This window comes from Emys orbicularis, chromosome 10 (assembly GCF_028017835.1).
Source record: "Emys orbicularis isolate rEmyOrb1 chromosome 10, rEmyOrb1.hap1, whole genome shotgun sequence".
NCBI classification, from domain to species: Eukaryota; Metazoa; Chordata; order Testudines; family Emydidae; genus Emys; species Emys orbicularis.
In genome coordinates this window covers 85,502,298-85,646,476 of record NC_088692.1, presented here as the reverse complement: position 1 = coordinate 85,646,476, position 144,179 = coordinate 85,502,298, and the positions used below count along the sequence as shown (strand labels likewise).

At 41.4% G+C, this 144,179-nt stretch overlaps 5 protein-coding genes and 4 non-coding genes across 11 annotated transcripts; 7 read left to right on the top strand and 2 right to left on the bottom strand.

Annotated features, from left to right (window-relative positions):
- The first annotated feature begins 27,699 nt into the window (after window positions 1–27,699).
- On the top strand, window positions 27,700–34,827 carry LCTL (lactase like). 3 transcript variants are annotated; one of them, XM_065412287.1, is made up of 9 exons: window positions 27,700–27,789; window positions 27,890–27,985; window positions 29,820–29,874; window positions 29,964–30,125; window positions 30,963–31,237; window positions 31,657–31,783; window positions 32,207–32,406; window positions 33,191–33,254; window positions 34,712–34,827. In XM_065412287.1, exons 1-9 carry the CDS (start codon window positions 27,700–27,702, stop codon window positions 34,825–34,827), a joined length of 1,185 nt encoding a protein of 394 aa, XP_065268359.1. The 3 variants fall into 3 exon arrangements, with proteins under 3 accessions (XP_065268359.1, XP_065268360.1, XP_065268361.1); XM_065412288.1 differs by lacking the exons at window positions 32,207–32,406; window positions 33,191–33,254; XM_065412289.1 differs by lacking the exons at window positions 27,890–27,985; window positions 32,207–32,406; window positions 33,191–33,254.
- Window positions 34,828–38,054: 3,227 nt separating this feature from the next.
- ZWILCH (zwilch kinetochore protein) lies at window positions 38,055–52,704 on the bottom strand. Its single transcript, XM_065412393.1, has 14 exons — window positions 52,508–52,704; window positions 51,849–51,928; window positions 51,260–51,415; window positions 50,983–51,054; window positions 48,744–48,837; window positions 47,468–47,523; window positions 45,584–45,689; window positions 44,337–44,416; window positions 43,945–44,101; window positions 41,981–42,009; window positions 40,154–40,290; window positions 39,134–39,229; window positions 38,920–39,038; window positions 38,055–38,146 (listed from the first exon to the last, which is right to left on the bottom strand). The coding sequence occupies exons 1-14, from the start codon at window positions 52,680–52,682 to the stop codon at window positions 38,055–38,057; spliced, it is 1,449 nt and encodes a 482-aa protein (XP_065268465.1). The 5' UTR covers window positions 52,683–52,704.
- Window positions 52,705–58,478: 5,774 nt separating this feature from the next.
- On the top strand, window positions 58,479–65,633 carry RPL4 (ribosomal protein L4). Its single transcript, XM_065412793.1, has 10 exons — window positions 58,479–58,553; window positions 59,885–60,056; window positions 61,127–61,233; window positions 61,766–61,904; window positions 62,444–62,568; window positions 63,060–63,189; window positions 64,146–64,302; window positions 64,526–64,609; window positions 65,279–65,399; window positions 65,513–65,633. Exons 1-10 carry the CDS (start codon window positions 58,551–58,553, stop codon window positions 65,552–65,554), a joined length of 1,080 nt encoding a protein of 359 aa, XP_065268865.1. The 5' UTR covers window positions 58,479–58,550; the 3' UTR covers window positions 65,555–65,633.
- LOC135885220 (small nucleolar RNA SNORD16) lies at window positions 59,714–59,813 on the top strand. Its single transcript, XR_010561735.1, has one exon. It is a non-coding gene; the product is annotated as a small nucleolar RNA SNORD16 (small nucleolar RNA).
- LOC135885217 (small nucleolar RNA SNORD18) lies at window positions 60,964–61,035 on the top strand. Its single transcript, XR_010561732.1, has one exon. It is a non-coding gene; the product is annotated as a small nucleolar RNA SNORD18 (small nucleolar RNA).
- Window positions 61,600–61,699, top strand: LOC135885219 (small nucleolar RNA SNORD16). Its single transcript, XR_010561734.1, has one exon. It is a non-coding gene; the product is annotated as a small nucleolar RNA SNORD16 (small nucleolar RNA).
- LOC135885218 (small nucleolar RNA SNORD18) lies at window positions 63,266–63,336 on the top strand. Its single transcript, XR_010561733.1, has one exon. It is a non-coding gene; the product is annotated as a small nucleolar RNA SNORD18 (small nucleolar RNA).
- Window positions 65,634–72,048: 6,415 nt separating the features above from the next.
- SNAPC5 (small nuclear RNA activating complex polypeptide 5) lies at window positions 72,049–76,065 on the top strand. Its single transcript, XM_065412039.1, has 3 exons — window positions 72,049–72,165; window positions 74,023–74,112; window positions 74,768–76,065. The coding sequence occupies exons 1-3, from the start codon at window positions 72,076–72,078 to the stop codon at window positions 74,867–74,869; spliced, it is 282 nt and encodes a 93-aa protein (XP_065268111.1). The 5' UTR covers window positions 72,049–72,075; the 3' UTR covers window positions 74,870–76,065.
- Window positions 76,066–80,636: 4,571 nt separating this feature from the next.
- Window positions 80,637–141,490, bottom strand: MAP2K1 (mitogen-activated protein kinase kinase 1). The gene is made up of 11 exons (XM_065411904.1): window positions 141,316–141,490; window positions 114,997–115,207; window positions 111,158–111,304; window positions 107,266–107,343; window positions 106,596–106,647; window positions 92,258–92,382; window positions 87,666–87,873; window positions 87,277–87,341; window positions 84,230–84,291; window positions 83,041–83,086; window positions 80,637–81,581 (listed from the first exon to the last, which is right to left on the bottom strand). Exons 1-11 carry the CDS (start codon window positions 141,393–141,395, stop codon window positions 81,468–81,470), a joined length of 1,188 nt encoding a protein of 395 aa, XP_065267976.1. The 5' UTR covers window positions 141,396–141,490; the 3' UTR covers window positions 80,637–81,467.
- Between the last annotated feature and the right edge of the window lie 2,689 nt (window positions 141,491–144,179).

The window sequence follows — 144,179 nt, the reverse complement described above, 5'->3', positions numbered from 1 at the left end:
TATGACTTTGTATTGAACCTTGGTAATGTTATAGCTGGCCCCTAAGGTAGTATAATTAAGGTAAAAGAAAAATGTCTTTTTGCTAGAAGTAGAATAAGATCTTCCCCCCACTTTGTAATCAATTGACCTGTTGAATGAATGAGGTGTGAATGAGGAAGGTGTGGAAGGCAGGCACTTCCAGACAGCTGCAACCCTTGGAGAGGGGCTGGGAGCCAGCCAAGGAGAGCTTTGCCCAGGGCTGAGTGGGACAGCATTTGGGTGCAGGCTCCGGGCTGGGGCATGGTGTGGGGTGCAGGATGGGTGGAGGGGTACAGGCTCTGGGAGGGAGTGTGGAGGGGTGGGTGCAGGCTCTGGGACAGAGTTTGGGGGCCGAAAAGGGGGTGGTGGGTGCTGGGGGGGAGGGGACTGCCATCACATGTGGCTTCCTTCCTCCCCTGCTGCCCCTCACCATAGCCTCGGTGGGGGATGGGGCTGCCCCTTGCCCAGTGTTTGCAGGAGTGGTGGCTGGGGGGAAACCCAGTCAACCTCTGGTTTTACTCTTTCGTTGATGGGTCACTTTAACCCCTTACAAACCCCTTCCCGCCTCTCTCACCCCCCTTTTCTACTGGGCTTGTTTGATCTTTTCGGTGGAGCCAGATGAAAACCACAAACCCCAGTGAGAGCAACAGGCTGGAAGACTAGACTGAACCCACCACCCACCCAGCCTAGTCCATCCCAGAGCCCAGGACTGAGGGCAAATGTCCACGCACCCCCGGGCCACCTGCTTCCACTCCTGGCCTCTCCTAGCGCCGCCAGCGATTCTGTGTGGCTGCATCGGGTGGGATTTCAACCGGACCCCCCCCTCGCTAAATTCACCCCTGTTTTGCGACCACTCTGCACCAAGAGCAGCTTCCTTCCCTGCCCTAGAGCTGCTGGATGGCTAGAAAGCTGAGCGGGTGTTTGATCGATCCGGAATATTATCGTGCCCCCCCAAAAAAAAACTTAATGTCCACACAGCTTTGGGGGGGGGAGATATTCCTCCCCCCCAAAGCCGGTCTATTTTATTGTTGCAGGGCAAATGAAGGAGCCAGAGTTTAATGGAAATATTCAGCCCTACAGTGGTCTTGCAGCAGGGGAAGCAGAGTTGATGGGAAGGGAACTGGTTTGGATAGGAGCCCCCGTCCCCCTACTTTGCAAAATAATTTGGGGAGGGGAATCAGATCACTCCATGCCTCAGTTTCCCCTCCCTCGGGGGAGAGGGGAGAGATAAAAGTCTCAGCCTGCCGTGTTGCAGACCTTTCGCATTCTCCCCTCTTGATGTATTTGATTTCCTCCTCCAAACCTCCCTCTCTTTCTCACCTGGAATTCACAGCACTAAGTACTGGCTCGGGGCTTCCTTCCTGGGTTACATGATCCCGAGTTTAGTTTTGAAACAGACACAGGCAGGCACAAACTCACCCTCAAACAGCAACACCACCGAAAACCACAAACTAACCCAATATTACAAACCTATGGGGAATCACAGGGTCAAACACTCACCGACCGAAGCCCCAGCAGCTGCTCAGGTGAGTGAGGTCCACACTGCAGAGATTCCTGTCTCCCACCGGACCGGAAGCCCCCTAGGTGTCTCCTCCAGGTGAGTGCTGGGGGGAGGGGAGGGGAGGGGAAGACTGCAAAGCACATGTGCCTTCTCCTCCCCTCCCCACTCCTGACCTGCAACAGCCGCTGCTGCCTCTGCCTCAGCCCCCTGCCCCAGCGTCTCTCGTTGCCTAGCAGCAACAGCTGCTGCTTCCCAGAGAGCCACGGAGCTTTGCTTCAGGCAGGGACACTGCCGGATCTGCGCGGGGCCCAATTCAGGGGAATCGGTGGAATCGGCCTAAAGCCGGCCCTGGTGGGGGCAAAAGACATATCTGGCTTCAAGACTAAGCTTGATAAGTTTATGGAGGGGATGGTATGATGGGATAGCCTAATTTTGGCAATTAACTGATCTTTGACTGTTAGCAGTAAATATGCCCAATGGCCTGTGATGGGATGCTAGATGGGGTGGGATCTGAGTAACTACAGAGAATTCTTTCCTGGGTGTCTGGCTGGTGAGTCTTGCCCACATGCTCAGGCTTTAGCTGATTGCCATATTTGGGGTCGGGAAGGAATTTTCCTCCAGGGCAGATTGGCAGAGGCCTTGGGGGTTTTTCGCCTTCCTCTGCAGCATGGGGCACAGGCCACTTGCTGGAGGATTCTCTGCACTTTGAAGTCTTTAAACCATGATTTGAGGACTTCAATAGCTCAGACATAGGTTAGGGGGTTATTACAGGAGTGGGTGGGTGAGATTCTGTGGCCTGCGTTGTGCAGGTGGTCAGACTAGATGATCATAATGGTCCCTTCTAACCTTAAAGTCTATGAGAACCTAAGGGCATTTTTGTTAATGTGCTTGCCCTTCTCTGTTGTATCCCATTCATCCCTGATTATTTCTTCCAAGGAGGAGTGTAAGGGAATTGCAGCCTCGGGGGAGAATTCTGAGGGGAGAAATTGCTCTGAAGATCTGGGGTTTGTTCAAGCTGAATCTGAATAGTGGATACAACCTTGTTGCACATGGCCTCAAATTCCTCAGAGGAAAAAAACCTTTGCTGAGTCTTTCCCTGGTCCTGATCGGAGTCAGGGCCCAACAATTCACCATCCTTTCTGGAAGAGGGAGGCATGAGGAGGAGGAATGAGATGATTCATATCGCCTCGATCTTTTATGCTTTTTCTTTCCCTTTTTTGCTCACTTACTGTACCAGCTCTGGAGCAGCTCTGTTGAAGTCCTCTCAGGAGATCTGTTTGAGTCCTCATCTGCTGGGTCCCATTCCCCCAGGGAGTGGGGAAGGGAAATGCTTCCAGGGCCCTCCTGGCTGACTTGGGAATGGGGGGGAGCTGCTTCTTTTTCCAGGGCACTCAGGACCCAATCTGCTCTGTCTGTTCTCCAGGGACTCCTTGGGATCCTCCTTGTCCTTGGAGCCTCTCGCTGCTCTGCCCAGAGACTCCTGGTCCATTTTCCCATGTTGGAGTTGTGGCTGCTCTGCTGGGAGGGAATCCCATGTGCCTGTCCAACTCATAGCCCCGGTACCGAACAGAGTTAGGGAAGGAAGGCTGGGTGCAGGCTGGGCACAACTCACAGGCTGTCTCACAGATGGAGCTCAGTTTGGATTTTGTTCGGTGCTGTTTAGGCTGCTCTGTCATACCTAAAAGGCGCAGCGGAGCCAACAGGGAGGCACTGCAGCTGAGGCTCCAGGTGGGTTCCAGCACCTGACTAAAAACTGACCCGGGGCAGTGGAGGCTAGGGAGCGAGAGTGCTGCTCTCCACTGCCCCAAGATTAAGAATAATTTTTAAAAAGCCTTAGGCAGATGAAAAGGCAGGAGCATCGAAACCACCATCCCCATGCTAGCACAGAGGCAGAGAATCTGGCCACAAGCGGGAGCAAAGGGAGGCGTGGCCAGAAAAGCAGCATCAAAAAGCTGATCTGCTTCCATGAGCAGCCCACACATCAAGACTTGTGGGAGACACTGGGCTGCAGAAAGGATTAGAATCCTGATTCCCAGGCTGCTTCTTTAATCACTATACAGTGCTATCTCGTAATGGAATAAAACTGAACAGTTTAAAGGGCCCAAACTTCCCATTGAAGAAAAAATTCCTAGTAACTGCAATGGGAGCAAGATTTAGCCCAATACCATTAACTATCAAGGCATTACATTTTCCCCGTGCTGCTTATGGTTGCTGTCCAGATATCAGATGGCTTGCACAACATCTCATTATGAAATATAGTAATGTTACATTATGAAAGAGGATAACTCAGAAGCTAAGATGTGTAGGGTGATATAGTATAAAATTGATTTTTAGATTGGACAGCCACAAATACTAAGCACCAAATCTGCGTTTTTGATTAGCTACATTGAGTATCTATGAAGGGAAGAATCTGAATTTTATATGGATGATTTGAGTCAACTGCATCAAAGCCAGAGCTACTGCATAAGTTATAAATCATTGCCAGATTTGCATTTAGATTAGTTTCTATACACTGCTCACAGATTTAAGAAATTAGTACTTTATTATTAATTATTATTGTTGTTGTTATTGGGGACAATGTAGGCGGGGGGCTGGAACAATTTTTATAGTGGAGGTGCTGAGAGCCATTGAACCAAACTGTAAACCCTGTATATTATGGAACCCACTTCAAGGCAGGGGGTGCGGCAGCACCCCTTCTTCCAGCACCTGTGGGGTGCCCACAAAAACATTCCTAGCTATGTCTTTCTTTTCACACTCATAATCAGTGATGGGAAAACAGCCAAAGTTATTCTTAGTATTTTGTAGTTGATCAAATCACTTCATTTTCTCTCATTCCCAAGATTCATTAGGATCTTTTGTATGATCACAAAGAGATGATGGTAGAGTATGGGACTGGACTTCAACAAAAGCAAATTCAAATTGGTGAATTCAGCAGTTTCTCAACATTTATATCAAAATCAAAGCAATGGCTAGTGTAAAACCATCAGCGGGGAAAAAGTCAAATTAGATTTTTAAGGGCAAATGTTTAGTATGCCTTCTTAATTGCACTCCGTAATATATATAGTACCCATCATCTGCCATATTTTATAGGACAGATCTTCAAAATCACCTACTAAAATCAAAAATCTGTTAGGAAGCTTTGAAAATGTCAATGAACCAGTGCAAAGTATTATTATTAGGTGCAATCCGCCGGAAGCCCAGTATGGGTAGCAGAAGAAGGAATTTGTGCACCTCTCTGTATACATAAAAGCATGTTTTTTCACAGACACAGTGTAGAGCCTGTTTGAAAATATGCCCTTAAATGTTCAGTTTAACTAAAATGAAGTTGAAAGTGAAGCCGAAACAGACTTTGCAGATTTTCCCATATCCTCCCCAGTCATTACAATCTACTTCTGCAAAAAGATGGCAAACTCCCAAATAAGTTGGTCCTTCATAAGTAGTCCAGCTTAAAAAAAAATAGGCTGGAAATACAATAAACATATTTAATGCTACAGATGACATAAAATATTACTATGCCATTAGCTTTCACTATAGTTTAGAAATTTGCGAGGTGAATATGAACTGAGCCTTGTGTCACTACTGATCTTTCTCTCATCTCACAGTTCAAACACCAGAGGTAACAAACTCCACTTATCTCAGACAACTCTTACCAGTTCAAATGAATGTGTACTTGTTGCCATCACAGGTCATTACTTAAAGACATATCACCCACCATGAAAAAATCACCATTTAGCTACAAGAGTTCCAAAAAATGGTTAGCTCTTGCTCTAGAGCGATCACTACCATGTGTGTAAATCTGACATGCATCAGCAGAACAACGAGGCCTACAGGTTCTTTAGACAGGAATGAGCCTTCAGCGCTCTCTCGCAAAGATCTTTTTTTAAGGCAATAAAATGCATCCCCCACATTTATAAAATACCCATTTCCTTTGTCAGAATACACTCGGCCACAAGTAATGGTTCAGAACATCTTTTCTAAATTAACACCTAGGCTCCTCCAAGTGCTTCAAGTCAAAGCAACATGATTTACTGGGAAGCAAGACATCATCATTTAAATTGCTTCCAGAGTTCTTTTTCTTACAAGCAAATCTAAACCACTGGCACAGCTCTGTGTTAGGTAAAATGCCTCCTAAAAGAGATAGTAGGATACAAACGTGGTAATTTTGTGACACACAAAAATGTTATTCCAGATCCAATTACAGTCGTGCTCTCAGACGCTCACTCTTGTTCAAAGGAGCAATTATAAGTGGGGTTTTAGAAACATCTCAAATATGTCAGGGCTGTTGCAGAAGCTGAGACCACACATTTGGAACACTTACATGCCATTTTGTGTGCTGTATAATCATAAGGAAATCACAGAGATAAAAGGGGCCTAACCAAGGTCAAAGAGGGAATATAACTCAGCCACTAGTGCAAGGGACTAAGAATCAGGAATGCTGGGTTTTGTTCCTCATTCTAATAAGGGAGTGTAGTCTAGTGGTTAGCACAAGGGCCTGGGAATTAGGCATACTGGGTTCTATGCAGTCACTGACCTGGGCAGGTTATTATGGCCACAATTTTTTAAAAATTTAAATTAAAAAATGCACTAATTTTGGATGCCTCCATTTTTGGGTGCTTATCTGGAGATAAAGTGTTTTGAAACAAAAGGGAATGTAAAAAACGTGTTTCAGTGCATGAGCGAATGAAGAGTTGGTGGCCTCACACAGCAGTGTGTGTGTGCGCGCACTCACGCACACATGAGAGGCACATTGGAACAGCTATAGTCCAGCACCTCAATTTTTAAATGTCTGTGTGGCCCAAATGCCCTGTCTGAGTCCTAGACAAGTACCTCATGGACAAACCTAGAATGGGAGACAGTCATGACTTTCCCCTGACTTCACAGCATTCTGCAGGAAGTCAATCAGATCATTTACTTTCCAATATATTACTTCACATCCATCACAGGACATTTTTGGATGGACTCCACTGGGTAAATATTTTTAACATACTTTTAACTCACCAATAAAATAAAATACTTTTAAAATGATTACATAGTCTTGATGTATTTTTGTTACATTTTTCAAAATTGTTGCAAACACAGTAAGGGGAAAAAATGACAAATCGCTAGCGGTAACATAAATGACCCATCATTACTTAAGTTGAGGTGGTTTAACCCCTAATAGTTTTATTTTTAAAACTGAGTTTTACACAGTGAAACCAAGAAAAAATATCTTGAGATAAGAACAGGTCAGCAGGGATCCAGATAAAGAGCAACATACAGAGATGGAAGTAGAGCATGATGTTTTGGACAGTCAGAGATAAAAGTGGTTTGGTATGGCCGCATTTCTGTTAGAGCTGAGCAAAATTTTTTTTGATGAAATAGTAAATTTGACAAATATGCATTTTTTGAGACACCAGAACTATTTACCAGTTCAGGTAGAATTTGGCAAATTGAGCTGAAAAAAATAGACAAAAAGATATAAAAACATAACGGTTTATTTCATCAATTTGAAACTAAACATTATGACTTTCTGCATCCAAACAATGTTTTGGTTAGAAATTTAGCTATTTTTTTTTAAAGGGGTTGAAAAACACCCAAAAATGACCCAAAATGAAAAACCAATTTTTTTGTTTTGTTTCAAGTTGAACAAACTGTTTAGTTCAACCTGAATTTTTTTTCTTTCATTCTTTTCATTTCAATGAGAACCCAGCGAAAAAAATCAGTGTTGCTTTGAATCAAATTGGATTTTTTGGGGGGGGCTATTTTGATTTAGCCCCAAACCAAAACATCAAACATTCACTCAACTCTAATTACTATACACATCTAGGGCTTGATCTCGCACTCATCAAAGTCAGTGACAATGCTCCCAATGACTTCAGTGATGCAGGATCAAGTCCACAGAGAGGAAGACTAGTTTTGCATTTAAGGTACTGGACAGAGAGCTGGAAGACCCAGTTTCTGGCTTGGCTACAGACTCTTTGTGTGGCCTTGGTAAAGTCATTTAATTTCTCTTGGCCTCAGTTTCCCCATCTATAAAAAATGGGATGAGGATGGTGATCCGTCTCTCCCACCCTTCACCTGTCTTGTAGGGTTGCCAACTTTCTAATTGCTGAAAACTGAACACCTTTGCCCTGCCTCTTCCCCTGAGTCCCCATCCCCTGCTCACTTCTCTCCCCCCACCCTTCACCTCCATTCACCACTCACTCCCCCGCTCCCAAGACTCACCTGCTGCCTGCAGAGCCAGGCTGGGAGGAGCTGATGCAGAGCCTGCCCACCTGCCCTTTCAGGGCACAGTGGGGTAGAGGGGTCGGTCCCGGTAGTGAGGGCCAGGAGCAAGGGACTTGGTCCCCATAGTGAGGGCCAGGGCCACAACAATTAGGGCACAGCAGGGGCTGGTCCCTGGAGCAAGGGGTCAGTGCAATCAGGGCACGGCAGGGGTCGGTCCTCGGAGCAAGGGGTTGGGGCAGGGTGAGGTCGGTCCCCATAGCCAGGGCCTGGGCAAGACAGATGTTGGTCCCTGGAGCAAGGGGGCAGAGATGGGTCAGTCCCCATAGCGAGGGCCAGGGCAATTGGGGCACGGCGAGGCAGAAGGGGGGTGTGGACAAGACACCCCCCCCCCCCCTCCAGTGGTGGCACCTACCTCTCGGAGCCCGGTCTGGAAACCAGCCACTGCTCTGTCAGGTTGCAGCAGCTGAGCAGAGAGCAGCTCCTTCATGTGGCTCCAGCCACAGCTGCTGCTCTTCCCGCCCCCCAGTGGCAGAGGCCAGTTACTGCGGCCAACCAGACTTTTAGCATCCAGTCAGCTGTGCTGACCGGACGCACCCAGGTTCCCTTTTCAACCGGACGTTCCGGTCAAAAACTGGACACCTGGCAATCCCATTGTCTTGTCTACTTCCATTTCAAGCTCCTAGGGGCAAGGACTGTTTCTTACAACGTGTTTATACAGTGCCTAGCACAATGTGACCCTGATCTTGGTTGGGGCCTTGAGGACAAACTGCAATATAAATAATAAATTATTCAATAGTGGCTTATGCAGGTCACCCCACATGAATACTAGTAAAGCCTTTAGAGTGCCATGCTGCCAGGGATTTAGTCCATTTTACCTATGTTACAGGGATGTTTTACTTATGATCTACCTATGTTAGGGGATGAATTAAAGCAGGGGTCGGCAACCTTTGGGCACACGGCTCACCAGGGAAATCCCTCGGCCCGTGCCGCTTCCCGCCGCCCCCATTGGCCTGGAACGGCGAACCGCGGCCAGTGGGAGCCGCGATCAGCCGAACCTGCAGACGCGGCAGGTAAACAATCCGGCCCGGCCCACCAGAGTGCTGCCATCCCCTGAATTAGAGAGTTGGGGGAGCCAGACAGAGGTGAGAACAGCCCGAATCCAACCAGTGGAACTTCCTACAGTCAAGTGCAACTGCGAGAGCACTGGTGACTCTTGTGCACCACTTCACCGCTCATGTCTTTGTGTGGACTCGAAGTGTGTCAAAAGCTTGACTGCTATTAATAACTGCTGTCAACACTGAATTTTTCTGGTGCAGACTGATCTTTGGATTTGTAAGTGCCTAAGGCCAGGGTATTTGCCTTTATCTGCTAATAAACCAGATAATGGTCATGGTCACTGCCTTCCACTCCAGAGGTGGCTGCATTTCAGGGGCACTGTATGCTGTATGTACATAGTTTCCGTGCACTTTGAGCACCTCCAGGATGACAGGCAGTGTATAAACGTACAATATTATGGTTTATTCCAGGTTTCATCAACCAGATGACAAATTTTTACATTAATTTTCTCCTATGAAATTAGTCCTAGAGGGAGCCAATCACAGTTTCAGAAACACAAAACAGAGCAATAAAGAGAATTTACTTACAGATTTTGTGGCTGCAAAGTTAAAAAACCACCATTTTCTAGCTCATAACATGCTCCATGGGCATGAGTCACTCCCCATACACAATCCCAGTATGGAACAGCAGTCACCACAGGCCCTCTGTGCCAACTGTAGGAAGTGGTGCGGTGAGTACCCCGCTGTCCCAACATCTGCTAGCCCAGAACCCTTTCTGCACAGGTAGTACACTACCCAAGGTTCCCCCCTTTGCAGCCCTGCTGCTTTTGCAAGGGCCCTTTGCTCCAGGGTATGACTCTACACGAATACTAACATTTCATGAAGCATTAGGCTAAAGCAAATCTTCACATCTGCCCATGGAGATCTGTTTGCAATAAGGGAAGAGTGTCTGATACCCCCTCACCTCCCGCCAAAGAATTATATATTCTTTAAAAAACCAAATTTAATTTCTAATTATTTAAATATCAAGTTCTGCAGGATACCAAAGGAAAGAACACACCCTGAAATACTCTGTGAACAGCAACTACTGTCCAAAAGCATGAGTTTTCAGCCCCAACAAGCAGTGTTTCCTGGTCATTTGACATCCCTTTCAGAGTTGCCCCAATCCTGCAACCACTTAAACATGTGCATAATTTTTCTCACACAAGCAATCCCAACGAACTCAGTTGGGATTATTCACAAATTTAGAGTTAAGAATGGCTGGGGGGGGGGGGGGGTTTCCCACCAGATTCGGAACCTAAACATTAGCCAACCATTTTTTACTTCCTGCAGATCTGCTTATCATACTCCCAGGCATGGACCAGGACTCCATTGTGCTAGGCACTGTACAAACACAGAACAAAAAAAGGCAGCCCCTGTCCCAAGAGCGCTTACAGTCTAAGTACAAGACAAGAGATGGATGGATATAGGCAGACTGACAGGGGAGTACTGTACAAGGAAACAATGAGAAAATATGGTCCGCATGGTAGGCTGCCTCTCAGCACACAAGCAGCCTGATACCAATGTTTTTGAAAGCCTCGTGGCAAAGGAATGTTTGAAGGAGGGTTTTGAAGAAAGATAATGAGTTAGTTTTGTGGATGTTTACAGGAAACTTGTCCCAGGCACGAGGAGCAGCATGGGAGAAACCATGAAGTCTGAAAATTTAACAGGTGGGCAATGGAGGCTGACATGAGCCAATCGGAGGTGGGAGTCAACCTTTCAATACTAAATGAGAGATGATAGGGATGGTGGGGATAGATAGCGAAGGGCCTTGGAAGTGAAGACAAGTAGCTACATACATGAGAGAAGAGGGAGCCTGTGAAGAGATTCAAAGAGAGGGGTGACACAGACAAAGCGCTGGGACTGGAAAAGGATCTTTACACCAGAATCCATGGGCCAAATGTTGGCGCTCAGGTAGCCTCATACAACTCCCCTGAAGTCCATAGTAAAAGAGTTAGCTCGCAGCAGAAAGCATTTAACGTTGACTTCAGTGACCTTTGGGTCAGGCCATCATACAAAATATTCATTGACAATGGCATTGGGGGTTATGTCATGTGGTACAATTTATACTCTAGAGAACAGACCCACTGGAAATTGAACCAGTGATAGCCAGAATATTTTGGTTGCAGTTTTACCCTGACTCTACACTTTATTACTAATTGTTATAATTTATTTGCATCCGAGTAGCACCTTGAAGCCTCAGTGAAGATCAGGGTCCCATTGAAGAGGCAGTGTGTCCTAGGGGATAGAGCACTGGACTAGGACTTAGCACACCGGGCTATTATTCCTAGCTCTGCTGCTGGCCTGCTGGGTGACCTTGGCCAAGTCACTTTCCTGCTCCGTGCCTCAGTTTTCCTCTCTGTAACAAGGGGATAATAATGTTGATCTCCCTTTCTAAAGTGCTATGAGATCTACTGATAAAAAAGTGCTACATAAGGGCCAGGTATTACTGTACTAAACACCATATACCAATATAATGAAAAGACCACCCCTGCTCCATTGCACTCACAATCTAGGTAGAAGACAACAGGATTCAGCCAGATGGGGGAACACAAGGTAATAATCAGGCAGACAGTTATGATCAGCGTAATAAACAGAAGTCACAGAGCACCAATGATTGCAGCTGCATTACCATGCACACCTATCCCTGTTACCAGCACAGCTCCCTGATGCAGTGGTTTCTGGAATAGCTTAAAAAGGCCTTCTTTGATCCTTCGTAGAGTCCTGCGGAACTGTGGGAGAATGGGAAGAAGGTCCCATTTGTCGCTGGGTGCTGGTACCATTTTCTAGACCTTTTCTCAACAGGCAGAGGAGACAATTGCTCCCCTCTTTGTCCTTACTCAGCAAGAAGATTTCTTTTGAGAAGAGCCAGGAGGGATCTGAGGAAGCTGTGATGAGGCGGGCCTGTAGACAGCTGGAGACAAAGACCATAAGCTAACAGCTTTTGCTCACCTCCTGAGAAGTTGTCCCATGTCGTCCTGGAGTATGACGTTCACTGAGGTAGACTGCTGCTTTTGGGTGAGAACCAAGGCTGCAGGACCAATTTGTTTACAAATCCTGGGATGAGCTTCAGGGACTGCATAGCTCTTGCATGAGAAAGGAGACTTAATTGTACACATGAGGTGAGCTTCCACTAATGCTACACTGCCAGGCCACCAGAATGAGATCACTGCTCCCTATGGAAAGAAAAGCAGTGTTTGCCCTGTTGACATTGGCTACCACAGAGAGGTACTAGTCACTTGGGCACCAGCTTGTGGTCAGGAAGTCCACAGCGGGTGCTGTTGTCATGGAGGTGTGCATAGCAAAAGCAGCATGTTGCATGTGATGAAGACAGCCAACATGCCGGAGCTCATTGTGGGATTTAAACAGTTGGGACTTCCAACCCCTAAGAAAGGGAACTACTCAGTAGCGATGCAGCCTTAGGGTACGTCTACCTGAGCCCGAAAGTACACCCCATCTGCAGTGCAGATGTATCCTTAGAGTCTCTGTGGCAGGACCCCGGGCACATACATAGGGTGGCCAGGCAAAGTGCACAATGACATTTTCAAAAACTCTAGACTTTGCAGGAGTGGACAGCGGGGAATCTTCTATTCACAGAGAGCAGCATTAAGATTCATTGTATCTTCATCCCCATTGTGATTCTGGGTGGCCCTGCAAACCTTCTTTTGCCCACACCTAACAAAACCATTTTACAGACTATACAAACCTCAAGAGACATCAGTTCAGCTGTAGTTTAGGCACTGAACTAGGAGTCAGGAGACATTAGCTCTAGACCCAGTTCTGCCAATGACCTACTGTGAGACTTTGGGCAAGTCTGTTTCCCTTCCCCAGGGGACACTTTAGCTATAGGCAAACTAGGCAGCTGCCTAGGGTGGCAGACTCTGCCTATGGCAGCAGGGGGCAGCCACGCCAAAACTGAGCAATGCTGTGGAGCACCAGATTGCAACACTTCTCGTAAAAGTGTAGTCCAGCTGCCCCCCGTTATCATAAAGGGGGGTGGCCACGCCAAACCAGAGTGGTGCTGCAACCTGGGGCTTGCCCCGCCCCCACTTCTACCATAACCACCGAACTATCAGAAAGCTCCCCTCGCCCCTTCCTGAAAGTCTGATGTACTCCCCAAGGGGGACATGCCCTTCCATGAGAGAACCTCTGTTCTAGGAGGTAGGAGGGGGGTGCCACATTGAAGTTTTGCCTGGGGCAGGAGATTGTCTTGAGCAGCCTCTGCCCTCTGACCCTTTTTCTGTCTTGTCTCTTTAGATTGTTAAATTGCTGGGGCAAGGACCGTCTTTCTCTCTGTGTACGTACAGCTCCTGGCACAATGGGAGCCCAATCTCGTAACTCAGCGGGTGCAGAATGGTGGTGGAGGATGCACTTTGGAGACTGAAAGCAAGATGGAGATAGCAGTTGATCCACAATGACAATGCAGTTGCTAATGTTGTGATTATAATATCGGCATAACACATGAAAGTGAAAGGTGACATATCCTATGAACAGTGGAATGAAGAGGCAGGAAGACCTGCATCAACCTTTCAAATCACAGTGGGGATCTGGAGTTGGATCCCTGGAATAAAGATTACATTTTGGTTAGTAATAGTTTACAGCAATGCTGGTAGTGGGATTCATAAAATCCTTAATTGTCTGACTCTCTAGATTTGTATGATTGTATGGTTCAAAAAAGAACTAGATAAGTTCATGGAGGATAGGTCCATCAATGGCAATTAGCCAGGATGGACAGGGATGGTGTCCCTAGTCTCTGTTTGCCAGAAGCTGGGAATGGGCGACAGGGGATGGATCACTTGATGATTATCTGTTCTGTTCATTCCCTCTGGGGCACCTGGCATTGGCCACTGTCGGAAGACAGGATACTTGGCTAGATGGACCTTTCGTCTGACCCAGTATGGCCGTTCTTATGAAGGAGTGAATTGATCGTGTGCTGATAGAACTATAATTACCATAAATGGTCTTTCTGTACTTTAAAGGTAGAGGGATTATACTCCTGATGGTTATATCCTTTATTTAGCTTGTGACTTATCAATATCGCTTCTATGTACAGTTTCCATCAAGGTGTCTTCTTTCACATTCTCATCAATAAAAGTATGGCAGTTTCTACAGAACTTTGTAAACAGAGCCAAAGATACTGCAAATGCATAACTGGAAAATACCCTTCTGCAGAATCTGTTTTAATATTAATTGCTAAAGCACCAACATGGTTAACTCACATATCTAAGGGATACAGTCACAGGAAAAGGCCCTAACCTGAATTTCTATTTTATGATATGACAAAGGTGCTGAATATGAGGCATAAAGCCTTGGTTTATTAATGTATGCTAGATCCCCCCAGGTATAATTACAAGAGCACCTAATCAAATGGAAAAGAAGAGATGCAATTATTCTGGGAAGGAGTTAGCTGTTTTCCACAATAAAGAAAAGGTTAACTATCATGTTATTTGGAAAATACTATCTATTATTCCTGCTATTTTGTTCTGGAGGCAGGGTCTCAGATGATTGAATTACTTCTTCTCAAAAAGCAGGCCCACGATATCAGAAATATCTGAGCTACCGAGCTGACATTGCAGAAGCAAACTTGTTTTTTGTGGGAGGGCCTTTTACTTTGAAGGATTTGGTGGAGTCGGGAGAAGGGCTCAGCAGTTGTAAGCAGGATCCACTCTTCTACTGGATGGATGGAGAAGCCAGTATTTGGACCTTGAGAGTTGACACGGAGATCTTCATAGCAACCTAATTCTACACCCAATTCCCTTTAGTTTCAGGGGGTTCCAATGACAGCAGAAGGCATCCTCTTCTGAGCATATTATCAAATAAGATAGGAAGACTTCTAATGACATAATAACAATAATAATTCCTAGCTCTTATATAGCACTTTCATCAGCAGATCTCAAGATGTTTTACAAAAGAGATCAGTACCATTAACCCCATTTTACAGATAGGAAAACTGAGTCACAGAAAGGTGAAGTAACATGCTTAACATTACCCAGCAGGTCAGTAACAGAGCCTGGAATAGAACCCAGGTCTATCCAGTAGCAAGGAAAAAAAGTAAAGTATATACGCTCTTAAGACTGCTCTCTGAAATTCTTGAACAAAATGACTCAGTATGAAAGGAAAAGCATGGCCACATGACAATCCTATAGTCAGATACCAAATATAGTTCAGTATAAAGATGCTTGCATAGACCTCCCCAACTCAGGGGCATGTACAGTTAGGTGGTGATCATTCTAATAAAATTAACTTTGCTTACAAAGTAAAATCTCCTTTGCAAAAAGATTTGTCTGGTTAAGCTAAATCTTTTTCTGCATCATTGATTTTGAATAGAGAAGGATTGTTCTGTTTTGTTGTGGCTTTAAATCAACAGAACACTGTTTTCAACTAGATGTTTCTCCTAGTGTTTTGTGGCAATTGGATGAATTCTGTGTGATTATTCTGTGAAGGTAAATTTATTCTAAATGCTCTGGTAAATTTCTGGCAGTTTGGAGGACTCTCCCAGTCAGAACATATGGAAAAGGAAGAGGGACAGGTAAGTCAAAAACAGCAGAAAAGTAATGCAGTGCATGAGTTTACCTAGGTAGGGTGTCACAGCTTGTGCATGCTACACAAGCTAGGAGATCATTTTTACAAGCCTACAGTACAGGAAATGGATGAGTGTTTTAGGAATTAAAATAGTCCTATTGTCTAAACTAAATGGACTTACTACTTACAGTTTGGCATTGATAAACTAGCTGCTTCCATTGCTGTGGTTGGAAAAGCTTATATTAAAAAAATAGAACAAAAAGTAGCTCTAACAGGCACTTAATTCTTTATAAAAGATAATTGATTCAGTCCAGGAAGGATGTTGTGAAATCACAAATGTTTGTCTAAAAATGTATTTCTCGTATATTATATTGAGTAGTGTGTTTATTTTATAACATTTAAAGTGTCACTGCACACTCATGGCAGCTAGGTAGGTGCATACTTTTCAGAATTTGACAAACATTCACAACCTTAAAAACTATTTTTGAACCATTGTAGCTGTCTTTGATGTGGTCACCTCATGAAAAGAAAAAGGTATTGATTTTGATTTAGTGCCTGTCCCTAGCTCCAGGTGAATTATTAGCCCAAAATAAGAATCAGCCAATTACAAATATATGATGCCATTATATACAATCCAAACCATTGTAACATCTAGCCGGACACCAAAAAGGCCAGCTTCCCTAAAACTAATTACCCCAACACCAATGCAACAGTCTTCCTGACATCACACATGCTCCACTATTCTCCCTGCTGCTTCCTCACAATACTCTTGTCAGCTCTACCAAAAATCCAAGGGGGTAATGCAAGAAACATTGGGCTCAAGAGCAATATTTTACTGTCACTGTATAGAATTAATACATGCACGTTCACAAACGGGTATGTTATAACCGCTATTGAATGTATGTATATATTTATAGAGAGCTGGGTGAATCCCATAAATACACACATATACCTGATGCCAATATACCCTCTGACTGACAGGATGGAGTAAGTGACCTTCTCAGAGGTGGCCTTAAAAGCCCCGTTGTGGACTGGCTGGTGGACCGGTGCCCCTTGCAGCCACCTCATCACTAGACTATATTAACTTCACGATGTGTTTGGCCTTCTCCATCCCTGGAGCAAGATTAACCCCCAAATGTGAGTCTCCTGCTTTGCTCCACAAGCTGCTCCATAACAGAAGTATTTCCTAATGGTCAAAGCCAGTGCTGTTCAGGGCTTTCTTTACAATGTTTAATTTTCACATTAGAAATGCAGGGCTGAAGATTCTTTTAGGCATTGTTTACAATCTTTTAATGTAGTATCAAGATACATTTTCCCAAACCAGTTGTGCAGTTCCTCTGTTAAGTAGGAAAAATGTTCTCTGAAGTTGTACTTTATTATGTGCACTGAAGAAAGTTTTCTTTTACCTTTTTATTCTAGCCTGACTCACTCCTTTTATCAAGAGCCTATCTGTAAATAGCTATAAGTGCTAAATAGGAGTTTGTGGTCCAGTACACTGGGTCACTGGAAGCTTGAACCAAAGTCCAGTGGAGTCAATGGAAAGACTTCTATTGAGCTTTGGATCAGGTCCTAGATTTGCAGGCAGGAGGAGATACTGCTGAACCATTGTAGAAAGTTAGTCAAAAGCAAATTCTTATTGCTTAGCTGAGTGATCAATGTACCCAGTTGCTCCCAGTACGGAAATCTCTCAAATACGAAAGGACAAAAGAGCATTTCAAATGCCATTTCCTCTTGGAGAGAGGACCCTGCACAGGAGGCTATGTAAAAAGAATCCACAAAGGGGCCCTGCAGAAGACCTCTTGCAATCCCCACATGCTGCAGAAGAAGTCTCCAAGCTGACTCCTCGTAGGCATGCACAGAAGGCCAGCAAGGGATGGGGGCACAGCATCGTATCTTTGATCCAGTGGCAGTTCCAGTTACTTGGCTAAACCTCCATGTCTATCCCTGTGCCATATTTATCTCTTTGAGCTGAGTGGGTTCCCAGGGCTTACAGATGTTAAACATTCATAACTTTAAAATTACCCTGTTTTATTTAAATGTGCTTGATATTTAGGTCTCACTGAGTTCTGCAGAACATATTTGGAAAAAATTGTTTCAATAGTTTTTAAGGTTGTGAATGTTTATGTCAGGTTCTGAAAAGTATACACCTACCTAGCTGCCCATGAGTGTGAAGTGACACTTTAAATGTGCACCATAATATTTTAAGAAAACAGAAACACTACTACTCTGAGGGCTATCTTCATGCCAGGTTTCACCTTTCAAAGATTCCAATTTTTTTTTTAAACTATAGCTAAAAAAGCATGATTCAATTTTTTTAAATTGAATGTATATTTATTTATGCTCCTCAAACTCAAACACCTCAAGGGATTTTCCTCAAAGTCTCCCAAAAAATTCACCATCAGGTGAGAATCAGACATGTAAGAGGTGACCTTTTAGAAAAAGTTAAGTTTGTGAGAAGATGAAGTTGTAACAAACTGTTTTGCAAGCTTAATTGTAATGGGCATAACTGAGCACCCGCTATAGGAAAGCCTGATTCTGCAGCCAAGAATCACACCAGTTAGAACTAACTTCAGGATATAAATACTACTCTTTTAAATCAATGCTGGAATATGTTTAAAGGAACGCTGTCAAGGTAAGAGCGGAGATTTCTACAACTGCAACAATTAACAATCTAAAAAGCATATGAAGCTTGTTACATACTTTATCCAGTGTGGACAAGGTAAGTCTAATGAGTTTCACCTTCTGGCTATCATGCACTAACACAATGTGCAGGATATGAGTGACAGACATGGCAGGGGAAATTTGAAATCCAAACCAAAAGTTTTCAACAAAGAGACTTTTTCCCCCCAGGGAGTAACTCTGATGGGAGGGATTTTGCACTCAGCCCTTTTCTCACCCTCAGAATCCTGACAGAAGGTTAGATCAATCTTCCACCTGCCCTGTATCCTCCTTAAAAGCCCCCTGAGCCTGCCGATTCTGAATCAGGGTTCCCTGTCAGCAATGACAATACGCTTCTGTGTGAATGAGATTCAACATTCACCAATGATGCTTCTGTTTTATCAGGTGGGGTTCTGAAGTGGACATTTTGCAGTGCGGACACTAATAGTGATGAAGACGTATGTTTTGAAAGTGTGGTATGTGCTTGGGTTGGTGCGGTGTCTGAATACAGCTGAGGATTTCCAATGGACAAAGAATAACCCTGGCTCCTTCTATTATGGCACTTTTCCAACTGGTACTTTTAATCTATATCTGTCTGTGGTTTTAGAATATTCTAGGCCCATTCTTGTTTAGTACAAGAAAGTTGGTAAAAGATTCTCCTTTTGAAGAGAGATTATATGCATAATACAGAGCCATTCAGGGCAGAGAGAAAAGGCAGAAGTGAAACTCCAACCTCACCATAGACTCTTGTAGAATGCATTTAACACACTCCACGGACCTTTGCTCTGTATTTTGTGTGGTCACTTACACTAGAGCAAACTGGGTGTAAAATGCTAGCACTCTGCTTTGAGAGTGTTTACACACAGACCTTCCTGTGGTGTAAGTGACCAAACAAACTACAAGGTTATGATGAATCTGGCAGTGAAGTCCTATCATTTTTGATTCATTACTTGCAATGAATTTGGAAATGCAGAACTACATTAAAAAAAAAAAAACCCTTTCCAAATGTTCTCTTAAAAACCCAGTTTAACTAAATGAATATGAACTAAATGACAAGGTCCCTCACCAAAGGCTCTTAAGCAAAGTAAGCAGTCATGGAATAAGAGGAAAGATCCTCTCATGGATCAGTAACTGGCTAAAAGATAGAAAACAAAGGGTAGGAACAAATGGTCAGTTTTCACAATGGAGAGAGGTAAACAGCAGGGTGCCCCAGGGAGCTGTACTGGGACTATTCAACATATTCATAAATGATCTGGAAAAGGGGTAAACAGTGAGGTGGCAAAATTTGCAGACAATATAAAATTACTCAAGATAGTTAAGTCCAAAGCTGACTGCAAAGAGTTACAAAGGGATCTCACACAACTGGGTGACTGAGCGACATAATGGCAGATGAAATTCAGTGTTGATAAGTGCAAAATAATGCACACTGGAAAAAATAATCCCAGCTATACATACAAAATGATGGGGTCTAAATTTAATTACTCCTGGGGGCATTCTGCACCAAAACATTAAAAATTCTGCAAATTTTATTTGTCAAAATAACACTACATAATCACGCCAGTTTCAATTATTTTGGAAATTTATTTCAAAATACCTATCAACAAGTATGTCTGTAACAATACAGACACACACAAAAATTCCCCAAGAGTAAAGCGTTAAAGAAACCCCTATGACAACCCAATTCCTATTTCTCTGCCCCCTTCTTTCCCCCCCCCCCCCGAGCCCAATACACATGAATCCCCTCCCCCCGGACCAAATACCCGCCCTCCCTCCCAGAGCTCAGCTGCAGGGCCCTCCCTTGCCCAGTTAGCTGTACCCCTCCCCCCTCGAACCCAGCTGTGCCCCCCCAGCCCAGATACCTGCCCCCCTCTCCCCCAGAGCCCAGGGATCCAGAGGGAGAAACAGCCTGATGCTTGGTCCCAGTCTTGTGGAGTTTCCTGTGCCCTGCCCTCTCCTTCCCTCGGGGCGTACTGGGAATTGTAGCTGCCAGGAGCTCTCTAACTCCCTCCCCCCACCCCCCAGCAGTGTCTTCTATGTGTGTGCTAGGCTCTGCCAGGTCCAGTAGCCCCTAGTGGCAGCCAACAGCATTGCAGCCCATTTCGGGGGGGGGGAAAGGAAATTCTGCATGCACAATGTTAATGTCCGCAAAATTCTGCATTGCGCAGTGGCGCAGAATTCCCCCAGGAGTAAAATTAGCTGTTACCACTAAGAAATCTTGGACTCAGCATTGATAGGTCCCTGAAACCATCTGCACAATGTGCAGCAGCAGTCAAAAAAAGCTAATAATGTTAGGAGCCATGAGGAAAGGGATAATATCATAACGCCACTATATACATTCATGGTACACCCACATCTTGAATACTCAGTGCAGTTCTGGTTACCCCATCTCAAAAAAGATATATTAGAATTGGAAAAGTGCAACAACGATTAGGGGCATGGAGCAACTTCCATATGAAGAGAGATTCAAAAGATTGGGACTGTTCATTTTAGAAAAGAGACGACTAAGGGGGGGATATGATAGAGGTCTAAAAATCTCCACTGGTGTAGAGAAAGTGAATAAGGAAGTGTTATTTATTCCTTTACATAACACAAGACCTAGGGGTCACCCAATGAAATTAATAGGCAGCAGGTTTAAAACAAACATAAGGAAGTACTTCTTCACACAATGCACAGTCAACCCGGGGAACTTGTTGCCAGGGGATGTTGTGAAGGCCAAAAGTGTAACTGGGTTCAAAAAAAATTAGGTAAGTTCATGGAGGACAGGTCCATCAGTAGCTATTAGCCAAGATGGTCAGGGCACAACCCCATGCTCCTGGTGTCCCTAAACCTCCAACTGCCAGAAGTTGAGACTAGGTGACAGGGGACGGATCACTCAAAATGGCCCTGATCTGTTCGTTCCCTCTGAAGCATCTGGCACTGGCCACTGTCAGAGACAGGATACTGGGCTAGACAGCCAATCTGTCAGACCCATTATCGCCATTCTTATGTAATTTGAATGAATCATCCGGGAGGGGGATTGTTTCAAGCTGTTAATTACATCTGATTCACCATCAAAAGTTGGTCCATGAACAGCTACCCCTTCTGTCAAATATACACACAGTTTTTTATTCCATCTAAACAAGTGTTTTAAAAAAACAAAACAAAAAATCTAGGCACAGATTTTGTCTTCATGTCTGTGAAGTAATTTGTGAATATGGATTAATTGCATTTTACTAAAAGACACTGAAAAAATAAGATTAGAATCCCTACCATGGAATGGTCCCTTTGTTATGTTTTATGTCAACCTAGCTAAATACGTTTTCACTGAAAAACTCAGAGAAAAATATTGCATGTAAAAAAAGATTTGGAGCCTGATTCTGTTTTACAGTAAAGCTCTTTAATATACCACTTTGCCAATGCAGAGCCCCTCTAATGGGTTTAAGCCCAGTTTAAGGGATAAAAAGAGGTCTTATGAGACTCAGGCCCGTTATATTTAAACCTTTCTTGGTATATTGGAAATCTGGTATCTTACATAGTAAAAAAAGTGACTGTAGTCTAGGGCCCAATTTTCAACCACACTTCATTAATGCACCTAAAAATTTACAGAGTGCCTGTTTGCATGTGCAAAACCACATATATTTGTGTGTGTATGCGTATGTGTAAAGTGTTTAATTAGACACAAAGCCTCCTACTTTGCACACTCAGATGCAACATTCTGAGGGCATCCCAGTTACTTACACATACGAAAATTTAGTCCTTAAAGCCACTTCTGAGGTTTAGTCTCCAGATTGTCATCAATGTATGTACTTGTTGTTACCTTTAGGATTTTTATGGGGTGTTGGCAGTTCTGCCTACCAGACTGAAGGAGCCTGGGACAAGGATGGGAAAGGACCAAGTATCTGGGATGCTTTTACTCACAAAAAAGGGAAAGTGTTTATGAATGAAACAGCAGATTCATCATGTGAAGGCTACTACAAAGTTAAGGTATGATTAAAACAGGAAATATCCCTAATATAGAAAAAAATACTGAACTGTTGTTAGTTACATTGAACTGAAAATATGACAGATACTTTAATCTGCTGCTCTTGAAGTCTGCAAGTAGATTCTTACACCGAGCTGTTAAGCTACAGCAGTAAGTGTCCAGTCTTCAAGGTGCTAAGGGCAGTTTTTTAGAATTGCTGTCCCAGTGAAAAGAAAAATACACAGCAAGAGAGATTCCAAATGGTTGTTCTATACTGAGCCAGCATTGCAGGAATCGCAATTCTAGTGAAACTGTTATTACTCCATTACTTAGTGGGGCTGACTAAACTCGAAAGTCGAGGAGCAAGTGGAGGGTTCGGATGTAAGATAAAATCATAAATAAAACCTTATTGACTCACAATGGGAAAATTCAGAAGAGATTTTTGAGATCTCGATTTTCCTCATTCAATAGAGGTTTGCAGGATCAGGTCCACTGTTTCTAAGGGAAAAAATAAATATTTGTTACAAGAAATGAGATTAAAAATTGACACTTAGTCATTTCTGTTGTTTGTTGACTTTTTTCCATGTCATCTCATAGAGTGATAAACTTTAAGGTCAGAAGGGACCATCATGATCATCTAGTCTACCCTCCAGCACATTCCAGGCCACAGAACCTCACCCACTCCTGAAATAAACCCCTAACCTCTGGCTGACTTATTGAAGTCCTCAAATCATGGTTTAAAGACTTCAAGTTACAGAGAGCTCACCATTTTTACACTAGTTTAAACCTGCAAGTGACCCGTGCCCGCATGCTGCGGAGGAAGGCGAAAAACCCTTAGGGTCTCTGCCAATCTGACCTGGGGGGAAATTCCTTCCCAACCCCAAATATGGTGATCAGTTAGAAGCTGAACATGTGGGCAAGACCCACCAAGCAGATACCTGGGAAAAAATTTGCTGTAATAACTCAGAGCCCTCCCAATCTAGTGTCTAAAATCTCCAGCACTTGGGGATTTTTGCTACTGGCAGTCACCAATGGGCCAAATGCCATTGTAGGCAATCTCATCATACCATCCCCTCCATAAATGTATTAATCTGTCTTGAAGCCAGTTCGTTTTTTTGCCCCCACTGCTCCCCTTGGAAAGCTGTTCCAGAACTTGACTCCTCTGATGGTTAGAAACCTTTGCTTAATTTTGAGCCTAAACTTATTGATGGCCAGTTTACAGCCATTTGTTCTTGTGTCCACATTGGGGCTTAACTTAAATAACACCTCTCCCTCCTTTGTATTTATCCCTCTGATGTATTTATAGAGAGCAATCATATCTCCCCTCAGCCTTCTTTTGGTTAGGCTAAACAAGCCAAGCTCTTTGAGTCTGCTTTCATAAACTACTTGGGAAGTGAAAATGGTCTCTAGTCAGTTTCACAGTCTGGTTTTCATACCCCAGCACAAAACTGCAAAACTCCAGCTCAGAAACTGCAGAGGAATGTTTAAGTCCAAACCAAAGCCTTTTTTCACTGGAATTTAAGATGCACTGACAAACTGTTAAAATGTTGTTTGTGGTCTATGGGTCAGGTCATGCTTGCCCTTCTACAGTAAATCCCACTCTAGGGGAGGATATCTTCTGCTCCTAGAATTCCCCTTTATTGCAGGGGTACAGGTTATGCACTGGTCTCCCTTCCCCTACAACAGGGGTCGGCAACCTTTCAGAAGTGGTGTGCCGAGTCTTCATTTATTCACTCTGATTTAAGGTTTCGCGTGCCAGTCATACATTTTAATGTTTTTAGAAGGTCTCTTTCTATAAGTCTATAATATATAACTAAACTATTGTTGTATGTAAAGTAAATAAGGTTTTTAAAATGTTTAAGAAGCTTCATTTAAAATTATATTAAAATGCAGAGCCCCCCAGACCAGTGGCCAGGACCTGGGCAGTGTGAGTGCCACTGAAAATCGGCTTGCATGCCCTAGGTTGCCTACCCCTGCCCTACAACCAGAAAAGACTGCCACAAAAACTTGTGGATCTAGGACATCACCGGTCCTTTCCAGCTCTCAGGCAGCACAGTACCATGACTCTGGCTGCCTCCAGAACCCTTGGGGATGGTCTCTCCAGATTGCATTATCATTTCTGCCGTGACAGATTATGCTTGATATGTCCCCCACTGGCTTGCCCTGAATTCAGATCCTCCTCCTCCTTAGATCATGGGAACAGTACTACAGAAGGAGTTTAGCCCTGTTCTGTGTGAGAGATGAAAATCCAAGTGTGGATCTCAAGGTGAGGGAAGGGGGCACACAATCTAGGCCTAAAGCAGCAACAGAATATTTACTTAAAACTATCAGCAACATACATCTGAAATACAGCTCAGCCTTCGCTTACCTACAAACACCAGAGTCAGAAACCTGTTGTCCCTTCAACAGCAAAGAACATCCTTAACACCTAGAGGACTGTGACCTAGAGTCTCTGGCACAGTTTAAAATGAAATTATATTGGGGCCTTCTAGACACTGCCAGCAAAAAGAGAAAAACAAAAGAAGATAACTCTGCCTCTGGGAGTCTTGAAGCTGTTTACTGGGTGAGGAACTCATGTAAATTAGCTGGCCAATTTCCCATCTCAGTCTACTCCTCAGATACCAGGGATGAGAGCAATATAAACATCCAGATAGACCTCTTTCCTCACAACCCCACATAGCTCTTGGGATATTGCCAAACTAGGACTGGATTAACTCCTGTGTCATAAAGGAGAAGGAACTGGTTTATCTCTATATTTTAGTCAATTATATAGTCCCAGTTACCATAGTGTCTGAGCCTCTCACAATCTTTAATATATTAATTTTCACCTTGTTAGTTAGGGTAGTGCACAGAGAGAGCGCAAGGGCCAGATTTTTAAAGGTATTTAGGCACCAAGTGGGATTTTCAAAACCATCACAAGTTTTAGGGGCCTAGGATGTCTGTACCCGGGTCTCCGGAGTGCCAAGCTCATGCTCTAACCATTGAACCATGCTTTCACTCTCTTGCTAAGTCAAAATATTGCATCTAAAACCCCTCCCTAAAATTATACTATTGTAATATTTACACTAAGTAATAGAATAACTCCCATTTATAACTGTGTGGGAAATGACAATACCCTAAATGCTATTTTATACTATTCAACAATTCCTCTAACATTTGAGCTTCCACGCCTGTCTTTGTATGTAATGCACATTATATTATGTAATGCCCTAGTATTCAGTCCTGATTTTTAAAGAACCTAACAAAAAAAATCTCAGTTCTGCCTCCAAATTCATGCCTAAAAAAGAAGTTGCAGGCCCATTTATATCATTGAGAGATATGCCCAGGTAGCATATCTGAGCATATGCATGGTTAGAAGAATCAGAGTCCAATAGGTTGCTGGTTTTCATTGTGGAGCTGGTTCCACTTTGAGACAGCATAGAAATGGTGGTGTGTCTGCTCTGAACTTGGCTGCATAGTGTCTTTACACAGCTGCCCTGCAGCTAGTAACTTACTTTTCTTAGTAAGGAAAACGAAAATGCTAGAAAATAACTCAAGTTAAAAATCTAGTGAACAGGATTTTGGAAAGTAGTAATTTAATTATTTGTGATCAGGCTATACTAGAGTCTAACTTGGAAACAAAGTTCAGTCAGTCTCTACAATCTTATATTTGAAATCTTTATATTATATTCCTATACCAGCGGGCAGGAAAACAGGTATGTTGAACCATTATGGTATTTTTCTACCGTTGGAACTAGAACACTATATGCAAGTTTCCCAACCGTTCTTGCATCATGTAAATAAAATGGCAGATTTGAATTGAAGAGTTTACTGGTATTACAAAGAGACCGAAAAGTTCTGTCTAGCAGATCCAAGTGTCAAGTGTTAGGGTTTCAGAATATGACAATGCTAGAAAATTTAGATAAATTCCAAATTAACAGAACTTTGTACACAAAACTGGGAGTCTAGCAGCATGGGTGATTTATTTGCAGATGACCCTGTATAAAATCCTTATATTCAAGAGTTCCAGAAGAATTTGTTATAGCAAAGAGTTAATATGTTTGGGGCCAAATTCTTCAGTCTAATTTTGCAGACATACACCAGGCTGTATCCATAAATAGGTGCCCTCATATTCCATACGTGCACATGCAAATCAAGCAGTTGGATACCCAACTATCTCACTGCATGTACAAATAGCTATTTGTACATGAAAAAAAATGTAGGAACAGTAAGTTATGTATGCAAAAGGAGGGGACGGGGTAGAGGCCCAGGGCTGAACATTGACTCCTTCTTAGCAATTACACAAACATGGAAATTAACACCCCCAGACATCCCCCACCTTAGCCTGCAGCTAGATCGCATGGACATAGTTTCTGACCTGGGCAGAGGTATGTGAACCAAGCTTGGTTGCTCTTATCCACAACCCTCCCTATTTTATGTATTTAGTTTGAAAGAGACGGTCAGTTAAAAATATTTTAAGATGATGCTAGGCACACTTTGTAAGAAAACTTGTTCCTTCACAACACATTTTCTTTCCACACTTGATTCCACAGTGAAGTCAATGAATTCTGAATTTAACATTACATTCACAATTTCCATGGCAAGTAGACTGAGGTAAAATACACAGGCTTAGGACTTCTTTGTACTTGAATAAACTCATGCCCCACCAGCTTCTGCAAATAATCATTTTTTCAAAGGAAACAGAAAATAACTGGCAAAGCACATTGTTTTTGTGCAATCCTCTCTTCTTTCACATTTCCTCAACTCAAAGTCTTTCGTTAAAATTGCTTTAATTTGTAGATTAATAATCTGAAGAATTAGTCTATTGGGATTAGTGAGTAATATTTTAATTGGATTTTCTTTTTGCAGGATGATATTCAGTTACTGAAGGAGTTGAAAGTTAATCATTACCTGCTTTCTATTTCATGGCCTCGTATTATGCCCACTGGTATTAAAAGTAAGCATAACCATTTAACTGTAAACCTAAAAGCACATATAGGCAAAACAACTTTGCTACATTTGAGAATACCATAAAAAATGACATGGTATATTTGTCACATATTACTGGTAAATATATATCTATTTCTCTATCAGGGTCCTTACAATGTCAGCCCTTTCCATGGTATACAGGTGCCTATACATACACCAATGTAATCTATCTAGATATATATAGCTTACATCATTTTAGAAAACATTTTCCAATGATTACTATCTAAATGATGTAAAAACAATTAATTTTCTTCAACATTTGTTTCCCCCAGAAGAACAGGTGAATGAAAAGGGGATAAAGTTCTATAATGATACAATTAATAGTCTTTTGGAGAACAAGATTATCCCTATTGTGACCCTCTACCACTGGGATCTTCCACAGGTCTGAGAATATTTAAATTTATTATGTTGTCTAATCTAGGGTTTCTGGTAGCTAACTTGTTTGTAAAAATAAACACCATCTGGATCATTTTAAGAAAACATTTTAAATATTCCAGCATGCTTTCAAGTTATTAATAATTTCTCTGAGCTATCATTTCATATACTTAAGCACTGTTACATTCCCACTGTGAGTCACTGAATTCTGCCTCATTCAAACTGCTTATTCAGTTTCACTAAATCACCTTAAGTCACATCATAGCTTAGCTAGTGTCTATATTGAGTTACATACAATATAACCTTTATCAAAAAACAATGGCATATTGAATTTTAAGTTACATATCTGTTAATTCTTGTAATTATTACATATACAGGTGCTCCAAGAAAAGTATGGTGGGTGGCAGAATATAAGCATGATAAGTTATTTTAATGATTATGCAAATCTGTGTTTTGAGAAGTTTGGCGATCGTGTGAAATACTGGATTACTTTTAATAACCCTTGGGTAAGTTACTGATGGCTTTCTTTTGGGCTACATAGATTTGGTCCCCAAATTTTGGGAGTGACCCTATAGTTACTTTTTTTCTCTTCTCATGTACTTGTAGGCGGTTGCTGAAGAGGGCTATGAGACAGGAGAGCATGCACCAGGACTGAAGCTCAGTGGAATAGGGGCATACAAAGCAGCACATCATATCATTAAAGTAAAACTAGAAATATGTTCTTTCTTGTATTGCTATCTTATTTTATGACTGAGATAAGTGGGTCTTAATTTTTTTTCCCCAGGAAAAGAAGGCTTTGTAGCAAAGATTCAACTTCTGAACAGCATACAAAAAGCATTCAAGAGTTAATTTAAATGGAATTATAAACTACTGGTGCTGAGATAGTGCATACTTAATTAGTATTGGATGCATGACATAGCACTCAGCTGCAACAATTCAGAGGACAGGTTTTTTAAAAAACCTCTATTTAAGTGTCTCATTGAACATACTGCCAAATAGATCAGAAGAGAGAATTTTAAGGTAGCTTCTATAAACAAAGGGTGAAATCCTGCCTCACTAGTCTCAATGGAAGTTTGTGATTGACTTCAACAAGGCCAGGATTTCACCCAAAGTGAACAACCTTCATTTAAAGAAAAAGTTTCTCATTTAAATACAGACACACAGTAGAACAGATCTGCAGTAAAACAGAACTCTCCATTAAATGTTGCATGTCACCTTCACGAGGCCATCTTGGGAGCGGCAAAGGACTCTCACATAGGTCTGGTTGACATCTTATGTAAAACAAAAGCTTCCATGAGAAACAGAAATTTTTTAAAAAAACCTACGGTAACAATTTCCAGATGTGCATTTGTGCGACAAGTTTATCTTCCATGCTTCTATCACAGCTCAGGACAACTGTACGCTCCATCGTCCATCCACTCTCAGACTCCCAGCTCCCATGTCACCACCTTTCTTGGGTGGAGACATGCATCTCTCTCCCTCCAGACTGGGGTGTATCCAGGCTGCACAGGTTCCCTACCTACATTGTGAATTCCCCAGCAGAATACATGACCTCAGCAGTGCTTTGCCTTCTCTGAATCCTGAGGCTATAAATAGCATAATTGTCTACCAGTATAAGTTACCACACAGCTCTTTCTAAGCAAGTACGTTTATCCTTAAGGTAAAAGCATTACAGAGAAAAAATATTAAACAAATAAAAACCTACACACAAGCTAATAAGGTTACCAAAGATCACCTCAACTCCAAGAGGGGCTCTGGCCAGTGAACAGTCCTTCAAACCCCACCAAGGTTTTTGTTTTTTTTCCTGTTCATAACTGCCTTGGCTCAGAACAACCACCCCCATGAATCTCAGAATCACTCTTTTATCCAGTCTGGGCCTCTGATCTTGTCCTCACGTAACAGTGATCAGCAGACAATGGGTTTCTGCTCAGGGCACAACTTCGAAAGGTTGGGTCGGGAACTGAAAAGTTGCCTTTCCCTCCTTCCAAGTATTTCCTAGGAATCCCAATGAGCTTTGTTTGTCTAGCACAGTGATTCTCAAACTTTTGTACTGGTGACCCCTTTCACATAGCAAGACGCCGAGTGCGACCCCCCTAAAAAATTAAATATATTAAAAAGTGTTTTTAACACCATTATAAATGCTGGATGCAAAGCGGGGTCTGAGGTGGGGGCTGACAGTTCACAACCCCCCATGTAATAACCTCGCGACCCCCTGCGGGGTCCCAACCCCCAGTTTGAGAACCCCTGTCTAGCACATTGTTTCAAAGAGACATTTGAAATTCATAACACTTCCCAGGGTTCACATTAGCCATGTCTCCTCCCTAGAGGCATTACATACAATCCCACAATAATACATACATATTTGCATTTTTAATATAATGAACTCTAAAGGTACTGAAATTTAAATTAATAAGGTTTAGCTTAATTCAACAATGTTTGTAGAGGATATTGCCGTATCTGTCAGAGATTCATTGACTCTTCCTGTACTGATTATTGCACAATAGGTTAGCATATACATATGTTCTTTTAATTACAGACTCATGCAAAGGTCTGGCATTCTTATAATAAGACATGGCGTAACAAGCAACAAGGTAATAAGTATTCATTGTGTAATTATGCCTCTGCAGTAAGGGCTTAAAAGATTATGCATAACTGCAGAACTGTCACTTTCTATTTTAAGGTATGGTTGGAATTTCTTTAACTAGTGCCTGGGGTGAACCTGTTGATCTAACTAGCCAGAAGGACATTGAAGCTGCTGAAAGATACGTACAGTTTTACTTGGGATGGTTTGCAAATCCTATTTACAGTGGAGACTATCCTGAAGTTATGAAGAATTACGTAGGTAAGTCATGCTGACTATTTACACCTTGAATAAATAATATAGTTACAACAGTGACAATTAACAGATGTACTGGAGCATAAGCTTTCGTGGGTGAATGCCCACTTCGTCGGATGCATGCATCCGACGAAGTGGGCATTCACCCACGAAAGCTTATGCTCCAATACATCTGTTAGTCTTAAAGGTGCCACAGGACTCTCTGTTGCTTTTTACAGATCCAGACTAACACGGCTACCCCTCTGATACTTAACAGTGACAATCTGATCAATGTGTATTTTAGTCCAAATTAAGGATAGGGTTTTGGAGGAGGGTTATTAATAAAAATCATTTTTCTGAAAGATTCCAGATAAAAACAAAAATATTATTTTTGTTAATTAAAAACCAAACAGTAGTATGCTCCTCTAAAAAGTATAATTATCCACATTTTTACAGATGGGGAAACAGAAGAAAGAAGTTAAGTTATGTGCCCAAGAACACATGGCAAGTTAGCGGCGAACACCTGACTCCTAGTGATGTGCTTTAAGACTGGGATTTTCAAAGGAGACTATGGGAGTTGGACACAAATTCCTGTTGCGCCTCTGAAAATCCCAATCTAAACCACATTTCTTCAGTCTTAGCCACATCAAATAAAGTTTATCCTTTACTATCCTTTCTTTAAAGGTAGAAAGAGGAAGATTGTTGTGTTCAGAGAGAAAGTGCTCATTCAAGGCTACACAATATTAGCACTTAAAATTTAGGATAGTTTAGTTTTGCTTTTGTGGTGTAAAGAAAAGCAGACACATTCAATCATGTGCGGAAGATGCATTTACCATCTTTTTTTGAAAAATTTTGATTTAATAGGTAGAAAGAGTGCTCAACAAGGCCTGGGCATGTCAAGATTACCAACCTTCTCAGTGCAAGAGAAAAGCTACATTAAGGGTACATCTGATTTCCTGGGATTAAGTCATTTTACCACTCGTTACATTATACAGAAAAATTATTCCGCCCTCAAAGGGCCCAGTTACCACACTGATCGTGATTTGGTAGAACTGGTTGATCCAAAGTGGCCAGATCCAGGATCTAAATGGCTATATTCTGTGCCCTGGGGATTTAGAAGGTTACTCAACTTCATTAAGGTAATTTTAAACTAAGTCTTCTTTAAAGGAAGTTAACTAACAGTCTTGATTAATACAGGGTATGAATCTGTATCTCAGTGTCAAGCATAAATATCCAACACATCCACCAGTATTCTTATCTGCATATTGAAGGCTTGTTTATTGCCACATACCTAGCACAATGGGGCCTCAATCTCAGTTGGGGTCTCTTTGCACTATATTCATAGAAATAGTTTATAATAAACTTCAGCTAACCCAAAGAAAAAGTTAAATTTTTAACTATGCTTTTCTTTTAAATGTAACCATAGTAGAAAAAAAATATATAGTAAATAGATTGAAACCAGTTTTCTAGAAATTTAATTTTGTTAAAAAAAATTAATTGTAGTTGTATGAAGTATAATATTATTTCATTATTCCAAAATGAATGTTTTTCTTTGTAGACACAGTATGGGAATCCTCTCATTTACGTAACAGAGAATGGAGTTTCAGAAAAGCTGCAGTGTATTCAGTTGTGTGATGAATGGAGAATTGAATATCTGAAAGGGTATATTAATGAGATGCTAAAAGGTGAACTTTAAAAACAAATTTTGGAACACATTTTATTGTGACTTTGTCCATTTTTTAAACATTCTGATATTCTAACTCTTTTAAATTCTGACCTATACTGGGTTCAACATTGGAATAATTTATCAATTTCCATATTTACAAAATAAAAAAACTGCACCTAATAATATACCATAATTACTCTTATGAAATCTTCCAGTGCATCTAGACTAAGGATAACAGTTTCAAAAGTGTCTAAGTGACTTAGGAGCCTAAGTCTCATTGACTTTCAATAAGAGTCAGGTACCTAAGTGACTTTCATGCTTTTGAAAATTTTACCCCAAAATTTTCCTTCATTTTTGGTATAAAATAGGGCTTGCTTAGCACTATGTTTCTAGTGAAGACAAACTTGATCTGGTTGTTAACAAATTTGAAATCTATTTTCAGCCATAAACGATGGCGTTAATGTAAAGGGTTACACTGTCTGGTCTCTGCTGGATAAATTTGAATGGAATAAAGGTTATTCTGAAAGATTTGGATTATACCATGTTGACTTTAAAAAGGGGAATAAACCCCGATACCCAAAGGCATCTGTCCACTATTACAAGATGATCATCTGTGCAAATGGATTCCCAAATCCAAGAGAAGTGAGTTCTATCATTAAACCTGCTTATTCCTAATTTAGGACCAAATTCTGCTTTGTTTGAGATAAAAAAATAACTCGCATGAGTAAGGTATGTGGGATTTGACCTTAGATTACTATAGTATACCTACTCATTTAATTTAGGATTGTGTCAACTTGTGGGAGGGGGATAGGGTGACCAAACAGCAAGTGTGAAAAATCAGGACGGAGGTGGGGGTAATAGGAGCCTACATATGAAAAAGACCCAAAAATCAGGACTGTCCCTATAAAATCGGGACATCTGGTCACCCTAGAGGGGGATGAGAGGGGAAAGAGAATGATGAAATCTAATCTTACTATTATTGTTCTTTTATAGCACTTTCAATGTTTTTGAACACATCAGTAAATTAACTACTTAAATAAAACTTTGTAATCACAATACCCACATTATTAATTTACTGTGTTTAGAGACATTGCCTTTTGTGCTTTCCAGACATTGCATGTGCATGATATCTAAAACAAGAAAAACCCTGAGAAATAATATTGAGTGGGTTTTCCAGTTTATTTTGTATCGTCCCAAGCAATTAACAACATGAAAATGTATTAAAATAATATTCATCATAATATGTACAAAGTAACATAAAAAGTCATACAATCGACATGTAGTGTGAGAATAAGAGTACTGGAAAGAGTTGTAAATGACTAAAGTTCAGAGGCATTGAAAATGGTGCTAATAAGACTGAATATATTCATAGTTTGGTGAAACCATTAGCATCACATCAAATAATAAATAATATTGATTTTGTTAGGTGAAAAGTTGGCACCAAAAGGCCATAGAGACTTGTTCTATCACAAACCAACTCCTCGCTGCAGGTAATTACATTTATTCTGTATTACTCATCCAGTAAATATATATTATATGGGTTTAAAGGGAAAACATTTCTGTGACTGAACATGAAAACTGGGTTCATGAAATATTTTCTCCTTGAAAAGAGAAAGCCAAATCTTTTTAAAAATTATGACTAACTTCAGAATCAAACAGTACCTCTTAATTTACTACTAGTAATTCAAAATAGTGCAGCTAACAGGATTGTATTACAGTTTATTAATATTTCTGAATTTTCTTTTCTTAAGAATTATAGTAAAAAACTGAGGAGTCACAGCTGTTAAAAACTTACTTCTGCAGATATTAGTATTTCTCAGTGATTGTTTGCCCTTTTCAAACATAAAAGCAAAAACAAAAACAAAAACCAAACCCAGGGCAATCATGCAACGGGGAAAAAAAAAAAAAAAAAAAAAAAAGCAAATGTGTAGCCTCTGAATGATGAGCATAAAAACTAGGGGTGAGAACTCGCAGCCCAGTGGGAGGGAGAGCTAAGGTGACTTTAAACCACCTTTGTGCTTTGTTGCTCTGGGGACTGGAGAAGCTCCTGGCATAAATTAGACAGGCTCTCAGAAACTAAATTAAGGCAGCTTCCCCAGACTGCCCTACAAACCACAGCACTGCCTGGAATATCCACAGTGCTGTGGCCTGCCTCCAACACCTCCCTTCTGCCTCCAGCTCAATCTCCCATGCTGGGGTTTGTGAAGGGGTCATCAGTTCCTGAACTGGGGGGAAAACTCTACTGGAGTGGACTCCTGAAACCATTAAGGAAGATGGGATGAATATGGTACATGTGTGTGGCCCATACTGTAGGATTAAGATAAGATGAGGGGTCCATCCCTATGAATTAACATATCACTATAGCTTAAGTGTGTTTCTCATTCAACTCTTTGAGGGCTACTAATATATATAATATGTGTACATCAAAACAATTTGTACTACAATCACCAAATAAAAGTTTAAAGAAGCAATTTAATTTTAATTCCACAGAGATACAATGCAGTCCTCAAAGGGTTAGAGTGCTTTCCAAAGATTTTTGACTATTTTCTTTTTTCCCCTTTCCTTGAAAATTAGAGGAACAGCGGAATACTGCTGCTAATATACTGAGACTAATTCATGGTAAGCACAATTTTTTGTAACCCTTTGAGCACTGACATGTTTCAGAATTTACCACAAAAGATATAGATGAAGAGAGCTTAACATAAACTTGCTGCAGATTTTCAAAATATATAAAACATGTTTATTCTATCTTTTACAATTTCTTTCTCTCTGTTGTTTCTAGTGATGCCAGTTTAATGTAGATGCCAATATGTAAAAAAATTAATTTTAGCTTTAAACAAATTATGTTCAAAAAGATTCAAAGCTTAAAAAATAGAATGAACAAATAACTAAAATTATTCCATTAGAACAGATCTTATCTATTTTTTTTTCTCTTCTCAAATTTCAGATCCCTTGACTACTCACATGGAAATGGTGACTGAAATTGTTGTACCAACGGTGTTCACACTCTGCATACTTATCAGTGCCATTCTATTAATGTTCCTTCTTCGGAAGCACAACTAAAACTACAAGTTTACATAACATCTTCATTTTGCATAGGCAATAAAATGCCACTCTTATTCTAACACTGTTTTAAAGGTTTCCACAGATGCCTCCTTTACGTAACACTGCAATGTTAAAAAAAATCCAGCTTTACTTTTGTGTACATATTGTTACTTCTACATTTTATTCAATTTCAGCCATAAGACGTAATTTAGAAATCTTACAAAGGCAATTCACGTCTCAGTATTATTTTCTATCAAAATTCAACTGCAGGTTTTACCTTCCTTCATGTTTTGCAAAGTACACCTCTAGCCTGATATAACGCTGTCCTCGGGAGCCAAAAAAAAAAATCTTACCACGTTATAGGTGAAACCGCGTTATATCGAACTTGCTTTGACCCACCGGAGTGCGCACACCGCCCTTCCAGAGTGCTGCTTTACCGCGTTATATCTGAATTCGTGTTATATCGGGTTGCGTTATCTCGGGGTAGATGTGTATGCATTTTCTTCATTAGGACAACAGGTGACTGAGATTAAATTGTTTCAAAGCTTGCCAATATATATTTCAAGGACAGGCAATTGTTGGCAAGTTCTGTTTTCAACCTGTTCCGTGGTAATTAAAAATACAGTGATGAAGTGCTAATTACGAAATATGAACATAGAATACTTACAGCATATCATACTTCAAAATCTTAATGGCATTGCATAAACATTAACTAGTCATCTCCATACAATAATAATTAGGTATTAACAACCCAAATTTTGCACACCGGTGGAATAAATGTGATAGACTAACTGACTTGTTCACAGACTTATGGTCAGAGCCAGAACCAGAAGTAAGGAATCCTGATGTCCAGTCCTATGCTTAGGCCACTAGACCTACCTCAGCATTAGGACCCTACCAAATTCACGTCCATTTTGGTCAATTTCATGGTCATAGGATTATAAAAATCGTAAATTTCACAGTTTCCAATATTTAAATCGAAGTTTCACAGTGCTGTAACCGTGGGGATCCCAACCTAGAAAGGGCTTTTTGGGGGGTGGGGTGTCAAGGCTATTGTAGGGGTTCACAGTATTGCCACCATTTCTTCTGAACTGCTGCCTTCAGAGCTGGACAATTGGGAGCCCAGCTCTGAAGGCAGCGCCACTGTCAACAGCAGCGCAGAAGTGAGGGTGACATGGTATGGTATTGTCACCCATACTTCTGCGCTGCTGCTGGTGGCGGTGCTGCCTTCAGAGCTGGGCTCCCAGCCAGCAGCCGCGTAGCTTCCTGGAGCCGGGGGAGGTTCCTGAATGGAGGGCTGACCCAGCCTTGGGAGCAGCCCACGCAGGGGAAGAGGAAGTCCCCTCCTTCCCCAGCCTAGCCGGGACTAGCAGCTGTAGCCCAGCACACAGTACCCCCAGCTGGAGAACTCCCAGCCCTGCTCCTGGCCCAGCGCTCGGGGGTTAAAGGGACTTTAGGCTGGCTGTGTGTGTGGGGAGTGACCACGGCGCCCTGGGCAGTCACCACTGTCACCCAACCATAAGGTCAGCTCTGCTACCCCCCAAAATGACAACCCCCTTCATACCATGCCACCCTCAATTCTGCGCTGCTGCTGGTGGCAATGCTGTCTTCAGAGCTGGGCATTCGGCCAGTGGCTGCTGCTCTCTGGCCACCCAGCTCTGAAGGCAGCGCTGCCCCCAGCAGCAGTGAAGTAAGGGTGGCAATACTACGACAATAATCAGATTTCATGATCCATTACACATTTTTCACTGTCAATTTGGTAGGGCCCTACTCATTATACATCTCTTTCTTTATTAGAGAATGTTGCACACACACAAAAATGTGATCCAAGGACTTGGACATGTGAGTTAAGATACTGTACCAAATTCAGTCCTGCTCCAGCTTAATCAAGATGCACCTGCTTATACAGAACTGAACTAGTTCCAGAGTATGGCTAGCAACCTGCCATTGCTTGGCCTGAAATGATTCCTTCAAAGCAAGACTTTATGTTCAACTTTTACCAAAATTCCAAAACACAAACTAATTTGTGGATGTCAGATTAACTGTGCACAAAATGGATAGATTTCTTAGCTTCTATTCAAGAAGAGTGAATAAAAGTCAAATGACTTGAAAAAACCCACACATTTAAACTGTATTTTAAAATTTAACTTTAATTTAAATTTAAATGTGTTTTTATTGTTAAAGACATATTAATTTATTTAAATTTGAATTTATGACAACCTATGCTAAGGCCTAAACTGACTATAATCTATTAAAATAATTTATATAAATTTGCATATATAAAAATCTCATACACTCATTCAATGAGCCATTTTCAAACTATAAAGGCTGCTTTTTTGGTATAGAAAATCAGGGCGAAAACATCTTTAACTACATTTTGGGGTCAAAATTAACAATATGGTACCATCTATATCATTTTCAGTTTTGACAAAGGAATGAATGCTGGCAGTTACTTTTTTCCAAATGTCAGTACTCACAGTTTCTGTTGTGCAGAAAAGCTTTAGCCTCAAATTACAGAACAAATGTATGTTATGCTATATAATTAGATAAATGTGCATCCTCCTAGCAAAATGTAGTACCAAATCTAATGTAAAGGCTATATTTAACTGTAAATAATCAAATCAACATGTTTTAATAGTTATATAAATATTCTTTATGAAAATAACTCAAAAGTACAAATGCAAAAAAGTGATTAAAATCAATTATTTGCATTTGAAGGAATGCTGAATTTGGGCTAGATGAGAAGAACAACTCCAAAATATAAATATCGGACTAGAGAAAACTGAAGTTCTTTTACAAAATGTATATGGCACTGGAAGAGCATCTCTCCAAATAGATCTTACTGATGTAACATCATGTGACACCAGCAAAGATTTTATAACGCTGTTTGCTTTTGGTCAACTACATTGTACAATAAACAATAAAAATAAAATTAAAACAATGTAAAAAAGTAAAATATTCATAATTTATAAACTATCAAAATTAGTTTTAAAGCAATTACATTTTATATATTTTTTAAAAATAACTGCATGTTACAAAGTATTTAAACAAACTGTACACATACTGTTGAATTATAGGTCTATGCAGATTCTAACTTCAATACACAACAGCAAATAACTACCAAATATAGGGCATCATTCTTCCAACCATAATATATATTTAGATATACTTGGGGAAGCAGATATGCTGACAATATTTTCCATTTACTGTACCTTCTAAGCGTCTATCTGTACAACAGCAATCTTTTATGCAAAATGCACCTGACTGCAGTTAGCCATGGTAATAAAATACATAGTTTCTTCAGTGTTTCCATTAACTGTTGTATCACAAAGTACTTCTGCAATACAAAAGAACTAAATGTTAACATGATATTCTCACAAATGACAGCTCATAAGAAAGTTTGACATGATGGCTTCAAGAATCTGTTATAAGCACCAAGTTCCACTGAAATTAATAGGCTCTCAAAATTATTTTGAAAGATAAGAAAATGTCCAAGATCTACTAAAACATTAATCTCTTTTGCCACTGTCAAAAGAAAGGCAAATGAACTCTACACTGGCCTATATTTGGAATTCTTCCCTAGCTTTTCAAGAGTTTTTTAAAATGTACTCCAGCCAACATGGTGAATCTGGACACCTACTCTTCATGTTAACAATACATTTACCCTCTCTCTATTGGACTGAGAAGCGGGATGCCAAAGTTCAAAGATAGTTATATTTAGAACTATGTTACAATTAATTTTAAAAGTAACTGTCAGGTTGGGGAGGGAAAATCATCACACACTGAAAATTTTGCACCTCATATAGTTACAACTAATACCTAATAATACTATAACGGAAAGGTTTTCCCCCCACCTCATTTGTTTACTTCGTGTATGCAGCAACACTTTTTACATTTAGCCAGTTTCACTTTTTCCACATATAGTCAATTTCTCCCTTGCTGAAAAGATTCTTATGCATAAAAAGGAACTAAAAAATATTTAAGACACACTGTTTAAAAAGTGCTATATGAGACACTGGATCAAACAAAACAATACATCACTAGTTAATTTAAAAAAAATTCAAGCTGACAGTATCACTTTAATATTTTATACCAGAAATGGTTCCTTACCTAGGTTGTTCGAAGTCATATGTTCAACAGGAGGATTAGTACTAAGCTGCCATACTGTTTTAACCTCCTTCTGACCATGTCCACTATTTATTTCCACCCTCCATATTTGTGCATGATCACTGAGGGAATAATCAAATAGCACAAAAAACCCTAATAATTATGTACTCAATCAAGATTTGAATTTCCGTATTATGAAATCTGAGGTTTGGCTTACTTTTGATAGAACTTATTGACAACAGCTGGTCTGATTGGTAGCTGAAACACATGCTTCTCATTCAGAGGATTTTCTTTGTAATATTTTATGCAGGACCTGTGATAAAAGCAGTCAAATACTGTTCCTTATTACTTCTTGGATAAGTGTTTATGCAACTATTCAACCCCAGATCAATATACATGCAAAACTAACTTCCTTTTACATGCTTTCATGACAATAGATCAGTTACTACGCACTTGCTTGAAACATAGATTCCAAAACTTGATTTTGGCTCTTGCTTCCCAGGACAGTAGAAAATGATCATATCACAACAGTGACTTCATAAGAGTTACTATACTTGACAAATTGCAACTGCATAATAATTTATTCCTCACAAATGTTCCCTCTAAAACCATGGTATTTTTTAGAATGGAAGGCTAATTTTTCACACTATCCAGTCACAGAAGCTTTGTACCATTGAAAATAAATATGAAATATGTTGGGATTTTGCGCTAGTTGAGAGCTAAATGGATGAAAGCCTCAAAAAATTGCAAAGTTTGGAAGCATGACTTGAAATGGCTGATAAAACAAGACATGCAAGAAAGAAGCTGCAGCAACAAAAAAGCTAATGTAAAAAAAAAAACCCCACTAAATGTTTGTTTTGAATATTATTCTGAAGGTATGTTCTTATGAATACCTGTTTTACATATTTCAGAATGGAGGAATGGCTGGGATCTGAGAGCTCAGAAAGGAAAAGGAAGAAGAGAAGAAAATGAAAATTAGTATTCTAGTGATTTTCCTGAACGCCTTCACAAGATGATTGGGAAAGTATATTAAACCAGTATGGGGAAAGGGTATTAAACCAGGGCAGAAAAATTGAACAGTAAGATCCAAATGCTCCCAGTATCGTCCCCGTTACTCACAATCATTATCAATAAAATACGGTTTATAAAAAGTTAGCCTTTTGACTATATCTAGTTATTCAAAATAATCCATTTATTATTAACATTTAATGGCAGAAAGTAAAAATTAAATAATTACTGCATCAAAGAGAAGAGGTTCTCATGTTTGAAATGAAGAAAGACTGTGCAGCTGACCAATATTTCCAGCATATGATGAAGTTTTTGAATGCGATGAACCTGCTCCTGTAGCTCTACTGATGTGGATATGAAGTAGTCCTAGAGAAGAAAATAGAGACTTGAAAACAAGAAATAAACAAAGCTCTTAAAAGGTAACTGTTGGTGTTGGGTGGGTTAAATATGCTAACCAGATGAGTACTCAATTTGTACACATTCTGAAGGGTCACTCTCTCTGCTACATTTGTCTGCCCCTTTTTTATGAGAAAATAGGGTATTGATTTATAAAAATCCTGCTCTCAGAATGCTTCATTAAGCAGATTTCTTGCAAACTAAACACCATGCACTTTCTTGCAGCTGAGAGAAGCAACACTCTATGCAAACCTACAACCTTGAAGTAACCCTAGAACACATAGTTTGTTGATGTTGAGTCAAATGTCAGTGCAGTTAGAATGTCAATCTCTTGCCTACTTAAAAAAAAAAAAAATAGTTTAGTGATGGTGAAAAAGACACTGGATTGTACATGGGACATACTGGCAAGATAACTGGCTAGAGTTCAAGTTCCCTCTTAATCTGCAAATATACCCCAACCTTGACCTGGAAAGTCCACCTGTTAGGTGAGAAAGTAGTTTAACCTCCATAGCTCTCTGCTGAAAATACCAATAAAAATGCTAAATGGGATGGCTTGTGCGATATGGGTTACGGTCTAGACTACCAATTCTTTTCACATGGGTCAAACAGCTGTAACATGGTGGTAATTTTGGATCACCACAGATGTGGGAAGACTACCAATGACTTCAGTAGGTTTGAATCAGGGCTTCGGTCTGAGTTTGAGCCAGAGAGCTGGAAATGAAATAAGGAGATGTCATACTACCAGCTTGCATTCATAGTGTGATTTTCATTCTTAGGTCTGAAAGCTTTTTTACAAAAATGGGAAATATGATCTCCATTTACAGATGGGGAAAAACACACAGAGGTTAAGTGACTTATTGTGCGTAAAGTCACACAGCAAGTCAATGGCAGAGTATGGAAGAGAATCTAGATTTCCTGACCTAAAATATGGTGCCCTACCCAGGGGACTAAGCTGCTGTTACCAACCACCTAAACTATTAAGCCCACACTTTGATATTTTAATCCATACAGCAACCCTAATTTTAAGGAGGTGACAGACTTTCCATGATCAAGAATATGATTCAGAAGAAAAAGTGTTTTTCTAGTAGAATTTTAGGACTGTCAGAGTTGACAGTGTTCACTTCAGATATGTATGAAACACCAATTCAGAGTGTTATCAGCTTTTGAAAAGAGTGACAGACAAGCAAAACCTTCAGGGGCACCGTAATGCAAGAGCTACAAAACCCTATTTCTAACTGCAATCCTTCTGCAGTGTCCGCCTTCATGACTGAATGTAAATTTTCTCTACTACTGAAGTTAAAATTTTGTTTCAACAGCTATAAGAACTCTATTCTCAGGAGCAGATTCAAATTAATGGACAGGATTTCACAGCTCCCTACAAAATCCTGGGCATGGTTCTATCATATTTTTCAAGTGGATGTAGCTCTGTAAATAAGGACATTGAAGGTGGTACCTCAGCTTTGACCTAATTTCTCCTTCCTTTCCCCCCTCGCCAGAGTTAAAAAGAAGTGTTTAAAACACTCAGTTTTCAAGGCTGAGAACTCAGAATATATGTCATAGTCCTGCAAATAGGCTTTATGAATTTGGAGAGAAAATTAATCTAAACAAGTATATGTCAAAACTCTATATTGCTTTCAAAATAAGAATTAAAATATCTCACCAGATAGGTTAATGTTGCAAGTTCTTGGCCTGCAAAACAAATAAAGATTTTTTTTTTTAAAGAAACAAAAACATGCTACATACTGTGGCAGCTTCAGGCATAAGCAAAACAGGTGGCCACAGGAAGCCACACTAAGGGAAGAGTGCAATCACCACACCTGAGGACTTGTTTGTACTCACTGCTATAAGTACAAAGAGAAACATGAAGTGGCTGGTGTTGGAGACAGTGGTTAACAGCCACCAACATGGCATTTTCCCTACATGGAAATGCAAAGGGGCAGCAGTCGTAGGCATAGCAGGTGCTAGGATCAGCTGAGTCACCAGCCCTAAAGTTCTCAACGCTTCTCCCTCCTAAACAGCGTAAGGTTTGAAGCAGCAGAAACAGAAACCAGGTGAGCAAATGAGAGTGCATACAGGCTGGCAGTGTGGTAGGAAGACTCAGGGAATGAAGAAAAGGTGAAGAGAGAAGCCTTGAAAAAAGTAGCATAGGAATATAGGCCCACATTAGATTGGGTGAACTATGGTTTTAAATTGAACTGGGATATTAGCATGAGCAATAGGCCAAAAGCATGTGACCAAAAAGAATGAGAACATCAAAAAGAAAAGTTATTGCGTTAAACTTGTAGTGACCCTTCAAAATACCAGTGTTATCTTATTTAAGGTTTGGGCTGAAGTAATAGGGTAATAAAACACAATCAATTGGGTATCAGGTGCAGTAAATAATTGACAATATAAGAAAATCCTTCATATGGCCTTAGCTAAGGTCCGATAATTGGCAATGACATCAATAGTTTGTTAATGGATATAAAAAAAGTAAACTCTTAAAGACTTTATTGGTAATACCTGCCAGACCACGATGGAGTCGACCACTATGGGTCTAAGCCTCCCTGAGTTTGGCCTGTTTGTAACTATCCTGATCAAATGCTTATAAATGTTTTGTTACTATTTGGAGGTAGTAAACTGCTTATTATTTAGACTTTTTAGGCATGTTTAGAACAATTGTATAAATGTCATTTGACCTTTGGATTTAATAAAAGGAATTTATGATTAAATTAGTTTTGTGGTAATACCCTGATAAATAATAATTCCAACAAAGAGTAAGATAAAAGTGACAATGACAAAAATAGGAAAACAAAACAAAACAAAAAGGGAGACAACAACAACAGAATGGAAGCAAAAGAAACAATGAGACTGAAGATAAAGCCACAACACCATTGAAGTAACAATTTAATTTAAAAAATATATATATCTCCCTACATGCTAGCTGCTATTTCAAGGTGTGGCTCAAGAATGCAATTTATTCATTTTGTAAAATAAATTATACTGTCAGTATTCTTGGCTGTCTTCTCCTCAACCCCTTTTGATTACAAGAAGGGAGGAAAGAGAGACAGTAAGGAAGGACACACATTTTTTCCCCACCTAGTGCATTATCACACCTAAAAACAGGCTCCAGTTAAATAAATAGAATATTACTCAAATTTCTCCCTTCAGACTTTTCAGACTGATAGGTTTCCATCATTTAGACATTTATGAAAACCTACATAAAAAGATTAGTTTAGAAAACTGTTAAGCCTTAGTTATAAGCCATAGTTATTTTGAGATATAACGCGACCCGATATAACATGAATTCGGATATAACGCGGTAAAGCAGTGCTCCGGGTGGACGGGGCTGCGCACTTCGGCAGATCAAAGCAAGTTCGATATAATGCGGTTTCACCTATAACATGGTAAGATTTTTTGGCTTCCGAGGACAGCGTTATATCGGGGTAAAGGTGTACTTTTAATTTGCAAAATAAGCAAAGGAACACACTAAGTGGTAAGTACAGATTTTATGGGCAATAAGGAAAAAGGCTAAGGTGACAAAGAGGTGAAGTTAAGGTCAACAAAAACAGAAATGATTGATTGTTTAGGTCAAGTAGCCTTTTCTTGTGAATTTCCAGTCATGGTTTTAAATAACAGGCTTACCTATGAAACAACTGACATAATCTTTCTTCATTTTGTCCAGACCAATCTCCAGAAGCATTTGAATTGGAGTGACACCACTGAGGGAAATAGCCTCCATAGCTCCATGATAGGATTGTTGAATCAATTTGCTTAGTAAACTGCTACTCTCTTGATGAATCTAAAAAATAAGATGTTTTCTTGTAATATATAGATGAAATATACAGAGTAATTTACAAGCAGGACATTATAAAAAAAAAGAGACAAACTAATAGTGAACTATTTAAAACTGAATTTAAAATATTGTCAAAATGAGGAGCAATTTACAAACATTTAAAAGAAATGTAACCTACTTTATTTACACAACCAAAGCTGATACTTTTATCATGAAAACATATTCAACTACACATACATACCCAAGGCTGTATCTCACCATGTTCTAGGGATTTTATGATCAGTGTGAAACACTCTACCAAGTCTTGATAGGAAGCGACACCTTGAGAAAAGTTATTCCAATATTTAATGTATAATGGCTACAAAAACATCTGTCTGCCTTTACCACATAAATGATAAAAAAGTTGATCAATGAACAAAATATAGGACTTTAAAAAACTCCAAGAACAACAAAACCTGCATAGAACTGCATAGAACGGCCCAAAGATTAGTTTAAATGTGTGACTGTACCAAGAGGTCTTGCACTACACCATGAAGTTTGACAAGAGGTCCATGAGAGCAGGTTCCAGAGAATGGCCCTTTATTAATGCCTGTCCTAGAGTACAGCTCCAGAACCAACAGTGAAAGCAACTCAACAGTTTATAATTACTGTTAACAGGACATGAGGAGAGAGAGTTGATTTCTCAGTTAACTAAGTCCTAGACCGTGTCAGGCTTTATAGACTACAGTTCAAGGTGCTTGTTACAAACCAAAGTAAACAGATAACAATGCTTCATGCTTCACAGAAACTAAAATATGCTTTTAACTGCTTGCCCCACTTAAGAGAAGAAGTGTCTGCATTTTGCATCAGCAGAAACCTTCAAGTACTGATATACCTGAGTAGGGTATGTTGTACATTTATATAGAGTACATTTTAGTCATCTGCTTTTGATGTTACAAAGGCATTGATTATTATGGCAATATTCACATCAGAAAAGAATTATCATGACTTCCAAGTCAGCCCTACAAGTAAAAGAAGGCATTTATGTGCCAAAACTGTCACTTGATAATCAAAAAGCAATAATGGATTTAATTAATAGGACCCCAAGACTGCAATTATTATTTGCAAAGGTTGACATCTATAACATTTTCTACAGAACTACCTACTTTAAATATATTCCATGAGCCCCAGTAAAGTCTATTTTATAGATAAATGGCTGTCAGTAACGAAGTAGGTAAGCACTATTTCTTGCTAAAAAGAACTAACAATCAAGTTGGCAAACAGAAAATATGCACATACCACAAGTCACCATACTTTCCTATAATACTGTAAGTAGAACATGCTATCTTATGATTAAATGAATGACAACGAGCCTTAGGCCTGAAGAGTTAATCAGTTCTTAAAACCTGGAGAAACTTATACCAATTTCTTAAAATATATATAAAAAAGTGGTATAAGAAATGGGTAAAAATTATAAGGCAGTGAGAAAAAGATAAAACAAACACTTACTCCTTCTCATTTTGCACCACAACTGTTCAGGAAAATCCAGGTCTCCTCGCTCACTAAAAAGTGATTTTATTGAACTGTCCACTGCAGCTGAGTCACATTGGACTTTCTGAAAGAGAGAGTTTTACTTGAAAATGGTCCTTCAAAATAAAGTCAAACATTTGTCATAACATTCTAAAGCAGTGGTGCGCAAACTTTTCCAATCGCGCCCCTCCTTTAAAATTCACAGAATTTATTGCATCCTATCCTCCATTGCCACCCTTATTTCTGCACTACTGCTGGCAACAGTGCGGCCTTAAGAGTTGGGTGGCCGGGGAGTGGTGGCTGCTCTTGTTTGCAGCGCGAGAGGACTATATTTTTAATCCTGCTCCTGTCCTGCCCCACAATACCCACTCTATTTTTATCCTGTTCCCACTATTATGACAGAGAGTCCTGAAGGACCCACAGGATCCCAGTTTCTTCACACACACCCCAGAGAATCTCGCATGCTCCTGTTTGCGCACCACTGTTCTAAAGAGCCACATAAATCAAATCCTCTCCAATAGCCAAATCTATTTGCAAGATTAATATTTCTTCTCCCGCCCAATCAGTAGTTCAATAAATAAACATATTTCATACCAATTAAGAAACATGCTTTTACCAAGTCTTAACAAAGTAGTGAGGAGCCACTGTCCTAACCTCTTGGGAAACAGCTAATTCCTAAAGGTTATGTGCCCACAAAAGGATATTGTTGTTGGGAGGAAGGGTTTCTGGCCATTGCAAAGCAGAGCTTGACCAGAATGCGTGCCTAGATGGAGTAAAAATTGACGCTAATTCCCTCAAACATGTCCTTCCACTGTGACTTACAATTGGCTATACCAGTATAGACTGAAAGTACTGGCATAAACAGCTGCAGTGATGGAATTAGAGAAGTACCAGTAAAGGATATGACTAATACTGCACAGATTTCACAGATGATAGAGTTGTGTGATTTTTTATTTGTTTTTAATGTATGACTTGCAATGCACCAAATACAAAAAAAAAAAAAAAAAAAAAAAATTCTTCTGAGCATATGGTTTTCCCCATGATCTTTGATGCAGGACTAAAGTTTATCATTTTGTTGGTGTTCAGTAGATCAAAATGGAAAATTAATTTCTTTGACTTAACCTTCCTATAAAAAGGGGGGGGAAATCTCAACTATTTGTGAGGAGAGAGACAAATAAATAAATACTAACAAATACTAAATAACTATTAAAAATAAATACAAAAAAAAAATACAAAAAATATTAAAATCCCTACAAAATTGTTTGAAGTTATTTAAGGCAGGAAGTTATCATGGTGATGTGTGTTAACAGCTAGATAGATAAATGTGCCAGTTTCCAGAACCTCTGGTAGGCCATGGACCACTGGAGAGTCAAGCCAGTGACAGAGTGAAACTGGCACAGAGATCAAAGTAGCTTCATGTAAGAAGGTGAAATAGCAGCATGAGACTGATCACTTTAGGAGATGAGAGGGGAAGATTAAGATGATGAAAAGTGATCGTGTTTGGAAGAAATCAGAGAGATCTCCAACCCGTAGGTAAAGAGGAAGGGAGAGAAGGAAGCAGACCTTTGTGGAGTTAATCCACTCCTATCCATCAGGATTGGTGTTGCCTGCTGGACAAGATCATAGCTACTTCTCTTTGAACATAACAATCAATATTAAAAGCTAAGTAAAACTCTGGGGAAAATGCTAAAATATAAAACACTGAAGGAGATTTTGAAAAGGCACAAATGACTTTCAGCTAAGTGCCCAATGGCTACATGTGCCTTTGAAACAATAGATCTCTTACAGTTCCTGCTGAGTAAGGACAACAGGGGAGATTTTCAAACTACTGCAGAGACAGTGAAAGAAAGAAAATACACATACCTCTGCATCATTTTTATGTACTGATGTATTAAATCCATCCAGTTTATTCTTTAAATCTGAAAGGGGGAGGGAAAGGAATTGTACCACTATGATACATCATGTACAGCTGAACAACAGTATAAGTCTCAGACATGTTACAATTTTGGTCCTACTCACAGAGATTAGATGGATGGATAACAAATACTGAAAGGTATTATCTTTCTTTGTGATTCCTTCTAAACACTGTTTCTACTATTCAAAATTAGATAAGAATAGAATTATTTGAGTTGGAAGGGACCTCAAGTAGATGATCTAATCAGGCTTTTGAAAAAAATCCTCCCCCACTCAAAAGGAGCTCATAATGCTGTCATGGGTTCCTTGCCTTCCCCGAGGGCAGGGAAGGGAAAGAGAAGGGTTTGGGGGGGGGGGTGCGCACACATTGAAGAAAATCACAACAATCCTTCATCTAATACATTCAGCTGCATAACGGAAGGATTTGTTATATTATTTCTAAATGCCCATCTATTAAGGACAGTTTAGTCTGGGATGGTCCCTTCTTGTGTATTTTTAAAGTAAATTGTTTTGTCATTTTTTCACACTTACTTTTGTGGATATTTTCAGTTTCATTTTAAAGTTCTCTGTTTCTCTTCTACTACATCCATTTTCTATTACCTTAAACTCGCATGTCTGTAGTCTCTCTGACAAGATTTTTTTTGCACTTAATGGCCAGAATTTTCAGAAGTGACTAGTGATTTTTGGAAGCCTCAGTGTGAGACACCTTAGACTTTCAGAGAGTGGGCATTTGGCACTTTCTGAATTTCAGGATAATTAAAGATAACACAAGTTGGGCACACAAAGATTGGTGTACTGAAATCACTAGTCACTGAAATCTTGGCCACTATGTTTACATGTGTTCTTGCCCTTCTCAGTCTGTAAACTGTTGCAGGAGAGATTTTTATTTGTCTCATTTCACTTTTTTTTCTTCCTATTCTCCACAATGTGGGAAAAACACTATGGCTTACCCATTGCACAGGATTCTCATGATTTCACCAGGAGAGTTAGAGGTATACAAAGTAATCTGTTTCTTGAACACTTTTGGTGGACTACTGTACCTTATAAATTATCATCTCCCGTTCCAATACTATCATAATCTTATTATGTGACATTTTCATTTCATTCTTGTGAAATTTTAAGCCCCTTGCCATTTTTTTCTTAACATAAATTTTTATTACAAGATTTACCCTTCTCCGCACAATTTTACCCAATCATAGCATCTCAAATTATTAAACAAAAATACCATTCAGAAGTTCCTTGACGAGCTCAACGGCTGATTCAGCTACCAAAGGCTCAGGCCATTCAGTCATGCCAGTCTTCAAGCCTTCAGCCAAAACCTAACAGCACAAAAAAATCCAGACACACTTATTTTGTTTGAGGTTCTGCATATAACATAGAATATAAAAGTGTATTAAACTTGAAAGAAAGAAAAAAATTACCCACTGTATGAAAATTCCACCAAGAAATATATATGGTATGCAATACTGCCAAGATGATGTTGTATTAGAAATGTTTAGAATGTTCTGATTTGTGTGTTCTTTATTTCTCAACCTTAACACTGCGTTAAAAGTTATTTTGCATTTAATATATACATGTAATTTCAAAGAACCTTTTAAACAGCTACAGAGATTCTAAATAAGAACACCATTGAATTGTGGAGGTAAATGTGTGGTTGCGCAGGTGGTGTCAGAGAGAGGGCTTTGGATTCTTCGACCATGGGATGTTGTTCCAGGAAGAAGGGATCCACCTAATGAAGAGAGGGAAGAGCATCTTCGCAGGCAGGCTTGCTAACCTAGTGAGGAGGGCTTTAAACTAGGTTCACCGGGGGATGGAGACCTAAGCCCTGAGGCAAGTGGAATACCGGGAGGAAACACAAGGAGGAAGGTGCAACAGAGGGAGGCCTCCTGATTCACACTGAGAAAGTAGGGCAATCAGCTAGTTATCTTAGGTGCCTGTACACAAACGCAAGAAGCCTGGGAAACAAGCAGGAAGAATTGGAAGTCCTGGCACAGTCAAGGAACTATGATGTGACTGGAATAACAGAGACTTGGTGGGGTAACTCACATGACTGGGGCACAGTCATGGATGAGTATAAACTGTTCAGGAAGGACAGGCGTGGGAGAAAAGGTGGAGTTCCACTGTACGTAAGAAAGTGATATGATTGCTCAGAGCTCTAGTATGAAACTGGAGAAAAGCCTGTTCAGAGTCTTTGGGTTAAGTTTAGAGGCGAGAGCAACAAGTTTGATGTCGTGGTGGGCGTCCGCTACAGACCACCAGACCTTGACTTTAGCAAACCTTTTGATACAGTCTCCCACAGTGTTCTTGCCAGCAAGTTAAAAAAGTGTGGATTGGATGAATGGACTATAAAGGTGGATAGAAAGCTGACTAGATCATCTGGCTCAACGGGTAGTGATCAATGGCTTGATGTCTAGTTGGCAGCCAGTATCAAACGGAGTGCCCCAGGGATAGGTCCTGGGGCTGGTTTTATTCAGCATTTTAATTAATTAATTATCTGGATGATGGGATGGATTGCACCCTAGGCAAGTTCGCAGATGACACTAAGGTGGGGGGGAAGGTAGACACACTGGAGAGTAGGGATAGGGTTCAGAGTGACCTAGACAAATTGGAGGATTGGGCCAAAAGAAATCTGATGAGGTTCAACAAGGATAAGTGCAAAGTCCTGCACTTAGGACGGAAGAATCCCATGCACTGCTACAGGCTGGGGACTGACTGGCTAAGCGGTAGTTCTGAGAAAAAGACCTGGGGATTACAGTGGACGAGAAGCTGGATATGAGTCAACAGTGTCCCCTTGTTGCCAAGAAGGCTAACTGGGCTGCATTAGTAGGAGCATTGCCAGCAGATCGAGGAAAGTGATTATTCTCCTCTATTTGGCACTGGTGAGGCCACATCTGGAGTATTGTGTCCAGTTTTGCGTGACCCACTACAGAAAGAATGTGGGCAAATTGGAGAGAGTCCAGTGGAAGGAAATGAAAACAATTAGGGAGCTGGGGCACATGACTTATGAGGAGAGGCTGAGGGAACTGGGCTTATTTAGTCTGCAGAAGAGAAGAGTGAGGGGAGATTTGATAGCAGCCTTCAACTACCTGAAGGGGGGATCCAAAGAGGATGGAGCTCGGCTGTTCTCAGTGGTGGCAGATGACAGAACAAGGAGCAATGGTCTCAAGTTGCAGTGGGGGAGGTCTAGGCTGGATATTAGGAAACGCTATTTCACTAGGAGGGTGGTAAAGCACTGGAATGGGTTACCTAGGGAGGTGCTGGAATGTCCATCCTTAGAGGTTTTTAAGGCCCGGCTTGACAAAGCCCTGGCTAGGATGATTTAGTTGGGGTTGGTCCTGCTTTGAGCAGGGGGTTGGAGTAGATGACCTTCTCTGATTCTATGAACACAAAAAACGTAAAAATACCATTCCTGGTATAACGACAACCAAACTGATATCAATTGGGAATTTCACATTTATACTTACAAGGAGAAACTGCAATTCTCTATGTAACTGGAACACAGGACTCCTGGGGTCCCCAGATTCCAATCTAATATTCTGAAAATTCCAAAATACACATCAGATTCTGACTCTGGAATAAAAATTTGCTAAAACCTTATTAACAGAACGGATGAACTATTTATTATGGATATTATCAACACACTATATTGCTACTGCAACAATAATATAACCAGCAAAAATTAGCATATTTTCTGTGATCTACAATACTTGATATAAACAGTGACAAGGGTTTTTCTCCTACCAATATCGCCGCTGCAGTGAGTGGAGGTGTCTGCAGAATCGTATCCACAATATTCCAAGTAATATCAACATATATATTACTCTCTGATTCAACCACTGTATCCTCCAATGTAGTGGATCGAATGAGCTCATATTGAGCAAAGCCTTTGGTTGTCACCTAGAATGAATATATTTTAAATAGACATTTACAACTGAAATCTACCATTCTAAGGATTATTTTCAAAAGAACGTTATGTGATACTTCCTGAAGCCTGCAAAAGAGCCCTAAAATGCCAAATCAACGTAGTACTGGAAAGGTGTTCCACCAATCAAACATTTTTAAGAGAACTTTAAAAATAAAACTTGGCTATTGTCAGAGAAACATACTGCAATGTAGCACATCCAAAAGTTAGGTACCATGTGTGGTACCTTGCTTCCCAGATTAGCAGGAGCTCACAGTGCTACAGATCAAGATATAAACACCAGCCATAAAGCTAACAAAAAAGTCCCACAAATCAACAAATATACTAAGAATCTTACAACTTAAATTCATAAACTAAAATAATTAAATTTACAATATTTTGAAGGGTGGGAAAGCATGAAAAACCTACAATAGATGAGCGATGTCTGATTTTGTGTGCCTTTTTGAGGTCTTCTAGATTTGCAAAACAGGTTTTATCAGCTGTAGGACCTGGGAAAGGAAGAGAGGCTTTCAGAAAATGCTAACCACAAATTGAATTTAGCACTCAGATGTAATTATTAAGTGGTCAAAATGGAAAAAATAAGTGGTGGTATTCTCCCAAGATCCACTCACAATGCAAATTCTGCTCGCTTGTGACACCAAAATGAGCTGCCATTCACTGTAAAGCTATTCTTCAAAATACAATCATCCCTCTATTGTTTTTGTACAATTAGCAGTGCAACTTAACGGCATTTTTAAATGTTTAGTAGGGTTCAGTTACTATATATCAGTGAGATGAATGGGAGCAATTCTCACTTCTCTAAAAGTTAGTGTGTCAGACTGTCTGAAGAGCTGTCTGGACATCACTGCATGGATTGCATTCCATTCACACTTTGAAGGTTATTTTTGATACAACTTGGGCTAGAGACAATTATTTTAAAATGAAAATTTAGATTATAGAGCACAAGTGGACAACTATCATGACAATATAGGCTGTTACCATATTAACTCTCCCTTATTTCTTGTCCTCCACACTTTCAACTTTGGTGAAGGGCTGACTGTGTAACATCATAGCTAGCAGGAACTTACCATTACATGTAACTATATGGAAACTGATCCCTGTGATTTTGTTCCCATTTTTGAGAGGCTCAGCACCTAGCCAACAGGTATGTTCAGGGTCAGAGCGGTCACATCTTACCCACAGGGGAGGAAGCACAACTGGTTTGCTTATCTTCAAATGGGTCATGTTTGGATTTTGTGCCATTGCATAGAGTGAAATCAGTTGCCTGGAAAGAAAAGAACAATCATTAACAAAATTTAGCATGATTTTAGCTAACCCCTCTCTGTTTACGCTACTTCAAAATCTAGTGCAGGGATCGGCAACCTTTGGCACGAGGCCCGCCAGGGTAAGCCCCCAGCGGGCCGGGCCAGTGTGTTTACCTGCCACGTCTGCAGGTTAGGCCGATCGCGGCTCCCACTGGCCACAGTTCGCTGCTCCAGGCCAATGGGGGCTGCGGGAAGCGGCGGCCAGCACATCCCTCGGCCTACACAGCTTCCCGCAGCCCCCATTGGCCTGGAACGGCGAACTGCGGCCAGTGGGAGCCACGATCGGCCGAACCTGCCAAAGGTTGCTGTCTCACATTTGAATAGTTGTTGTTCTCTTAACAATAATGAGGATAACATCAAAAGTATGAAATATCTAGATTTCTCCTTCTAGATTATTGTCTACACGGTTTGAGGAAAATATATACGTAATACACACAAAATTCCATCTGCTTTGCAAATTCCTATGATTAGTTAGAACATAAAAACAGCCATACTGGGTCAGACCAAAGGCCCATCTAGCTCAGTATCGTGTCTTCTGGCAGTGGCCAGCACCAGGTATTTCAGAGGGAATGAACAGAACAGGTAATCATCAAGTGATACATCCCCTGTTGCCTGTTTAGTTTAGCTATACACAACACTTAGTATGCTAGTTACATTGCTGCACAGAATTTACTTTTGTGTTGAATAAGGTATAAAACTGCTTTTAAACAAAAAGATAAAACTATGGAAACTTACTTTCCTCTTGTAACAGATAGAGCAACTGGTCCAGAACCCTTCTGTGGTGTAAACTCTGAAATATAAGTGGCATCATCTATTTGTGATTCTTCCATTTGGTCAGTTAGTTCAACATGTCCCTTTAAAAGAAATGCACAAGTAAATCTGAAAATTAGAATATATTTGAACATTTCTAGGGATGTAAATGTAAGGCTCTAGTTTTAAAACAAAACAAACAAAACCCACTTACAGCTTTCTGCATAATGAATATCATACTGTTTCCATTCCAAAAACTTTCTAAGGGACTTCTACAACCCTCGCCAAACAGATGTACTTGGACATCAGCCTGGAAAAGGAAAAGAAAAATTTTGTTAATGTATTGCATTTACATGTTGTGTTTAGAAGACATTTTTGTGATAAAGATTTCAAAATCAACTAATTACACAACAAACTATTTTCTACTATCATTTCAACCATTCATTAATAATCCATGCCTTTCTCACCTCAAGATAAGACAGCTGCAATGTACTCTACACGGAGCTAAACCTTATCAACTGAGAAATTTAAGATGATGCAGAATGTTGCAAGCCACTTAATAACAGCATATCATGAATCACAGCTCTGGAATCTGTACTGGCTGCCTATTGGTTTCCGGGGGAAATTTATGGTTTAAGTTGACCTATTAAACCCCAAATAGCTTAGGACCTAAGAGATTGCCATCTTCCCATGCCATACTGTTGCAGCTGCAGTCAGTGGAGGTACTCAAGCTGTCGTCCCCTTGGTATAAAAGAGAGGGTGAGTTTCTCATGACAGTTTCTCCATAAGGGGTTCTAAACTTTGGAATTCACTCCCTGAGCTGGTCCCAAATAGCCCAAATCTGTTGCTTTCAAGGCTGCGCAGCTCTTTACTCAGGCTTTTGAATATGAAAAGAAAAGGAGTGCAATAAAGGTACTGGTTGATTTGTCATTTCTATTCAGCTATTTATTTTCTAGCTTTGGAAAAGCTGTTTTTAAATGTTACTCATTTTTAAAATTATGCCAATTTGCCTAGATCCCAAGATTAGATGCTTCTCTTCTACACACTCCTGTTTGTTATAAATTTAAAAATAAATAATGACCTTTGAGATATCTTTAGAAATTTTTCAAACCATTTTAAGCTTAAAGAGCTATTTTTAAATAAAAGAAACAAAATGTATTTACCTCAAAGGGAAATGGGTCTTTGGGGATACCTTTGTTTCCTTCATTATATACTCTGAAATAAAACAAAATATTCACTTAGTTTATTTTTTCTTTTTTCCCCTCCCCAAATGGCATTTGTCTCTAAAAACTAGAAAGAAAATGAGCCTCGGATCTTAGTTTAATATATGGCACACTACTAACTCCAAATAAAACTACATTTACACTACATTAATTATCTATTTCAAATCTAGTTAATTTTATAAACTTTAGAAAAATAAAAAGTTTCAAGTTCAACATCTGCCGGAGTCTCCCTATCCACACCCCCGCCCCCTGACCACCACCCCGAACTCCCTTGCCCTCTATCCAACCTCCCCATGCTCCCTGCCCCCTTACCGCATTGCCTGGAGTGCCGGTGGCTGCGGTGCGGCTGTGGCTGGAGCCAGCCACGCCACCGCGCAGCACAGAGCACCGGATCAGGCCGCGGCTCTGCAGTTGCACTGCCCGGCTGCCCAGAGCATTGTGCAGGTGGCGCGCTGAGCCTGCGGGGGAAGGGGAACAGCGGGGGAGGGGCCGGGGGCTAGCCTCCTGGGCCAAGAGCTATGGGGTCGGGCAGGAGGGTCCCGCAGGCCGGATGTGGCCCACAGGCCGTAGTTTGCCCACCTCTGGTCTAATCAGACAAACTCAAACACCCTTGCCCCGCCCCCTACCCCAAGGCCACACCCCTGCCCCTTCTCCGAGGCCCCCCCCATTCACTCCAGCCCCCCTCCCTCAGTCGCTCGCTCACTCTCCCCCACCCTCACTCACTTTCACCGGGTTGGGGCCAAAGGGTTTGGAGCATGGGAGGGGGCTCCGGGCTGAGCCTGGGGCAGGGGTGCACGAGGGGGCTCAGGGCTGGAGCAGGAGGTTGGGATGCAGGAGGGGGTTCAGGTGCAGGCTCTGGGAAGGAGTTTGGGTGTGGGAGGGGGCTCAGGGCTGGGGCAGGAGGTTGGGATGTGGGAGGGGGTGCAGGCTCTGGGAGGGAGTTTGGGTACAGAAGGGGGTTGGAGTGTAGGAGGGGGCTCAGGTGGGGGGCTCTGGGAGGGAGTTTGGGTGCAGGCTGGGGCAGGGGGTTGGGGTGCAAGAGGGGGCTCAGGATGCAGGGTCTGGCCGGGCAGCACTTACCTCAGGTGGCTCCCGGAAACAGCAGCATGTCCGACAGCAGCTCTTAGGCTTATGGGCGGCTCTGCATGCTGCCCCTGCCTGCAAGCACCGCCCTCGCAGCTCCCATTGGCTGTGGTACCCTGTTCCCGGCCAATGGGAGCTGCGGAGTTGGCGTTCAGGGTGGGGGCAGCACGCAGAGATCCTCTTGGCCACACCACCTCCTAAGAGCCGCTGCCGGAAACGTCGCCGCTTCCGGGGGCGGCATGGAGCCAGAGTAGGTAGGGAGCCTGCCTTAGTCCCGCTGCACCGCCAGACTTTTAGTGACCTAAAATCTTCCGGATTGGCCTCAGTAGCCTTCAGGAGATCGAGCCCGATTCTGGGAGACTCCTGGCCAAACCAGGAGAGTTAGCAACCCTACAGCCGTGCCACTGTAATGCCACAGTGTAGACACTTCCTTCTTGAACAGAAAGGGCTTTTTCGTCGATGTAGTTAAACAACCTCTCCAAGAGGCAGTAGCAAGGTCCGTGGAAGAATCCTTCCGTCAACCAAGCCACATCTATACTGGAAGTTAAGTCGATATAATAGACACCCTGAGAGCTAGGGGCTACGAGGTTCAAACTCATGCACTGATCATCAGAGCCCTGGGTGCATGGGACTCCGGTAACAAGCGAGTGCTGAGAGAACGTGGCGTCGGTCAACGCTACGCTCGGCTGATGCGGCAACTCATGGTGTTGGACGCCATCAGGCAGTCGAGGAACATCTACATAGAACACATCACCGGACCTCGACAATACCAGGAGGGATAAGCTGGAGTGCTGATGAAAAGCACAGTCGGGAAAGTGACTGAAATACTTTCCTGATGGACTGTTTTTTTCTAAATGGACAACCTAAATTCTCAATTACTGAGGGACAATCTTCACTCATTGATATATTTTGCTTTCCGCCACCAACTCTCTGTATAACTTTTTTCCATGAGTAATGTACACGAATACTTAGATGCTAAATATCTAAACTGTATTCTTAAATTCATTCACCTAAATTTGGGTGATTGCTGCTTATGCACTATATGTGTCTTATGACTAAAACCAAACCTTGAATTTGTGGATATTCTAAACACTATACCCAGATGTACAAACACTCTTTCCTCAACCTGTATACTATATAATTTTAACATTAGCTTTCATAAAATGTTTAAATATGGCACTGAGGGTGTGAAATTTTTCACACCCCTGAGTGACCTAGTGAGGTCAGTCTGATTTTTAAGTGTAGACCAGGCCTAAGACACAGAAACAGAGGCAAATCCTGACGCACTTACAGTGGGGAAGGGTGAGGTAGGGGCAGGGCCGGTGCAAGGAAGTTTCGCACCCTTGATGAAACTTCCACCTTGTGCTCCCCCACCAGTCCTGCGGTAGCTCCCCCCCCCCCCCCAGGCGCACCCCCCGTGGCAGCTCCCCGCAGCTCTAAGGCACACACCCCCCGCGGAGCCCTGCGGCAGCTCCCCACCCCAGCTCACCTCTGCTCCGCCTCCTCCCCGAGCACGCCGCCCCTGCTCTAATTCTCCTCCCAGGCTTGCGGCGCCAAACAGCTGATTGGCGCTGCAAGCCTGGGAGGTGGGAGAAGTGGAGGGGAGGAACGCTGTAAAAAAAAAAATTGGGGGCACTGCTTTTTGGTGCCCCCAAATCTTGGCACCCTAGGCAACCACCTAGTTCGCCTTAATGGTAGCACGGGCCCTGGGTAGGGGGTCTACTTAGGATAGCAACATCCTCACCCCCAGCAGGCGGAACCAGCCTGCCTACCTACCTGCCATGCTCTGGAAATGACTGGGGTAGGGCGGCCAAAGCACAGCCCGAGAGCCCCGCACCCCACCACAGGTATGATATGTAACCGCCGGCGAAGGCCATTGCTCCGACCGAGGGCGAGGACCAGCTCCACCCAAGCAGTGGCAATAAGAGGTCCCGGCCCAGCTAACGCTCAAAGCTGCCCCACCCTGGATCGGGCTGCAATGGCTCCGGTGGGGCCAACCCCGTGGATGTCCGCTCGGGGCCGCGCAACAGCCGGGAGCCCCATGGCCTTTTCCTCACGAGCCCGTCTCCCGGCCGGTGGCCCCTCAGTGGGCGGCCCGGAGCTGGGCAGCTGCCGGAACCCTTCTAGGAGACCTGGGCTAGGCCAGCCCCGGGCCGAGGGGGCACTCACTGCAGCAGACAGTCGTACAGCCGCCGGGCCGCCTGGTGCCAGTGGGAGCCCATTCCCCGCCCTGCCGGCCTCTCAGTCAGTCAGGGCAAGCGAAACGAAGCGAACTACGCGCCTTCCCGCCCCTCTGAGGTCACGGCCCCTCCAGCCGGGACTACACCCAGCACAGCCCGGGATCAGAAAACACTATTTTTAATGTATTGAGCTCTAACAATTCGTTGCGCGTTATTTTTGTCATGTTATCATCATCATTTTATTTAAAAAAACGTTATAGGATAATTTTTGTCAGGTCCGCCTCGGAATCCATCCGCCAAAAAATAGTGCCCAGGCTCGGGAGGGATGGGAAGCCTGGGAGGTCGTGGTATGAGACTATCTCCACAACCTCAATCGGAGGGAGGGAGGGAGGGTGGGTGGAAAATTAGAGGACCCGCTTTCTTGCCGTCTCCTGGCAGGTTTGGGAGGGATCGGTTAGGGAAGGGTGCGGTGGAGGGTTACATATAGGGAGACGGTAGTAATAGGTCCTTCCTTTTCCGGTTGGGGCCGTGGCGGAGTGAGGAGCGAGAACCAGCGGCTCCTCTGCCAGCATGGTGAGGCGCGGCCTATGGGGCTGGGCTGTGGGGTGGCAGGTCGATAAAGGGGTGCCGGGGAATGGGGCGAGCAGTAAGCCAAGGAGGGGGGAACGCGAATCGGTGGGCAGAGCCGGGCCGCCTGCGGGCGGAGGGCACCGGCCGCGGGGCAGTCGGCCGCCATTTTGGAGTCGTCAGCGTTCGGCCTGCCGCGTGGTGCCGGCATGGGGGAGCGTAGTAGGCCTGGGCGGGAGGGAAGACGGAATCTGGCGGAGCAGGCCGGTGTGCGATGCGGGAATGGAAACGGGCTTGGCTCCCGCGGGACGGGCCACGGCTGAGATCCCGTAGCTCGTGGTTCAGCTCTGGGCCCCGCCTGAGAATCTCATTTTATTGACGGGGGGGCGAGAATGGGGATGGGTCTAGCCTGACTCTCGGCTTAATCCGCTTCCCGCCTGTTCCTTTTTTAAAGCATGGAAGGGTTGGATATAGGGTTGTTAAAATGGACCATGCGGGGCCGTGCCCTCTCCCCGTCCCAGTTCCTTACCTTCCACCCAGAAAAAAATATAGGTTTTGAAAAACGCTTGGGGTGAAATCATGTTACAACTTCCCACGTAGTAGCATGAGGCAAGAACCTGGTTTGAACAGCCTGTAGTTCCATGTATGCTGCCAGCCCAGCCTACAGATTTAGCTGATGGAGGTCGTAGTTGCTGCCATGATGTAGTAATCAGTGTTGGAAATTAGTGTAATGGACTCTTTCATTATTAGGAATTTTTGCAATATATAGTATGTATCATAGTTGTTAGCTAACTGCTCATATGAGCAAAACTGGGGAAGAAGGGAGGGAGAAACCTTTAGTATTGCCACACAGTGTTAGTGACTTGAAGGAGAGCTCTCTGTAGCTTGAAACCTTGGGGTTTTTTTCACAACAGAAGTTGGTTGGAATGAAAAATATTTCCTCCCTCACAACGTTAATGGCAGATCACACCATTTTGTTAAGGCCAGGAGTTTGTTTCCAAAATATTGGTTATATATATATATGAGGTCCTTATTAGGCATTGGAGGGGAAAACAGTTTTACATCATTGCTGAAGCTGAACTGTGTTGACTTCTCCCAAGTGTGTGTGTGACTACTCGTACAGTGTTACAAAGTTGTTTGGTATAAGTATAAATGGAAATAGTTATTGCTGTGATGATATAATTTGCGTCTTATCCAGTGTTCAGTGACAGTTGCCTGCTGTCAGCATGCTGGCGCTGTTGAACTGAAGACACTTGACCCTGAGCAATATTTTAAACACCTTTTGAATCTGAACCACTCAACTTGTTGGTGCTGAAGAAAACTCTTGTCTTTTTCAGGCTTGTACTCGTCCATTAATATCTGTGTACTCCGAAAAGGGGGAGGTATCAGGCAAAAATGTCACCATGCCTGCTATATTTAAAGCTCCTATTCGCCCTGATATCGTGAACTTCGTTCATACCAATTTGCGCAAGAACAATAGACAACCCTATGCTGTCAGTGAACTTGCAGGTATGATTTGTGTATAGAATTTGAATAGGTTCATTTAGATCAGGATTATTGTTTTATTACGTTAATATATAATACTTGCCAACTTACTGTATACATGCCACTTACATTATTTTAATTTTAGCTCTAATACTACTAGGACTTACTTTACATAGTACCTTACAACCAGAAGGACTCAGAACTGCAGCTACCTCTGGTGTGGAACCAGAAATGAACACTGCAGAAAATATCTTAGTCAATTAGAACCACAAGGGGAATTTTTGCTAGGCGAAATCAGTAAACAACCCTGTTATGAGTAGTGCCATAAAACAGTGGTTCTCAAGCTTTCCAGACTTCTGTACCCCTTTCAGGAGTCTGAAGCCCAAGTCCCACCGCCCAGGGCTGAGGCATGTAACTTAGCTTTGCGGGGCTCTCTGGCATAGAGCTCCAGGCAGTTGCCCTGCTTGCCACCCTCTAACACCAGCCCTGCACTTGCAACCCTCCTTAAATCCATCCCATGCCGCCGCCACCGGGGCTCAGGACTCCCAGGTTGAGAAACACTGATCTAGATGAGTTGATGTATCCCCCATGGATACGCGTACCCCTGGTTGAGAACCGCTGCCATAGAATACCGGATTGCCATTGGTGGTTAGGTCATTATCTCAGTTTTACATTCTATTTAAGAGACAACGTACTTGATCATGGTCTGATACAGGGAGGGCTGATGCTACAAGTTTTCCTCTGAAGTTTCCCATCCAAGTACTTAAACAGGCATAAGGTGTGAAAATCTGTATGTTTACAGTGTCCATCTTAAAGTTAAGTAAACTTTGTAATTTACATTCACATTTTGATAGTGTAATGGTATAGTCCCAGTTATTGTCTCTGTCCAAATTTGTGTTCAAGCTTCAAAATCTGTCTTAATTTAACTACATAGAAATGATGAGATTCCACTTCATTGGTCCGTGTTTCTGAACTATATGATATCAGTGGAAGTTCTGATTCTCTTGAATTCTTTATTCTTATGACTTAGAAAAAATAGATTGTTTCACTTTCTCTGGACTTTTACTGATGAATTAAAAAAAAATTTGTTTCAGGACATCAGACCAGTGCTGAATCTTGGGGTACTGGAAGAGCTGTTGCTCGTATTCCCCGAGTGCGAGGTGGTGGAACTCATCGCTCTGGCCAAGGTGCTTTTGGAAATGTATCCTTTTGATTTTGATTGTAACTATTGAGTCGGTGTAAAATTGAACTTTTTGAGGGACGGGGGGAGCAGAAATCTTCTGATTTAATTACCAGGATTATCTAAATGCTAAATGTGAAGGTTCTTCCTCTTTCTACATGTACTGTAGATTGGACTGCATCATCAAAAGTTCAAAAGTCTATAGTAATATGAGGGCTACAGATCCACTTGTCTGGATTCAAATGTATTTTAATGTACAAAACAATTAACTGATAACCATGAGGAATCTGTTAGTCTTCAAAGTGCCACCGGACTCCTCGTTGTTACCATGAGGAAAGATCTTTAGTTCTTCTAATTTTTGAGATACACATTGCTGTCTGTTTAGCTTGCCATGATGTCGTAATTTGCGTCTTACTCTGTATTCAGTGACAGTTGCCTGCTGTCAGTGAGCTGGTACAGATGGTTGACGAACAGCTAATGCTGAGCAAGGCTTTAAAAGGTCTTGTTCTGTAAAAACATTTGAAAAGCTTTATTCTTAACTATGGATGCACAGATGTGTCGCGGAGGCCGTATGTTTGCCCCAACCAAGACTTGGCGACGTTGGCACCGCAGAGTAAATACAACTCAAAAACGGTATGCCATCTGTTCTGCTCTGGCAGCTTCTGCTCTCCCAGCACTGGTTATGTCTAAAGGTGGGTATGTTGAAAATTCCAGAATGCTTGCTCTTTACTGCTGCACAGCATGCCAACAGCTCATTATTGTATTGCCATGGGGTAATTTAGTTTACTCCGAAGAAGTTGAGTGTTGTACAGTATTACAGTACAACTTTTTTAATGGTATCCACTTCATGTCAAGTGTTTCAAATAAAAGGAGCATATATGTTGAGTAAAGCTGAACAAACAGTACATCGAGATTATACAGAACAGAATGGAAACAGCCTGTCGTTGATGTGAATCTTGCCCTGGTAGTTTATGGTAGTCAGTTGCAGAAATACCAGTTTTGAGTCACATTCCAGATCACCACTATGATTGTTACTCTTATTAGAGGCCCAAGACAAGTTGAACTAACCTCAGCCCTAGAAGTAGTCCCTATAGGTGTGATTTGAGGGGACACCAGTGGGGTGAAGTTTGCATTACTGCTTTTGCTATACATGTTCATTATTACATTGAGATTTGTGTGGGCAAAAAAGAATAGATAACTTATAATCAAATTCTCATAAAATACTTATCAGGCCACCGCATTGAAGAGGTCCCAGAACTTCCTCTGGTAGTTGAGGACAAAGTTGAGGGTTACAAGAAAACCAAAGAAGCTGTTCTGCTTCTGAAGAAGCTTAAAGCATGGAATGACATTAAAAAGGTGAGTTGTTTACCGTCAGTACAAGTAAACCTTTTACAAATCCCCATTAAAACATTGCTCATGCCAGACTGCAGCTCAGTAAATTAATATGTTGGCTCTAAAGTCTTCATTTGCTATAATTTAATTAGTAAATAATATAAACTTTGATGTTTGCTTTTATATACTCTATTCATATCTTGACTTCACTTTGCTAAAAATTAAATACTTGACAAACTATAGTAGGTTCAAAGCAAATTATAGCCGATCAATGAAAATTGCTCTTTCACTATGCTGCTTCACGTCTCTGCCCACTTCCTTCTAAGACTCTTCATTTCAGTGTTGCATAGAAAAGCATTTTAATAGCCTGATTTATCTCCAGAATGATGAACTTTTCACTGGTCCGTGTTTCAGATGAACAGTGATGATGGTGAAAATCTGACTTCTTGATTGTGCTACTTCTTAATAGTCAGAATTGTACTGTTTGGATTTCTAGATGTGTTCTTTCTGCATAGGTTTATGCCTCTCAGCGTATGCGTGCTGGGAAGGGTAAAATGAGGAATCGCCGTCGCATCCAGCGCAGGGGACCCTGCATTATCTATAATGAGGACAATGGCATCATCAAGGCTTTTAGAAATATCCCAGGTAACTTTGAATTACTGAACAAATGGCAGTATATCTATTATCGGGAGGCTCTGATCTTCTGTTTGGATGAGAGTACCTAGAATGATGAGATTCCACTTCATTGGTCCGTGTTTCTGAAACGCATGATTTTGTGGAAGTTCTGACTACTATTTGAATTCAGTGAATGTATATACAGTAAAAGCTTTTGTTATCTGTCATGTAGGTTATCTTATGACACTACCTATCACTATGGGCAGCGCTTAGCATACACCCAGATCACTAAAAATACACTTAACGCTAAAACTGTACTGAACATAATTTAATCTTTGATTCAGAAGGCACTTCAGGGTCTTGCAGTGCCTCAGGGTCATCATTATCAACATCAGTTACCATTGTAGATGTAGAAGGTGGAGGAGATTGGGCTGAATCTGTAATGACCCTATGACACACCCTGGAAGCTGCTTTTTTAATAAATCCCTGATATCAGCTTGCTAGCTTGTTTTCTGCCTCTTTTGCATAAAAGTAGAGTGCAGAATGTGCAATTGCATAACCTGGGCAGTATACTAGTCCCAGTTACTATATTGAAGATTTGTATTGGGAGATATCAGAAATGCTGGTTAATAGAGCTTTCCAGTTGGTGAAGTGCCAGATAACACAGTTTTTACTGTATCTCTGAAAGAATCTGTTTAGTACGTTCAAGGGCATGGTTAGAGATCTTTTTCATTTATTTGACAAAACGTTCATATGGAGCAGAAAGATAACTTGCTGTTACTGATACATTCTCCATTTTTTTTGTTCTTTCAAATATTGTAAAATTAAATTTCATACTTTGTTTTGTAATCTTGATGCCTGTATATCTTTGTAGTATAAAGTCTTTAAAACTAGTAAACCCATACTTGCTTTTTGTGGATTGAACTGCTCTGATTTTGCTATTGTATCAAGTGAAATACAAATACTGTGATCTTGTCTCATTTTAGGAATTACTCTTCTCAATGTAAACAAGCTGAATCTTTTGAGACTTGCTCCAGGTGGCCATGTTGGGCGTTTCTGCATTTGGACTGAAAGTGCCTTCCGCAAGCTGGATGAGTTGTATGGTACCTGGCGCAAACCTGCTACCCTAAAGAGTGACTATAAGTATGTATATCTAGAATCTGACTTGGCTAAAAATTTCGGTAAGACAGTTCTGACAAGTGATATGGTATTAGTCAACACAAAAGTTCTGTAAATTTTCGTTTAGTGGTAAGATTAGTCTTAACTAAGGATGTAAGGTTTCCTAAATAGCTGGCTCTTCATAAAATTGAGTACAGATTAAATATCCCCACCTAATTTTGATTCTAAATGTTTGTGTTTTGTGTAGCCTACCAATGCATAAGATGACCAATACAGACCTTGGAAGAATCTTAAAAAGCCAGGAGATCCAGAAGGCCCTGCGTGCACCAAAGTAATTATTTTTATCTAATTACAAAGTACAAGGGTTTATTTGAACACTTATTCAACTTTTTGGGATGAGAGGGTGTAGGACACTCAACATGGCAAACCAGAATGTTCTTATCCTTTCAATTTCTTGGTTTAAAATCTATTTATTTGAAGAATTTGACTTTATGTAGATTAATTCAGGGTACATGGTCAAGTGGTTCTAGCTCTAAAAATAAGGTTTTGGCTATAAATTGAATATTTAGAAACACTTCCATATTTTTCAACTATTGCTTAGGAATTTACACATTCTGCAGTGTATTTTCAAACAAAAAAATACAATATTGCTAATATAGGAATACCAGAAAGTGAAACTGGCTAGCCTTCCATTCCATTTTTTCCAAGCTGAATGAAATATGAAATTAATGTGGACAGTCCCTTCCCAGCTGAGTGCCATACATCGTGTAGCATAATCCTTCACTGTTTCCCTGTTTTTCTGACTTTACCTTACCAAACTAAATATACACGGTGTCTGGATGTAAGACCAAAGATGTTATCAGTGTCCTTCAGACACTGTAGTATCCTTAATTTTCAAAAAACTATGTTAAGTCCACTTTTCTGGAAGAAATAATGTATTCCAACTCTTAAACAGTTTTGCATCTCCCTGAAGAACACTAATTGAGAATTGTTTTTACAGTAAAAAGATTCACCGTAGAGTTCTCAAGAAGAATCCTCTGAAGAACCTGAGAGTCATGATAAAACTGAATCCATATGCCAAGACAATGCGACGCAATACTATCCTGCGCCACGCTCAAAATGTGAGACTCAAGTTAGATGTCTAAACTAAGTGTTACTTATTATATATTCTTTGCATGTTTCTGACGACTATCTTTTTTTTTTTTCTCTCTTCCCCCCTCCCCCCCTCCTACAGCACAAAAGCAAACAAGAGAAGAAGTCCAAGGCTGCAGCATAATGCACTCATCAGGCTTATCCACTTAAGTTCAAAAGGCTGTACTGTGGATTTACAACAAATAAATATTCTATTGAGTTGGTGGAGTCTCTTTGTTATTTGTGACCACTACTGCAAATGCTTTGGAGGGAGGGAGGGTGCAGTGAAAGTAAATTAAACCATAGATGAGCAATTAGTTATTTTTAGTGTCCACTGTTATTTATTCTATCAGAAAGCATAATGGGGGATGCAAGTGAAAGGTGCAATTAAAAAAAAAAAAAAGTCTTGCCTTATTGTAAAACTTAAATGTAGCTAAACTTTATTAAAAGGGAACTTGATACCTGGGTTATTGTGGGATCACTGGCTAGGGCTCCCAGAATTACTACTGGAGTTGGTGTTAGTCCCAGTGGGAAACTGTGGAAAGGGAAAGCCCCTAGTGTAGACAATTCCTCGATGATAAGCAGGTTTATTCTAAGGAAGTTTCACTTCAGAGTTGAGCTAAATTTCCCTTTAATATTGAACTATGACCCATGCATGCTATTTTAAACGTTAAAAATCTATAGTAAGGTTCCCATGCCAACACTGACTGCTCCCTGTGACCCATCCAGCTTCTAAAGTATGGAGACTCTCACTACTTGCCAAACAATACAAGATTTTTCTTTGTGTATGAATCAAGCTTGTCAATAATAAATATTTTCCCCATGGAAAACACAAGTTTTTGGTTGAAAGATGAAGTGGTTGAAAGCTTTTTGAAAACCAAAATCAAAGCTTCCCAAAGACACTTTCAATGAAAATATTAATTTCACAGAAATCCAGTTTACAATAAATTGGACTAGCCTTAGTTGTGTATAATACCCAGAGAGTTAGGAAGAACTGATTCTTTCCTGCCTAAAACCTGTTTTTAATATTAAAACAATCTGACCAACTTTGTGGTGTTGACTTGGATCTTTGTCACTAGGGTGCCATGGCAAGTTTGACACTATGCAAGTACTTTTAAGTCATGAAATCTAAACCACTTGCATAGTGTCAAATTTGCCATGGTGCACTAGTGCCACAGACTGTCCCCCCTCACAGTTGTAATATACAGCTTACAAAAAAGTGTAGAGAAGGGAGGGAGGAGAACTGACATGAAGAGTTGAATTGGATGACAAATTCTAAATTGTATTTTTAATGAAGTTTAAGATTGGAGGAATAGACTACAGGACTGGTGGTCAGCAGTGAAAGTAAAGTGAAAAATGGGTGTGGTTGGAGGGATTTAGGGTGCAATTCTGGACAGGAAAAGCATGAGGGAAACCAGGAGTGGATAAAAAGAAGACATAATGAGCTGGCTTACTCTGAGACTGAAGAGGCAGAGTAACCTTTATTCAGAAAGACAACAGTGACAGAATAACCTCATAGTGGAGGTAACGGGTAAAGCAACACTATGTTGAAGTTTGTCTTCTACAAAGGCTAGGAGCAGTACTATGACTCTCTAGATGGAATGAACTTGATACTTGCTTTCTCTTGCTGAGTATATAACATGCAGTTGGTTGTCTTGAATTAACACCCTTTTTATAACTAAGCCTAGAAATAGGATCCTCTGCTCTTAGGGCAAATGTAAAGCAAATGCAACATTGTCAAATTCAAAAATAGCTTCTCAGATTAACCTCTTAAATTCTCACAGTTCTTTGGACAGGGACTAGACATTATGCAAAAGAACTTCAAAATCAGTTTTTAATGGAAACTGGTTAAACAAATCTAAATCTTAGCTATGATAGGCTGAAAAATTTGAAACTTCACTATGTTACTAAGGCTCTAACTTATAAATCTAACATGGGATCATGAAGATTAATGAGTTCAGTTAAGCTGTTGGAACGCTCAAAGCCCTTTGCTGCTGCAGAACCACCTGGGGATATAAACAGAATTTTTAATCCATTACTACTACATTTGAGATGTGGGGATTTCAAGAGCTTACACTTAAATGCCTACCTAGCTAACTTATTCCTTAGTAACTGTGTACATGATCCTGCTAGTTAAGGAGATCTGTAATGGATTGCATCTGAAATCACAGATAAAATGCAAATAGTTTCTGGATCAAAAATAGTGACGGTACCCAGTATGGGAACCCTGCTAGCTTTCAAAGTGCTCAATATGTGTAACAACCACACGGTGGCAGTTGAGAAGTAGAAATCTCCACGCCTGTTTAGTCAACCTACTCCTCTTGCCAAACTAATAAAGTCAAATGTTCCAAGAGTATTTTAGTCTTGGATACTAAAATTGTTTTGGCAATTTTAGAAACTAAGAGCCTAATGAGAATTAGGACCCCATTTACTCTAGAGCTACATAAACATTGTAAAAACAAATTCCTCTCCTAAAGATTCTATAGTGTAATATAAAATGCAGCAAGGGAAGAACAGGATGAGAATAACCCATGCTAATAGACTAGATATATATGCAATTAGCCTTCAACTAGAAGAATATGATAGGTAGTGCATTAGGATTGAGTGTCATTACAGTAGACTGCTTATTTCCCATCTCCCTTGTGCAGGAATGCCATAGCAACTGGTTATGGTTAGTGACTGCAAAATGTTTAAGGATGATATGACATTCATACTATATTAGTTATCCTGTATGCAACACAATTTGGTGTAAAGGATTTGACATTTAGGTCCAGGGCTACTACCTTATTTACCATACACATAAGCTACTGAAAAGCACCCTTAACTTGCACCTGTTCACATTGTGGGTACAACAGTAATTAAATATTTCAAATTCCCTCTAGCTTTTTAGATACAAAAGTTGTCAGGTTTTTTTATTACAAAAATAATTCAACTCTTCCCAAACAAAGGGACCAAATGTTAATTTGTTTAATAAGCTCATTTAATAAAATTTCTGATAAGACTTGGGAAGCTAAAATGGAAAGTGAGACTAGTACTCGTATTTAAAAACAGATCAGTTTTCGGAAAACCTGTTTGCTATTTTTTTTTAATTAAATACATAGATCCTCAGATACGAACACCAGAGTTACAAACTGAGCAGTCAACTATACACCTCATTTGGAACCAGATGTACATAGTCAAGCACCAGCAGAGAGAAAAAAAAGCAAATACAGTACTGTGTTAAATGTAAACTACTAAAAAAAAGAAAGGAAAGTAGCATTTTTCTTCCGTGCAGTAAAGTTTCAAAGTTGTATTAAGTCAGTGTTCAGTTGTAAACTTTTGAAAGAACAGTCATAACGTTTTGTTCAGAGTTACGAACAACCTTCATTCTCAAGGTTTTTGTAACCATGAGGTTCTACTGTACTGTTGTTCCCCTGGGATACTCTTTTTTTAAAACTGAAGCAGAAATGAGAGATGCTGTGTTCTTCCCCAAAACTCTTTGTTGATAGACAGCAAAGCCCAAAATCATGAAAAATAATTAAAATCCACAATGTTTATGAACCAAATGTACAATTTGCCTTTAAGAATTTAAATAATCCTCTCCATTTTAGGATAAAGAGAGGCTGAGTAAAAATTAATCTAACTTTGTACATATTTCCAATTAACAACCAATCACTGGTATGTTAATAGTTTCCTAACATATAGCATATGATAGCTCAGATAGCATGATTTTTTTATTGTAAAGAATGAAATCACAAATCACCTAAATCCTGTGTTTATTTTAATGTCATTTTCTTTTTACCTCCCTGGAATCATTTTTGTTTGGAAATATGATTGGCAAAAGTTACAGAAGGGGGGGGAGATTGCCATTTATGAATACAGCCGTTTACCAAAGCTAGATCCCTGAACAACTTTCAACAGATTACAGCAGTAGGCCCTATAAATCAAGTTAAAGTGGCAGATTTTAATGCATTGAGAAAATAGACAGCTTTTTATAGTCTGGCAAAAAGATACCCTCATCAAAGGTACTGATTTGCAAGTTTATTACTATATCTTATCTAGTATAATTAACTTCCTATAAAAATATTTGATCATTTGTTATTTATACTCATTCCTTTACTGTAGATTTTCCTTCTGTTTTCCCATTTTCTTCCATCACCTTTGTAGAGGTTGGTGCAAAGAGAAGACTGGACCAAGGATTTAAATATACCCTTCCTAAACCATCCTAAACAAGTGACTGAAACCAGTGTGCCTCTTAGCTCTTCTGTTTGCTTCATGCCTTTTTTTTCCAGCCGTTACCAGCTGCCAGACAAAGCGTAGTAAAGTAACATCATCTTCAAGTTTAAAGTATCTGACAAACCTCCATCCATCCCAAATATTAGAGGACTATTCTGAATTGCATGAGTCTGGATTGCATCTTAAATAGCACACAAAATCAAGTTTTTAGCACACAAAATCATTAACTTATTTCAGGAAGGAGTAAGAAACCACTGTGTACACACAGATGGAGTACAATATGGATGTATTTGGAACTGGTACTATAGTTGCACTTTTGCTATAATGTATCAGAGGGGTAGCGGTGTTAGTCTGAATCTGTAAAAAGCAACAGAGGGTCCTGTGGCACCTTTAAGACTAACAGAAGTAGTGGGAGCATAAGCTTTCGTGGGTAAGAACCTCACTTCTTCAGATGCAAGTAATGGAAATTTCCAGAGGCAGGTATAAATCAGTATGGAGATAACGAGGTTAGTTCAATCAGGGAGGGTGAGGTGCTCTGCTAGCAAATGAGGTGTGAACACCAAGGGAGGAGAAACTGCTTCTGTAGTTGGATAGCCATTCACAGTCTTTGTTTAATCCTGATCTGATGGTGTCAAATTTGCAAATGAACTGGAGCTCAGCAGTTTCTCTTTGGAGTCTGGTCCTGAAGTTTTTTTGCTGTAAGATGGCTACCTTTACATCTGCTATTGTGTGGCCAGGGAGGTTGAAGTGTTCTCCTACAGGTTTTTGTATATTGCCATTCCTGATATCTGAAATGAAGGACAGAATGGTTTTGAGGACAAGGCATAGGAGTGGATGGTACCAGAGAGAAATTTGACTTCTGGCTATGCTACAGACTTGTAATTGAAAACAAATCCCTCACTTTCCAAGGCAAGATATTGTTTGTAAATATCTTAATATCCCTGCCTCAAGCTTCTACAATAGTATAACGTGTTTTGATTATCACCAAGACATTTTCAAGCCTTAAAGGAGAGAAACAAAAGCTAAAAAAGCCTCGTTATTCACAGCCTCTTATGTTTTATATCTCTATCCCTTTTTAGCAACATCTGTTCTTTTACAGTCATGAGAGACATTTAAATGGTGAACTTTCAAAGGACTGTTAATTTGACCTTTACAAGAATAGACAGAATCATTTACTCACTAAAATAGTAGACCTATGATTGTGGACAGTGTTTCCATGTTGATCAGACCCTATGTTTTCAAACAGACCTAGGTTATAGTGCGCCTATTCTCCCTGTGAAGCCTGCACTGGCCAGTTGAGGTCAATACACATGATGTAAAATCTTCCTCTTTCCCCCTACCCCATCATTTGGGGTAGGAGTCATCATCCAAGCAGCTACCATCTTTATCTGTTTGAGGCACCTGCTTACTATCTTTGATTCAATCCATCCATTACTTCCTTCGCTCTCCTCTGAGTCTTTCCTCTCCTTCCATGCTCTCCTCACCATATCCCTTTCATTCATCCGGTGTGTGTCTGAACCAGTGAAATTCTGCTTCCCAGATTTTGTCAGCCACATCACGAACTTCGATTTCCATCCTCCTAACCCCTTCATTTGGCAATCTGTCCCAGCCTGTAGCGAAGACATCTACATTTTGAAAACCGGGGGGCGGGGGTGGGAGAGGGGGGCTCTGAACCTCAGTTTAAAATACTCAAATAGAGGGTGGTGAAGGGCCTGTAGCGGTGGGCTCGCTGCTGGGTGAGCCTGGCCCTACCCTGTCTGGGTGACAGCTGCTATTCTGGCCACCACGACAGCGATGGAACCTGGGGCCTCCCCCTAAAGTGACCAGATGTCCCGCTTTGATTGGGACAGTCCCGATATTTGGGGCTTTGTCTTATCTAGGCGCCTATTCCCCCCCCCCCCCCCAACCTGGTCCCGATTTTTCACACTTGCTGTCAGGTCACCCGACCCCCCCCGCATGAGGCAGGCTCTGGAGCATCCGCGGGGCGGGCCCAGAGGGGACGCGCGAGACACACTGGCAGCTGCACGTGGCGGTTCCAGTTTCCCTCAGGAAGACACGACGGCGCGTGCACGGGGGGGGAGGGGGCAGCCTGAGGCGGGCCGGGCTCCCCCTCGCCCCGTGCCCCCGGCTCAGCCTGCGGCGGCAGCGGGCTGTGGCCGAGCCTGGCGTGGGCCCCCGGAGCCGGCGAAGGGATGCTGGCGCTGTCACCTTGATTGGTGGCGCTAGCGACCCTCCCCCGCCTTTCCTAGGGGGCCGGAAGCCGCCGAAGCACTTCCGCCCACACCCGGTGGCGCCTGTCCCAGCCGCTCGCACGACGCGCGGCGCTTAGGGGACGCGTCATCGGCCTGCGCCGCCTGCCTGCGGTTGGAGGGGCGCCTGAGGTGCCGGGGGTGGGGCGAGGGACGCGCCGCCGCCAGGGGGCTTGAGGCGGCCGGGCCCCGCGCGGGGAGGATGCTGAGCCGCTTGCAGGAGCTGCGGAAGGAGGAGGAGACGCTGCTCCGGGTGAAGGCGGCGCTGCACGATCAGCTCAACCGGCTCAAGGTCAGCGGGGCCCGGGCCCGCCTCCCCGGGGACCCTCCCCTTCGGCGTCTCCCCCCGCCCCCGTGTTGCCCTGGCTCGGGGCCGAGCGCTGCGGCCCTGCTCTGGTGCCTTCGAGCGGGATCCGCCCCCCATCCCGTGGGCTGCCTGCTTCCTCCCCCCGGGCTTGTCTCCCCTAGGCCCCGCCCGTCTCCGCCGAGGGATCCCGCCGACCCCGCCCCTGGAGCCCTGCCCTGGTTCCTTCCCCAGCCCACGGGCGGGGCCTGGCCTAGCTCAGTTGCAGTGAAGGGGGCTCGAAGTCTGCCCCTTCCCTGGGACTCGTTACAAGGGTGCTCTGCCTATATGGCCACACCGGTGAGCAGAGTCAGCCACCTTGCGCGTCAGCCTCAGGCCGGCTGGCCCTACACCGGCCAGCGCGGGCCCAGCTGCTCAATTCGTTAACCGTTTAAACGAAATATTTTAAAATCGTTTAAACACTTACTTTTTAAAAAGTATTTACATCTCTATTTCTAACTGTAATCACCCCTTAATCCCCCCTCTCAATGTACAATCTCTTTGAAGAGAGACATTTTAGACAACCAAGCAGAAACTTATTATTTTGCATTTGTTTGTGTATTCCCTTATTTTCCTTTTCTTTATTTTTGTCATACAGTATACTGTTTGAAAGAAGAAGTGACATTATGATGTAGTTAGCTAGATTTTACTTATGTCTTGAATAACAAAAAATACTTTAAAAATTGGGAGGCATGATTGGTGGTTAGAGCAAGAGCGTGGGAGTCAAGACTCCAGCATTCTTTTCCAAGTGATTCATTCTGTAACCTTGGACAAATCATTTTGTTGCTTTATAGCTTCAGTTTCCTCATCTTTAAAGTAGAGATAATGGCTTTGTTCCAGAGGTTTTGTAAGGCTTAATTCAGTTGTTTTTAAAACACTTTGAGATCCTTGATTGAAAATGTATATGTGCAAAATACTAAAACGTAAATTATTTTGGTCTTTGACAAAATTATTTGAGTGAAGGCTCCTTTCATTACAGCACTCAGGAGATAGCTTGCCATGACCTATACAGCCTTTTCATAGCTATTTCCTGCAGCAATTGTTTGAATACCGTAAAGTTTTGCAAGGCAGAGTGTGACTGTCTGTGAGATGCCAAGACTGCGGTATGAGAAAGGTGACAGAATTATTAATAGACAATTCACCCAGGGAATGCACTGATCATATATCATTTCCGGCAAGGGATATAACGTCTTTCAGAAGCATGCTGGTATGTGCAGAGTTTTCAGCATCACAGTTTTCAGAAGTGATGTCCGTCACTTTATCACCTTTAGATCTCACCATATTTAAAAAGATATGGTATTGTAAAATTAACTTCAGAAAAGCATGTGAGCAGAGCAACAAAGGTCTGCTCAGTTTGACATGCTTTTTTGTATGTATCAGAAATAGATTAGACTTGTCAAATACCAGTAAGCGAGTATAAGTATGCCACCCAATATGTAGCAGTCTTTGGTGAATAGCTTATATTCAGACTTGCTTCCTGTTTTCTTCATATTGTGTTAAAAGTAGAATTTGTAATTTTAAAGGTATTATTAACTAGTAATAGTTCCTATGCTGTGGGCTGTTCCACAAGACAAATGATACAGAACCCGGTGTGTAGCTTCATCTTTGTTCAGGATATATAGTTCGCATCAAGATCATCACAAGAGCTCTTAACAGTAGGTACTATGAGTTCAATATATTGGAATTTACCTTCAAAAGGCTACTTTGTCACTCTTCAAAAAACAATAAATAGAACTTGAGTGTATCTTGCTAACAGGCACAAAGAAATAACTGCTGGAAAGATTTATTCCAATATCTTATTTCTAGGTGGAAGAGCTGGCCCTTCAATCTATGATTAGCTCCAGAGAGAAGAATGTAATGGTCTCTCCACCAGGTATCACAGAGGAGACTCAAAAAGTAAGGAACACTCTTGCCTTTTGACAGGAAGAAGGCTCACTCATTTCTCATGTAATACTACACAGAAGCATAAGTATCAAAGAATATGAAAGCAACAAAATATTATCTGTTCTTGTTTGAGTCACTCTATATGAGGAAGTTTCTGGTAAACATTTTATGTAGGGTTCTTATATTGTTACACTACTCACCAGCTAAGAGACCAAATAAATGACTTCTCCCTCTTTTCCTCCTAACAACACCAGGTTGTTTCTGGGAGTTGGATTGGGAAACACTTGCCTTACATTTACACTGTTTTAATTCACAGTCAGTAAAGCTTAGCATGCTGTAAGCAAGGAAGTATAAAGCTTTTGCTGTAACTTTTGTTTAGCCAGGATACTACAGGGGTGGAAATTTGGTGCACTGTCAAATAGTAACTCTTTGCTAAATATATGATCAGGCTAGAACTAGTTAAAACTATGCTGTGGAGAAGTTGCTGCTTACCAGCTCAGTGGGTCCAGTACAGAAAGGTCTCTCTCTAAAAAGGTTGTTGAGGTTCTGAAAGGTGAAGCTTATTTCATTTTTTATTAGCACTGAGATCCTCAGAGGGGAGATGCTATAGAAGTGCTCAGTATTACTATTCCTCTTGATTGATAACTTGAACTTGTTGTTGTACCAGACCCTTGGGCAGATGGACAATGAGACTGCTATCAATCAAACTGAATTACAGCTAAGTATTCAAGACCATGAAGAGGAAGAGGAGGATGAATCGGACTCCTGAAGGGGGGAAAAATGGGAGACAACTGGTGTTATTTATCCTAGACTCAGGAAATTCCCCTTTGTTCAAGCAAAACTTCCCATCAGATTCTACTTGGTGCTGTACACAGATATGAACTACATAAATGAATGAAAATTACTTTTGGAGGGTTCCAGTGAGGTTAGACTGGTGGCACAGATGACACAAGCTTGTCAAACTCTTGTTTTGGATGTTAAAAGAATGAAAAGTTGTTGCACAAATATGTAGCATGATCCCTTTTACATTTAAAGCCTAAAATGTAGTTTACTACTTGTTTGTATATAGGTGGGAAAAGTTAATGTAGTTAACTAAACTAATTTAGTGCACTAAAAGCAATAACTATTCCAACTGTAATTCCACAAAAGTGGAGATTAGGAAATTGCAGTGATCTAGCTAATGAAAAATGATGGCCTGTTCAGAATTCATGTAACGTTATACTAATAAGTTAGTGTTGCTCTTAGCAGCAGACAAAGCATTTCCTCTCCTGATGACTTGCAGATACTAAATCGCTGCAGCTGATTCTTGTATCATTCCTTAAATAGATGTTAGAAGGCATAGAAAACCAAACTTGTGTTATGCTGCTAAAAATAGAAAATAAAAGTAATATCTTAACTGAGACACCCTTGTCAACCTCTCATACTAATACAATGTTTATACACTAGATTTTAAAAATCTGGTTTATAAAATGTGTGTAAAGCATTCCAGTGTTGATTAGGATTAAGCTTTAAAGCTCCTGTTGATGTCTCCCTTAGCAATACTAGCCCTGCACAAGAACTTAGTAGAAAACCAAATAAATGCCATTTTACTTATTTAACAAATGGGGAGGGGGAAGTTTGCAATATGTTCAGTGTTCTAGATGTGGTTATAAAACATGATCCAACTTCTAGACAGCTCCTGCCCGATTGTAGGAAAATATTTGAGGAACGACTGTTGGCTCTTGGTTAAAGCTTAGCTATGGTTTGTAGTTATGGAAACTAACTTTTAGAATGTAGGTATAACATCATCTTCTGTTGCCTGGCTCTGAGTGTAATTGAAGTTTCAATCTTGTATAGGAGAATGATTTGCAGGCTTTTCCCCAAACTCATCAGAGCTGGGGGAGGCTAGCAGAATGTTTCTGGGCCGGATATGTCCCAAGTTTAGGTTAGGATGTCAAAATAAACGGATTGTTTTTGAAAAGTGTATACTCTTGCACACGTAGTTTGTAAGGGTTGTGGGACATGACCTGTGTCATTCCTTTGTTTTGTAGAGGTGAGTATATTTGCTGGCACTTGATCCTACTCTTTCCCCTTATATCTTGAGACAGCGACCGCTTGTTGCCCTCCTTTCTCTTGCCTAAACTCAAGGCAAAACATGTTCTGTAACAGTTAGCCTTAAGCCTCATCTACTCTGGACAATTTCGACATGTTATTGTTGGCTGAGTGTCTACACACACTTGCTACCGTTTTAAAGGCATACTTTATACCATGTTAGCCTTGCCCTGATGAAGTCTAAATAACACTTGTTCTTAGCCTATGCTTGCTTTTAAAGTTGTGGTGCTAATGCTAGCAACACTAGCAAATTAGCTTGCATGCTACAATTAGGCCTCTTGCCACTGTTCCACTGAGGCCATATGCAGTTGAAGTGGTTAACATGCTGCTGGCTGTGTGGATAAGTGTTGGCAAAATAGGATTTACGTGTTCTGAGAGTTATGGGCCACTACTACTGTACATATGGTATAGTTTTCTACTGGAGACAGGACCTTAGCCTGGACAGCTTTTAAACTCCATTTAAACATGGTTTGTACTGTGGGACCAGACAGTTTGGATTTGAGCGAGTGGATGGATACAGCATTAGCAGTACTGATGGCTGATCTGCTGTTGATGGATGGAGGCAGACTGCCATCCTCCTTCTGCAGCATTTGATCTTGCTGAGCATGAGAAACTGAGGTAGATGACAGGAGTCCTGGGCAACGTGGTAGAATGGTTTGAGTCCTTTCTGAAAGCATTGGCTCAAAGCCCTAGTGATGGAAAAGCTGCTCCTTTGCCACCAAATGCCTTACTTTGAGTATCCTCCAAGGATCAATGCTTTGTACACTTCTGCTCAATGTGTACATGGACTGTATTGCCAACAATATGCAGATGAACACAGCTCTACCTTCTCTCTGCAATGTACAATAATGCCACTTTCAGCAAGTTAGTGATTGGATGAGACCAGCTCATGGCTGAACAAAAGCTGGTTGAAGCTGAATCCAGGCAAGACATGTGATGCTGATGTCAGAGGAAAGCACTGAGTTTGCAGCCACTGTCCAGTCTCCTTTGGTTAATGATACATATCCACAGTTGATCAAGTCAGTTTGCAGTTTAGGAGTGCTCCTGGATTCCTTGCTGATGCTAAGCTCTTCCTGAGAATGAGTTGCTTGCTACCATGCCCAGCTGTTTAAATGTCTCTATCTTCTTCTGGTGGTGGATTACCTGCCCTCAATAATATATGCATTAGTCACCTCCCAGCTGGGCTACAGCAATACAAACTATGTGGCCATGAAGCAATCAGCCTGCAGGAAACTCCAGCTATTACAAAATACAGCAGTGCAGCTACTGTGAGCACATCAAACTTGCCCTCAGCTCTCTACACTGGCTCCCCAAGGAATATTGTGTCAGTCATAATTCCAGGACAAGAACTGTGTTCGACATCTTTGCTCCTCAGTCACAATGTAAGTGTCTCTAGAGAGGGTAAAGGTTATCTGTGCAGGAAGTAGTGCTTTCATGGGGGCCAGCCAAAGATTGCTGAATGAACTCCCACTGGACCTACCCCATCATAAACCTCACCACCTTCCATGCTAAGGCCAAGGCAGATTTTTCCTTGCCTTCACTAATACAAAAGAAAAAGTCTAACTTAAAAAAATATATGCTCAGAGTATTTTCTTTGCTGAGACAGAATAAATCACATGGCTTATTTTACTTATATCATAATATACATCGAAGGTGCTTAGATACTTGATGATGAGGGTGGCATAAACTTGAACGGGATAGAACAGTATTCAAATCTAAAATGAGTTTAACTGATTCAGCCAGTGTTGACTGGGCCCTCTCTAGTTGGACAGTACTGGATGTACTTGGTGTTCATAGCTACAATTATCTGACAGAGTAATATCAAGAATGGGATCCAATTTTAGTTTGGTTCTTTGCTTTTAAAACCCCATGGGATTGATGCTCTTCCAAACTTCAGCCTAGGTGTATAAAGAGCTTGGTCAAGAGCTGTCAGTGCTTTTACCATAAGCCTAGGTAGGCTTGGCAGGATTAAATTTTTAAAATAATTTCAACAGATGTTTAAGAATTTTTTTCCTATTTTTATCTATTTAAATTTTCAGTTGAAGGAAATTATAAGGCAGGGGTTAGACAATTATTGAATGACAGTAGACATTGAGATTCAAAAAGTTAAAGCTTTATACCTGTTAAAACACAGATTGTGAACATCACATGTCAAAACATACAAATTAAATATCCTTAAATCAAACTAAGTTCTCAAGCAGCATTTTTCTTACTTTGCCTGTCTGTAAATTTCTATTATCAATGGAAATATTTTTTCATCTGTGTGTAGGGTGAAATTGTTTGACACTTACCGATGAAAAAAGTCTAATCCTTCCAAGCCTAAGCATAGTATGTCTTGTATACCGCAGAAGGTTTTCTACTTTTCAATGTATTTTTTAAAGATCAAATTAATTTGAAAGACTGTGTAGGCTGTTCTTAAAATTGCTTCCAGGGAAAGTTATTACTGATCTTATACCTATTCTATCCCCATCATTCCTTGATTATAACAGAGTCCAGATGGCCAAACAGGTTCAGATAAGGTAAAGAGTGATCCAGATCTTTTCCCATTCCTCTTAACAAACCTTTCTCAAATGTTTGTAAGTGTGGGTGATCTTTAAATTCACCTGCCTCTGCACTTCCAGGTTGCTGCAGAGACAGAATGTGTGATTACCACAAGAAAGGCTGTCTTGAGTGTTTTTGGCCCAGCTGGAACCAGAAAGCTCTAGAAATCTCAAACAGTCTGTTCTCATAAGATTTCCCAATCACTTGGTTTTTGGTGGGGTTTTTGTTTTTGCTGTCTTTCTGCAGAATGCTCTCTCACTGAATAGCACCAGAGGCTAATAGAAAGGGCTACACAGTTTCCTCTGGAAAAAGGACATTTTTAAAACAGCTGAGCAAGTATTAAACATGCAACAACCCTCACAAAACATAATGGGGTAGGGACTGCTTTAAGCTTTTAGCAGTCAAAACTGGCTTCTTAACAAGAAACCCAGTTGACAATGGGAAATGGTGCCCTCAAATGTCCATTATTTGTTTTGTTTTCTGATGATTCAGTTAGCGAGTCTGTGCTTGTTTACACGGGATAGTATTTCTCACACCAGTCTCACATATGCAGGGTTTGTGCTACATAATTTGGGAGAGGTCAGTAAAGTGTATACAATACAGGGTCAAGGTACACATCAGACTGTTGGACAACACTTGCAAAATAACACCTGACCACACCCACTAAAGAAGGGCAGAAACAAAGTCCCTCATCTCCCACAGGAGCAGGCAGAATTAGAGGGGATACTGCCTACCTACCAGATGCTACAATTGAACCAGCATCTGATTTCACACAGCAGGTGCAAACTGCAGCAAGAGGAACATGTGATTATAAGAACTGCCATACTGGCTCAGACCAATGGTCCATCTAGCCCAGTATCCTGTCTGACAGTGGCCAATGCCAGATGCTTCTGAGGGAATAACAGAACAGGTAATCATCAAGTGATCCATTCCGAGTTTCTGGCAAACAGAGGCTAGGGACACCATCACTACCCATCCTGGCTAATAACCATTGATGGACCTATCCTCCTTGAATTTATCTAGTTATTTTTTTAACCCTGTTACAGTCTTAGCCTTCACAACATCGGGCAAAGAGTGCCACAGGTTGACTGAGTGTTGTGTGAAGAAATATTTCTGTTTGTTTTAAACCTGCTGCCTATTAATGTCATTTAGTCACCCTTAGTTCTTGTTATGAGAAGGAGTAAACAACACTTCTTACGGTGCACATTGGCACCAAAACACAGGCGAAGGTTTCAGCACAGCGCTAGAGACAAAATGTAAACTGAAGGCCTGAGCCTCTACCTACTGTGTAAGAAAAGAGTGCTCTGTTCAGAAATAGGGTATGTGATGCTGTTAGAGAGACGCTAGTATTGAACTCCTTTTTCAAGCTGACCCAGGTGAGTGCATTATGTATGTTGAAAAAAAGAGGATTGGATTCCAGTTTACTTCAACATGAGACAGTGAAAAGTGAGGAGAAAAGGCCTATGTGCGCTTATGGTAATTGGAAGGGGTTTATGTAACACCAGGGGTCGGCAACGTTCGGCACGCAGCTACCCTGGCGGGCCGGGCCAGTTTTATTTACCTGCTGACGCGGCAGGTTCGGCCGATCGTGGCCCCCACTGGCCACGGTTCGCCGTCCCGGGCGAGCAATGTGCTGGCCGCGGCTTCTCGCCGCCCCCATTGGCCCGGGATGGCGAACCGCGGCCAGTGGGGGCCGCGATCGGCCGAACCGCATGCCGGACGTTGCCGACCCGTGTAACACAATAGTATCAAACAGGTGCTTATTTCCTGAAGATATTTAAACAGCTGTTTCATTTTATGTGTGCACCCACTCTACAACAAAGCTGCGCGCTCTGTCAGTTAAATTCCAATTCCTCCCAACTTACACAAAGAATTTAAAAATACCCGTCCTCTAAAGAAGTTACTTGATAATATATTTATTAGTATAAGAGCTTAAACTGCTAACCATCTGAAAGAATAAGTAATTAAAAGGATTTTCATACATTTTAGACACTATACACACACTTGTCATAAGTCTTCTTTAGTTGGGTTAAAAGGAAGCAAGTCTGATGCACTTTTAGCTCTTGAGTCTATAGGACATTCAAAAAAAGCTACTTTTTAAAAAATACCAATTAAAGGAGACATACTACTAAACAATCCCAAGTATGACAGTACATTTAAAAATAAATATAGAAATATAAACAGAAGTCTAAAAGTAGTCATGATGCCTTGTGTTTCATGGTAATACAGGACTCTTCCCAGTTAAACGGGCAAGAGTTCTCTACACAAAAGCAAGATCAGAACCATTATGACTAACTTTGAGATGCACATTTTGATAACAGCGAAAGCATGCTTGACAAATATTGTTTAGGAGGATCTCTAACAACCTTGTATGGGAGACTAGATAAGCATGATTGAAGTACAGTACCACCAACTTACAAGGAATCCTGATAGAGCTCAAACAATCTGGGACTAAGTACCCCCAGTGAGATTTCCATTACAAAAAATATCCAAGTTCACTTAATCAGCAAGCACTATAATTTCAACATCTCAAACATTTTGGTCAGTAAAAGTAATCCAATACACCACCAATTAATTTAGGACAAAAATTTAAAACAAACAGGATTTGGCACATGCTAGAACAGACTTCCTTCCTTAAGAGGTGAAATACATATTTGAACAGATACAAGCTTGAGAAATGAGACCAAAATAGCCTTGTTTTAACAGATGTACAATACAAGATTTGCTGTCAATATTCAGATTCCAGCAGCATGCGTGGGTGTACTAGGCTGGTTGAGGCCTATAGTCGAACAAAGCCATCCTGCAAAATCCACTTCCTCAGCTTCAGATCTCTTAATGAAAACATGAATCTATAATAAAGAGACGGAAGGAAAGAGAATGAGCTAAAGAACAAGATAATGGGACACAGATTAAAACAATTAAACATGTTAAAAATAATTAACATGGAAATAAAACTTTTAAAGTCTAATTTACTTTCACCATTCATGTTGTTTGTCCTTTTATTTTGCATTGTACTCAACATGATCTGATTAGAACAGATTAGTTCATTTCATTTTTCAGGTCTTCTACGCTAATACAATGAAGCAATATGTGTTGCAAAACATTCTTGAGGAACTCCAACTGTCATGCGACATATATATAGTGTTTGGTTACAAAGACAATCACCTTAGTATGCAGTACATTTGAGTCACAATTATCCAAGATAGGTAAAGTCATACAATGCACTAAGTATTATGCCTTAATACATAGTGCTACATTTCTGTATTTCTCCTCTCGTCTGTATTTCTGTGTTATATTAAGTGGTGGAAATTATCTGGTTACTTCTTCACATCCATGATCTACGGTTGGGAGAGAGGCAGTCTTAATTCACCTTCCCTTTCTGCTGCAGACTGAGGCCCTGATCTTGCAAGTTACTTTGCATAAAGTGAATGGAGTCTGCCCAAGCAGAGTAACTTGCAGGATTAGGGACCATGTGCTGCAAATTCGCTACATCCTTTGATGTTAGCTCTTCTAAAAATACTCTGACAGTAAAAAAAGGGAAGCTGTATGTTCCCCCAAAACAGTCCAAGATGTTCCAGCAGATAATGACCAGCCACAATAAAGGAACATGCACTTACTGTCTCTTCCTCTGAAGATAACCAATATATTTTATTAATTTAATTACTAAATTAAAGCAAAGACCATTCTGTTTGCAGCTCATTTAAATAGTGAAAGGGAAGTTTAAGAGGTAAATAATCTGTCCTCATTGTAATTAACAAATATCAGAAAGATGTTTCTATTAAGATACTAGTTTTAAAAAAATGACAGAACCTATCATCACCCAAATTAAGGACCTAAAACAGCTAGCTGGATCCTCAGTCCTGCTAAGGTCGCAGTGACCCACTAGAATAGTGCAGTGACCTGAAAGCCTTTATAGGGTAGCTGAGGATTCTTGCAGTGTGGGAGAATCCTGAAATAGCCACCTTTTGTGTCAACTCTTCCTGGCCGAGGTGGTGGGTGGGCTGTTTTTGGGGCAGGAAGGAACAGAGCTGGAGCCGGATGCCATCCACCAATCCCAGGCTGGCAGAATTTTCCCTAGGAGACTGTTCAAACTAACTTGTGCGAGGAGCCAGTTTGGTGCCCTGCTGGCCACAGGGTCGCAACAAGTGAAGAGATGGCTTACACCAATCTTTGCCTTCCTCTTTGCTTAGGTGAGCTGAGAATTCTACCTGGGCTCTTCTGAAGGACCAAACCGCATAGAGCTACAGTACTGGGTTATCTAATACGGACCAGAATCTCTTAATAACTGAGCAAAGAGCTTTTACTCACCATGAGTTGCTTCAAATCTGCTCTCTCGGCTGGATTTTTTATTAAGCTAAGAAAACATAAAATGTTAATAGAAAATGTCAAAAGTATTGAGTAATTGTCTCTTGTCAAGGACATGCTTTACCAGCAGGTTGTGCTGAACAATTTTTCAGTGTCCTAGCTAAGTTTTTCTTATTGCACCTCTAAGCATTATAGTGCATTACTATTTACATTTAAGGGTCTAAGCAATTACCTTTTTTTAGGTGTTCATAAATGGGTAGTAAAATTCACTCTAGGCTGTAACTTCATATATGAAATTATCCTGGTTGTTGTGCTGTGTGTGTGTTCTTGTGGGGGCAGGAATACATGACAGGAACCCAGCTGGCAAGGATTCCTGTGATTTCTGTGTTAAACTGAATTTTCAGTCTGCAAAATATGGATGTTGCCAGGCCTGAAAATCCCTTCCCCCAACATCATCCTTCTGACTGAGAAGGAGCAAGGGGGGGGGGGGGGACCCCTTTTGAGCCTCCCAGCTGGAAGGGGCTGGTGGGACTGCGTGTTTTGTAAATGTCCCCTATTCCCCTTGGGAGCTGAAAATGCTGCAGCTCCAGTTAGTCAAGACACCTCAGCCCCAAGAAATAAGATTTTGGGTTTGTTAAATATGTTAAAAATTAAACGTAATTTTTCAGGTGTAAAATTTCCATAGGAAATGAATCCATACAGAAAACACCCAGTTCACTACAAGTTTGATCATTGGAGTGCCCACAGGGGACACAAGTTTTGCATAACTGGGGAAAGTTCTAGTGTAAATAATCACCGTGGGGAGACAGGACCAAGTACTAAAAGTGTGGATGATTCAGTACCTGATTCTGCACCCCTACCTGCTGGGTATAGCGCTTCCTAACCTGCAAGCCTTCAATAGGATTACTTATGGCTGTAAGCACTACACCCAGCAGTAAGAGTTTACAGGATCAGGCCCCAAGTTTGTAGTGTATTCCCTTTTGCAGTTGACATTACATAAAGACCACCGAGTCCTGACTACGTGAAAACATTTGTTCACAGCTCCACAAAGTAGCAGCATTCACATTTGAAGAAAGAACGAATCTCTTAGCTTTGAGATCCTTTTAAAGCAAATACATTTTTCTGACTAAAAGCAAAACTGATGTCCCACATATGGTCCCCTGGAAGCTTAACCACCTCATAAAACACTCACCATTTGTTCACAAAATCTTGAAATTCAGGACTGAAAACACCACTGGGCAATTTTGGAGGAGGCTGGAAATGAAATCAATGGTAGATTAAAGCAAAAGGAATGAGTGATGCTCTTACATCTCAAGGAGTTGATTATTTTTGTGTTATAAGTCTGTATATAGCTTGTTGGGCCCAGTGGTGTAACAGCAACACTATCTGTGCTGTCCTTCATGGCGGAGGCGTTGGAGCAAGGACAAGATGACTCTGGCTTTCAGACCAGTGGAGATTAGATACGCTGACACGTGATTTCAGAGAGGAAACCTGCTATCCTACTGCACTTTACAATCAAACACTGGCCAATTTTTGGAATGTCATTAGCAATGGCTGAACTATAGGTGCTCCGGGGACAGCTGGCCTAAGGGGAAATGTTACCATATTGTGTATTATACAAACTGGGACACTCTCCATTTGAACGTTTAGAGACTTTTTCCCCACCTCCTGTGAGAGCCCAGGCGAAGAGGAAAAGAGCTTCTCCACTTTGTGACCCAGTACAGTGGAGTCATTGTGCTCCGTGAATCCATGGACTCTGAGGGCTAGTGTTGCTTCATGCACTAGTCTCTGCAAAGGAGGTGGGGCCAAAGCTCCGCCCCAAGTCCACAATGGCCAGCAGAACTGGCTGGCTGCAGAAGGGAATGCAAGTTGCACCTGCTTACACTAGGATTCTTCCCTCACATTTCCTGCCACAGCTGGTACAGCTCCGCCGATGGCAGCCAAATAAGGAGCGCTCAGGTAGACAAGATGCTGCCGTTTTAAGTTCTGTGTTTTCTAACCCTGCCTAGGATGAGTCCATGTGACACATTTAACCAGAGGCTTCCGGAGTCTCTCGCTAGGGTGGGGCTACTCCCGGCTGTCCCTAATGATAGGCAGTGATTAATGCCATAGTCCAATATTAACTTATTGAGCGTCTTTATTAAAAGAAGAAAGACTCCCACCTGAATTACTAAACAGAAGGAAGAGTCTGTTTTTAAAAAGTTACAAATGAACACTGTAATGTCGCCATGTTAGCTATATGCTCCTCACCGCAGTTCCCTTCTCTGGAAATTTTACCTGCCGATGACAGACCCAGATGCTGGTAAGCACCATGCACAGCTCACATTAATTTTTCTATGTATAGCTGCCAACAATGAGGGCTTCAAGCAGCCTTACAGCAAGTATGTACGGTCTAATTCAATTTGTATCTATTGCCATCCTCCAGTGGGGGTGGGGGGGAGAGGCCATTTACATATCTTTATTTGCATAACATTTCTAGCCTAATTTAAATATCCTGCCACAGGGAATTAGTACAGTCAGGTTCTGAATTAAAAATCTTTAGCTAAAATCCAAGCATTTTGGTAAGATAAGAGTTATTTTATGTAAAGGTGGGTAGACACTGCCTTCTCCTCCATGTTGTTAACTACTGGATTAGAGTTAAATCTACACACTTACACATGTGAGTAACTGTGCATAAGAGTAGGCCCATTGAGTTCAATAGGGCTACTCCTGTGCATTAAGTTACTCACTAGTGTAAGTGTTTGCACAGTCAGGGCCTTAATGTATTAAGTAAGGCAAAACCAGCTGTATTTCAAGAATGAAAACATATACTTAGTGTTTCCATGGCAATGCATGTGCACTCATATTTACTATGGAATGAGAAGTGTTTGCAGGGGTCATGGACTTGGCAGCAAGTCAGATTTTGAAACTTTTTTATATATATAGCTAATGGATTACAAACATGAAACATCAGTAAACGCTTATAAAAGACAGAAGGCATTTTATATGTGAGGAGGATGACAATGCAAGTGCGCGCGCGCACACACGCTCATTTGTATCCATAATAATGCCACTCTCTAGCCCCGTGTCCGAAGACTCAATGCAGCTAGGAATCAGAGCTGAAGCGAAATATCAGCCTTGATGTTTTAACATCCTCATTTTCAGTCCAAAGCGCAAGATTCTGCAATGACACCCAGTGTTAAGTCTGCTCGACTGACCCCAGGAGAGGTATTGTAAAGCTCTCTGAAATAGGAGCATGAGAGGAGTTCTGTCTTTTAGAAACAGATGCGGTAGCACAGGGGTTCTCAAACTTTTGTACTGGTGACCCCTTTCACACAGCAAGCATCTGAGTGCAACCCCCCTTATAAATTAAACACACATTTTTATATGTTTAACACCATTATAAATGCTGGAGGCAAAGCGGGGTTTGGGGTGGAGGCTGACAGCTCGCGACCCCCCCCCCCCCGTGTAATAACCTCGTGACCTGCGGAGGGGTCCTGACCCCCCCAGTTTGAGAACCCCTGCAGTAGCATAACAGTAACCCAGGTAAAATCTAGTACTCAAGGAGAACCAAACATCAATGCTGACTGGTAATTATGAGTGTCCTAGAAATGCCTATACATGAATCACCAGTAATCATATTTAATTTCTTTGACTTTGGTAGTTAGTAGTTTGTTGATCCCTTGGTACTGGGATTTCTCTTGTTCTTTATGGCAGGTCAGCCCTTGCCAGCACATAGAAGAAGATGCAATAAAGACACAAGCACTGGAATTATGAGAGTTTAGCTGTAGTTGGGGAATTCAGAGACAACAATTATAGCGGTAAAACAAAGACAGGGATAGTTATGCAGGCACTTGATATTACTCTTTGCCATCCTCTCTCCTAACCACATGTGTCATTGGAAAGCCACAGACCTATTTAAAGCCTGATCTTCGGTTGCAATAGATTACGCCAAATTTATCCCAGGTGTAACTTCTAGAGCCCTGCAAATCCATGGATATCAGCTTTATATCCATGGATATCCGCAGACCATTTTTGCAGATTGTGGATCAGATGCGGATACAAATTTTGTATCCGCGCAGGGCTCTAATAACTTCATTCAAGCCAGTGCATTCGCACCAGGGATGAGTTTGGTCCACTGTGTTTTTAAAGAGAGCTAAGAGGCTTGGTTTACAATATACACTTAAAAAAAAATATGGACCCAAAATCTTGAATTAACAGTTTAAAAGGGAGTTCTGATAGATGTAAACAGCTGTTTACCTCATTGACGATGTAGTCCAGAAGTTCAAAGATTGCCATTGGAGGCCTGCTGTCTGGTCCATAGGCTACAAATGGATGATATATATTGAAAAATAAACCAGACTGTTTGTAAAATAAGGTAGAAATACATTCAGTCTGACAATACTATGGTTTTGCTCTTTCAAACACACTGTCCCATTGGGGAAGGGTACAGGCACAGGTCTGTTTGACAAAGGCAGCAAAGTTCTAATAGCTTCTTTCTGGGATCTCCATGAAGCTGGAAGGAGACAGCATGAATCTGGCTTTCCCTCTTCTCTTCCTCCCCCTGCCCCCCACCCCACCTTTGGGCTATGTATTCTTCCCATCAAACCCATCCAGCTTTCACATGCTACACTGCATCAGTCACTTACAGCTCATTGGTCGGCCAGGTGTTCTTTGCCTGGGTGAAGTCTCAGAAACTGGAGAGTCTCCCTCCACAGGGCAGCCAAACATCAGCTCCAGCTCCTTGGAATCAGGAGGGGGAATTGGGTATCTGCCAATGGCCATTTCTACCAGTGACAATCCCATACTCCAGATGTCTGACTGCACTGAATAATGAGTACCTTGGAGTCGTTCCGGCTACGAAAAGAAAAGCCAAAACATTGTAAGAGGTAAGAAAATCACACACTGCAATAACCTGGAAAGAGTGATGGATAAAATAAACACTTGAGCATATAAATATGACTTTTTAAAAAAATCATTATGGCAGTCAAGGAGTCCATAACTGACTTTTTAAAAGTGTCTGGAATCTGAACTCTCATCAGTTCCATAAACCTCAGGTACTTTGATCTTTAACAATTAAAGACCATCATTACAATTTCATCACAATTTAAAAATAAACATTGAATTGAATCACTAACTGTCAGTAGCACAACTCAGATACCCAATTCAGTTAAATGTATAGAAATTTACCTTTAAAACATTTTGTTAATGGTGATTTACTACTTTTTGCAAAAGAAAATACTAGTGTTTGAGCTAGTATCTTAGTATTGCAATAGAATTCATTGCAAGAACTCACATGTAAACTGAAAAAATAAGAAAATCAAAGTTATTTTGGGGCAATCAAGGATTCACCCCTTTCCTCAAGAAAGAAAGAGGGGAAAACTTTAAAGATTTTCTAAATGTCACAAGGCAAGCTGGCCTTTTAAGGAGGTTCAAGGTCCAGCCTCTACCTACGTCAGATTTCTGTCCGGAAGACAGGCAATCTGAGACGGACAGCTCTCCAAGCCTGAAGAAGAGCTCTGTGTAAGCTCAAAAGCTTGTCTCTATCACCAACAGAAATTGGTCCAATAAAAGATATCACCTCCCCTGCCTTAGCTCTCCAGGGCACACGGAAACTGTAGACTGTGCAGTAGTGCATTTTGCAAAAGCCTTAAATTCCACTTGGCTTTCCATTGCACTGTTGCATAGCCCACAGTTCCCATACCCAGTCCCAGAATGCCTCTGCTCTGGGCAGAAACTAGGCACAGAACAGAAGCTGGACCCTGAAACCCTTAAAAGGCCAACTTTCCTGTGACACAATGAAACTGGGGCTTGAACACATTGGTGTGTATCTATTTACTGTATTTCAAAGGAGTAATTTGCCAACTGTGGGCTGTATAGCATGACTCAGGAGAGGTGAAATATGTACCACAGCTCCTGTAGTTAATGGAATAGGCAAACAGTTAGCATTTGGTCATGAATATTAAAATATTATTTAAAAATATTTGTTCTTATACAATTTCAATGACTCAACTAAGTGTTTTTAAATAAAAGGAAAAACTTATCACTGTGGAGAATGTACTTATTACGCAACAATAAACTCCAATTTCAGATGTTTCTTTTTCAAAATACTTAATTTACTTCTGAAGAAAACAGATTTATATTATTTGAAAGGTGTTTCAAAAATGAGAGTCTGTCCTATTCCAACATATGTTCGGCTTGTAAAATGTAATGTGTAGGTTTCCTGGAGTTCTTTATTGACAAGTGTGAAAACAATGTAGGAAAATATTTCAAATAGTTTCCATGTGGGATGGGCACATTCAAAACCATTCAGATGTTGAAATGTAATGTTATTGGGATTGTGTTCTGCCTAGAAAAGCTTAGAGCACAGAAGGGACAAAGAGAAAAAAAATCTCATGTAAAGATTAAAAAATGCAATATACATGGTATACACACTCATGCCAACCTACCCTTTCAGCAAGTGGGAAGTATGTAGGTAGGAGCCTCTCTAACAGATGGCACGTCTTCAACTAAAAATATGGTTTTGTTTTTTTAAAATTGAATCACACATTGGGGAAATGAAACATGTATTTCAGGTACAGTCACACTAACTAGTCCAGCCATTCCAACAAAAATCACTTGAAAAGGTTCTCAAGATGTCCATGAGAACAGTGTATAAAGTGCAAAACACAGACTGAAATATACAGTCAGTTACTGCACTTGCTTTATTAGTATTGTGTGGCCAAAAAAAAAAAAAAAAAAAAAAAAAAAAAGTGGTAAAGACTGAGAACACTCTCCCTCTTGTAGTTTTAGTATATAAAATTAGTCCACATGGTTCCCATATACGTTTTTCTTTGAGAAGGCTCAATACAAAACTTCATCTTGCCCTTTTCCCCCCTCTTTATTGAGCCTCAAGTTCTCCAGAAGAGCAAAGACTCGAATGAACACATTTAGGCACTCATACCTTGAAAACTGAGTTAACAGTCTCATATTCCTATAGGATGTCAGAGTGGTCTATAGCCATTAAACCCTTTAACCAATGACAACTTTGAACCACTATGACAAGTGTAATTGGTATTTTATTAACCACATACTATTTCTGCGAGTTCATACTTAGACCTTCTCCAGTGTCCCACCTGAGCTGGAGCCAAAGCCCTTTTAGAATAAGTATCCAAAGGGGGATAAATTCTAGAGTTTGCTGGAGTATTAGATGAAAAACAAAAGTGAATGAATGAGACGTAGCAGGCAGCAGCCATGAAAATGACCTTTATGGCACTAAGTGCATCAGAACGGTGTGTAGTGGACAGGAGATAGAAAATAGCTCCAAGTTAATCTCACTGTATTGAGACATCAAAATCAGGTGTTGCCTGCAAAATGATCATGATCCAGCAAAGCCTTTTCGCCCGTAGTTTGAAAAACAGTGCCAAGAGAGACACTGTGCAATATCAGTAATTGCCTGCAAAAGAATGAACTACTACAGAGAACAAGCAGATTCACCACCATGATTTGATCTTTGAAATACAATGCCGTGGGACCAAGCTAGACCTTCAACCTGTGGAAGTGACATGTCAGTGGAAACTGAAGCTATGCGACACTTTGTTCCTCAAGTGTTCCTGATCAGAAGAAAAATAAAAACAAAAACACCAGCGCCCAGGGCAACAAGTGAGGAGCTGTGACAATTTTTTGCTGTTTAACAGCACCCACAAATCTCAAGTTTGCAACATAAATTGCTGGTTCACTTCTAATCTGACACCCACCTCAGATGACAAATGGAGAAGATAGCATCCTGAAAAGCAGGATCCATTCTGAGTAGAATAAGCAGTATACCTTTTCCCCCCCTCTTTGTTTTTAGGTCCAGCCTCAATTTCATAGCTACTGAAGAAACTCTGAAAGCCCTAGCTTTATGAGTTAATAGAATCTGCATTAAATTGACAAATACCATCATACATTAGAGTGAAAGAGATCCACAATTCATGTTCGTGCTGGTTGCCACATGATACACAGTGCTTCTTTAAATAGCACATTATTCCTGAATACTAGTTTTCAAAAGAGAACACCCACTAAGGTAGTCCCACGCTAGCCACTAAGCCAGGGGTGGGCAAACTTTTTGGGCCGAGGGCCACATCTGGGTGGGGAAATTGTATGCAGGGCCGGGGCAGGGGGTTAGGGTGCGGGAGGGAGTGCGGTATGCAGAAAGGGGTTAAGGGCAAGGGATTACGGCAGAGGAGGGGTGCGGAGTGTATGAGGGGGCTCAGGGCAGGGGTTTGGGATGCAGAGTGCTGCAGGCGGCTTAGGGCAGGGGGTTGGGGTTGGGGTGCAGGAGGGGTGCGGGGTGTGGCAGAGGGCTCAGGGCAGGGGGTTGGGGTGCAGGAGGATTGCGAGGTGCAGGCAGGGGGCTTAGGGCAGGGAGTTGGGGGGTGGGGTACAGGAGGGGTTCGGGCTCCAGCCTGGCACCGCTTACCTCAAGCGGCTCCAGGGTGGCAGCAGCGCGCACTGGGGCCAGGGCAGGCTCCCTGCATGCCTTCCCTGGCCCCACGCTGCGCCCCTCCTGGAAGCGCTGTGGCCCCTGGGGAAGGGGGGCGGAGGGCTCCGCGTGCACTGCCCTTGCCGCGCCTCCAGGTACCTCCCCCGAGGCTCCCATTGGCCGCGGTTCCCCATTCCCGGCTAACGTGAGCTGCGGAGGGCAGTGCCTGGAGGCAAGGGCAACTCATGGAGCCCTCTGCCCCCCTGCCCGGGGGCCGCAGGGACGTGGTGCTGGCGGCGCTGCGGGCCGGATCCGGCTCGCAGGCTGTAGTTTGCCCACCCCTGCACTAAGCCTTGTCTACATGAACCTTTTCCCCGTTACTATAACTCACCCTACGATGGCAATGGTAGGAGCACTTGTGTAGACAGCATCTTGCCTAGCCTCGCAATTGTAGCAACTGTGAGAAATTTTGGGGGGTGGGATAGGGAAAAAGACTTGTGTAAGGAGAACAAACTCTACACGCTTTTTTTGGAGATGCATGTACACAAAACCCCAAAGCATTAGCTGATTGGATTTTGCAATGCAGATGCATCAGCATCTCTTTTGCAATGTTAGAAGACTCCAAGTCATAAGTCACGCATTGCAACAAATCCATTTTTGAACTTTGATGTGATACTTGAATACTTCAGTGAGGCAATGAGTAATAATTGTAAATAACTGTAGTGACGGCAGTAGTGATTTCACCAAAAACTATACCACAATGCATAGTAAACTCAAAGCTAAAAGAGCTGTACTTACTGACATGTAGGACCGTGTCCCAACAAACGAGTTTGCCATTGAATCTATCAGTTGTCCACTGACACCAAAATCACAAAGCTTGATTTCACCTCTAGAGTTTACCAAAATGTTAGATGGTTTAACATCTGGAAAAAAAATGAATGGATGAGATAGATATATAAAATGGGAATATTTGACAATGAAAGTAACATGAAAGGTGGGAGTAACCATGTGCCTCCCTTTGTTCTCCTTTTAACTTCCAACCTGATTCCCTTCCTCTCCCTGGAAGGTACAAAAGGTTTGTGTTTAAGTTTAAATCTCATTCAGAATTTCCTGTTTTTCCAATGTATGTTTTGTAGTGTCTACAACATTCTTGTAAGGACTTTCACATTCGGGTCTCAGACATGCTAACGTACTTTCAAACTTAACTCCAGTTTGATGGCTTTTTTTTGTGCCAAGCTATATTCAATAAAAAATCATTAATAATCTATACATTTTAGTTTACTGGGTCATTAAATGAAATGCAACCATGTGTCCTATCATCCCAAACTGATAAAAATATTTGAATGTGTGTAAAAAAGCAATTTCTTATCTTTAGCAAATAAACTCAGACAAAGTAAATGGGCTATTTTAAACTGAGAACAATTCTGATACTGAAACACTGCATTAAATTAAATGTTTGTTTAGTTTGAGATCAAGTTTACCTGAGATGGAAGAAAACTGGTTGAGATTTTACATTCAGCGCTACTTCTCTAAATGGAAACCTAATGCAGGTCTTTGGTAACTAGGCAACTAATAACCAACTACTTATGCATGCTAAAGTGCTGGGAGCATTTCTTTTAATCTTTTTGTTGTAGGTATAAGAAATTTCTCAATATAATTGACTACTTACCCAGAGTCATTACCAATGAATTACAGGGCTTATGAAACAGGCAGCCACATTTGCAAAGAATGCCACCAATGAGTTTAAAAAAATATAAAAAAAGATTATAAATTGGTTTGGACTGAGGGAGGAACTGAACTTTCAAAATTCCTGTTTGTGCATCTGTGACCCCAGAGCACACTGACTGCAACTCCTTGTTACACCTTAAAGACTAACAAATTTATTTGAGCATAAGCTTTCGTGGGCTACAGCCCACTTCTTCGGATGCATAGCCGAAGCTATGCATCTGAAGAAGTGGGCTGTAGCCCACGAAAGCTTATGCTCAAATAAATTTGTTAGTCTTTAAGGTGCCACAAGTACTCCTGTTCTTTTTGCGGATACAGACTAACACGGCTGCTACTCTGAAACTCCTTGTTAGTTACCATAGTCTCCTCACTCAAATCTAAGCACTACTCAAGAGGTAGGTGGGGAACGATTTGTGCTGACAAATTCTTTTCTATACATTGCATTTTAACTGGATACAAAATACTCTGTGCCATTAGCAAGCAGACAGTACTTAGATAGCAGGTGATGAGGCCTTGGAAATACCTAAAATGGATAGATTAGACACAGCCTAAAATAGCTTTCAGGAAGTTGGATGCTTCACAGCAAGCTGGGCAAACGCAGTATGCACAGCATGCTTGAAGCAGAATCTTTTCTGTTTTATACAATGCTGCTGCTGCACGTTTTAGCAGCTCCCACCCCAAGCACATTTTCTTCTAGATTTTAGTTCAGAATTTATATAAAACATACTCCAGGCAGCTTGCAACACATCCCCGAAGGAGTCAGTGTGCAGTTCATGTCCGTAGCAGGGTAATTTTGGAAAGCTGATGCTAACACAGCACCCCAAAACAGGGAGGGCTCTGTGTAAAAGGTTACACTTGTTTTGAAGAGAGACGTACAGACCAGGAAACAGAGGTTGAGGGTATATTTTTAGAAGTAATTGATTTTTTACTTCTAAAAGAAACAGACCAGAAATGTTATTTGCCTTTCAAAATTCTTGCTGCTGTTTCTGGTTCCAAGCATCTCCGCTTTAGAAGAGGTCACTTGAAGATGCCCAGGCACACTGAGAAGTGCTTTTTCAATGCCTTGCAGAGCTCCTTGAGCTCAGCTACAGTAGCATCAATCCAGCGTAACTGCACAGAACTCAGCACTAGCTTTAAGTCACAGCAAATCCACACACTGACCTAACATGGGGCCACATGTGGCATGGCCCCAAGATCTCAAGATGGAGGGGACGCTGCCCACACAACTCTCTCCCCTCATGCTGAGAAGAGGAGCTCAGCTGCCTTCACAGTTCAGTCTCCCTCCCCGCTACATAGGGCCCCAAAAAGAGATCCACAGGGATGCATCCCATTCCTAGCCCCATGGAGATCGCCTAGGAAAGATAATACACCTACTGCTTTGCCATGGAGCCTTTTTTGCAACACAGATTTCCCCTTTATGGGAGGGAAGAGCTCCTGGGGGAGTCCTTGGTAGCACGACTCCCCTGGAGCTTGCTGCCAGGCGGCATGTGCAGAGTGCATCAATGCAGGCAGAGATCCTGGGAGACCTTTATGGGCTCAGGGCCAGACTTGCAGCAAATTCCAGGCGGGGGTAAACCCCACCTCCGCAACAGAACAACCGAGGGGATTCTACACAACGGAGATTTCCTCCCCCTTAGCTAGGTCACTGCCCACTGACTGTAGGAGGGATCCAGCCCATGGTCTTTAAGCTTGAAATGCCACTCATTAGCAGGGTTACCATATGTCCGGACATCGCCTCTTTTTTTGACCCTCCGCCCTCCGTCCGGGCGGATTTTTCGAAGAAGAGGCGATGTCTGGGATTTTCGCAGAACAGAGATATTGCAGCTGAGGAAGAGCAATCTCTGCGCCCCGACTGGTCCCTCCCCTGCAGCCACAGCTGCTGGATCCGGCCCACCCGAGCCCAGGCTCCCAGCGCTGGGGAGGGGGAGAGCCCCACAGGGAAGTGCTGACTGACGGCTGTTGCTGCATCCCAAGTCGGCGCCAGCCGTCCTACCACCGTGACAGGGAGCAACACTGCCCCCCACCTCAAGGGTGAGGCCCCAAGTATCCCTCAGCACCCTGAGGTACCCCTCTCCAGTACACACACACCTCCAGCACTCCCCAACTGTACCCTCCCCCCATCCAGCAGTGTCCTCTTTTGGGGAACCTGAAGCAGGATAACCCTAGTCGTAAGAAAGCAGCAGCCACAGGCCAGCGCTCTGGGGCCAGCAGTGAGAGGTTATAAAAACTCCTGGCTACCCAAGGATTTTCAGACAAGGCTTGTTAGCCTTGTTTTGGGACAGGTGAGGGTGCCACAGCAGCCCCTGGAATAATGCTGAATGCCGTATTTATATTCGCTATATTTATGCAGGTACCCACCAGTGCGGCACGTAATGCAGGCACAGACGACATTTTTAAAAACCTATCGTCATCTCCTCTGACAGCTCTTGCTGAGCAGCACAAACATTCCATCTTCATCTTTTCACGGCAAAAGAAACAATTACAATGTCAGCGTTCCGTTGTCAGTGAACTTCTAACCGTGCTTCTGGGGCTGGGGACTACCTGGAATGCAGCTGGTTTCTGAAGGCTTAAATTTGCATGTGTTTTTCTACTGACAGCGCTGATAATCACATAGTGTAGCTCTTACAACAGCCCAGCAAACCCTGGACTTTGAAATAAAGCCTGCCCTGCTTTGAGCATATTCAATGTCTCCTTAAAGCTTCTGATTCGGACGAGAAGATGATGTTTGGAACGCCACTGCCCACTCCCCACCCGCAACCTCTGTAAACAGGTTACTCTTAAGGGGCTTCTCTGCAGCCAGTATTTTCCCAACGCAACTTATATTGCCCAAATGGAACGAGCATATCAAAACACCCTTCACAATGGAAGCATTTGGCTGGGACGCTGAGGGAAAGGACAACCCCCTGGAGATCAGTCCCGGGCTCTGTGCTATCACACAGGAGAGCTGGACGGCGTGTGCTGCAGGAGCCATGTACTCAACCCTTGGAGAAGGTGAAAGGGCATGTCGCACGTCACTTAACATCAATCCCTCCAGACAACTGAGGAACGGAGCTGAGCATTCCCAGCTAGTCCTCTCAAGACAGAAAGATGGATATACAACACCGAAGAGACGAGGGTGCTAAATAGAGCGATTCATAAGCAAGGCCATAAGGAGCCACTGTGGTCATCGAGTCTGACTTCCTGTATAACACAGGCCATAGAACTTCCCTGAGTTAATTCAAGTTTGAGCTAGAGCAGATCTTTAAAAAATATATCCATCCAATCTTGACTTCAGCGTTGAATAATCCACCACAACCATTGGTACATTGTTCTAACACAGGGATCGGCAACCTTTGGCACGCGGCTCACCAGGGTAAGCACCCTGGCGGGCCGGGCCAGTTTATTTATTTATTCGGCCAATCGTGGCCCCCACTGGCCGCGGTTCGCCATCTCGGGCCAATGGGGGCGGCGGGAAGCGGCGCGGGCGACTAGTTATAAAAATTTGTTTGTTCAGCCTTGCCACAAGTTCTCTACACAGGGAACTTATCTAATCCACCTAGTCCAGTATCACGTGTCTGACACCAGCCAATGCTGGCTGCTTCAGAGTGTGTAAAATTCCCCAAATACATCTAGTGCATGAGATGAAAGTACAGCTGATAGCAATTGGAATTTTATCCTGGCTCATCTGAAGGTGCTATTTGCTATTTTTATTCACGTAGTGATGGTTTCTTTAAAAAACAAACAACAACAAAAATACAATAAAACTATCATGTCATTTGTCTGAATATTCTGCAACAAGGAGTTTCATGGGTTAGTCACAGTATGGAAAATTTGTTTCCTTATCATCTGGAGCCTTTTTATTCTGGTATTATGGGAGAGTATATGTACCTTTGCTTTATCACACCTCCGCTTACTCCTTGCAAAAGAGTCCTAATCCTCTTAGCCTGGTAAACTCTTCACACTACCTGCCTCTCCTTTCCTCTTCCCCAGCCATCCCTGCCTTATGTCCATTCGATTTAATTCTTTCTTTCCAAAGTTTTTCCAGTTCTCCTTTTAGAGAGGAGGACCAAAACTAAACACAGCATTCCAAACGAGTTAAGCTATCTAAAGGCATAACATTTTCCATTCTCCTCTTAATGCACCCTAATGACTTCTTCACGGCCATAATGATGCCTGAATAGTTTTCCTGAAAGGTCACAGCTAGTTCAGGATCCACCTGTCTCTCTAAGGGTACGTCTATACTTACCTCCGGGTCCGGCGGTAAGCAATCGATCTATCGCGTCTTGTCTAGACGTGATAAATCGATCCCGGAAGTGCTCGCCGTCGACGCCGGTACTCCTGCTCCGCGAGAGGAGTACGCGGAGTCGACGGGGGAGCCTGCCTGCCACGTGTGGACCCGCAGTAAGTTTGAACTAAGATAGTTCGACTTCAGCTACGTGAATAACTGTAGCTGAAGTTGCGTATCTTAGTTCGAAGTGGGGGGTTAGTGTGGACCAGCCCTAAGGGTATGTCTACACTGCCCACATTACAGCGTGGCCATGGCAGCGCTGTGACATGGGCAGTGTAGACATGCTTTACGGCCGGGGGGAGAGCTCTCCCGGCGATAAAAAATAACCACCCCAAATGAGGGGTAGTAGCCTTATAGTTGGGAGTGCGGCTCCCGGCAACAAAGCGCTGTCTAGACTGGCGCTTTTCAGCGCTAAAACTTTTGTCGCTCAGGGGGGTGTTTTTTCACACCCCTGAACAACTAAAGTTTTAGCGCTGAAAGTGGCAGTGTAGACACAGCCTGATTAGTATAAGCTGAGCCTCCCAGCGTAGCTATGCTTAATGTCATGTTGTTTAGTTACCTAGGTTCACTTGGTCTCTCTGCAGGTCTATCATTCGCCCTGCTTTTGACTACTCTAACTAATTTTGTGTCACCAACAAGTTTTGCCTTTCCCCTTCATTCTCCTTCTCCAGGTCAGCATTATGATTACTATTTATTTGTGTTCAAGTAATGCCTAGAAGTCAGGGCCCCATTCTGCTAGGTGCTGGAAAGTGTTCTGGACCAGTGACACTAGCTCTGGACCTCAGGAGCACTCTATTGTTAACATCTTATGACAAAATACCTTTTTTTTTTGTAAAAAATGTAAGAGTGTCTTTTTTGTAGTGTTGCCATATTGTGTTTTATTGCCCGGCAATTCTGCAGAGTCAGTTACGCTGACCAACAGTAGCTGCAGTCAATTACATTAATGCAGTTTCCAAGTACCTATTGATTCCTCTTAAGTAGATATACCCTAATTCCACCCAATCTCCAAAAGATATCGACGGTGCAATGTGATCCAAGAAACACTGTCCGGAAAAATTAAAGGACACAGGCACATAGCTTAGTCCCATAATGTTGATTCTGTATTTCACTCTACCTGAGAATAGAGATTATCCTGAATGTTTTGTTTAAATACATCAAAGAAAGAGAAAGCACGTGCCTGCAGCTCAGGGGAGGGAAGGGGAGTTTTATTTTCCAGCACTGCAGGGAAGGTTTAAAACAACCAGTACTATGCAGAATTAAATGCAAAGCTGCAAAAACTGTGACAAGAACATTTGATTTATAAAGCACATTCTGTATTAATAAAGGTTATTAGTAGAGCTGAGCCCGAACCAGAGGCTTGAATCTGAACATCTTTGAGTTTCAGAGAAGGGAGAGCATGTGTGAAGGAGCAAAGGAATTTGATTAAAATCTTTACATCCAAACTTGCCTCATGTTTTTTCTCTTGGTTCGGATCCAAACCTGAAGGGGTCTATTTTCTGGACCAATATGACTGGGTCACAAACCACAACAACTAAAAAACTGGCCCAAGACAGCAGAGATTTATTTGTGAAGCCATATTTTTGTAGAACGTCACTTGATTGCTGTAATCTTACAATATCAGCATAGTTGCCAGGGATTATTTGCTGGAGAGATAATACACATGTTTCAATTTGAAATAGGACCATTTGGGGACTTTCATTCCACGGTGTGAGTTCACATTTTGTATCTCACCATTAAGGGAACTTACCTTGGTACAATACATGCCTGATTATATATACCATCTTCTTTAAATAGCTGACACTTTTTGCTGTGTGTGATAGGATCTTAGGCCTAGTCTGCACTACTGACTTCTGATGGCATAGCTATGGCTGTCAGGGTTGCGAAGAGATATGACAGAGAAGTGCCAACGAAAGCCCCCAGTGTAGTTGAAGTTATACTGGCAAAACTGTGCTTTTACCGGTATAGCTTATTTTGCTTGGGGGAACTGGAATAAGCGATACCAGCAAAACTGCACTTTTGTAGGTAACAAGGTGCATCCACACTAGGAGCGCTTTGCTGGTATAATATAACAGTATAGCTAGATAAGCAAAGCGCTCTTAGTGTAGACATGGCCTACGTTTTCCCAAGCAGTTTAGTTTGCTTGGGCTGTCCTTTATTTAGTACCCCAGCTCCAGGTCCATATGCAACCAGGAGCTCTTTATTCAAGACAGAGATCAAGGAAGTCTCAGGAAATGAGACCATTTCCAAATAGGAGTAAGAAAGCTACTTTAACTTTAAAAATCAGCCAAGTGCCTTAGATAGCAGGATAAAGGGGTAGAGGTGGGGCATGAAGTCAGCCTATTTATACAGTGTCCCTCTGTGGTCCCTCAAAGTCACGTGGCCAATACACTGAGGACTGAACTGGGTCCTCCAGAGCTGCTGCTGCTTGAGCTAAAGAGCCAACGCTCTTTAACTGTGGCTATCACAAAGGCATTTCCTCTGCCGATTGGGCACAGACAGGAACCTGTACCACACTCACCAGGGACTTACACTGAGACAAGTGAGAGTCCGCAAGTTGGAACTTGAGTGGAACTCAGATATGTACATGTGTCAAGATAAGGAAATATACTGACTGCTCCTCCTCCTTTTGACCTTGTAGCTCGTGGTATCACCTTAAAGTACAAAGGATTCATCTTAATATTATTTTAAACTCTCTGCTTTGCCTAGCACCCCACAACTCTAAAAGAGTTTCTCTACCGAGAATATGTAGTGTGTGTAAACTGAATACATTCCTGACCCTGCTAACGCACAGCACATCAAAGCTGACTACACAACACTCTGTTTGCAGATATATAGTTCGTTGGCTGTATGGAGCACACGTAAGTGGATAACATAGATAAACTGAAGGAATGTAAAGGAGGTCTGCTGGTCCATGCACTTTGAAAGAGCAGCCTCTGATGCATCCATGAGTGTGAGGGACGACTGCACTTAAACAGAGTCAAAGCTACCACAGCAGAGCTTATCTGATTTACAAACCTAAAGCTAAGGCCAACCCACCATAAGGACAGCTGGCCCTAAAGTTCAGCTAAAAATGGTCAGAGCCTGACAGTATCATCAGGTTAAGTTTTGACCGATGCCTTTTACAAGGTTTACTATATATTTGAATGGAGCTAGAGGACTTCTACCAGCTGACCATTATGGGATTGCTCCCTGTTCTCTGTGATTGGACAGTGGTCAGGGTTCAGTCTGGAAAATAGAGTGCTCCTCTTCCAAGCTCTGCCCATCGGAGACACCCATCGTGGCAGACTGTGCAAGTTCTAATCATGCATGTTCTCTGGGCTCCTGGTGCTTGGCTCGCCCTTGGTAGGATCTGAATACACGAAGGGGCTCTGCCGTCACTGGGCTTCTTGGGTCTGGCTTCCCCTTGACGAGCCTCAGATGTTCCACTGGGGTTTGTGAGCTTGACTCCCTCTTGGGAGGGAGGTGGAGATGCCCCGCTGGGCGCTGCTAGGTTATTCCTTTATTGGGTATGTATATGGGTAGGAGTGGCTGTATCTACCAAAGCCACTCACTCCTGGGGCCAAATGGGCTGTCTCTCACAGTAGATTTGGGCAGATCTTCATAAGAAGATTTTCCCTCTTCCTCCATACATGCTTTGATGAGCAATGAAATTGTAAGGAATGTTGACATTTAAGGTATTATCAGTGGGCACCTGAGTTAACACCCATCAAAATTAACGGGCAGGGCTTCACACCTCAGAATTATTTCAGGTTGTGCAAACAGGCAGCCGTCACAGCATCAGTTAGTCTCAAATACGTGACCCAAGTGTATCCCGGCAACAATGGCTAGAGACACAAACTTTTTTTAATTAACTGATTCTTAGAGTCCAGAGAACAAGGAAGGAGAGTGGAAGAGGTGCCACTACACCTTAGCCCTGTGTACTAGTTCAATCCACGCCTTGCCAGTGTCATCTTCGCTTCTACTACACTACTCTAAGCACTGCCTGCTTTACTTCTATTAGATGACACTGCCAGTGAGGAGCCAAACATCAGAAAAAAGAGATCACTTCCTAAATGACACAATCAGCTCCTTCACATCAACTGACTGATTGATGCTTCATATCTAGCACCTGCTAAGCCAGAAAGTCAGCGTCCTCAATGCACTCCCAAAAATCAGTCATCAAAGCTATTCAATAGGTCACCAACCAGGACAATGAAACATGCTGGCATTCACTTTAAGATATACATTCGAAAGATCATAAATCTTTATCAACTTGACAAAGAAAGCTCCATTGTAGGCCTGATTCAAAGCACACTGATGTCAATGAAAATACTCCCTTTAACTAAAAAGCAACAGAGGGTCCTGTGGCACCTTTAAGACTAACAGAAGTATTGGAGCATAAGCTTTCGTGGGTAAGAACCTCACTTCTTGATTCTTACCCACGAAAGCTTATGCTCCCAATACTTCTGTTAGTCTTAAAGGTGCCACAGGACCCTCTGTTGCTTTTTACAGATTCAGACTAACACGGCTACCCCTCTGTCCCTTTAACTACAATGGTTTTGGATTAATCCCTCATTCTACTCCTTGCAGCATTCACAGAGCTCCCATGGAGAGATGCAATTCTCACCATGTCCTAACTGTGAAATAGAACTTTTTAAAATCAAGTTTTAATTAAAAACTTCTGCTATTGAGTGTGTTATATGGCAGCCACCAGAGGGGTGAAAAGTGACACCTGGTTGTGACGGTGATAGAATGGAGGCTCAGGTTTCAGAAAAAAGAACAGGAGGACTTGTGGCACCTTAGAGACTAACAAATTTATTAAAGCATAAGCTTTCGTGGGCTACAGCCCACTTCTTCGGATGCATATAGAGTGAAACATATATTGAGGAGATATATACACACACACACACACACACACACATATATATATATAAATATAAATATAAATATATAAAAATATAAAACCTGTCAGGTTTCAGAGTAGCAGTCATGTTAGTCTGTATCCGCAAAAAGAACAGGAGTACTTGTGGCACCTTAGAGACTAACAATTTTTTTTCTCCTGCTGATAATTGCTCATCTTAATTAATTAGCCTCTTAGAGTTGGTAGGGCAACTCCCACCTTTTCATGTTCTCTGTATGTGTATATATATATATATATATCTCCTTACTATATGTTCCATTCTATGCATCCGATGAAGTGGGCTGTAGCCCACAAAAGCTTATGCTCAAATACATGGAGGCTCAGTATCAGAGACAGCAAGTGAGATTCCATCCAGCTTTATTGGGGATTTAAAAACAAAAGGACATCTGTAGCTCCTTGATATGTACCAACAAATTCAAACAGCAGACTTCTTATTCAAATTATTTAAAATGTTTTTCACTGCACTTTAACAGTGGTTTGCCATCTCTCATTGATTTCCACTAACATCAGCATCCCAAGATAATGACTGGCAGCAGGAGGGCCACAAGTGCTAATATTAGCTCAAGTTAATTTTAAAACTAAGTTTCAGAGTTTATAAGTAGCAAGAAGCACTTCCCACCATGTGAGTTTTCAGTGTGTCGAGTAGAAAAGGCTGGGTACAGAATAGAGTATCACCATTAACTGTCCACCAGAAACCCAGACTTTGTGGTATCTCTACACAACCTGTGGCAGAATTTAACTCAGAAAAGAGACACGAGTTTTTACACTGCTGACCACCTTTAAGTAAGAATCTAGTGTCAAACTAGAAAGGAGGTGGTGGTTGGTTCTCAGATCCAGATTTTCGTGGGGCTCAGGTTCAGTTAGGTACCATAAAACAACACTAGCTATTCTCACCAGATCTCTACCCCCTTGGGCCTAAATCCTATGAGAATGCCTGTTTTTGAGAGATTCTCAATGCAGCTGAACAATTAGCAGAAAATAGGCCCCTCCCGGTTTTGGAATGGTAAGGTGGGTTTGGATCTGAGCCCACCAACAACAAATGAAAAGATCTGGATCAGGCCCATGCCAACAACAAATAAAGGAACCACCATCATCACTTGCCTCAGGCAACCAGGTACAGATCCCAAACCCCTTTTTAGAGCAGTAGTTGCATAGTGCTGAGCAGCTCCGTGTGGTAAGGCTTTTGACACAGTCTCACAGGACATTTTCATAAGCAAACTAGGGAAATGTGGTCTAGATTAAATTACTATAAGGTGGGTGCACAACTACTTGAATGACCATGCTCAAACAATAGTTATCAATGGTTCACTGTCAAACTGGAAGGGTGAATCTTGTGGGATCCTGCAGGGGTCAGTCCTGGGACTAGTACTATTCAATATTTTCATTAATTACTTGGATAATGCAGTGGAAAGCATGTTTATAAAATTTGCAGATGACACCAAGTTGGGAGAGGTTGCAAATACTTTGGAGGACAGAATTAGAATTCAAAATTACCTTGACAAATTGGAGAATTGGTCTGAATTCAACAAGATTAAATTCAATAAAGATAAATGCAAAGTACTTCACTTAGGGAGGAAAAATCAAACGCATAACTACAAAATGTGGAATAACTAGCTAGGTGGTGGCACTGCTGAAAAGCATCTGTGGGTTATAGTGGATCACAAATTGAACATGAGTCAACAACGTGATGCAGTTGCGAAAAAGGCTAATATTCTGGGGTGTATTAACAGAAGTGTTGTACATAAGACGCAGGAGGTAACCCGCTCTATTCGTTACTGGTGCGGCCTCAGCTGGAGTACTGTGTCCAATTCTGGGCACAACACTTTGTCTACATCTTTCCTACACTGGAGAGAGTCCAGAGCAGAGCAACTAAGGTGGTAAAAGGTTTAGAAAACCTGACCTATGAGGAAACATTAAAAAAAAAAAAACTGGCCACATTTAGTCTTGAGAAACGAAGACTGAAGGGGGACTGATAACAGCCTTCAAATACGTTAAGGACAGTTATAAAGAGGACCGTGATCATCTGTTTTCCATTTTTAAGAACAGGTTAGATAAACACATGTCATGTCCTCAGTGCAGGAGGCTGGATTTAATGACCTCTCAAGGTCCTTTCCAGGCCTACATTTCTATGATTTCTACAAAGGATCAAGGGTAAAATTTTCAAAAATGCTTACAAGACTTTGGAGCCTAAATCCCATTGACTTTCAATGAGACTTTGGCTTCTAAGTCATTGTTGAAAATAGTACTTGGCTTTTAAGTCATTTTGGAGCTTTTGAAAATGCAGCCAGTATCTCCATCAGAACAGAGGCCAGACCAAAGAATGCCACCAACTTACTGAATTACCAACACTACAAAGGTGTTTTTTTGGAGGTCTCCCATTCATCTACTGACTAGGCCAAACTATGTCTTTTTACAAGATGTGATGGGATCACCACCAGAGGTGGTGTGGTTTGATTTTCCCTTTTATAACCTCAAAAATATACCAATGACAAAAACATGCAAGTCTAAATGTTGCAAAACAAACAAAAACAAGAAAATCTCAAACACAACCCCCTCAAACAACCCCTCCTGAAAATCACCACTACCACCAAACAAAACAGAAAAAAAGCCACACTGCTATATAGTTCATTTTATTCTCCTTCTTCCCCGCACCCATCATTACGATGTTTAATACTGAAGGATCAAATTTTGCACTGTCATTAGAGGCCGCTGATGTCAAAGGAGTTATGCCATTGCTGACCTAGGTGTTGAGAGTGTGCAAGTGTCACATTTTTGGTCTGCCCTAAAGCAGCGGGTCTCTTTTCCAAGAAACCTTGTTAAGCGCTAAACTAAGAACCACATTCCTTTGCAGCTACCATCAGAAATCCATATGAAGTCCCTACTACCTCTTTGGCAGAAGCAACTGTTAGTAAAACCCAAAAGAGAACATGTAATAAATACAGTCTATTGCATCATGTTTAAAATGGTTCTTCAATCTGTCACATCTACGTGCATTCCTATTCATCCTTTCTTGGGTTTGCTAACAACCACGTATCAAGTGACTAGTCTGATGAATGGAATATTTTTATAACCAAAAGTCTGTGGAATCCTAAATGATGCAAGAGACTAGCTGAATGGTCAGTACTGATAGCTATATTGTGTAATCACTGCAATGAGCTGAGGCAACAAAAATGTAGAGTAAACCATCTCTGGTGCGTAATTTATAGTGACCTAAGAAACTACAGAATGTTTTATTTCACAAGCGCCGTTTCTGATTTAGTAGGACATGCAGCCGATTAAAAAACAGCTGGATTTAAAAGGCTACGGTAAAAGATGCAGGAAACTATATGAGTGTTTACCCCACAGTGAAGTCTATTCAAAGACCTGGGCAGATTTAGAACTAAGCTCCTGCCTCTTTTTTATGTGATTTAACAATTACCCATGTTGTTAACAACCGTTAAACTAGGTAATAAATATAAAGGGCTGCGCTTCTGATTGGTAGACTTCTATAAATAGCACATGAATGCCTGAGACATCTACTAAAAGCCTGTGACTTTTAATTTAAAGAGGAACCACAGTCTTAATGGTGATAATGGAAATTAACCGAAATTAAAAGCAGCGTGTTGTATTTCTTTGAACCGCTTCAAAGCTTTTAGCTAAGATGGCTAATAGACCTGTTGCTACCAGAAGAAAACCCATTACAATTAGAGAACTATAATGTCATAAATACTGTTTCATAATGTATTTTAACAGTTTTCTTCATAAAGCAAGAGAGTATATCAAATATATAATCACACAAACACCCACTCTTACATGTCTCTCGTCGATTGGCTTGGGCTTACCTGATGGTAAGCTTCAAAGCTTGTCTCTTTCACCAACAGTAGTTGGCCCAATACAAGTTATTACCTCATCCCCTTTGTGTCTCTAACATTCTGGGACCCACACAGCTACATCACCACCACTGCATAGTGATGGGATGGAAGCCGTATGCAGAGCTGCCTCCCATACCAGAGAATTTCCTTTGAAATGCTAACATTTCAAAGAATGCTCATCACACCTGCAACATACTGAGGTTGAGAGAGCACCCACCAGCTACAGGGTTAATGGTTGAAAGAGATTGGAGAAACAATACATCAAGTGAAAAAAAATTCAAGCGGAGACATAAAAGCCTGAAAAACAAACAGGAAAAAGAAACACCTCTTGATTTCTATTGATGTTCAATATACAAGGAAAAGAGAAGCCAGGGATATAATGCATGGTCTTACCTCTATGCATTATCTTATGTTTTTCTCTCAAATATGTGAGACCTTTTATTACCTAGAGAAAAGAAAATTCAACATTTCAAAGCTGTAAAACTAGTAAAAATGAAAACATGAGTTTCGTCCAAGCAAGAATTTCAAAATGTCATCTACAATCAAAAGCACAATACACCCTGGCAAGAATTCAAAGAGAAAATAAAAGGCAGTCATGTTAAAATTTATAAAATTTGCCCATAAAAGAGAATAATGTTAACCAAACAACCACCAGAAATGTCATGGACACAACCTACTGCAGTACAGATACTTAAAGGGTAACATTCAAAACATTTAATAGACCATTTTAATTATTTTGCTGGTTCTTTTCCCACCCAGTGGTAGTAACAGCAGCTGACATCCCTTAGTGGAAAATCAAGCAAACACACACACAATGGAATATGTGTGATCCATCCAAATGCCCTTAGTTACAAAGTGGTGACATGTATTAAAAAAAAAAAAAAAACTCTCTTAAAAAAAAAAAGAAAAACCACTTTAAAGCCTAGTAATATTTGCCTGTCCCACTTAAATTTTCCTCAATCCCCCAAACCAGCTGCTTTTGCCTTCTGGATCTGGCACTATCCTAATATAATATGGAGACATCTGGTCCCTGCTTCCCAGAGTACATTACAAATATACTTACAGCAATGCTAACTTTGCCCAAAATCTGCTCTGGAATTCTTCCAGCTTTTTTCAGTACTTGATCCAAGGACCCGCCATCCTAATAATAAGTGTTTGAATATTAAAACATTAATCATATTTATCCAAAACATTTTAAAGCCTACAGTCTGTGAGGAAAAAAATCTTATAATTTTGAAGGCAGACAATGTGCTGTTTCCCATTGCTTGTGATGAAATAAACTATCCTTTTTGCTTTATATTGTAGTGGTGAGTATCAGGGAAAAAAGTGCAACTGGTCATTAGAAAAGGTTAATCAGTTTTATACTAATCAGTTTAAACAACCTGAGACCTGGCAACCACTGAGGTGGACCCTTGCGTCATTTAATGGTCTTCTGGCCTTGTATAATTCCATGATGCACAGGCTGATTCTCCTTACTAAGGAGGCCTTGTCCATGACCAGCAGTGACAAAGCACTAGGAGCGCAGTAAGCTTTCTGCAGCCTACAGTTGTATTTAGATGCATTTTAACTGTTCTCTGCATGTCCATGGGGTGCCACTGTCTCTCTTTTAGATGCTCAGGATTTGGGCAGAATGGAAGGTTTATATCTTGTGATCTGTGATGGTCTGAGTTGATCTTTGGGATAAAGGCAAGTCCAGACCTCAAAATCATTTTATCTGGATGGGAAATACAGTTGTCTAGTTCGATGGACAATCTTCCTGTCTATTATGTATATTCCAGTAGCACGCAGTGGCTCTAAGCAGGATCAGAACCCCATTATGCTATGTACGGTGCGCAGAGATTGACATCTTTGAAAGTTTATAATCTAAGACGACAAGGAACATAGGGAAGGCAACAACCATATACTGTTTTTTCATACATTGTCTGTATATGTTTTGATTCTGTAATTCTATTTCCTGAACACTCTGAGTAGACAGTATAGCAATTATGAAAGACACCTGAAGACCAACCTCAGAGGTTAACGGGAGGTTCTGAAGAACTTTGAGCACTAGATAGGGAATCTAGTAACTATTTATCAGCTCCACTGCACTCAGAAATCAGGTAATGTCAACCTGTCTCTTTTGCAACAAATAACACTAGCACGTTCCCTGGAACCCCACTGATAGCAAGTACCGTACGAACTCTAGACAGTATTTATGGTAACTGAGGATGCCAATATGTCATGCAGACACAGGGGACAGGCTATGACTCACCAATAGGAAAAAAATAGAAAAAAAATTGTTTTTCAAATTTCACATTGAGTAACTGCTCCACTCATTTTACCAGAGTTAAATAAGTTACTAACACATGCACTTGCACCCTTTCAAATTCAAGCAACTCTGTTGCTAAGAGCTTCAGAGGAGAAAAGCTGCATAAATGATACTTATTTTTAGCAACCGATTATGATCAAATTCAACAGTAGCCTTGTGCAGATTTTCTAGAACAGAGACTACATAACAAAAACAGAACTTCTAAATTTTATTTCTTTAAACAAAAACAAGATCCAATTACATGGCTGATGATTTGCAATATTCCAGAGTTCTTGAAATCATACCCCCGGGCATGGGATAATATTTTTCGGCCTCCTTTTACAAAACTCAGCAGTGGGAAGTGCTCTGTCACTTTTCATACCTCTAAAGAGAACCATATACACCTCTACCCTGATATAACGCTGTCCTCAGGAGCCAAAAAATCGTACCGCGTTATAGGTGAAACCGCGTTATATCGAACTTGCTTTGATCCGCCGAAGTGCGTAGCCCCACCCCCCTGTAGCGCTGCTTTACCGCGTTATATCCGAATTCGTGTTATATCGGGTCGCTTTATATCGGGGTAGAAGTGTAGTATGCAAGCTACAATGCAAGCTTTTATCATTCAAAGGAGTGCATCCCAACGTTCCCAGGGGAACGATTTTAAAAAGTGCATATGAGCCTGTGTTAAATGTTGTACTCACATTCATGTAATCAAATATGAATTCAGGCAAAATAAATAAGAGTGCCAATGGAAAAATATGTAAAATACATACATTATATAATATGTAGAAAAAACATGCAGTCCTTTTTTCTCAGAAACTGATTCATCAGACAGAAGGATTCACTCTCCAAGGCAATCAATAGACCTTTGAATCAGTCCCCAGTCCTGCAAGGTGCTGATACCTTCAATTGCCTTGAAAGTCTAGGTGCTCAGCAGCTTTTAAGAGCAGACCCCAAATATTTTGCTTATCAAGCACTTGTTGCTAGTTGAAGTTAAGATTCACTTCTGATATTTTCAGCTGGACAAGGACAATAATTTAAATCCCCACTTAATCTGCATTGATAGGATTTTCTTTGTTCCTGACATATTTAAAGAATTCCTTCTTATTGTTCTTACTCCTACTGACTGATAACGTTAGCTTCCCTTATCAAGTGTCTGCATTTCCTAACTGCTGTATTTGTATTCATTGCTATCAGCTTCTCCATTTGTATGTGTAATACACACTCACACACGGCACGCACTTATTTCACCTCCCCTCTTAACCAAGATGGCTTTTAACCAAAAGAAATCTTCTTTCATGATTGCAGAATTGTGTTTTTTGGGCATCTATCAAAGCATTTTTAATACAATTACCAATCATCATTCCTGTTTTTATGTTTAAGCATTTCCACCCACTCAGTTTTCCTCATGATTGGTTTCAGCTCTGGGGAATTGGCCTCTTTAAAGCATCAAGTATATATATTATTGGATAGCACCATATTCTGTTTGCACATAATAAAAGAAATTAGATCACATGCACCTAGGCAACCATACATTTTCCCTAAAGATTTCCTTTAAAGAAGGTCAAGGCAACATTAATATAACACTATATAATATCCCCAGAAAATAAAGAGACCTTCTTTTTATAAACACCATTTTATTTGCTAGAAAATGTGGTTCTTTGAACAGAAATTGTTCAAAGCCTCCTCTGCCTGATGAACGAGGGAGAGATTTGAATAACCTTTAATCACAGAAAATTGCTCTAAACATTGGGCTCCATATGGCTTAGAGAAATGCTGGCAGATGGCTAGAATAATCTGTACTTTTCTATTAAAAATGAAAAAGTTAAAAAAAATTATGTCAGTATGAAACAACCATTGTTTATGGTGCTTCTGGTCTTGCTACAGAGTAGCAGCCGTGTTAGTCTGTATCCGCAAAAATAACAGGAGTACTTGTGGCACCTTAGAGACTAAGGTTAGTCTCTAAGGTGCCACAAGTACTCCTGTTATTTTTTCTGGTCTTGCTAGTTTCCTCTGTAATTCCTCTAGGAATTCAGAAAGAATGGGCAGGGCAGATATCATTTCAGAGAGAACAGAGGGAATGCATCTACACTTGAAAAATTAAATACCTATATTTACAGCAGCTGCACCAATGATAAGCCACCACTGGCATTACAGTCCAGGTATTTTTAACATTGTGTCAAAAAAACCCAGCTCAGAACAGGTTTTCAAGTGGTAAAAACATCTGAGCCCTTTTTACATTGGTGGTTACACTGATGCTGGCAGTTGCTGTAAAAGGAGATTATTTTTCCCCTCATACTCCGCAACAGTAACGCCTCTGACTGATTAAACAGCATGTTGACTGGCTGTAAGAATGGTCGCTATAATGTGGATTCGAAAAGACTAGGGATAAAGGAGAAGAAAATAGGGACTTTTGTAGGGCTATGACAGATACAGAGGATCAGTCTCTGGAAAGGGTGTAAAAACATAACCATGCTAAATCCAAAGTCCTCAGATTTGCATGGTAGAGCTGTACTCCAATATTCCACTCGCCATACATGCATAAAGGGCTCCCATGTTAACAGAGGTTCTATGAATATATGCAGAATACGGTATCTATTGGATTTTATATTCACAGGAGTTTGATACCAAAATTTAGATTAACACACACAGATAGACATGTACTTACCATGTGTTCCATGCAAATGCTGATCTCTCCATCACTGTAAAAAGCTCCATAAAAGCCCACTATGTATGGAGAGTTACATTCATGTAGAACTTGTAGCTCACGAATGATCTGGTTTCGAATAGCTGGCTTGATCTCTAAGTGAATTAACTGTAAAATAAATCGTTATTGTTCCCTCCGTGACAATTTAAAAGAAAAATACATGACTTGGATACTGCAATATTTATTTTAACCCACTGAAATAATAATACTAAGCATTATCGTCCTATAGAACTGTAGGCATACCTGTTACTGGGGAAGTTCCACATTTGTACCCTTTACAAAAACAACAGTACGTGAATTCCAGTGCTCATGAAAAGATGCTGGATTTATAGCAATGGAATTATCCTCAGAATAGATACAGTACACATAGAGCAATGAAAGCTCCCCATATGAGCCGCACCATTATGTCTCCAACTTGACATGAATGGAAGGGTCTGAAGACAGGGGATAGCTCAGTCTCCGTGTCCAGTTAATAGCTTGCTTTTCTGGTGAAACTAACAAAAGGATGCAATTTGCAATATGCAACTTTTCTGTGCATGTGTGTGGCCACTAGGGAATGGTCTATTTCAACTAAAACAAACATTCTAAACAATGCTTTTTTTTTAAAAAACTAATATTTTATATTTAATATAAATAACACATCAAATAGACCTCAACTAAGATATAAAAAAGTCTTATTATACAGTGAGTGCACCAAAGGTGTGGATTTTTATTTATTTATTTTTCAAGTGGAGGACATTTCTGATATTCTAGAACTACACAAGTAAGCCCCCAACATTGCAGATAAGAGTACTGTGTAAAGACATTTTCTTCCTCAATTTAAAGACACCCAAAATACAAAATAAAACAACTATATTAAAACAAAAATGCAAGATAATCTTCCCAACCTGCAGTGGTAGCAAGAAAATTGCTCTTTTGATACAAATTAAAATTCTAATTATGATAGGCAAGTAAGATAATCTACTATAATTGTTAAAATGCAACATGTTACTCTTTGCTCTATGACAATCACAGTTCTTGAGAGACATTAATTATAGCATAAAAGAATACCTGATGTATAGTACTTATATTACCAAGAGTGGGATTTTTATCTTATCTTTTCAAGAAGTTCTTCAGTGGGAACATTTTGTTCCAATGCATTTTTTCCCTCTTCCATCTATTTACTGTTAATGGATCTATTTCAGTTATTTAGACCATGTATACTGAGGAAAATCCATGAATGAAGTTACATAGCAAAATATGTCACAATGCCTAATTGCTTTGCAAACATCTGGGCAGATGTCTTTCTGCAGCTGCTTGCAAGCCATGTCCCAAATACATTCAGCGAAGAACAAAATTCAGTCACACCTTGGGCATTTAAAAAAAATTCATCAATATGAATATATATCTAAAGAGAAGCTATAAAATTACACTGCTTAGCTAGACTATGTTTTGCCTAATGCAAAATAAGGGATTTTTATTTCTCTCAGAAGGAGTACAGATTCAGAGAATACTTTATGGAAAACAAAATGGTACTGGGCACATTGAAGGAAAGCAATTAAGCAAAGATAATTGATTGAATAGCCTATAAGTGATAAGTGTTAAATGACACAAACTAGGCTGAAATTCCCTCTAAACGTTTTATAAAATGGGTGAAAAAAAAAAAATCAAGTAAATTGGTTCTGTGCAAGAGACTCTCACTGATCTGTGAACTTCAAAAGTCTCACCCTGAAAAAGGGCCAACTCGCCTTGATTCCCACAGCTTTGATAGCAGAACATTATAGTGATGTATATTACTAAAGAGAACTGATTGGAAAAGGTTTTTTTCCCTTGTGGAAAATTTTGATGCAAATGAAAATAATGTCACTTTCTTGAAAATTTTCTGTGGAAACGTTTGACTTTTGAGCCAAAAATTTAAACTAAAAACTTTCAGCTGAAAACTCTGATTTTGAAATTCTGCCATGGTGCCTCATAAGGGTTATAATTTGGGTGCCTCGTGCCCCATTCCCATCTATGGGCCAAGCTCCGTAGCTGAATTACATCTCCTGTGATTTATGATGGCCTCCTCTCTTGCTGAGCCAAAGCAGCGCATAATAGACGTTCCTGACCACAGTGCTTGATGAGAGATGTAGTCTGGCCAGGGAACCCAGCACATAGAGAATGGGGGCATAATGCATCTGAACTACAGTTCTCATGAGATACCAGAGCAGCATTTCAAAATCGAAGTTTTTTGGTTTTCAGTAAAAGTAAAAAAAAAAAAAAAAACTCCACAAAACGCACGCTTCTCATGAAAAAAATTCATGTAATTGAAATCCCAATTTTCAGATGAAAAAGAGTTTTGATGGAAAGTTTTCAATCTACTCCTCTTACAGAAACTGCCAGACTGCTGCACTGGGTAGAGGGGGTGAAATGGAGCTGGACCATCATGGACCCCTCCCCTCCCCCCGCTCCCAACCACCACCTGGACCCAGAACTGGAGAGGGGAGACCTCCTCCTCCACTAGGGGGCACTAGGGTCCAAGTGATGCCTCGCCTACACTCCCCCACCCACACCACCATATGATCTTGGGGGAAAACTGCAGAGAACAGGCAGCCAGAGACTCTGGCCAGTAGAACCAGAAGTAGCCAAAGGAGGGACCTCTGGACCCTTGGATATTCCAGTGAGAACTGCAGAAAGTTCTCAGATAGCCTCTGCCCTGTGCCGATTGGCTGTTTGCTCCCCCTCGTCCCACCCGCCAAGACGGTCTCTTCAGTCAGCTTCATTCCACACCTGCCCCTCTTACCCTATTCTCCCCTCCGCTTTCCGTTTAGCTGATCCCCTCCTAACTAAAACAATCCCAAACAATAAATATGTTGTGGCACTAACATGATGTTTGCCACCATCACATTGTTCACGCTACTTGTGTATTTATCCCTTTCCCCTGTCTGCATGGTCTATTGAGAGTGCAAGCTATTCAGGGCCAGGGCAGTCTGCTGCTCTGTTTGTGCAGCACCTAGGACAATGGGACCCTATTCTTGGTTGGCCCTTAGTCACTACTCTAATAAACATGATTAATAATCATGATTTAGTAGCATGCTATGCAATATTAAATAATTACGTGACACTTGCCAAATGCATAAAGTTACATTTTTTACTTCGCCAGAAAGAGCTCTCCCTGTGGCAGGGTATTCCTACTACACAGACAAGGGGCTCTTCCTGCATTCCAGTGAAGGAGGCAGGGGGGCTGAGACAGTGGTTCCACCGGCCATTCCCCCTGCTCCACAATAAAGGAGCCCTGATGGTGCAGTAGCAGACACAGAGTAGGTCTACTCCTCCTTATCAGCCTGTGGAGGGAGAGGTATGGGGAGGAGAATTTCACCCTCCTCCAACCCCAACAGTGTAAAATGTATTAAGCCTCTGTACACAAGCCTGGCTTAGGGGACAGGATATGCCGCTTTGCTAAAACATTTAGTAATTAGTTGTGGATATCCTAGTCATTAGTGAGGTTCTACGGTGTATTTAGATTTTGCATCAGAGAGAGAGAGAAGATTTTTGGCAGTAAATAAAATACCTCCTACTTTACAAAATATGAGAACCTGCTAACAAAAAAGGGAGGGGATTATTGGCCTTTCATCGCTACAACGTGGAACATAATACCATGTTAGCAGACAGGGGAAATGGAGGCTAAAGAAGTATTTGACCTTTGCTATTTTTAGAAGGCATTTCCACTTCTCCTGGAAGTTGGTCTTTAAGTAACATTCTGTGTGTCAATGTCACTTTTTGATGGGCACTAAACTTTGAAAAGGCATCATTAAAGCTCCTGTTGCCACGGAGGTTCTCACCTTTCTTGCCATAATGAGGCCAGAAGGTTTGTGAGATACTTTGAAGACCACGCCGCCGTTTCCTGCTCCCAGTTCACTGATTTTCTCAAAGTCGTCATCCTTCAGTTCCCCAACTTTTTGCTTCTGAGTAAGGAAAGCTTCAAGACGTTTACGTTGCTGCTCATCCAATTCTAACTCTTCCAGCTTCTTCTGCAGCGCCTCTAAATTTGTCCTATGCAGCAAAGAGAGTGTAATTTGATTAAGCTATCTGAGCTCACTAAGGATATGTCTACACTACAGCCATTACAGTGGCACAGATATAGCACTGCAGCACCGTTGTATAGACACTTCCAACATCAACAGAAGGGTTTTTTGCATCAATACAGTTAATCCACCTTTCTGAGGGTACGTCCAGACGACCCGCCGGATCGGCGGGTAGCGATCCATCTATAGGGGATCGATATATTGCATCTCTTCTAGACGCGATATATCGATCCCCGAACGCGCTCCCGTCGACTCCGGAACTCCACCAGGGAGAGTGGCGTTAGCGGAGTCGACGGGGGAGCCGCAGCCGTCGATCCCGCGCCGTGAGGACGGGAGGTAAGTCGAAATAAGATACGTCGACTTCAGCTATGCTATTCCCGTAGATGAAGTTGCGTATCTTACATCGACACCCCCACCTAGTGTAGACCAGCCTTGAGAGGTGGTACTACTTAGGTCATTGAAAGAACTCTACGGTCAACCTATCCATGTCTATACTGGGGGTTAGGTCAATCTAACTACAGCAGTCAGGGCATGAAATTTTCAGCTCTGAATGACAAAGCCAGATCAATCTAACTTTTAAAAGTAGACCAGGACTAAGCAATGTTGCAGGGGTAAGAGGAGTACCACCACTAAAATCAAAGACTACTGGAGTAAGACCCTGAATCCTTGCACTTACATGCATCATCTTGCCAGATCACGTCTTACGTGCACACTAGCAAGAGTCACACAACTAGGTCCTTGGTGTATGTAAATAGTTTCAGTACAGACAAAATAATACAAAAGCAGCTAGATAATATCTATCCCCCTCCTCTTTGAGGCACTGGACCAAATTCATGCCTGGTGGAACTCCTTGATCCACCTAGTGGGTTCAATGACTCAGCAGTACTGGTTAATGGTTTGATTAATATTACACCACCTCCACACAAACTATTTTTGGGTTCAGATTTTTAATAGGAGATATGCAACTTCCTGCAAAGTTTGTCTAAATGTTTTAAACACTGATCTTCACATGTGATTAAAGATCTGACAATCCATTCAAAAACCTCTCACTTCCGTTGTGATACAAAGAAAGTCAGAGAGTTTAAGGCCACAAGGGACCATCAGATCATCTCGTCTGACCTCCTGTATGTCACAGGCCACCAAGACCACCTAGTACTTACACATCAACCCCCAACAACCAGTATTACACCAAAGTATTATAATCCTCCGGAGACTAAATTGTTGTGTACCACAGGCAGAGAACAGGAGCAAATAAAGCATAGCCAATAGAATAAAGCAATTAAGCCATTCCAATCATGCACAAACAGAAAATACATACATAAAATAGCCACTGCGGGGATAAAATAAACTGATTCAATAATAACCAGTCCAAAAGGTTTCAAGTTCATTACTTCTTCTAGTCAATAACATGCCAACCAGAAAGCTTGATTTAATATTGGTAGAAAAATAAAGAAGAGCCAAATATAGCAATTCAAAGGATAGCTAAATTTGGGACAGCAGCCAATACGTTCAACTTCTACATGAAGAAAACAAACCATAATTTAGCTCCAGGTCTTAAAAGTATGTCATGTCTAAGAAACAGTACATCTGAACAAGAACCCAGGCAGATACACCGATTCCTGAATCCAACAACAATAATCAATCGCAGCTGCAGCAAAGATCTAGGGACAAGCCTTCAAATTATTGCTCAGCCAAATCATGAAGCTCTTACCCAGGCAACATTCCCAATGAACTTAGTGCTGTGAGAGTAAGGATTTCAGGAGCTGGCTCACAGCCCTTTAGAGAATGCAGCAGGAACACTTTCTCTAGGGATGATTTTAAAGAAGTGAAGGATGATATCCAGAAAAACCATTTCTAAGCATCACTTTATAAATACTATTCACTTTCAAAACCATGATGGAAGGGAAGATGCATTCTAAGTTCTCAGCCAGACACAGACCACTTCAATTGCTGCAAGGTAGATTCTCTAAACAGCAGCGACAAATTATCTTAATATAGCAATAAGTCTGAACGGATGGTAAAAGTATCAGGCACGTGACTTCCCTCACTTCACTTCCGCTAAACTGCTCCTTCAGAGCCAAAGAGAGCACCCAAAATTAGAAGTTATCCCTCTTTGAGCTTCCACAGCAGACACGGAATTAGCATCAAGAAAGGGTAAGCAGATTCAATTAAGAGCCCATTTGTGAGAAAACTTAATCCAACTATCTGAACATAAAAGGGTTAAAAAAAAAAAAAAAAAGACATTATTAACAGCCCTTTCCCTGAATACGATCACTATCAGAGCTTGTACGCCACCCTACTCCTAGATCAGTTAAAAGTCTGAACGGTTGAGTTAGACAAGGCACAATTAAGGTTAACTTAGTTCTTTCTAAGCATTATCACTTTATTAAGCAAGTTGTATACAGAGTATGAGAATTCCTGAGGTCTATTTCTCCAATACTGAAGCCTATTCTCATTGCAATAATGCTGACGATTTACTAGCCCAGGAACAAGATCAGCTCATTCACCCTTAGCAAGAGGATGAGTAGAAATATAATATTTTACTCACTTCTTAATAAAAAATGCACAATCTACTCACCCTGGACAAGTGTAATTTTGTAAGGCTAACTTTACATATGAACTAGTCTACATGGGAAAATTTCCTGGTATAAACTATACTATAATCATTTTTCTGCACTATAGTAATACTGGTTATAAGTCCCTGTATGGACACTTTATTCTGGGATCAGAGTGATTTTATTCAGATATTAACAGAATAATTTGGGAGCAGAGTAGTTATACCAGAATCAAGTGTCCACACAGGGACTTACACCAGTATCACTATAATGGAACAGTTATTTCAACATAGCTGTAATAAAACATTTTTCCATGTAGAAAAGCTCAATAGCTAAAGGAGTCCGGCAGACAGACACTGTTATAAAGCTGAACTGTAAAGAAAGAGGGGTACTTTTTCTCATCTAACTTCCCAAGCCTAAGACAAAAAGCAAACTAGTCACTAGAATTTTCTCAAATATGCCCAGTGAAAAAATAACTTAGCATCAGATGAAGTAAAATATATATTTGGGGGAATGCAGCTGTCCTCCGTCTTTTTTCTTACTGTGATAATTACATGATAAAAATAAGAGCAGGCAATGATTAACAGGAGTTAAGTACCCTTTATTATGTTACAGTAAACTCTTGAGCATTGATGCAAGCAAATTCTAAACCCTGCACCGGAAGTTTGCTGACAGATGAGAATAAGCAGCTCATGTTTTCAAAGAGCACATGCTGACAGACCCACTCACCTTATGTCCATTTACTAAGTCAGAGAGTGTACCATGTCAGCTAAAGTCTTCAGCAGGTTATAGTTTAATCAAATGGCCATGTGCTACACTCACAGCTCGCCAGTAAGAGACCAGATTGTCCATTCGTCATGGGCCACTTCACCTTGAATGGTCCCTTAGCATATGAGCTAACTACTTATGCTAAACTATCTGTTCGATCTTGTATTTAGCTGTGGCACTCGGAGTGCCTTTTCCAGACCTGAAGAAGCACTCTGTAGCTTGAAAGCTTGTCTCTCTCACCAACAGAAGTTGGTTCAACAAAAGTTATTACCTCACCTACCTGGTCACTGAAGGAGAACTAAACAAACATTCCATGCACATTCCTAACCAATGTTGAACATATTGTTTAATGAAGAGATACAAAGACAGATAAATTTCAGGTTTCAGAGTAGCAGCCGTGTTAGTCTGTATCCGCAAAAAGAACAAGAGTACTTGTGGCACCTTAGAGACTAACAAAGTTATTAGAGCATAAGCTTTCGTGGGCTACAGCCCACTTCTTCGGATGCGTGGGCTGAAGCCCACGAAAGCTTATGCTCTAATAACTTTGTTAGTCTCTAAGGTGCCACAAGTACTCCTGTTCTTTTTGCAAAGACAGATAAATATACTTTGGAAGTACAGCCCTATATGCTTTATAGGAAAGCTATAAAATTACAGGATTGTGAAGAGAGGGAAGGATTCTTGATATTCTTTGTGTCACCCATCCAAATTTTGCATCCTTTAAAATGTCTCCCTATGGCTAACTGGAGCACCTTTCCAGAGCTTCAGTATGCTCCAATTAAAACTGAACTCCTTCATGGTGTCCTTTTCAGCTATTTATTTCTTTGCATTAAAAAGGGCCTGTGATGATCAAGAACGTATGGTCCATTAAGGTGTATTAAACTAAAGAATCATTTTTGTCTAACATGATTTCTATGCAGAAGACACATTGTCCTGGGTCTAACACAATGGGCCAGATTTTCAAAAGAGCTCAAAGACAGATGTACAAGTGCTCAGACACCATAATTGGGGCCTGTCTTTCAAAAGAGCTCAGATCCTATTTAGGCACCTAGGGCAGGATTTTTAAAAGCACTCAAGTTGCTTAGAAGGACAAGTCTCATTGAAATTCAATGGACTTGTGCTCCTAAGTCACTTAGGCACTTTTGAAAAGCATATGCCTAAATAACAGAGCGTTCAGCACTCACCATGTTCAGCTCTGGCCACCGATTTTGGTGCCTAAATGGGGACTGGGGTCTTCTGAAAGTCTGGCCTGAATGGGGGATAATAATAACTCTAGAAAATCTGGTCTGTATGCTGTTGACTACTGGGAGGGGGGCGCGCCAAAATCCATGTCTTTATTTGCAAGTAGTCTTGAGGGGGGCTGTTACATTTGCTAACAAAAGGCTTGCTACAAAGCTTCCCTTTAAGGCGCTAGTGCACCCTCTTGAAGGCCAGTCAGAGGAAACAAGAGATTGTCTCTCAGTGGTAGAAATATACAACTGGAAGGACCAAGAAACCAGACTCATATAGACAGGATGCCAGACCACATTTCAATATCCTTTTTGAGGAAGAGAAAAATTCCAACTCATTCAGCATTTTCTCTTTGCAAATCTTAAAGCTGCCATATTGCTCATATGGAATATCCTTATCAATTGCCACAGATAAAAAAAATATAACATTTCAGTTTGTCAGGGAAGGGGCGATCTGCACAACAAACAAATCTCTAGCAACAACACATTGGTAGTTAAGTTCTCAAAGGCGGGGAATTTGAACTAACCCAGGGAACGTAGAAGTCTGGAAAGAGCAGAGGGAAATCTCTATTCTTTTGGTCCTTACCAGGTGAAATTTCCTGTAAGAGCCAAGTTGTAGAGTAAGGAATATGGAGCAAGAGGAAGGGAGAAAATCCTATAGATCCCCAAATTTCTTTAGATATGTCGTCCCAGGGCCTTGCACATGAAATTTTACGAAACAAGCAGAGGAAGATTATGGGGAATTCATAAACCAGTATCTTCAAGACTAATGCACTCTGAGAAACATTAAGGCAGCTTGATCAGCTGGAAGAGGTAGTAATTGAGCGTGAAAAAGTCTGGGTGCAGAAGACACTCTGGTAGATACTGTATCTTTATATAAAACTCTTATTCAAAGACAAACTACCTATTAAAATTCATCACCATTGCTGTATGCGGTCTTGGAGTCAGTTTTTCACTGTCAAAAAGCTATGCCTTTGCCAGAGTTCCATCAAAGCAAGAAATAATCAAGCCATCCAATGTTTCAGTATTCCAAGTATTATTTTAAATCAACAGGTGGTACCATTTCCATTCATTTCTATCACTTTCCAACACAAGCACAGATATTAGACACTGCAGTAGTGAACGAGTCCAGCTTTTGTAGCCATGATCATCTAAACAGAGCAGTAGTAAGGTCTCTCCATTTGTTAAAGGCACCCTATAATTCTACATAGGATAGCACATACAATAAATACATTATCAGCTAGCTAGTAGTAACCAATATATAAGCTGCATAGCTAACTCAGCCAGAGCCACACTAGAAAGTGCCGTGCCTGAATAGTCAGGCTGGAGGGACTAAGCCTACAGAATGCCTTCTGGGGCAAGGGGGGGGGGGGGAGAAGGGGAGAAACACACACACACACACACACACACACACCCCTAAGCAGCAGAACGTATGTCTTTTTAAAGAAAATGCAGCACCAGTGTCAAAGTATTAGGTTTACAGGGTTGGGTGCTGGCTCTGTTCCCATCCTGCCTAGTCATAAATCTCTTGGGGTATGTTGCATTACCTCTTCCCTCCTGCCCCCAGACACAACACTGCAGACTTAATTCTCCACCTCTTGCACAAGGGACATTTCTGTAACTGCAATAATTTCACAATTCTGCTTTTGCATTTCTAAGCAATTCACTGCAATAAAGTCAAACCAGAACAAATGTGCTGTGCATAGGTCTAAGTTAAATTTAGGCATATGCATGCGGACCAATTGAAAGGCAGGATTTTCTTGCAAAGTATGTAACTGGGGCTACTTTTTCAGATTTTGTGTGAGTAGTAGCAGAGATCAGCTTCCCATCAATCAATCAATAATATTGCCATACATGGGGAGAGGTTCATAATCTTGCGCTGGCCCCTTTATAACAGGTAAAAGCCCCTGTTCTGGCCAGGGCTGTCACTCTCACAATCACAGCACAGAGGGTATGCCAGGAGCATGGCTGGAATCAGAAGGAGTGTGTCAGGGGCAGGGCCAACAGCACAGAATGCCGACAGTGGAGAATCTAACCAGTGCTGCTGCCCATAGGGAAGCCCAGAAAGGCTACCATAACTTAGGCTCCAAGAGCCAACTAAATTAGACAAAGGGCCCCTTGAGCAGTCCAGAATCTGAAGGGTGAACAGCTGGCTAAAATCCACTTTAGTCCCTACTTGTCCCTGGGGACAGAGCTGGGCCTTCTAAAGGAGCAGTACATAATCTCACCCATGGACTCCTGAAGGGGCAAAATGTCATCCAGATGCTACCACTTAAGCTAGGTTGCTAGGTCCCTTTTAAGGCCCATCAATCTAGACAGCGTACCTTGAAACGTGGAGCAGCATGCTCCCTCCTTGGAGCAGCTGGGAGACTGGAAAGGAGACTGCTGCCGCTTACTCTGTGCTAGATGGTAATGTCACAATCTAGCCCCAGAGAAGCAGAAAAGAACTCTTCATTTTCAAAGCACACTAGCAATAATGCCAAACCCATTAGACCAAACCAAATATATTTCTATTTACATTTTAAAAGAGGGTAAGATCATTTTGGATTCACATCTGTGACAGAATAATTAATAATATACCACATTAATACTCTTTTAAAATACTTTTTGAGGTAATAAGTTATCTGTAAATCTTTGTGCCTGAATACTTCAAATATTTGTTATGAGTTGCTGATTTTTATTAATTTTAGGTGTGTGTATTTTTACAATCTATTCAAAAAGAGGTGATTCTGTGACTGCACAAGAAGGTACAGTATCCTTCAGATCTACTGGGGACTGTTTTCTGGAACAGTGACAGTAACGCTTTTCCAAGCGCCTACACACCTGTCAACTTTAAAAAGAAAGTAGGCAGTGCACTACATGATTTGCATGAACCACCGCAATCAGGGACTGAAAAAAATTCTGAACTAAGATCATGAGGACATCTTATACATTTTGAAAGACAAAGTGGTTTCTATTCTGCACGACTGTACTGAAATTAGGTGATAAGAGAAATTTCCCATTTATTTTTCTTCTCACAGAAGAAATGGTTTGTGGAATAATAGGTAGCATAGAGCAATATCTTATGCTAGTACAAAAGCTTCTTCTAGTGTCGACAGTCTCTCTTTACTTGTGGTGTAACTCAAATGCTGCGTAAGAAATATGACAGCCAGAACACAGTCCCCAAAGATTTATCCAAGATATGTAAATTCATTCAAAATGTGCAAAGGACACTGTTCTTTGCCACAAAAACAGTAATAATTTCTGTACATTCTGTCAATTTTCAATATAATCTACTTTCCATTTTTACAATAGATTTGATTTCAAAATTAATGCTCACAATGACTGGACAACCTGTATTTGGCACCAATGCATTAACTTTATCTGTCCGTCTATTTAATAGAGATAAAAGAAAAAAATCCAAATAGGAGTTTCTTCATATGTGTTGGCATATATAAGCCCCAGTTCAGCAAAGCCCTGCAGTATGTGCTTCTGTCTCACTGACTTCTATGTTAGGTATTGATTGAATGTGACTAGCTTGTGCTTCACATCTTTCTTGAATAGCCGTCTAAGGTCCAGATTCTCCTACCTTGACTAACACAGAGTAGTATTTTACTCCATGAGTAGTTCCACTGAAACAAAACTCCTCTATCACTTTGCAAAAACAATTGTGCAGTATTTCTGTTGCAAAAACAGACAGGACTGCAAACTTATCACATGCCTGGACACAACCCGTTCCTTCCTATGCATCTGGTTGCTCCATTCTTTCATACAAAGAGCATAGCGAAGCTTAAAAGAATGCTTTTTTGGGGGGGGGGGGGGGACAGAGTAGAAAATTCATCAAGTTCTATCCTACACCCAGTGAAGATATGGTAATTGATAGCAACCAATTAAATGGCACAATTCCTTTTCTCACTACATTCTATAAAGGCTAAATCATGTTCTGACCTTTACGATCCTCTCCTCTGAAAAAATAAACAATAATAAGCTCTACTATACCACATCAGATCCGCATAACTCAATGAACTATAGAACAGAAGGCAAGTATCATTATTCCACTCTAACTATGGAGAAACTGAGGCAAAGATGATGGTGTGACGTGCCCAAGATGATAGAAGATGTTACATTTTCCTTTGGTCTGAATTTCTCTGAGGCCTTGAGGGTTGATGAGGATGAACTAGAGGAGCCATTTCTAGAAATTCTACCACAGCATAATATGTATTTATTTTAACAGCTTCCCCCAAAACAGTAGTTCAACATATGCCAAATTACTGAACACCTGACCAGCAGCTAGGAAGAATGCGAGAAGAATGTATCCACTCAGAAGTAGTCTTTAATGCCTGGTTCAGATCTTCCTCCAACACTCTCCCATTGCCACCTACCCAAGAAGCAATGCAGACTAAGAAGCCAGAAGTATGTTAGAATCTTGAGGAAGTCCTCATATATTGCCAAGAAAAGAAGAGATTCAGACTATCTTCCTCCTGCTTCTTCCAAGTGGAAACATAAGCGTTCTTAAAGATAACTTGTAACAGATGCTCCATTGAAATCAGTGGAGCTACTCACACTGATGTAAACCACTGAGGATCAGCCCATAATATAGAGGCTGCCACTGCAGTCAGTCATCAGAGAAACTGCTCAATTTCCCACATGCCCTTGAGTAGCCCATAAATAAAAAAGGTTAGTGTCAGGAGTTGCCTGCAGGTTAGCCATCACCTCATTTCTGGGATGGATTAAGATACAATTTTCAGGTTTAGAATCATCAGGACACAAACATCAATAAGGACCAAAATGGAGACAGCTCTACTTAAAAACCAGACCTTCAACGATAAAAGAAAATATAGCCAAGCACACTTTGTTTTGTATAATATTCTCTCTCCAGACTGACAATCCATGTCCTCAACCTTCAAAAGCTGGAAAACAAACTTCAGACGAGGAAGGTAAAGAGGTGGCCAGATGAGTTGAAGGGCTCTGGCACAAATCCTGCAGAGTAAGGGCTCTGCAACCCATGGCACAAAATAAATCTGCAAAAGAAGTTTATAGATTGGACTGAAAAACCAAGAATCCTTCTCTTGGTTCTTTCTCCTTTGCCACAGCGTTCCTGATGTCACAGAAAACCTGAAACATATGCTTTTCGAGCAGGCAGTCTCAGTAACCTGTATGAACTGAACTGAAACAAAAACAGACACTGGAGCAGATCATAGGAAGAAGGGAAGCCTCGGGGACTGAGGTTGGTGCAAAACCCGACAATTTTATTAGTTGCTTCTGCCCAATTAACAAGACCTCCACAGGAGACCTTACCGCCAGACTCAAGTTTGCTATAAACAAGGGTTTCAATCAGAGGTTAAAACAACGACAACAACAAAAGATACTGAAAACTCAGTAAGAACTCAGAAATAACTGACAAAGGAAATTCATTCTCTCCCATCATAATCAACAGGAATCTTGAAACAGACAATTTAGGTCTTGCTTGTAGACAGAAGCATACACCTACATAATGGATTAAAAGAAACAGTACTGCAATAGAAGGTAAACATCTCTCAGAAATTACAGTAGCAGGCTGTAAGCACCAACAATCTATTTGTGCTTACAGAGGTCCTGTTTTTCCACTGTACTATTAATCTCTGTATATATATTCTCTATATAAGAACAGGAGATACAGATCGAGATGGTAATGATGGGGATAGCTCTTGGGCAAACAGGCATGTCACAGAATTTAAAATACAGTTGTCCTAGATTTCAAGTTACAGTAAACTCTCCTGTCTTTCTATAAAGAAAGAGCTGGAGTGTGAGAGTGTAGTGCTTAGTGGCACAGAAAATCCAATTGCCTGATTTGCAGGTGTTTTCAGCATCCATCACTCCAATTGAAGTAGATGGGAATTATGGGTATTCAGCACCTCTGAAAATCAGGCCCTGTGGTTTTCTGCTAAGCAGACTAGAGTGCAAAAAAACTGGTCAGTGGAAAAAACTGTCAAGAGCTCAGAATGACAAAGTGAGTGAGGTGATATCTTTTATTGGACCAACTTCTGTTGGTGAGAGAGAAGCTTTTAAGCCACACAGAGCTCTTCTTCAGTACCTACTTTGAGCTCTGTGTGGCTCAAAAGCTGGTCTCTCACCAACAGAAGTTGGTCCAATAAAAGATATTACCTCACCCACCTTGTCTCTCTAATATCCTGGGACTGTCGCGGCTACAACTACACTGCATACAAGAGCTCAGGATGGCATGTTTTCCAGACTCTCTGAAATATCTCAACAGTCTTACTTAAACAGTGGAGCAAAATACTGGTTTCAATTAGCCTCTCTTACCAACTGAGGTTTATAAAGGGTAAATTTAGAAATTTAATTAAAACATGTCTAGAGAAGAGAAATGTTCTGAACATGCTGCCAATCATGGAGTATTCAGCACCAAAGGCATTAGCTAAATCATTTTATCATTGTATATGATAATCAAGATGTGGTCTTACTCAACTAAGACTGGAATTTTAGTTAAATCACTCAGTTGTGGGCAGCTCACACACAATTCACAACTGTTTCAGACAACAGATAAGGTTTGATTTGTTATAGAGGGTATGTCTACACTATGGAGACTGTATTGGCATAGCGAGATCACCGTAGACAAAGTCTACTCTGACAAAGGGTTTTTTTGTCATTGTATGACCACCTCCTGAGAGACAGTAGCTACACTGGTGGAAGCATTCTCCCATAGACATAGCTGTATCCACACCACGGTTACGTTGGCATAGATGTGGCACTCCGGGGTGTGTATTTTTCACACCCCTGACTGACAGTTATGTTGACCTCACTTTTAAGCATAGGCTAAGCCATAAAGTTACTACTTCAAGCTAGCTACACATTTCCCATTTAAAAAAAATATATATATATCTTGCTTCAGCTTTCATACAGATTTTGTTTGAGTGGTGACAGTTACCCATGTCTCACCTTTGGAAAACCATCCCAAGAAGAAAAATAATTTGATCCCAAGGTGCAGAGTATATGGAAACTATTGTTGTTGCAGCCTCTTCTTGAATTAAACTAATGATCTTATTGTCAAAGGTGTACACTACTGTGAAGGGTTGTCTACAGAGGGACACTCAAGAAAGTTAAGGCAAATCAAAGGTGTGAAGTCAATGTACATACATTGAGAGCATCCCCTTGGGGGTTTAATGCACTTTAGACAGGCATTTATGTCCTTAGTTCAAAGTTACAGCAAACTAGGGTTAAACTAATTTTTAAATTTATGTGCACTGACTTCACATTTTCAGTTGATTCACCTTAACTTTCCTGTGTGTTTCCATGTAGACATGTCTTCGGTGTGGCACTCATTCCTACTCAGTTGCAATTGGAATCAACTTTTATAAAAAACATCTTTAATGTATTCTGATCCAGTTTCTGACAAGTAACTATCTAATATAAATCTGTTGACAGAAACTGCATGTCAAACAATTTCTGCGTCCATAACACATGTGGATCTATCTAATTAGAACTTCTGCATGCCAGTCACATGATCTGAATGACGTAGACAAACATTCAGAGAAAGCAAATGTTAGATTTTCAAAATTATTTCAGTTCTAATACAGAGTGATTACCAAAACATGTAAGGAATGCTTTTTAAAGCATTCAGCCTGTGTCCCTTGAATAGGTTTAAAGGGTTCTTTGGAAATTCTTCTGGATACACAGACTGCCCCTCATCAGTAAAAATACATGTTACGGTTTGCCAGTCATTCTGTGGGACTTTTCATTAGGATGGAATACAAGGGAGCTACAGGTTTTCAAACTTTTTACAGCAAGTACTATATCCAGAAAGCTTTGAAGAGTGACTAAGAACAGTCCAATGTTTCCATGGTATACAATACATCATGATGTACTAATAGTAAATATTAACTTACAGTTGACATGACCAGAAAAATCCACCATTTAGTTTATAATGGAGGGGAGATCCAGATCTGGGTCTGAATTTCCCTAAAGTTTGAGGGTGCTTTAAATCTGGTTAAATTGTCTTGAAAAACAAGCAAAATTTCACTTCACATGATGTTAGTCATTAATAAAATAAAAATAATGTCTACCTGTAATCAAGGTAAATTCCAATTTTAAAAAAAAATCATTGATTTTTTCCCCAGTCTCCAAGTTACCAACAATACACATAAAAGCAAACACTATACAAAATAAATAAATAAATAAATAAAATAAAATAAAAATAAAACGAGGGATTTTTTCAAGCTACTTTATCCATTTTCCAAAGATTTAGTTTAATCCTTAACAACAAACAACATATAAAGCCCTCTGTACTCTGGTAACAGTCCAATCCTTTAGCAACTAAATAACCTTCACTGAACAGCTGACCTCTCTTTCCCTTTGTTTAGAGCCTAAACAGTTTTGTATTCAATAATCTATTTCTGTGATGCAGAACTATATTTTCATTTCAAAGCAGAATGGGCCTTCATACATATATCACTAGATTTAGTGCATTAACATTTCTTCTCCAGATACCCATGTTCAGATCCCTCATGTAAAAGTATCCCAATGGCTTCTACCCAGTCTTAGTGGATATATTTATACATTATAAAGCTGCGCCACCCAGCTACTGCAAACACAATTGTGTAATCCAGTGGTTCTCAACCCACAGCCCGGGGGCCACTTGTGGCCCAATTAGCACACAGCTGCAGCCCATGTGACATTCTCAGGGCCATACAGATAGTGTAAATATTCTGTGGATGAGGCTCACATAACACAGAGAGCTGCATATGCAGCAGCCCATAATGGTAAATAGGTTGAGGACCACTGGTGTAACCAGTTGATGGGTGGTCAACTTACCAGTTACAATGAATACACACAATAGCCCTTCTATTGGGTTACTATATATTTTACATACAAATAATATTTAGATGATACAGCACTTTTACATGTGAAGATGAACTGATTTGTAAAACATTTTGAACAACTCCCCTGACAGGTAGGTAAATATTATTATTTTCATAGCAGAGATGAGGACAGTAGGCACAATGGAATGAGTTGCTTAAGGCTACAAAGTCTGTGGCAGAGCCAGGATTAGAAGTAAGACGTTCATGACTCACAATCTCATACACATTCCTTAGATATGTGGAGACAAGGAAGCAACACACACATACCAGGAACTTTGTCACAACCTGGAGCCAGCTTAATGGAACAGGAGCGGAGGAGAGAAATAAAATTAACAAATCAAAAAATAAAAAAACTCCCCCAAAAAGCTTGTTGGGATTAAATCAACCCTTTGATATAAAGTTCACAAGTCTGTCTATAGTTATGACAAACTATGCAACTTGCTCTTGCTGACTCAGCCATTGAATCAAATGAACCTCTGCTCTGCTGTGACTTTATATCACAAATCCAGCTATCCTCAAATGCCTTTATTTGAGAATCAAAACTGCTGACTCACAATACCCCCTCCCCCTCTCAATGAAGCACAAAACAGACTTAAAAAATCCAGGAAAAAATGCTGCTGGTAAGGTCTTTAAAAAAATAAGTGCCATAAGAAGGAAAAAAGAAAAGATATTACTCTATAGAGAATCTGGTGGACAGAACTGTTGTAGCTTCTCTGCTACCAAGTCCCACAGAGATGGTAAATTAAAATAATCTACTTTCCTGCACATTAGTTTCCTATGTATCATCTGGTCACGGACATCACACCATACTCTCTCCTGATGGAATGTCTCAGAATTGATTCAACATAGGCACAAGATCATAAATTAAGCTGACAGTAGATGAAGATCTATTGCAATTCACTCTCTTCTTGTTCAGGCATGACTGTATGGATAGCTGTAGGTAACAATGGGTTCCGTCTTAGCAGATGTTTGAGAAGAGTTACTAAGCAGTGAATTATTCCCTTCTCCAAAACAGTGGTTCATTCCCTGTGGGCAGTAACTGGCAGCATGGCTGGCATGTGCCTTCCAATGAACTGTCTCCTCAGAAGCAATATTTGTCTGAACTAATACTATTGAACATTTACCACAACAGAAATCATTTGGTCATGACATTCCAATGATAAAACAATATGCATCTAGAAAACACTTACAGCTGACTGCTCCCTCCAAAGAAAAACCTGTGGGAGGGGGAGAAACAAAATGAAAATTCTGCAAGTTAGAACCTGAAGTTGTCAACCATTGCTCCTCCTAGGAGAGGAATTTTTGGCTGACAGCAGTACAGTCTGGAAACCTTATAAATCCCAGGGTTGCTTCTAGCAACAGTAAAGAGTGACTTAAAACAAACAATGACATTCATATCCAAAAATTTGGTACCCACTCTATAAGCAACACCTCTCTCTCTTCCATGTATAGAAATTCCCACTTTTTTTTCAGTGTGTGTATCACAGGTATACAAATAAACGTAACGTATAGTCAGTTACACTGTTTTGCTTCTGGCCAGCTGTGCTTCCTGTCTCATGCATGGGCAGGAAGACACTTTCTTGAACTGCGGTGGGCGGAACTCAAGTATACACCAGTTCCCCATGTCTTCCAAATGGGTGTTTACTAGTAACAGCAGCAGCAAAGCTAAAACTATAAATGAAAGATGCAGCAAGCATGCATCCGCAAAGAACTGGGTTCAAGCAAGTTTGGTAGTATTATTCTTGGAGCCCCAAAAATTCTAAATGCAAGTAAAGTAAAACGGGAATGGAAACATTATGGACTTAGTATGCATAGGTGTGAATGACTATACCAGGTGCATAGCAGTAGAGAATCAGGCCTACAAATTTTTCTGTGGTACTTGAGTGTGTAGAGATGTGAAAAAGAGCAAAGATTATCAATTTTGTCTGGTTGATGGTTTTGAGCTTTTTTCTTTAAACGGGAAATGGTAGACACTTGTCCATTTATCCTTTGGCGGTCTACATCAAAGCAAATCTGACCTTTTAATATATATAACAAATTAAAAAAATATTTTGTGGTATTTCTAAAAAACAAAACACAAAGTCACTCTGGATTATAGAACTGTAGGATGTGCAGCAATTAAAATAATGAAGTACATTTTTTAAAACTTTTCTTTAAAAAAAGGAAACAATCTCTATTTAACATTGCTAAGATTTTAACCATTTCCAAGCTCAAGATGGTACAGCACTCACATGTATGCTGCGTGTGTGGAGGACTGGAAGGAGTTCAGAATATTTTTCCTTTGATCAGCAAGGATAATATTTTTAAGACTTCAGTTTTGTTAAAACAAATGAATAAATAAAACTAAAAAGCATTCTTGTGACTTTACTGCTTAATAGGACAATATTTTAACTTGTGGGAAATCTGTGCCATTATTCTCATGATACTGAATCAATTACATTTCTAATAGAACTTTTATTTGTTCAGTTTTTTTTAAATATTTACACAAATTAATACAAAGTTTAAGTAATTAAAATATTTTAAAAGGTCTTTGATATAGTAGGCTGTAGCAGCATGGAACTATAGGTGCTCTGTTATAGTATCCCTGTTGTGATGCAGGACTCTCACATCTAATTCTATTGCTGTATATTGACTGTTTAAAACAGAAATTTACTTCTTTCCTTGCTTATTAAAATAAAGCCAGAGATTTTGTGTATAAAGAGAAATAGCCTTTTAGAGAGAAGTGCACTATGAAATTAATCATGTTTATACAGTACTTCAGTATATATCCAGAAGAACAAAGCAATTAATCACAATGCAGTAAGGTATCTCAGAAATAGTTGTAGCCTTGTTGGTCCCAGGATAATAGAGAGACAAGCTGGGTGAGGTAATATCTTTTATTGGACCAACTTCTGTTGGCAAAAAAGACACATTTTTGAGCTTACAAATAGTGTTTGCAAATTTGGTATTATAGGAAACAATTATATACATTTATTTAATGTTTAGACTGTAACTAGCCAATTTAAAAGTGATCTGACAAGCTTTTTTTCCACTCCAGTTCATTATACTGTAGCTTACTTCGCTAAACAAAAAACAGTTTTGTTGATGCTTAATTTATTTATGCTTACTAAACAAAGCCAAAGTTGTCTTAGTGATTTTACTGTAATTATTTTTCAATATTTTGATATTTTGCTGTCACATAGGCAGAAGTGTATAATAAGACTTGCTACTAGCTGGAACATCAGTTTTAAGCCTCTGAAAATCCTTCTGTATCCTTACCAGATGGATAGACTTTATTTTGTCAGAAGCAATGAATGATGTAGGTTTTGTTTAATTTGTTTAGTGTTTGTGCATATTTTTGTATTAGTTTGAAATAATTAGTTACTTAGGATTTTTTTTTAAATGCATATACCCAGTCACAGTGGAGAAAATTAAGATAGTGTTGCAGATTCTGAATAGCCATTATTTTGATATTAGATAATAAAAAAAGATAATATAACATTAAGTGTTATTAAAACTAAATTTCTAATGCAATTAAGGAAAATATCAGCCACATGCAGATTTGAACTGGAGGATATGAACTGGGTAGGGTTTTAATTTGAATTTGAAGGATCTATTTAATAACAAAAGGTTCATAGTTAGCTTGGAATTATCTTGAACTCATAATGCCCAGTCTACTAAGTATCACACATATTTGAAAGACTGGTTAACCTGTTATCAACAGGGGATGAACAAGGAGACGGCTTTTAACATAAGCTCTTAAGAGAGACACTTTTTTAAATCTACAATAATTATATATATAAAAGATAGCTATAATGGCTATTCAGCTATTTCAATTATAAAATTCCAATTTTCAGAGGCTTTAGAGTTTAATCTGGTAGAGTATTCCAAGCTCAGAGCTCCCATTGAAGTCAGTGGGAATTCTGTGTATGGACTGTTTCTAACCTGAGCTTTAAAAAAAAAAAATTATACAGTGGGAGCATTACTGAGACAAGCAGTGGGTTTTGGTTTGTTTGCTTTTTAAACCATGTTGTCTAAATCCACTTGCAGGAAGCCTAAAGACATGGTGGTAAAAAAGACTCTGGTAGCCCTACACTTCTTAATGATTCCCCCACATAGAACAAATCCTCAGAGGCCCAGAACTGCCAGGATCTGGCCCAACCTATCTAACTCTGTTACACTCTTCGTTTAGGTCCATTTTGCAATGGCAAAAGAAAAATCATAATAATTGGTGGGAGGGGGGGAGTAAAAATGAAAGAATGTTATAAAACAGACTTGAAGAGACAACAGCAGTGCTGCTTGGAGTCAAGGTGCCTTTTTATCCCCATTAGGCATAACACAAAATTTTCTTGATGAAGATTTTGGCCCAGGATGTTTTGGCTAAGAGAAACCTGTGAGGTACATATGAAATGAGTCACTGTATAGTTCATTTGCAAATTGTATTATGAACTCAATTCCAAGCCAATTCTGCATGAGATAATTTCCTGAACTCTTCTCTGGCCATCAAATACAGGCAACAGTAAGCAGAGGATCGGGCCAGCTATTCAGTGGCTTCTTTAATCCCATTTGACAGAATGAACTGGCTGCAAGGAGAGGCTAAAATATGCCCAATGCTGCAAAGGTATTTCTTGACTCAAAATTTTCTCAGGAATTACTCTTAATTGTGCATTGAATATGCCTAAGGACTGGATCCATTACACAAAGACTAAAAGAAACAATATTTGTTTACCGTATCTACTCATTCATAAGCCGAATTTTTTTAGTAAAAAAGGGAAGCACCAGAGACGGGGGTCGGCTTATGAACGCGTATAGAGAGGGAGAGGTGGGACACAGCCCCTCCCCCCAACAGAGGGAGCAAGGAGAGGCAGCACAGCCAGCCGAGACAGAAGGGAAGAGGCGGGGCCAGAGTCTCTCCGCTTCTGGCCACGCTGCTCTCCCCCCAGCCGCCGAAGCAGCTGCAGCTCCGGGGCTGGCAGGCAGCAGCCTTGCTGTTCGGCCCCACCCCCCAGAGCAGGCTGCAGCCGCGCTGCCCAGCCCGGCCCGCCGGAGCAGGCTGCGGCCGCGCCGCCCAGCCTGGCGGAGCAGCTCCAGCCAGGTCAGAGACATCCTCCCCTGACCCTCCCCAGATAAGGTGGGAAGGGATGGGATGGGATGGGGAGAGTGTGGGGGTCCCGGTCTAGGGTCATGTGGGGGGTGGTCACCGGGGTTACTCCTCTGACTCCCAGCTTCTCCCCCCAAAAAAATTTCCCCACCAGTTGCTGTCCCAGCCCATCAGGGTAAGCAGCTGGCATGCCGGGACACTTTGTTTACTTAGGTTTACCTCCGTGCCTGCAGACGCGCAAGGTAAACAAGCCATCTTGGCCCGCCAGCGGCTTATCCTGATGGCCCAGGAGCCAAAGTTTGCTGACCCCTGAATTATAGGGTTGGCTTTTGAATGGGTCATACAAAATTTCCATTTTTACTTATCCATCTTGCGGGAGTTGGCTTATAAACGAACCGGCTTATGATCGAGTATATATGGTATCTCACCCTGTGCCCAACTCTGCATTGTCAATGATACTGCCATCCTTTATACCCTATTTCTCTACTTGTTTCACAGGGCTTGTCTTCACTACAGGGGTAAGCTGACCTACGTTACGCTAACTCGAGCTATGTGACTAACGTAGCTTAGGTCGACTTACCCCAATATCTTCAATGCGCTGAGTCGACAGGAGATGCTCTCCGGTCAACTTCCCTTACTCTTCTCGTAGAGCCAGAGTACCGGGCTTGACCGGAGAGCGCTCTGCCATCGATGTAGCAGGTCTTCACTAGACCCGCTAAATCGATCCCTGCTGCATAGATTGCAGCAGCATCAATCTCCCTATCGTAGGAAACAGCCCACAATCACCTGTGGCCTTTTTTCCATGCCACTCTCTATGCATGAAACACCTTTCCTGAGATAGGAGAAGATAGTGGCTTTGCAGACTCTTAAATCCCTCCCAAGACCCACTTCTTACACAATGCCTCCAAGAAGTGTGCTAATTAAATCTTCTACTTATTAATTCTTCCTTTTTTATTTCATTCAAAAATATTTTTTCATCATACTGTCATTAGCCTTGTTCAGTAAGAACATAATCTTATTGGTGGTGCCCCTCTCCATTCTCTTATATCTCACCCTACTGTCCTGTTACCCCTTGTTGCATCATGTGTGAAGTTGGCTTGGAATTGTTTTCTTGGAGCAGAGATCATTTCTTTTATCTGAATTGGAGGAGCTCAGCATACTTTCAGATGCTGATAAAGTATATTCTTCTGTACATTGAATATTCTGGAAATCCATAAACAAACAAGAATCTAACTTGAGATTTCAATTCAAATCACCTTTAAGTCCAAAGCAGACTGTGAAGAGTTACAAAGGGATCTCACAAAACTGGGTGACTGGGCAACAAAATGGCAAATGAAATTCAACGTTGATAAATGCAAAGTAATGAACATTGGAAAACATAATCCCAACTATACATACAAAATGATGGGGTCTAAATTAGCTGTTACTACTCAAGAAAGATCTTGGAATCATTGAAGATAGTTCTCTGAAAACATCTGCACAATATGCAGTGGCAGTCAAAAAAGCTAACAATGTTAGGAACCACAAGGAAAGGGATAGATAACAAGAAAGAAAATATCGTAATACCTCTACACAAATCCATGGTACGCCCACATCTTGAATACTGCCTGCAGATCTGGTCCTCCATTTCAAAAAAGATATATTAGAATTGGAAAAGATACAGAGAAGGTCAACAAAAATGATTAAGGGTATGGAACAGCTTCTGTATGAAGAGAGATTAAGAAGACTAGGACTTCTCAGCTTGGAAAAGAGAAGATGAAGGGGGGATAGGATTGAGGTCTATAAAATCATGACTGGTGTGGAGAAAGTGAATAAGGAAATGTTATGTACTCCTTCCCATAAAACAAGAACCAGAAATCATCCAATGAAATTAATAGGCAGCAGGTTTAAACAAACAAAAGAAAGTACTTCTTCACACAACACACAGCCAACCTGTGGCACTCATTGCCAGGGGATGTTGTGAAGGTCAAAACTGTAACAGGGTTAAAAAAGAACTAGATAAGTTAATGGAGGATAGGTCCATCAATGGCTATTAGACAGGATGGGCAGGGGTGGTGTCCCTAGCCTCTGTTTGCCAGAAGCTGGGGGTGGATCACTTGATGATTACCTGTTCTGTTCATTCCCTCTGAATGAACAGAGGGACCTGGGATTGGCCACACTTGGAAGACAGGATACTGGGCTAGATGGACCATTGGTCTGACCCAGAATGGCTGTTCTTATGCAATTAAAACTTTTGTATGATACAATACACAAAAGTGATACCAAATGAGTGTCAATACAATTGTAATTGAAACTTTACATTGTTTTTATATTTCATCAGGAAGGCCCCACACTTTTAGGCACTCCACGCAAGTCCAGATTATAGTGTCAGAGAAAGGGGAGTATCGATTATCTAATTAGTCAAGGTAAAAATTAAACTTTAGAATTGCCCCATTAGTAGGCAGGCATTTTGGTGGTATGTCTCATGAGCAAGCACAGTAATCTAGAGAGGTCCCAAGTGCTACCTCGGTAATTAAAAATGCAAGTACTTCAGCAATGCCAGACATTGCAGGATGGCTACTTGGTCCAGCCTCAAGTGTGTGTGTGTGTGTGTGTGTGTGTGTGTGTGTGTGTGTGTGTGTGTGTGTGTGTGTGTGTGTGTGTGTGTGTGTGTGTGTGTGTGTGTGTGTGTGGAGGGGGGGGGGAGGGGGATGATGATGATGGACTCACTAGATGACCTCTTGAGGCCCTGTCTAGCCCTACATTTCTACGATTAATGGCTGTTTTCAGAAGGGAACAGAAGTCATCTTGGGGAAACACAAATTAACCTACTTGTCTCAAATGGCAAAAAGAGGACAGTGCTTACTACCAATGTTACAACAATCCAGTACATGGTTTTAGAAGATCTATTAATACCATATGCGTTCATAACCAGTCTCTTTACATGTAGTCTAGACCCCACAAGTTTATCCAGATTCTCCTTTACAGACCCTTTTGTGCATAGGTATTCTTGCAAATATAAGTTTATCCAATTTTCTGAGGCTATTTCAATATTTAGACATGAACTATGGAGTTTACTTGAATCAATCAGTTTAAATTATAACCCAACATTATACAGATCCTTTTATTTGATAGTTTCCAGTGAGCCCCAACAAAACACCTAGTAAACATTAGTGAAAGATTATCTTGGAGGGTGTAACTATACCAATCTCCTGGGAGCCACCATGCACTGCACAGGTGTTGCCTCTTGGTGTAACCAATTTTAACTAAATCACCTTCAGCCACTTTTATTCCAAAGCAAATATTCAAACATAGACTTGCACTAAAATAACTAGATTGGGTTTAGGAAAACAGTTTAGCTGAATTGGTGCAAGCTTGTTTGTAAATCAGCCCTTAGGGTATATCTACACTTGAGGTTAGGGATGTGATTCCCAGCTCCAGGAGACATTCTTGCACTAACTCTCATTGAGCTAGCCTGCTAAACATAAAATGTAGCTAGGGCAGCGTAAGCAGTAGGATGGGTTAGTTGCACTGAGCATGCACCCATCAGAGACCCTTCTATGTACTCAGGGCTGCTAGCCTGTTCCACCACTTGCACTGTCCCAAGTATGTTATTTTAGTACACTAGCTCAAGTATGTCTCCTCAAGCTGGCAATCCCACCTCTAGCTCTAGGTGCAGATTTACCCATAGTGTGCTGCTGCTGCTAGTTGTGCTGGGACTTCTGCTGTTGTGTTTCAGAGGAGTCATTAATGCAGTGCAAAATTAAGAGGACAGAAGTGCTCAGGAGACATCAGGAGCTAGGAGTTCTAAGACAATACTGTGCTTTCATTTCATATTTTCCATCACGGGACTATCATGTGGCAATGCAAAAGACTTCGTCGTCACTAGAAAAATAAAGTGTTTTTACATCAAGATACCTATCTCAATATAAAATCCTAGTGGAGACAAGGCACTGTAGTTTTTAGCTCAATTTTGCTAGCAGAGGTCATCCCTATACTCCTTCACCTGGGGTTTACCTTGACTAGCTACATCAAGGTAAAAACAGGTAAAAACTACCTGTGCCTTGGCTCCACTAGAATTTTACATCGAGATAGCTATCTCGATATAAAAAACACACTTTGTTTTTTGGAGTTAAGACACAGCCTAGGAATCACATGGAGTCGCTTTCTTCTAACAATAAACAAGAAACTTTATTAGACTAAAAAGTATTATCTCTAAAACTACTCTCTCTCTCTCTGCTTCACTGAATAGGTTCTGTCTAGGATGCTCGATCCAGCCTGGCCTTAAGAATGAGCATATTTAACCTCACATGGACCTGGAACACTTCCAAAGTTTCAAATGGAGGAAGGGAATGCAGAAGTTTTAGGGGAATGAAAAATTGACATTGTTTCCTTGTTTCTCCTGGCTATCAAGCCAATGAATTATCACAAATAGTTTAGTAGGAGAAAGAAACATTATTTCCACTCTGATTAGTTAGTTGGCTTATTTTCTGTTTGCTCGTTGCCCTCTCTGTCTAATCTCTGCTCCCCACTTGCAGCAGCACTAGAATAAAACTAATGAATCTGGTCAGTACTGCACTAAGTTCCACTGTGCTGTAGCTACTCCCTCGGGTAGCAGTGGATGCAAAGAGTACAGCAGTGGTGCAATCCTCCCTCCTAGGAGACTTTTATTTTTAACACTACCCTGAAGAACAGTGAACAGTTTGGCAGAGGACCTGCACCAAGTTTTCATAGTATTTGATGGGCTGACAAGTGCATTGGGGAGCCCCAGATGAATCTGAAATAGCCTGGGAGAATGATTAAAATAAACAATCCACATCGTGGGGAATGAAGCACTGGTTGTAGGCAACAGCCACGGGAATTCAGGGGCTAAATGTTCAGTGTACATACCCTTAAAGTACACTACACTAAAGCCACTTTTATACCACTGGTATTGTAAAGGGGCATTAGTGTAAATGAGAATCAGGCTTTGCAATATATATTTTAAAAACTTCACTATACAACAGAACAGGTGAGAGAAAGAGAATACAGGAACAACCAGGACAATGGCACTGGACTGGCAAGTATGTGTACGAGGCCAGCAACGGAGTAACTACTAGGGGCTCAAATGACCAGCAACTGAATAGGCCTGGACTGCTTAAAACTTGCAAATGAACTGTCAAAAAGGTAATAATCTTACAAATACATAACACCTTTCTTCCCCAAAACTTTACAAGTGATATGCATACAACACTACTGAAATTCAGGCACCTCTGCTGCAGTAGAAAGCAGGCATTAACCAATCATGACATGGCAGAACTTGGAAAGGAAGGGGTAGAAGGCAAAAGGAAGTATAATATGGTCTCATAAATCATAGAAATGGAGTAAGATTGGGGATTCATTCCCAGCTCTGCCTCATGCATCAAAAGTCACACAGGAAGTATCACAATGAGGGTTAGTATTTGTTGGGAGGATTGAGTGTTTTTGATTGGTTAATTGTTTCTGTGTAAGTATGGGCAGGTTGCTGGATTTGCTCTTTATATTAATTGTGTCATCAAAAGCACCTAGTATACCTCTTAACCTCCCAAGGCTTAAATATGAGATGCAACATATAACAAAGATCCAAAAGGAGGGGGGGAAAACACATAACAAGTATTACTACAAGAAACTGAAAACGGTGAGATCCAGATCTTCAGTGTAAACAACATTTTCTATATAACCTTAGTTTCATGACTCTTTATTTCTGAGGTAAATAACTTGCAACAAGAGAAGTGAGGGGACTCCAAATTTGAATGCAATGTTATATGGAAATTTGCAACTAAAAGAAGTAACATCCCTTGAAAGTAGGAACATTGGAGAGATGCAATTGATAGGTGCTTTTAAATTTTAGGTATCAAAATAAAAAAAATAAAAAATTTACCTGTGCCTCAGCTTCTCCTCTGGGGAACCTGTAAAATGGGGATAACGATATCCACCTCTCACAGTTGTGTAATGTTAAATCAAATTATGATTTTTAACCACCATGAAGGTCCTTCAACAGGAAATGTTATATAAATATCATTATATTAATCTTTACCAAGCAATCCAGGGCAAACCCCATGTGACACTTAGGCCAGAATTCTCAGAAGAGCTCTACACCTGCTGTCCAAGACAGATTTTCAGAAGAAGTCAGCTCCCATTTAGGCACCAAAGTAGTTAGTTAGATTTTTTTTTTTTTTTAAAGATCAGCACAGTGCACACTAAGTGCTTCTGAAAATCTGGTTATAAATGTCACAATGGGAGCTACTGGCTGCTACGTAGTTTTGAAAATCGGAGTATTATATAGGTAACAATGGAAGCTGAGCTCATTTGAAAACCTGTCACCAATTGCGGATGTCGGGCCCACATGACTAACAGGACCTCCATTTCAGGTGTCCTCTGAAAAACCCACCCACAAACTTCGTTTTATCTGCCTAAGAAAGCAGAGGGGCTGAACTGACCTTTCTGGGACAGCAACCTGTGATTCCAGGGAATGTAGGTATTTCAAACCTCCATTTATCTCTCTCATAACCTCAGGCTAAGAATGAAGTGATGAGTGCAAACCTGTTGTCTTTAGCAAACTTTTTGTAATACTTCATTCTAAATACAGGCTTCTCAAGCAAACATCTTTCCTTACCCATAAATTCACAGGTAACCCATAATTAAAGTGTAACGGTTTAAGGATTGCAATCTTTGTTGTTGTTAAATGAAGAATCAAAATCAGTTAGTCAAACCTCCCTTTCCACCATGTATAGCTATTTCCCTCCTGATTTTTTTCTTTTTTTGCAATGTTTTCATTATACCCAGGAAAGCTCAGATGTAGTATCTAGTTTCCACAATAGTATTATTTTTAAGCAAATGTGACAGCTGAGGTGACTGCAGTCCATTTTAGTAAATCTGTCTTTCAGTCTATCATACAATAAAAGGGGGGAAATGACACTCCAATTTCCATTGCAACTTACTTTTTCTACATAGGAAAATTTTATATACCTATTATAAAAGCAAAATTTACTTGACATTTGTTAAGTACTTATTCTACAATATATACATTAAAACGATACCATTAACTTGGAAATCACATTTCCATCTGAAAATTTTGTATCTACTAGAATTACAAACTGTAACTTAAATTATAACATTTTCTCAATTTTTTCACCTTGTTTACTTTATGCATCTCTGACAACATTTTGTGTCACCAGAGACACTGTCCTTTCTGAAAAGACACATATCAGCAAGGGAGCAAAAAAAACTTGTTTTTTTTTTTTTTTTTTAATTAGGCCATGATAAAATGCTGCTCTAACAGAACCTGTGTGGTTTGTTTTTTTTAAACGGCAGGTATTTGGTTTTTTTTTAAATCATGTTGACAGTACCCTTTAACACCTGCTGTGTGCATTTTTTTTTAACCGAGATTGAGGAGTTCCTGTAAAATAACATCCTCTCACTTTGCATTGCTGGAGTCCTAAAGAGTGTGCAAGAATAACGTTTCCCATTATCCCCAGACTCAGAGATTTAGGAGCACAGTCCCCATAGACACAGCAGCAGAGCAAAGAGTGTGTTTTAACTTCACCATCCCTATCCTCCCTCTCCACGCCAAGACACCAGAAGGAACACCCAAACCCCAGAGAGGCGGTACTCACTCTGCAGTGCTGGTCCCATTGATGGTGGAACTATCTGGAGCCGGGTTCAGCTGAATGGGCATAGGCTTCTTTTTAGGCATTTTAAATAGGAATAATGGAGCTTAAACTTCCGAAAATCCCCTTCCTGCTCCGGCCAGCTCCAGGGGGCTCCCTCCCGCTAGGCAGAGTTAGGGGCTCCTCCGGCAGTTCCCGCTGCAGCCGGGCTACAGGGCGATCTCTCCAGCAGCTCCTGCTCCTACCAGCCAGCCGGCACTCCCTAGCTAAGCAGAGCTAAGGGACGCGCCCGGCTGCTCCTGGTCCACCAGCGCCAGGGGCCACTCCCCGACTGAGCAGTGAGGAGTTCCCCGAGCCGCACCGTGGTAGCAAACACTGCCCGCTCTCAAAATGTGTCCCTCTCCGCTACTGTGCATGTGCGAACCCCTCGGGCGCCCCCAGTGCGCAAGTGTGGCGCCGCTGCACATGGGCACTGGGAAGTGAAGCTGCCTGGAAGCCCCTGCCCTTACCCTGGCCTTTGCCCTTAGTTTCCCTCCAAGTGCCCGGGGGAAGGGGGGTGAGCCTGGCGCCGGCGTCGCCGGGGAGAGCAAGTTACGCTTTCCTTTGGGAACCGGTCAAATGCTGGCTTGGGGCTCCAGGACGCCCTTCTGCCACGGAGCTCAGGGGCTCTCTCCCTTCATTCTCGCCTCACCCGTTTCCCATGGGAGGGGAACCTCTCGGACAGAGCCCCTAGTCGGCAGGAACTACGGGATGGGAATCACTCAGTTATCTTCACCCACCCACCCCTCTTGTTCACCACCGGCGCCACTGCGGGAGGGTGAAGGGAGCTACAGCCCCTCCCCGAGTTTCGTTGGGAGGCGCTGCTCGCTCCTCTGCCTCCTTCCTCCCCTTTCCCCAGCCGGGAGTGACCGCAGCAAGCCACACTCCTGGAGCACAACAAAAGGCCCAGGCAATGCAAACGCCTGCTTGGCTCCCGGGGCTGTCGTGAAATCAGGAGGCGGGTTAGACTCCGAGCTCCTGAGAGATTGGTTCCATCCCCTGACTGGCAAGAACTGCAGCAGCAAAAGCAAAACACAACGGAGACAGCAGTCACGTGGCTGGCCTCACTGACTCATCTTCCCCCTCCCCACCCCAGCCAGCAGGGGAAGCTTGGCTGAGTGTGTGTCCCCCCCTCGCCAGAGCCAAGCTGCTTGAAAGTCTCTCTTCTCCCCCCGCCCCTTTCTGGGGTTCTCCGCTCAGTGTCCCCCTCTGCAGCCCTAGTTTGGAACCTGTGACCTTCACTCCTAACCCTGTTATTCATGAGTTGTCCCCCCTATGCAGGTCCAGTGGTCCCTCCTGCGAGGCTGGGGGAGGGGCCTTTAGACATGGGCGGGCTTTGTGCCCACCCACCTCCCAGGATCCCAATAAGGCCCCCTCTCCTCTCCCTGGGCTGGCTATTCTTTGCTCCGCCAATAGAAATGCAGAGGTGTATCTGGCAGAGCCAATAGCAGGGCTGGGAGCTTCTGCAGCACTTTTTTCAAACTCATTCTTTTCATTGAAACAAACATGTTCAGGGAGTGGTCAGGGGAAGGAACCTCTGTGCTTAGGTCAGAAGATGCCTGCTGCAAATTTCATCATGATCTGCCTAGACTCAACTTCACGGGTTGACATGTTACGAAGGCAGGAGCAAGCCCCTTGTGACATCAGTAGACACAGGGCTGCTCAGGTAGGGAAGAGGGGGGGGGGGCTGCTGCCCCACACGCATTCAGGAGATAATTATCCCCACAGCCAGCCCAAGGTTCAGGCTGCAACAGGAGTGCTGAAGAATGACCACCTGCGATCGTTCTCTGCTGTCAAGAAACCAATATGAGGTGTTGCACCACAAATATTGCTTACATTACCTTTAAAACTTTCCTATTTTTTCCAATTCTCCAATATTTTGGGGAATGGCAGTACCCCAGTGTGGCCATTTAGTCCCACTTGTCTGTGGGAGTCTTTCCTTTGCCTACAATGGACTTTGGGTCAGGTTACCAGGTAGGGCTCTACAGGCTGTTACACACAAAGGCTGATTCCTCTGTGAATGCCTTGATCTTACCAAATTTCTTCGGGGTGGCACTTTTCTAGGACTTTTTTCCCAGAACAGCTTTTGAGGAGCTCTTGGTCTTTTTGTGCAGATACAAGCAACTGCTGCCCTTACACAGCCATTTCATAGCTGTGTGTCTGCTGTGCTGTATGTCCTGCTCTTCCAGCTGGTAAGTAATCTTAGCTCCTGTTTACTTACTCTTTAATATTTCTGAGGGGGCAGAGTATCATCCGTGAATTTCATTGACGTGATGTTTACTCTCTCAAATCGTTCCAATTTAATCCTTTGTATTTATCATAACTATTTGTATAAACCCTTCAGTGCACATAAACCCAAGCCAATCTGAACAATTTGTAAGATTTGGCTGCCAAAATTTATTATAGATCCATGCTGCTAACATCCATCATTTAATTATATAGTGACTTTTTAAGAGATTTTTGTTTTAAAGATCTATTCAAGTGATATCATCATAGGACCTAATCACATCAGCCATGCCATCAGGGGCTCGTTCACCTGCACATCTACCAATGTGATATATGCCATCATGTGCCAGCAATGCCCCTCTGCCATGTACATTGGCCAAACCGGACAGTCTCTACGCAAAAGAATTAATGGACACAAATCTGACATCAGGAATCATAACATTCAAAAACCAGTAGGAGAACACTTTAACCTGTCTGGTCATTCAATGACAGACCTGCGGGTGGCAATTTTGCAACAAAAAAGCTTCAAAAACAGACTGCAACAAGAAACTGCTGAGCTTGAATTGATATGCAAATTAGATACAATCAATTTAGGCTTAAAGAGA

Excerpts from the sequence above, each read along its gene's own strand:
- SNAPC5 (XM_065412039.1), top strand. The coding sequence starts at position 72,076 with ATGCTGAGCCGCTTGCAGGAGCTGCGGAAGGAGGAGGAGACGCTGCTC. Across the intron at positions 72,166-74,022 it reads ATCAGCTCAACCGGCTCAAG|GTGGAAGAGCTGGCCCTTCA; the intron begins GTCAGCGGGGCC and ends TCTTATTTCTAG. Across the intron at positions 74,113-74,767 it reads TCACAGAGGAGACTCAAAAA|ACCCTTGGGCAGATGGACAA; the intron begins GTAAGGAACACT and ends TTGTTGTACCAG.
- LCTL (XM_065412287.1), top strand. The coding sequence starts at position 27,700 with ATGATAAGTTATTTTAATGATTATGCAAATCTGTGTTTTGAGAAGTTT. Across the intron at positions 30,126-30,962 it reads AGTTATGAAGAATTACGTAG|GTAGAAAGAGTGCTCAACAA; the intron begins GTAAGTCATGCT and ends TTGATTTAATAG. Across the intron at positions 33,255-34,711 it reads AAACCAACTCCTCGCTGCAG|ATCCCTTGACTACTCACATG; the intron begins GTAATTACATTT and ends CTCAAATTTCAG.
- MAP2K1 (XM_065411904.1), bottom strand. The coding sequence starts at position 141,395 with ATGCCTAAAAAGAAGCCTATGCCCATTCAGCTGAACCCGGCTCCAGAT. Across the intron at positions 115,208-141,315 it reads AATGGGACCAGCACTGCAGA|GACAAATTTAGAGGCGCTGC; the intron begins GTGAGTACCGCC and ends TTTGCTGCATAG. Across the intron at positions 84,292-87,276 it reads TGGACTACATCGTCAATGAG|CCTCCTCCAAAATTGCCCAG; the intron begins GTAAACAGCTGT and ends TTTCATTTCCAG.
- ZWILCH (XM_065412393.1), bottom strand. The coding sequence starts at position 52,682 with ATGGCACAAAATCCAAACATGACCCATTTGAAGATAAGCAAACCAGTT. Across the intron at positions 45,690-47,467 it reads TACATAAAAATGATGCAGAG|AAAGTCCAATGTGACTCAGC; the intron begins GTATGTGTATTT and ends TCTCTCTTTCAG. Across the intron at positions 40,291-41,980 it reads TTGCAACATTAACCTATCTG|GACTACTTCATATCCACATC; the intron begins GTGAGATATTTT and ends TTTCTTCTCTAG.
- RPL4 (XM_065412793.1), top strand. Across the intron at positions 60,057-61,126 it reads TGCTGTCAGTGAACTTGCAG|GACATCAGACCAGTGCTGAA; the intron begins GTATGATTTGTG and ends AATTTGTTTCAG. Across the intron at positions 64,303-64,525 it reads ACCCTAAAGAGTGACTATAA|CCTACCAATGCATAAGATGA; the intron begins GTATGTATATCT and ends TGTTTTGTGTAG.